Below are 121,896 nucleotides of genomic sequence, written 5' to 3'. Positions count from 1 at the left end.
TACGGGTCAATCCACATATTGACCACCTCCATGTACTCCCATAAATGCAGTATAACCATTGTAAGTCATGAGGTTGAACAAAAGCAATAGCATAATAATATTTAAAGCTTTAAAGCTCATTCAGCTGAATGGCTTTTTTCAAATGTATTCCCGCTTAACGACTGTGACCTGCAGCAAATCAAATGAAGGGGACAAAACAACTGAAGAGATTGGCTGGAAAAGTTGGTAGTTTTATTGGTCATAAGGACATTGTGAACAATTATTCAGTATCTTGCTCGACCACGGTGGTCTTCTCGCTCACATAGATGCCGTCCAGGAACTTCCTGATGTCCTTCTTTTTGACCGTGGTGGCCTGTTGGATCAAGGCCGCTGAAAATTTAACAGAAAGGAGAGTGTGAAGGGACGATCACATGAGGGTAGAGGAAGCCTAATGTTACCACAACATGCTCAATGATTAAGGCCTGCAGGACATGAGCACTCCTAAATAGGCTTTGTGTTTTAGAAAACAACTTAGATTAAACAACTCGGATTATAGATGCATGCAGTGGTTTGGGTTTAAGACAAACCCTAAAGCTGTAGTAGAATAGACTCAGTGAAACCAGGTTGGAGATCTTGTGATGTCTCACAACAGAAACATGTACAGAGAGCTTTTCTTTTCACTAATTTGAAATCTTATGAACAAGCTAAATCTTCAGATTAGTTGATAAACAGTATAGCCCGTTAGATTAAAAGGGAAACCATGGAGATGCTTTGAAACAGAAAAAGAGAAACATGTTGCATCACCCCGAGACAACAGAAAGGAACTTGCAAAGACAGAGAAACAGATGAGAACACAAGGGAGGCTTCGACGGCAAGTCTAACCTCAATGAGTGCAGATGTATTTTTTACTGAGGGGCATCCACTACTGTTCCCTTCTCAGAAACGTAAACACCATCCAAGAACTTTCTGATATCCTTATTTTTGACTGTGGTAGCCTGTTGGATCAGAGCAGCTGGAACAAAAGGAGGTTGGGATAAGAAACACGTCACACATGGGATCACAATGATTACACAGGAGGTCGGAGGGAACACTGAGGAACGGTACTAGTGATGAGGAATGAACACTGGAGTCAGGAGGTAGAGGTATAATGACACATTAGGCTTTGCATTTCACATTTGTAATTAAATAATGACATGTTTGCATTTTAGCTTTCATTTGGTTGCGTGTTACCATGCACATCATAATTAACCAAGTCCTTTATAAAGCTACAAGTCAAGCAGTCAATTCAATTACAAACCCAATGCACTGGGGTACGAAGCCAAAACACATACGTCGGTCCTACTGAAACACTAATGTATAGCAGTGGGCATGGGGGGGGGGGCAGGCTTAAGATCTCCAGTAATTGTCAGAGTGTAAATGTGCTGTAATATTCTGGTAAGTTCAATATGTCCCAATGGACTTCATTCCTGACATAAAATAGCTGAAGTCAGAGGGTCTGAAAGGTATATCTGAAGCATTGTGGGTATAGTTTCGTTCAGAGCTCTAAAAAAATAATTAAAGTTATTTCTGCTGAATTACTCCCAACATATGCAACCTCCGCTTTAAACTGCAACAAGAACCATCAAGCGCTCTAACATGTCAGTCATAAAAATATATGTGAACCATCAATGTTAAGAGGGAGTTCTACTTTTAAATGGTAGAATAAAATACTCTGCCATATAATGAAAGAGTGCCAAACTCATGTTCAAGTAAATATAATAGTTCTGTAGCAAGGCCGAGGAAAGGATCAGACACTGATAAAACTAACAGCACTACAACAGCTACAGTTTCTGGGGAGAGGTAGCAGCCAATCTGCCGCCCTCATGTCACCAACAGATTTCCGGTGTTATTTGTTTACATCTGAAAGTAGACTAAACCAAGCTTGAAGGCAGCTTTGTTTAACTGAAAGTATATTGGGGATCCTGTTGGTCATTCAATAATGTGTAACACTTTAGTTAAACAAGTGTAGTCTGCGACAGGGGGTCCAATAAATCAGGATTTGGACTTGCAGACGGGTCAGGATATTTAACCTGCTAGATATCTCTCAGATGGCATCTTTAAAAAATGTACACAGTGATTGTTGACAAAAGCGAAAATGTTTCACTCTGATATGGAGTTTTGTTAAAGGCTAGGTAAATGAAAAATCGCTTTAAAAAACAACCTGTTCAGCTGTAGAGAAAGAGCGGTTACCTGAGTTTGAAACCAGCTCAATGTCGTTTCCCTCCAGGATCAGCTCGTCCTTCTGGGCAGTGGACACTGCACAGTTCACACCTGAAGGAAAGAGATTCACTTTCACTTTTCAGAATGGGATACAGCCTGCACCTCTGACAAACATAAAAAAAAGTACATGTAGCTCAATATTTTACAGAAAACACAATATTTTGATAACTTGCAGCAGACTCACCAGCCCTCATTCGGACACGGCGGATGTATTTCTCTCCCAGGAAGTTCCTGATCTCCACCAGAGTTCCAGTCTCCTGGATGACGACGTTGATGGGGAAATGGGCGTACACCGAGCGCATTTTGTACCGGAAGCCCTGCAGTCAGACAGAACCAGAGATGCATTCAGACAAAAACTAAATTGTTCAACCAACAATGGCCAGCCAGACACAATGATTACAGTACATGCTTATCCCATTGTAAAGTTGGATCTGATCTCGATCTGTACTCTCATCAATAAGGATGTGATTTCTGATACAACACTTTATTGGGGATATTTCAGCTACTATACCAATTGTACTGTGATATTATTCATTCTCAGAGAATTTGTGCTGTAAATTGTACAAAAGCCCCACTACACTAGTGAATCGTTAGTAATAATATTTACATTTAAAAAAATGACATGCTTGTTTGAAAAAATATTGCACACATGTATTATTTTTTCTTTCTGTTCCCTCAGTCTCAGTTTTGGAATGCAAACATACAGCGGCCTTTGAGTTTCTCGTGGCATGTTTTATTCAACCGAGTTTATAACTTAATCCTTGGTTAAAACTTAATGCATTCACAGAACAAGGTACACATTAAAAGACAGATCAAGAGTTAGTAAATAGATTTTCCAGGTGAAGTTCAATATGAATCAGAAAATAAACATTTTAAAATCGGTCTGTACTCACCAAGGTGACTCCCTTGATCATGTTCTGGACGTGGCTGCAGATGGTGCGGACCGTGGCCAACTCCTTCCTGTTACCCCACCATTTATCCACACGAAGCTGAGGATGACAGCATGGATAACATTAGTCTCCTTGTTTTTAATCAAAAGCTATTGGAAAACCTCTGGAATTTAGCTTTTTCAACTTGTTACGAGCCATTTTGAGATACAATAGCAAAAAAACTGAACATCAGAAATGCTGCAAGTAATATGCAGGTGTAAAAATATACATCTAAAAACTTCAGGAACTTTTTTTAAATAGTCAAAACAGCTGATCAGCCTCTCAAAGTGCAATGCTTTCCAACTTGTGATGGCATGTTTAGCTTTCATTTTTAATATAGCAAGAGCCCTAACGTTCTGAATGGTTATGGATCATGTCCATGCAGAATTAACAGGATAACACTTCATAACTGGGGGAAACAGATTACAACCTTTCGCATCACTTTTAATTTCTTATCTATAGTTTTTAAATTGTCCTGGTAATCCATTCAATGATCACCCAGAGACATGTTATCGGGCCTACACATTTCCATTACAGCCCAAACAGAGCCTTACCTTCTTCTGTTTCTTGCCCAGCAGACTGAGCTCCAGGTTGATGTGGTTAAACTCCCTGACGAGTTTGCCACGGGGCCCCTTGACAGTGACTGTCCGCCCCTTCAACCTCACCTCGACTGCAAAGAGAAAAAGCGAAAAGGAGTTTAGAAACCACACTCCACAAGTTAGGTTAAAAACGCATGTACCTCAGGAATTATCCTGGTAGTTTGCACAAATCATCTTTCTTACCCTTGTCGGGGATGTCCACAGTCTGACTGCTGAGAATGGTCTTCATTCTGTAAAAATGAAAAGATAACATGTGAGTTTATGGTCTGAAACTTGTTAGCATCATTTATTATGAGACATCTTCACTCTTCATAGCTACACTTCTATAATGACAGGGTGCAAAATATCCAGTGCTGACCCGTCATGTTGTGCTTAACATTACAGGATTATGTTTGAGTCAACAATAAAACGTGGTCATTGTAAAATACAGTATGAGCATCTCAGCACAGCCATACTGCTTTATCGCAACTAGCATTTGTGCTAATGCTAAGGGAAAGATACATTAGGCAATGACACCAGTGTTACCCAAAACAGGACCAACTCTAAAACATGATACTCAGAGTAATTAACAACTGAAACCACAAGAATACTGCACTCCAAAAACATAATATAGTTAAACGAGCTGCGGCCCTGAGAAGAGACATGGCAGCCAGGCCTCAGACAAACAGCGGTATCGATGAAAAACAACCAATATATTTCTTAACACACCGAACGTTTAGGCAAAATACAGCTTATGTAGTGTAAAATAACACTGCCTGCATCAGTTAGTTCACAGTTAAGCCAAAAACATGTTTAATTGACACAGATGGAGTTAGATAAAACTCGGGGAATAATTTTCAGCTATCCTCACCTCGCCGGTAGCAAAGGAAAGGGGGAAGGAAGGACGTCACGACGCAAATGTAGAGAACGTGCGTGCCGTCATCAGGCATAAATAGACGATTGACGAACCAACACAATTCGTAAAATATTGTAGCTTTAAATTGGAAAAACACACAAACGACCACAGAAAAGTAGTTTTGTGTCTTTAAAATTGTTTTTATTATTATCAATCATTTTAATTACTCAACTTTCTTTACTTGTATACATTTGTTATGCCATCTCAATAATTCAATCATTTTTAATATCTTTATTTCTTGCTTACAATATACCTGGTTTGTTACTAATTCTTATACAAATATAATAAATAACTCTTTAAGCGTATTGAATCAAGGTTGGAATAATCATGAACGCCCCAAGTCACAAAAAAAAAATAGATATTTATTTCTCACCAATCTGCCTTATTCACTTGAACGCATCACCAGACCAAAGCAGCCGATTGTGGAGGTTTGTTTTCAATGACAGTCGCTTGTAGCTAAAGTCATGGCGCTGCTCAAACAAAGCTGTTGTGTCGCCGGACGTTTCTCCACAAATCATCTGTGGATGAGTCCGAGATGTATCACACATGTGAGTATTTCAACTGCTCGAATATTTTACAAACACTGACGGTATGATGGGTTTTCTGTTATCGGCTAATAATAGTAAGCCTGCTGGTCAGAGGCCTTCAAGAAACGTGACGTATATATATTTTTTTTACTCAGCTGTAGTGACAGTAAGAAGGCTGTTCATAAAACTCCTCAAATAAAAGCTATGGTTTACTGACTGTATTGTTAACATGGATTGTATATACTGTAATCTATATAGTAATCAACAGTGACCAGTTGTGTAAAGAAACTAAGTACATGTACTCAAGTACTGTACCTAAGTATATTTTTGAGAGACTTGTACTTTACTTGAGTATTTCCATTTGTTGCTGCTTTGTATTGCTACCCCACTACAATTCAGAGGTAATTGATGTACTTTTACTCCACTAAATTGTATGTAATACCTTTAGTTACTTTACAGATTTGGAGTAATGATGTGAAATATAATCAACACTTAAATAAGACTTTAGTTGCACCTGGAGTAAATTCACAAGCTACCCTTGCGGTATACAAAGTCATTCAAACTAGCTACACCTTTACCAGCTTTAATGACGCTTTAATGCATCAATAATTATAATCAAAACATATGACATATATATATATATATTATTCTGAAATGGGCCCATCTGCATTATGAGTATACTTCTTTAAGTATCTTTAGACGCTAATACTTTTGTACTTTTCCTTGAGTAACATTTTGAATGCAGGACTTTTCCTAGTATTCCTAGACTGTGGTATTTCTACTTTTACTTAAGTACAACATATGAGTATATCTTCCACCTCTAACTAACACTCAGTCCTTCCTCTGCAGGTTTACAGCAGCACTGTGACTTCTGCGGCGAAGTCCTCCCCAGACAGGGCCGACAGAAAGAAGGAGCTTCTGGGTGAAGATGGGCCTGACCTACAGGACTTCATTTCAGGGGAATTATCCGAGAAAAGCAAGTGGGTCGAGTACAAAGGGAACCTGAAGAGAGACAAGGGAGCGAGGTGAGACATATTGCAGCAGTGAGAAAGTACACATTTTCAGTTTCTCCATGTGAGTGATGAGTGTTATCAGATGGGTTCAAAGACCAGATCAGACCAACACTTATCTAACAGACTTTAACTATGATAAGTCAACTGGTTTTGCTGTCATACCTTGAATGGTAATGTTTAGTAATGGCATGCTACCCATGTAGATCCTCATACATCTGACATTTGCTGGTTGAAATTGAACTTCTGCTCATTTAAATCTAAATGTAGTGACATATATATTTTATCCACAGAGAAAATACATCATTAAGTGATTAACTTTGCTAATGTTTTGTGACAGGCTGCGTCTTCCTCCGTGGCTGAAGACGGAGATTCCCATTGGAAAAAATTTCAACAAACTGAAGAACACTCTGAGAGACCTCAACCTGCACACAGTAAGTTGACAGGTGACGAGTTAAAGGGGACCTATCATGCAAAATGCACTTTTGTACATCTTTTATACATGAATATGTGTCCCCGGTGTTCCAGGGAACTCACCAAGTGTCAGAAAACACAACCCTCTCTATTTTCCTCCATACCCAAATCTCTAAAAAAGGGGCTGCAACGGATCTGATAAAAACTGATCCAGATTTGAACACTGTCCTGACGTCAGGACGGTGGCGCTACGGCTATTGGGCCAACTCCACCAATCAGGAGGAGACAGCCACGGCCATTGCCGTTCGAAAGCGCTGGATACGCTGTAGTACATATGCCAGGCCTGTAAGTGGCGCTGTAGTCTGCCACAAAAGCAGCGAAGAAGACGTGGTTACCATGGTTACCCTTCTGTTTATTCTCCGCTGTGGCTTTCTTTCTCCCTCCCTGAGGCAAGCGTTTGCTCCCGCTGCAATGCAATCCCTCCCCGTCGAGGCAAGCACTGTAATTCTCTCTGGTTAGTCCACCAGCAGATGACAAACACCCACCTCTCCGCCTCTTCCAAGGAACGAGGGGACCGTGCGGCAGAGTTTCAGTTTCAGTTTGTTTCGCCGGTCAAGATGTCCGTTAAAGTTGAAATCTTCTGGACAAAATTAGAAAAGTGCCGGTCAAAGGTCTTCTTTGTTATTTATTGAGCTTTAAAACAAATGAATAACGACTCTATATAATAAAACACGGAGGACGGAGATCTCTTTTTCTCCCCCTCTTCTGACAGCCCAGCAGCTGATCAGAGCACGTCTCCCCTCTCCTGCAGGGGGGCGTGGTCAGCAGAATCAGACCCACAGCAAACAGCACATAGAGCGAAATGAGGCATGGCTAAAATGCATGATCTGTTTGGTATTTTGAAAACAGAAACGTATAAATATACCTTATATAGGTATGGCCCTACAATATATCATTTAAATATAGCATGATAGGTTTCCTTTAAAGGAAGTATACGCAAAAGTGAGTGGAGAAATGTAATGAATGCTGACACTTCTAACTGGGGAGGGGGCATTTGCTTTTCCTGTATCATTTGATGGATGTTCACAACAAATGAATACAATGTTTTATTATTTTTTGATTTAACACATTTTATTCATACCTGTCAGAGCATACATTTCAGATATAGTTGCTGTCTCCCCCATGGTATGATATGTCAAATAGTCTTCATTTTAACCACCTTTTTGTTAAAAAAGGAAATAATCTCAACATATTTGACATTGTTAATGAAAACAGAGAATGGTGCTTTGCTAACATGAGTCTTGACTTGCAGATGTATTAGCTAGAAGCTAAATTAGGTTAGTCACTCAGACATCTGGATATCATATGCATAATAAGTGTTTCCTACAACTATATCCTTCAAAATACTTCGACTCAAGTCAAGTGATGAAGAGAGTTTTACCTTGGTTTCTATCAAATGTCTAAACTGCATACTAAAATTGCTTTATAAGAGGTGCTATCTATAGCTATCTATATATAATTTTATCACATTGGAGCCAAGTCCAACATTAATCCTATGTTAGTTCTTGTGCACCTAAAAACTGTGTGTGTGTGTGTTTTCTCAGGTGTGTGAGGAGGCCAGGTGTCCTAACATTGGGGAGTGCTGGGGAGGAGGAGAGTACAACACAGCCACAGCCACCATCATGGTAAGTGTCCGGGCTCACTGTGGCATCTTCTGCATCTACATTTTCCTGACGGTATTAGAAAAAACGAGCTGCGGCCTTGATGACTGTGTGAATGATTTGTCAAAAATGTATGTAACTTAGGTTTTCTCTCTCTCTTTATATGTAGCTGATGGGGGACACATGTACCCGGGGGTGCAGGTTCTGCTCTGTGAAGACGGCCCGTCGGCCTCCACCTCTGGACCCCAACGAGCCCTACAACACAGCCAAGGCCATCGCTGCCTGGGGACTGGACTACGTGGTCCTCACCTCCGTCGATAGAGATGGTAATGGCATCCTAACTTAATGCATTTAATTAATTATTTTCCAGGTGTTGCTTAACACTATTGCTGCTTATGAAACTTATTTTTCAAGGAAACAACCTGGAAGATAGGCTGATGTACAATTATTATTTATTCTGGAATTTACATTGGAATGTAATCCGGATGAATCAGTTAAACTGCTGTTTTTATAAGATTCATGTGCAGGCTGGGTTTATTAGCAGTATCCTTACTAAAGTACTTTCTATTGCACTCATGTCAACAACACACACTGTGAGTAACAGACCATATAAGCTTTACTATTAATCAATTAAAATTAAACATTTGTGTTTTCCAACAAGTCAGGTGACTTATAAATCCACAAAATATGTTTTCAAAACATTTGTTATTTTTTCAGATTTCTCAGAATACAGCATTTCTTTGATCAGATTTAAAAAAAAAAAAAAAAAAAGGTTTGCAAAAATATAAATGTCCACAAAGTTTTGTCAGCAGGGATGTTCTCTTAAGTCATATTTCCTTTAATTTCCAGACATTTCTGATGGAGGGGCAGAGCACTTTGCTAAGACCGTCTCCAACCTTAAGGAGAGGTATGATCTCTCATCCTTTTTGGAATCAGATTCAACATTTTAGTTTATTAAAAATCTGTGCAAAGTGAATAAATAATCACTTTTGTGATCCTCATCTCAGGGACTCCCGAATCCTGGTTGAATGTCTGACCCCTGATTTTCGCGGTGACCTGGCAGCAGTGGAGAAGATCGCCCTGTCAGGGTTAGATGTGTATGCCCACAATGTGGAGACCGTGCGAGAGCTGCAAAGGTACTGACTGTGCCTCAGCATATTGCCTCTGTCATATTGACCAGTCCTTTACATATTGGCAGAAGTCAGAAGATGAGCCTCTGATCTCAGTTTTAACATTAAGAAAAGCCTGATTGCTGTGAATCCATCAGCTCTCTGATTGTAGTGCTCAGCCATCAAGCTAAACAAAAACAGGGTTTTTGAATAATGAAAACATGTTACAGATGTGTCATTATAAATTGCTTAATGAGTATTTTTGTCCTAAAAAGGAAACTATGAACTATAAACTATGTTTACAATGATGTGTGTGACACTGACAATGTGGCCCTATTATTGCATGTTATTTTTTATTTTACAATACTGGAATTTTAAAAGCTGCATTATTCATATTTCATAATTTTTAAATATTTGAATGAAGTAATAGTATTTATGTTTCTTGTCAATGCACACACTGACCAGTAGGGGGCACATCTGAGCTGTTACTATAAATACCACTAGAACTGCAGATGTGCAAAAGAGAAAAGACCCAATGGATTTGATGTTTATTGAAATAGTTAATTTAGGGGTATATCAATGTACCTTTCTGATTATATACTTCAAACAAGATGTCCATCTGTCCATCTGTTTGCAGGTTTGTGCGTGACCCCAGAGCGAACATCGACCAGTCTCTGAGTGTCCTGAGGCACGCTAAGAAGGTGAATCCCTCTGTGCTCACCAAGACATCCATCATGCTGGGACTGGGCGAGACCGACCAGCAGATACACAACACCATGACTGGTGTGTACATGATTTACTTATTTACTAAATGTTGATGTTAGAAGAGCCTGGAACTTAAGATTGTCATTGCCAACAACTACACAGTAGAACTTGTTCATATGACGGTAAATCCGTTGAATCCCAATTTCCTGACTCACTGTTCTGGTGATGTTGCAGAACTGCGAGAGGCAGAAGTGGACTGTCTCACACTGGGCCAGTACATGCAGCCCACTAAACGCCACCTAAAGGTAAAAACATCAGACTTTATAATGTATTCCAGTATACAAGGTAACAGTACTGAAATAAAAATGCACATTTGGTAATGATTGCACATTGTGATAACGTGTGTTTGGGTTTAGGTGGACGAATATGTGACTCCAGAGAAGTTTGCCCACTGGGAGAAGGTTGGGAATGAGATGGGCTTTGTTTACACTGCCAGCGGGCCCCTGGTGCGATCCTCCTACAAAGCAGGTATGAAACACACTCCACCCTGTCTAAAAAAGACCTTAATCCAGTGGCACAGGAAGACATAATTACATTATAAAATAATAATAACCGCATGCTGGTTTAAATAATCGATTCGTCATTGAAATTATTTCCATGCAAACATTGTAGTAAATGCTGTTTCCAGATCTCCAAATATGGAAATGTCCTGCTTTTCTCTGTTTTATATAATAATAATAATAATAATAATAATAATAATAAACTGAATAACTTGATGTTTTAAAAACATTACCCTGGGACTCTCCGCTTCCAAACGATAATTTTAGAATTGATAATAAAAATAATCATTATTTTGACAATTGAATTGGCAAAAAAATCAAGTTGAATACTAATGAGTTCATGCTGTTCATGTCTTTCAGTAAGATAATGAAGTAGTATGAAATAAAAGTTAATGAAGATTTGCCTTTTCGTCATTTGGGGGGAATTAAGATTATTGGAAAGGATCCTGGCTTTGATGCTTTTCAACTGTGAAACTAAAATAGATAATCTAGCCAGTGCTTTATTGCAACAGGAAACATTTATAACTATCATTAACCGTCATGGTAAACATAATATGCGTCCAGGGGATTGTGTTTGTTCATGAAGTTCGTATGGGTCAGACAGAATATATATCATTTGTCATCTATGTCTTTTATCTTTACAGGCGAGTTCTTTCTGAAGAATCTACTGAAAAAGAGAAACACAGATATCGCCATCGGAGAATGAAAACCACCAAACGAGCAGCTGCTAGAGGCTTGACCCCTTAGTCCCTACCTATACCTACATACTTATAACAACAAAATCAGCGTATCTCCTGCTATACCATAATGAATCTTTGTGAGCTTTACACATGAAAAACGTTCAACATTAGTAGTAACAGCATGGTGTGCAAGAGAATACAGCTGGTGTAGAAGTACTGAAGTGTAGAGGGACCGTTCTGTTCCTTTTTTGAGCTTTTGTTCTCTCCTGTTCACCCGTAACAACTCAGGTCGTACATTTTAGTGAGGGATCAAAGGGAAAGAGCAGCAGTTATCGGGCTGCAGATCTCCAGATAACCTGGGCGCAGCTTTTGTTCATGAACCGCTGCCAGGAGAAAATACGACCTGGTGTTAACAAGAGCTGTAATTTGCCATCTCTGCACCTCGGGCAGCTAAATCACATCCCCCCCTGCCCTCAGGGGCCTGGACTTCAGGAGCAGAGCCACTAATCTCTCACCAAGCTCTGTTTATGAGCCCTTTGATGTCCGATGCTTCTGGACACATTTAATGAAGCGGTTTTTTTGGTCGGAGGGTTTTTGCAGCGACTTAAGATCTGCTTGCTGAAGATATGTACAGTAACACTGTTTTTAAAATTCTATGACATTAAAAAAAAGTATTTGTTGGGCCCAAATTGACCTTTTGCCAAGTACAGAAGTAAAGATACATTCTTTTTCTACAATCTGTATCTGATGAAAAAACAATTTGGGTTCAAACTATACTTTTTTTTAAATGTGAAAAATGTAACTTCACACATGGTGAAAAAAAGTGCGTATATTTTGCAGATAAATTCTTTGGACAAAATAAACCTTTAAAATGTACATACAACTATCAGTGCACATTGTCTTGTTTCAATTATGTGTAATTTATTTGTGTTCTTTCCATCAATTTTGAATAATCAGGCACACATTAGGAGATGTCACATTTTATTGTAGTAAAAAAGTCACTGATACAGAGGACAATACTGATTAACTTACAGTTAGATGATTTATAAAAATACTTTTATAAAAATTGTTTTGCAATTTAGCAACAATACTTGATTACATAGTAAATGCTGTAAGAAAGTAGACGGTGCATGTATAACTGCATCTAAAATGTTTTCATTGCTATTTGACTTAAAAATAAAACCGTTTATCATTGCTTTATCCCCTTTATCATTGCTTTATCCCCTTTCTACAGACCCAAACACTTTTTGGGTCACATTCACACACATTTGTTCTAAAGGCTCGACCTCCTCTCAGACCGACTGCAGGGAGCAGCTGGTCACGCTCTTTCGGCCTTTTTATTTTTATTTTAAAAAGGTTAACAGGAATGTGGAGGTGAGGGAGGTTTAGACTTTGGGTTTCTTGGTGGGAGGTTCAGGGGCGGGGATGCTGCGACAAATGGCTGCGGCGGGGGTGTAGGGGATCCGTGCTGCGACCACTTTCTTACCGATGGTCTCGACCTGCAGAAAGAAAGACAGTCGTTACTTGTGGCACTCGGTTTACAAACGTTCATTTTGATTATGTATGAGATGTGAGCAGCGTGGTGTGTGTGTGTTGTGTCCGCTCACCTGGAAGCCGATGTTCTGAAGGTGAGCGTGGAGATGGTCCAGCACTCTGCGGCCGTCAAATATGAAGGCCGGCTTCAGCATCTTCTTGTAAATCTTCTCATAGTCCAGCTCCTATGGTGGAATTAGAGGAGAATGATGACTTTAAGGATTTTTTTCCCCCCAAAGATGAAGCCATTTATAAGATGGTAGGACTCAATGTGTGATTGTGACCTTAAACATGTCCCACTCGGTGCAGATGACCAACGCATGGGCCATCTGGCAGGCCTCATACGGGTCAGTGGTCACCGTCACCAGCTCCGACACTGAAAAGAGAAATTATTTTGTGAGCTAGGATTCAAATAAGTAACAACAAATAAGAAGTTTTACCTTTAAAAACATTACAAATAAAACCAAATAGCTAAGGGAACTACTAAGGTTATCCTGATTTCAAACTCCCTCCTAAATTGAGTTACTAATGAATCACTCAATAACAATCATTGACCATAATGGCCAATACAAATTGCTTCAAATGCGACCGCCAACTTTTTATTATAACTGATCAATCCGCCAGATATTTCTAAATCATTCAGATTGGAAAAAGGTGAAACAGTAATATTTGGAACGACACCAGAGAATGATCCTCATCGTGTGCTATTATATAATTAACCTTGTGCACACTTTTGATTGGAACCTTATCAATCATTTATGTTTGCAATCTTTGAACTGCAAATATTGCTCAACAATTGCCCTCCGGGGGAATAAAGTTATATCTTATCTTAATCTGGCATTATTAACAATTTCAGGGGCTGGAGCTGCAGATTCATTGCCATTTCTAAATGTGACAGCTCATTTTCAAAACACTGAATACTGTATGTTATCGCAATCTGAAGTTCCAGTCTTTGTTGCATGTATTTGCCTTTGTCTGTCTCTTTTCATTTTCTGCACACTCCCTGCTGTTTCTTATGTAAAAAATTAAAATAGATGAAAGGGTGCGTTTGAACCTTGGTAAATACATGCACGCACGCAAACACACACACACACCTCTCTGTGGGTTGTCCTCGGAGATGTTGGGCTGCGAGAGGTCATGAATGATTTGCTCCTTGAGGACTTTGGGGTCGTAGATGAACAGCTTGGCTCCCTCATCCATCAGATACTTAGAGATGTAGATACTGGACGACTCCCTGGATTACACAAACACACACACACGCACACACACTTTAATTTAAACTCTGACCAGAGCCATAGTTCACCACAGCATGTTTGCAGTAGTGTATCACACAAACAACCCCAGGTTAATAATTAACATAACAAAGCTGTTGGAAAGAAATATGAAATAACTGGGAGTTGGCAAATGTCTACAAGGGTGTGAGAAAGTAATTACAAATTAATCGGCACTAACCTTGTGTCACCCGTGTCTTTTTTGAAGGAGAAGCCCAGCAAAGCAATCTTTTTTCCAGTAACGGTGTTGAAGAGGCAGTCAATGATCCTGCAGGCAAACCTCCGCCTTTGGTACTCGTTCATGTCGATCACCTGGAAACATCATAAATAAAGCAATAAACCACTAGAAGATGTTGTTTACAAGGACTTGAGAACATTTAGTGACCTAAAGGAAGTTACTTTGAACTTTTATAGAGTGGTTACTAAACATACCTGGCAGTATTTAATAAAAAAAACACAGCAACATAAATATAAAATGTATTGATGATAAAAAACAACTTCTCCGCCACGCATTGTAGTATTGCAGCGACATTAATTGCGTGGTGCGAGTAGCAAGGCTATAGCATCAAGCAGTGGCTGAAAAGTACAGAAACCAGGGATAACCTTTCCTTTTTTTTGTACAGTGTCATGAGAGACGGAGAGCCAAGTTTAGCCTAATTTTGGTGGTTCAATCAAAATCAAAAGGCAGATATTTTTGGCACACCAGGCGCGAACGGACCGCATTCTCTGTTTACTGTTTGTTAGCTATGTTTCTTAGCTTGTACAGTTCCTAAAAAATAGCGGTTCTCACCTGCTGCCAGTAGGAGGCGACCTCAGGCAGGTTGAGGACCTCGCACAGGTAAACCAGATTCAGCACATCCTTCTGGAAACAGCTTCCACCAAAACCTGACCAGGGTGTTAGAGAAACAAAGAGACAGAAAGCAACACTTAATCTGAGTTTAAATTAATCAGACTTGACATAGACGCTCACTTTAAACCTGGCTGAGTTTCTTACCTATGCTGGCTTTCAGAAACTTGCTCCCTATCCTCTGGTCCATCCCGATGGCCTTGGCCACCTCCTCCACGTCGGCCCCGGTGGCCTCACACAGAGCACTGATGCTGTTGATGCTGCTGATCCGCTGGGCCAGGAAGGCATTGGCTGCCTACACAAGCAAACACCAGGTTTTTCTTTCAGATTGTTCATGCGAAAATTACATAATAATAGAGGAAACTCCAAATAATATAAAGTAAACAATTCAATTAGGTCACTTTTGGCTCATTTATCACTATGCCTCTGTTACGCATCCTACACACGGTTCCGGTGCGAGCTTCAGCGGAGACGCTTCCCCTTCACTTTGAATGGGGTGACGTCACGCTTTGCCGAACTGAATTGTGGTTCCGTTGCTTTGCCTCCGTTGCTCACGGTGAAAGTTGAGAAAAGTTCAACTTTTCAAGCGTTGAAGGAAGCGCCAGCCAATCAAATCATATGCCAGTACAAGCGCTAGCCAATCAAACGCGCTCTTTGTGTGTCCGGGGCGGGAGATTAATGTGATTGGTTGTTGTTTGTTAACCCCAAGCGCCAGACACGCCCACCGGCAACCGTCAACCCGACGGAACCGCGTCGTAGGTTGTGTTACTGATTGTTGGCCCCATAGTGCAAGTAATTTAAATATGTGGCCTGAGAAATTACAAAAAAGCATTTTTCACAATTTTCTTGACAAAAGAATAAAGTAATTTAATAAAAATTAAACATTTTTTTTTGTCCGTTGCCGCCCAACACTCACCAGTTTGGACAGCTCGGACGACCATGTGTTGGTGGTGATGATGCGATCTTTAGGGACCCAGTGTTCATAGACGGCACACAGCGCTTTGATTGCCCTCTGACCTTCAGCTGTTTCGTCTCCACCAATCAGGACACGGTCTGGCTCCTTCAGATCCCGCACTGCTGTTCCTTCTGCAAGGAACTCTGGGTTGGAAAGCACCTAAAAGCAGCGGAACGAGAACTTTAGAAACTTGCAGATCAACGGATACAGAGTTGAATTCTCAGACAATCTTTCACACCTGTAGGTTGAGGCTGGGCTTGGTGTTGGCATCAAATATCCGACGAATGCTCTCAGCCGCTCGAACAGGGACGGTGCTCTTCTCTGTGACGATCTTGTAGCCATCAGACTGCTCGACAATCCGCCGAGCACACGCCTCGATGAACTTAAGGTCAGCTGCACGACCCTTGCCCATCCCATAGGTCTTAGTTGGGGTGTTGACCTGTGGGGGGAGACCGACTCCAATAAATTCACTTATGTGTCATTAATGTCGGATTTATTTCTGTAGCCGGTCAAACTGTGTGTCAGTATGTGTGTGTACGGCGATGACTCACAGAGATGAACACAAGGTCTGCGTCCCTGATGGCTGGGTCTATGTCTGTGGAGAAAAACAAATTTCTCCCTCTGCATGATTCAACCACTTCTTTCAGACCCGGCTGGAGTGAGAGGAAGTGGGAAAAAAAGACAGGGAGGGTGTGTCAGTGAATTTCTTGGACAAACATGGCATAAACAGTTGAAATATAATACGAGTTCTCCATGACTACTCATTAACTGCCCTTTGCGCTAGTCAAGTCATGATGATGTAATACTTTGTGGCTATGGTTGACGTACAGAGGTTGCGAAACCAAACAATCTGGAAGTAATTGTCATTTATCCCACAATGGAGCAATATTGTACAAAAACATGAGCTGGACAAGATGCCTAGCTACATCAGCTTTTTCAACATTGTTAAGAAATTCAACAAAGAACACAGGCAACTCCTTTAAAAACAAATGGCTCTCAAAAGAAGATATGAATATAAGGAATTATAACAAATAAGATATGAGCCCCTCCCTGTTGGAAAGTTTGATTAAAGCTGTTATAATACCCTCAGCTCAGTGTCTTTGAGTTATTCCATTGATATATTACCTCGTATATGGGCAGAGTGTCTGAGTTCCAGGCTTTGATGCGAGACTCATTGACGTCCACAACGGTCACCGTGATCTCTGGACACATGTGGGCGATCACACTGCATGTCGGGCCTCCTACATACCCCGCTCCAATGCAGCAGATCCTTTTTATCTGAAACATCTGCAAAATGTAGAGAGAGGAACACGGTTATCTACAGATATTAACTTATATTAACTAATTATAGCCTGACAGGTTTTTTGGTAACTGTACTGGATTGAGAGTTTTAAAAACATCCTATAATGATCTATCGGCCGATGCTTCTTTGTAAAGCATGCCTGAAAAAAACGTTTGAACACATTCTGAAATAACCACACTGTAAGGTTCAATGTTGTAAATACCTGTGTAAAATTAAATGTACTTGAACAATTTCTAATATTTACATTTAATTGTGCACAGAAAAAATATATTTTACAGCTATACTATGGAGACACACATGAACACAAATACGGAGAAATCATATTAGAACATATTAGTTTCCCTGAACTACAATGGGATATAGTCATGAGCAAAATTATTAGGTGTTGGACATAAAGTAACAAATCTGTTGGAAAACATTAAACAACATTTTGGTTACAAGTGGACCTTCACAAGTCTGTACCCTTATTACTGAAGCTCAAGGTTCAGAGAAGCTTCAGAGTGAATTGTGAAACGTTGCCAGTTAGAGAATCCAGTTTGTTAATGACATTGAATTAAGTGGTTATATAAAGTGAAGAAATACCAGTCTCTGTATAATATTTCCTCAAAATATTTCACATCACATTTTCTACATTTTGAGTTAGTATGTGCTGGTTATTATCAATTCAGAAGAGCAATTGTGTATCATGATGATTTTGCGATGATTTAATTGAAAAAGTTAAAAAGGTAATTACACAGATATTGCACAGGTACAGTCTTGTACATTGCACTGTTGAGGAACCTACGATCCAAGTTTATCATACATTACACAATTACACGTAGTTTTGTATATGTTATGACAATAAACCTATGAATCTTGAGGTAAATATATAAATATTTTTGATACAGTATCTGAAGTGAGAACATTTTGCCTGACATATTGCCATCTGTTCTGAATAAACGCCCCGTTTTACTTTATATGTACTTTAATTAAACGTATTGCCACTTTAACATTAGAAATGTAATGTAGTGATTAACTCTAATCTTCAACACATTTTTTCTTTGATGATTTAAAACTATGTTTTATAAACCTTCAAGAAAAAATGCCAAACATGTAGTTATTCCAGCTTAATTATAAGAATATGCTGCTTGTCTGTGACAGTGTAACTCAATATAAACGTTAGTTCAGTTTTGAATTATAGGTTGTTCCAAAGAAATGTTACGACATCATCTTGGGCTTAACAAATTGATAGAGGAAACTTGCCCATTCATTGACAATGAAAGTAGTCATTCGCTGAAGCCCTATTCTGCAGTCCGTATATTTAACTGTGATAAAAGTGTCTACCTTCTAAATTTTACAAGGAGTAGGAAAGCTCCTTCAGAAATGTTAAGCTTGTTTATTTCTAACACTTTGATCTTCATTATTAAACCCTGCTGTTCAAGTCTTGCTCACTGACTCGTCAGTGTTACACTACCAGTTGCACCGTCACAGCCCTGCAGAAAACTGGAAATAAAGAGCCTTTCATTGCAGATCAGCCACGTCTAATACGGATGTATAGTGACCTTTTATCCCTGTTACCTTTCAGCTACTTCACGGTAGCAGTGCTGCAGAGGAGGTGTCAGCGTTGGTAGGGTACCAATACATTACACATTAACAGGACAATAATTACGGTAGTTTACATCTTTCATAACGGTGACTGAGCAGAGTAATAAGAAACAAATGAATGGAGGTCTGTGTTGAATGAAGCAGCTAGCTAGCAGTTAGCTTACGTTACATTACCTTTGCCAACTCGACAGTCAGTCAACTTGAAGAATGCGCAGATTATGTTAGCTCTGTGTCGAAAGTCTTCGGTTCCGCAGCCGGTGATGGATTAAAAACCTATAACCGTCTTTAACTAAATGTAAACTTGTACTCGTTGATCAAACTCACACCATCAGGGTCTCTCACTCAACTTTTCCTGCACTACCTTTACCTAAACTGAGGTACTTCTGCAAGTAACGTTACCTTACAGCCTATGGATACCACCTCAATCAGCAGGACGCCCAGCAGCAGCTAAGAGACACTTCCGGTGCGGGGTTTTCAGAGTAAAAGCACCAAATCGCATTACGCCCACAATCTGCAGCATTCACACACACACACACACACACACACACACACACACACACACACACACACACACACACACACACACACACACACACACACACACACACACACACACACACACACACACACACACACACACACACACACACACCAATAATAAACATATGGACAGGGGTTACTATTTAAAAAAAAATTGCAAATGTATTTGGGAACCTATCCATGTGAACATATTTTGGGGGTGGACCTCAAATCCTCTAAGGGGGTCCGGGGGCATGCCCCCCCTGGTAAGATATTTTTTTAATTTTGGAGTTAAATGCATCAATCTGGTGCATTTTGAGGGGAAAATAAAGAGACTAGATCTATGGAAACACCCATATGAAACAGATGCCACATCATGTAGACAGACAGTCACCCTGTGTGAGGCAAACCCACATTTGCGCAGCGTTGCGTTCACAATAGCCTACATTAAGGCCATCGGGAAACCTCCCGGCCCTCCCGATGGCCAGTCTGGGCCTGCCAGCAGCCCTCTACTCGCTACAAGCTTAAATATGAAAACATAGCCGTGGGAACATGTTTCAAATGGGGGGTGCTGTGCGGATGACACCAGGGCCGGTTCTGACCAATTTGCTGCCCTAGGCAAGATTTTTGCTGGTTCATTTATATCTTATTTTATCAGTTAACATTTATTTATTCATCCATATTTTTTAATCTCTCCAGTTTTAAAGGATATTGTTGGTTTACTGTCCTATAGTATACATGTGCCAAGAGCAAGGACTGTCTTAGGTAAGACAGCTTTTATGTGCGCAGCTCCACTTGCTTGGAACAATCTTCAGCAAGAATTGAAACTGAGCAATCTCATTCCTCTGCATGTTTTTAAAGCTAGGCTAAATGAAATGCTCGTTGATACTATGGGTACTTGTAAATGTCTATAACTATGTAAATGTATCCTGTAAATATAATGTATGATGTCCTTTATTGTTTTATGTTTCATGTGGAACCTATATGCTGCAGGTCTCCCTTGAAAAAGAGATCTATGATCTCAATGGGACCAATCTGGTTAAATAAAGGTTTGAAATGAAATGAAATGACATTGGAATGATTTCAAACCTGTTTTTATTGATCCTAATAATTATAAAGGTGTGCCTTGGAAATATTTGTTTACATAAATTGTGATAAAACCGTTTGAGACACACTGAGATAACTTAGACTAAAGTGAACTATCTAAACAGTCCTTTACCTCACTGAGCCTCTCAGGGCAAATGGAAAATGTAACCGGGGTGAAAAGGGTGTTATCTTTACTTAATTATGAATGTGAACAGTTGTATCAACAGCTTTTACAATGTGCTGCTGACTGCTGGAAAGTGGTTTTACTTTAAATATATTTCAAAATACTGCTGCTGGTTTATAAAGCTTTGAATGGTTTAGGCCCAAAATACATGTCTGACCTACTGCTAAATTATGAACCATCCAGATCTCTCAGGTCTTCAGGGACTGGTCAGCTTTCTGTCCCCAGAGTCAGAACTAAACATGGAGAAGCAGCATTCAGTTATTATGCTCCAAATATCTGGAACAAACTCCCAGAAACCTGCAGGTCCGCTGCAACTCTTACTACTTTTAAATCCAGGCTGAAGACTTTTCTTTTTGCCGCTGCTTTTAATTGAACTATTCACATCTTAAACTGTAACTTTTATCCATGTATTTTTTCTTTTAATGTTTCTTTTATTATCTTTTCTTTTTAATGACTGATTTTAAATGCCATTTTCATAATGTCTTCCATTTTTGTAAAGCACTTTGAATTGCCTTGTGTTGAAAGGTGCTATATAAATAAACATGCCTTGCCTTGCCTTGCCTTGCCTTGCCTTGCCTAATGTATTTGTTTCATCCATTGTGCTAATGCAGGTGGGGCCGACCAGTTATACAAGAGGTAGATAATAGCTGTACTTTTTTTTAATGAGCCACATGCCATGATGCACCAACATAATTGTATTGTTTAGACTGACATTAAGAACTTGAATCAACTCATTACAGGGCGAGAGAGTGAGAGAGTGAGAGAGAGAGAGAGAGAGAGAGAGAGAGAGAGAGAGAGAGAGAGAGAGAGAGAGAGAGAGAGAGATCAGACAAAGTGATATGAGTGATAGTGAAACGTTTTAACTTTCATTTAGCAAAACATAGCGTGAAACTTTACATGCAAGTTTCAAAGTAACTTCCTGAAATGTAATTGTCTGCGGTGTTTTTCTAAAAACAAAACAATGAGGTAGATACTAGCTGTCATTTTTTTTAAGGAGGGGCAGCTTGGGCGTATTGTTGTACATAGCCGCGGGAACATGTTTCGAATGGGGGGTGCTGTGGGGATGACACCAGGGCCGGTTCTGACCAATTTGCTGCTCTAGGCAAGATTTTTGCTGGTTCATTTATATCTTATTTTACCAGTTAACATTTATTTATTTATTTATCCATATTTTTTAATCTCTCCAGTTTTAAAGGATATTGTTGGTTTACTGTCCTATAGTATACATTGGAATGATTTCAAACCTGTTTTTATTTATCCTAATAATTATAAAGGTGTGCCTTGGAAATATTTGTTTACATAAATTGTGATAAAACCGTATGAGACACACTGTAATAACTTAGACTAAAGTGAACTATCTAAACACTCAGAGTCCTTTCAGGGCACATGGAAAATGTAACCGGGCTGAAAAGGGTGTTATCTTTACTTAATTATGAATGTGAACATCAAGGCCGAAATCTTTTTTTTTTTGTATTATATTTGTATTATATTTCCATTTAATCTTGTGGACGTGCAGATTCCCTGTCCTCCATCAGGGGGTGCTGCAAGCACCCTCAGCACCCCTACTTACCACGGCCCTGTATGAAAAGGTTCAACTACGCACACACACATGATCTCGGCTCGCGCAGCACGCTCACAGGCATAGATTGTGCAAGAAGTGCAGTGCAGGCATATTGTTATTCAAGAGATGCGTTGTTCTTTTGGAAAACATGTTTTTCTTTTCAATAATACTCATTACATTGACACATGCATTATTTGTGATTAAAATAATGGTTGTTGGTAATGTATTAGCGACCCCCACAGATGTATGATTTCACTGCGTCCGTGGGAGCTCAGACCCCTCCTTATGTGGGAGCCAATGGGAGCTCAGCTCCCATTGGCTCCCACATAACTCGAACCCTGCCTAAAACAGTGGCTGACAATGTGTTTTTTTTTTACCTTTAATGTTGTACTTATTGTTTGTTATTTAGTTTGTCACTTTAATAGAACGACCTGTCAATTGATCAAACTGTATTATCAATACTCTGTGACTCCAAAAAAGGAATAAAAAAACCAGTGAGAAAAAACACAAATACAACAAATGAATCATGTTTAACATAAAATAAGCACTGAATGATAAAGAGATCTGTTTCTAAGATTGTGTGATGTTGTTGGGTCTTGTAGTTTAAAGAAAACAACTCATCAACAGCAGTTCAACCATGAACAATAGAAGGTTGTTCAGACAAATTATGTTAGCCTTATATAGTCATAGTTTTCCTATTGCTGCTTCAAATGAATTTGTATAACATGCTAACATAGATATATAGTTTATTTGTATTGCTAGTTTCCTTTGGTTTTGACATGTCACCATGTCACAGAAAAACGACTTTCAAAACATAATGCAACATATAAAACATATTACAATTAAACTTACACTAGAGCTGCTGGCTAATGTATAATTTAACTGTTACCATCAACAATTGTTAAAACACAACTAACAGTACAACACGTACAATGAAAAAGGTATCTTAGAAGCGACAGATATTTGAAGGGGGTTATATTCAATTAAAATATTATTTTCGAAATGGTACGGTTTTATTTGGAGGGCTCCATGGAGGAGGTGGGCTATCTCGGAGAATCGTTTGTATTCGTCTTTCTTCTTTTTGTCTCTTCTGTTCCAGATCTTTCCGTACCTGTTGGAAAAAAGGAAATCACTTATCAGTATTATTAACCATTCCAGATTCCTTAGATATAACCAATGTACCATCAGTAAGAGAGACAAAAAACATTTTGTGGAGCAGGGTTTTGTACATGATCTATTTGATTTTGATTGGGGTAAAATCGATCTGTGTGCTGATGTAGAAACTGCATGGTCTTATTTTTATCTTGGTTTTATGGAAATTATAGATAGACATGCACCCCTGCGTAAATTTAGAGTGAAGGGACGAGACAACCCTTGGTTTTCTGCTGACTTATCTAGTCTCCTACATGAGAGAAACAAGGCCTGGGCAAAGGCTAGGAAATCAGGCTCAGAGGTAGAATGGCTACGCTTTAGGCAGCTAAGAAATAGCTTCACATCACAAATAAAAAGTGCTAAGTCTAAGTATTATCTGTCAGTTACCACAAAGAACCTGAATAATCCTGGAAAATTTTGGAAAGCCATAAAATCGATATCCACCGGTGAGATCCGTAATGAGCTACCTCCGTGCCTTACTACAGCATCTGGCTCTATATCGGACAGGGCCACTATGTTAAATTGTTTTAATGAGCATTTTGTGTCCTGTGGCTCTCTGTTTGATTCTGTGACTAACTGTGCTTCTGTGAACGTCTGTGACTCTGAAAAACGTGTTTTGGAAAACCCTTTTAGTTTTACTCCTTTTACTGTTGATGTTGTTCGTGAAGCTTTAACCAAGTTAGATCCTAAGAAACCGGCCGGCCCAGACAACGTAGAACCTTTCTTTTTAAAGATAGCTGCAGATTTTATTGCTCCACCTCTCACTACTCTTTTTAACCTCTCCCTCAGCACAAACACAATTCCAAAATTGTGGAAGTCAGCGTATGTCCTGCCTCTACTAAAAGGTGGGGAGGCCACTTTATTAAATAATTATAGGCCCATCTCTAAATTATCAGTTCTGGCTAAGGTTCTTGAACGCCTAGTGAGTGAGCAGGTAAAGGTGTTTTTATGTACAAATGACATCCTGTCTAAACATCAGTCAGGCTTCAGAAAGCAACATAGCACCATCACTGCCACAATGAAAGTGGTGAATGATGTGGCGAGTATTTTAGATAATAAGCAGAGCTGTGCAGCTCTATTTATTGACCTTTCCAAAGCGTTTGATACCGTCGATCATCGCATCTTAAAGCAGAGGCTACTCAGTATTGGCATATCCAGCCATGCAGTGGGGTGGTTTGTGAACTACCTCTCTGAAAGGTCCCAATGTGTTCATTTTGATGGGCTGTCTTCTGAGTGGTTAAACATTACTAATGGTGTTCCTCAAGGTTCTGTTTTAGGTCCACTTTTATTCTCCATCTACATCAATAGTTTAGGTGAAAATGTCGATGGAGCAACCTTACATTTTTATGCGGACGATACCGTTATGTACTGTGCAGGTCCCTCCATTAAGGAGGCTGTTGTTGAATTGCAAGCTGCTTTTAACATTATTCAGACTCAGCTCTCTGAACTAAAGCTTCTTTTAAATGTTGATAAAACCAAGGTAATGCTCTTTTCAAAAGCTAAAAAGACACCAGAGCCTGTTTTAGATATTGTAACTACGCAAGGAATAAAACTTGAAGTGGTTGCCTGTTACAAATACCTTGGTATCTGGCTTGATGATTGTCTCACTTTTAAACGTCATGTCAATAACCTGCTTAAAAAACTGAGGGTTAGGCTAGGTTTCTTCTACAGGAACAAGTCCTGTTTCTCGCTCGAGGCCAGAAAAAGGCTAGTCTCTGTGACCTTTTTACCTGTGCTGGACTATGGTGATCTGATTTATATGAATGCACCTGCCAATTGCCTGGTCAAGTTAGATGCTGCGTATCACAGTGCACTGAGATTTGTGACAAACTGTAAAGCATTAACCCATCACTGTACCCTGTATGCAAGGGCTGGTTTGCCATCGCTAACTGTACGGAGGCTCAGTCACTGGTACATTTTTATATATAAAAGCCATGTTAGGGAAACTTCCATCCTACATCTGCTCCCTGATCTCACGGCGAATTGTAAGTGGCTACTGCCTGAGATCGCATGCTGTGGTTTTATTAAATGTGCCAACTGCTAGGACTGTCTTAGGGAAGATAGCATTTAGATGCGCAGCTCCACTGTCCTGGAATAGTCTGCAATTGAAATGGAAACTGAGCAATCTGGTGCCACTAAATGTTTTTAAAGCTCGGTTGGATGCTACTGAATCGGAAGCTGTTGGTACCTGTTCATGTGGATAGTTATGTAAATTGTAATCCCTGTAATGATACTGTATGATGTCCTTTTGTTGCTCTGTTTATGTTTTTAATGTTTCATGTGGAACCTACTTGAGCAGGTCTCCCTTGAAAAAGAGATCAATGATCTCAATGGGATACAACCTGGATAAATAAAGGTTTGAAATGAAATGAAATGAATGCCATTCGTCACTGGTGCCACAAGTAATTGTACTTACCAGCCAGCTTTCATACATCTCTAAAGCCATTTTATCTCTCTCTTCTTTCATGTAGCGTTCCTCCTCTGCTTTATTTTGTATTTCTTTACGCTTCATTGTCACTATTTCATGGATAACATCTTTCTTCTTATCATTCCTAAAACATTTTTGGGGAAAAACAAGTAACAACAGATTAGAGGTGATAGAAAAAGATTAATTGTGTCTCGACATTACGCTTTGACTGCCATCTAGTGGTTGATCAATTTCATCACTAGATAGGTTTGAGTCTGACGGTACAATACTGTGTTGCTTCTAATATCCACATATAGCTTTAAGAAGTTAAATCAATTGCCTTTAGACACCAATAAAATGTTTATAATCAAGTACAGAACGACAATTCTATGACCAAAAACTCTGCAATGTTGCCATTCTAGCCACCAAGTGACAGTAGTGTGTAATGTTTTGGTAGCCGTTCTCAAATTGTGCAGCGTCAGTAGCTGTCGGACTGTTTTGGTTTGACTGTTTAGACATTCAGTGTTCCTTCCCTGAAAAGAAAATGATTTTCACTCACCAACCAGAAACGGCAGATTTGCTGTCATTTTTCCTTTCTTTCTCCTTTTCTTGTTTTCCAAACTGAAGTCTACTTTCAGCTTCTCTTTGTTTTCTGGACTTTTCTTTGAGGAGATGATCATGTTCGAGTTTCCATTGTTCAAACACCTGTCATTTTTACAACATTATTGATTAGCATATCTTTCCCCAGAAGTGTTTGTGGTAGCTTTCAGAATAACAAAAAATAAATAAATAAATGTACCTGTTTAGCAGATTGCATTTTTTCTTGTTTTCCTTCAAGCTCTCTTTGCTCTCTCATGATCGCATCTTCCTTTTCTTTGGATTTTGCTTTGAGACTTTGTGCTTTCTGTTTTTTCCAAGCCTCATATGATGCTACAGCATCTCCCTTTTTAGCCTCTTCTTCCTGTTTAGTATTTAAAATATGCATATATGTTAAAATAACTTGTTTTCTTAATATTGTTCTCAAACAGTTGGGTCTGCTGTATTTACGAAACTGATTATTCACCCTTTTCTTTTTCTCTTTAAGGATGTCCTCTTGCTTCTTTTGCTGCATGTTCTCTCTTGACTTTTCTTTTTTCTTTTCAAGCCATTCCTGTGAGGAATACATGTTAAAGGGGGAATATTAGTTTACATAGAATTCACTGTAGATAGACGGATAGATAGACGGATAGATAGATGTCCTTTATGGATCCAAAACTGGGAAATTCTTATGTTACAACAGCAGCAGGTTATCAAGGTCTTGGACTAAAAGAGATACGCAGTAAATATATATCTTACACAGAATAGAAATGTATGTATATAATATGTATATGTCTCATTCTTTATATATTTTTAAAAACACAAAAAATATATATATCGAATTGAGCAAATGACTTAGTTTTTTCAAAATGCAAAGAGGTAGAGTGTAATCATAACGATCAATACAGAATGAAGTATGGTTAAGAAAGAAACTGCACTGGTTGTATATTTTTCTTCAACATTGAACACTTTAACATTTTCAACTGTAGCAATGTGGCTCTCAACACGGTCTCATTTCACACTGACCTGGTAAATGGCAGCTCGGATGGAATCTGCTGTTTGAGGCTGAGACTCCTGGAGTGAGACTTTACGATCCAGAAGTTTGAGCGATCCCAAATATTTTGATTCCACATTTCTGGAGCAGGCACTCTGAGATCTCTGAGTAGTCTTTGAAAGAGAACTTGGTGTCCTAATTTAAATGACATGACATTTAGTTAAGTTACTACGGTGTTCTGTCAAAAAATTGTTATTTAAGTATCCAGTGTTGTAGCCAACCTGGTATCAAATGATTTTTCATGGACATGAGAAGTTTGATGTGAGGCATCTCCCGATCCTGCCTGAAAGAAGATAATAGACACATTTACTGAGACTAATAATCAAAACAAGAGGCAGAGCACTTCTGACGTGTCACTTGCAACCACAGTCACACCTGATGATTAAGGACTTACATTGAACTCTTCAAATGATGTGGAGTACTTGCTCTCCTGCTCTTTGCTGTCATCAGAAATAAAGTCATCTAAGAAAAAAGAAAGAAATATGAGTAGGATTAATAAGCTAAAAATACTATTTAAAAAAAAAGGTGATGGTGCTGAATATACCAGTTATTACCTCGGGATCCAGAATCAATAGTGGACTTTGAAGAGAGCTGTGACTGTTCACTCTTACTTGAAAAAGATTTGCTGAAGCTGCGTGAAAGTGCGCTATCTCCTTTTGTCCACTACGGTGAAAAACATAACAACAATGGGCAGCAATGAGAAGACGTTTTAAATTCAGAAGGGACCGTTCACCCCAAAATAAAATAATACATGTTTTTCCTTTTAACAGTAGTGCTATATGTCAGCTATCTTCTTTCTACTGAACTACAGCTGCCAACCTTATCACAGCACAGAAGAAAGTGTGCCTCTTTGTTTGCAGGTGTAGTTCAGTAGACTCACACAAAAACAATCTTGATTGATAAATGGCACTATGTAAGAGAAAAAATATGTATTTTTGATTAGGGGTTGGATTGTCCCTTTAAAATACTGACTAATCAAACAATGAGAGATGAGTGTCCTTACAGTGTTGTTGCTGGATGTGTCAGTGGAGAGGGGAATGGATCCAGAAGAAGTCTGGGGCCTGCTTACTTCCTGAGAATCACCACTTTCAGCTATTTTCTCCTTAGGGTGGAGGCTCAATCCGAGAGTCCTTTGCCTCGGTTTAGGTTTGGGTGGCTCCCTCTCTGTATCTAAACAATGACAGTTTGTTAAAAAATACATTAAAAATCCTACCCAAGTCACATTTAATGTTTCCCTTGTGATTAATACTTAAAACGGTGTAAACAGACCTGCTGTTGACACGTGTGTCAGGTTATTTGCTGATAACTGCGCACGCTGGTAGCTTTCTTCCAAGTTGCTGTTCTCATCGGGAACTGGAGTTTCAATCACACTGTTGTCAGATGGTAAGGGCAATAGCATGTCCGGTAGAGTGTCATCTGATGTTTGGAACGACAGAGATTTTACTGAGCTCTGTTTCGTGATTTGTGGATCAGCAGTCTCCCCATAACTGCTTTTATAGTTTATGTTATCTTCACTAACGTTTGTTGAGCGCTGGGTGGATAATGAGTCATTATAATTGTTATGTCGACTGTCGGAAGTGTCGGACGGATCGTTTTCTCCCAACTCTGGTGCCGTTGTTACTTCCAAGGGAGTGTCAATTCTTTTGGATTTCAGAAATGAAACTCTCTTTGTCCTGCCGTGTTTGTCCTCATCGTCTGAAACCTCGAAGGTGTTGATTTTGGATTTACTCTTCCCAGCCTTAAAAGCCCTAGCCCTCTCTTTTCTTGATTTGAGGAGTTGATTTAAAAAATCTGTGTGAAAAGAAAAGGAGATGACAGGCTAGGACGAAGCAACAAACTATATCAATTGACAAATAATAACAAACAAATGTTATTTAACACTTATGTCTTAAGAGGAAGTACAGTAAATTGGATAGAACACAAATATAATTTACACAAAGACACTAAATCTAGATCTAAATCTTCAGGGTCACTTGCACAATCCAAACTTATCAAGATATTTTAATGCTCTGCCTTCTTACCATCCTCATCTTCATTAAAGTCATCAGAGTAGGAGTATTGGTCTGTTTCGGTTTTGCTAGCCCTGGCAGACACAGCAGCCTGAAGTTCATCCTGCAACGCCATAATGTCAGATTAGATTCAAACTGACTTTATTGTCCATCTCACTGGAAATGTGTCTTTGGCTTCTCCAAAGAATAAAAATGTAATTGTGCAGAAAAATGACCTCCATGTGTGATCAAGTAGCATTTTACTCTGGTAGACAAACAAAGTTCTGATGCAAAATATTGACTTGTTGGTGTATATGTTGGATATATTTTGCATCTTAAACAGTTAGTCCACTAGCTTTTTTTGTTAGAGATGCATTATATTAAAGTAGCTACAGATGTTTGTTTTTTTACAGATGAGTAAAAGTCCAATATGGACCTATGAGATGTATTGGAGTAGAAGTCAAAAGTAGCATTAAATGAAAATGCAAGTACTTAAGTATAGTACTTCAGTAAATGTGCATATTTACTTTCCACCCTCTGTGGGGGGCTATCGGTTTAATCATGGTTTTTCATTTGGTCGGACACTGCAATGAATAAAGCTGTTACCTGGAATGTTGTCCTCCTCGATGTTTTCGGGCTTTTCGTGTAAGCCAGTGTCGTGAACTGCTGATTTGTCATTCTGAAAACTATGAACAATTTCCTCTGTCCGCATTCATTGAGATTAGCATGCTAGCTAGTGTTCAACCAGTAGCTAGGTTCTCTTCTAAGTTTCCCATGCGCACGAGACACATAGCTCGATTACTTTTATGCGTTGATAATTCTGACTACCTGTTGTCTGATTACGATACAGTTATTCGGAAATGGTAGCTTCTATCGAAAGGCAGACTGTTTTCTGCTAACAAGAAAACAACAAGCTACAGTGGGCTGACTGACTTGTTGATGGTAACCCTAGGAAACGAGGAGAGTTCCGTTTCTCCGTGTACCCAATGCGCATGCTCAGAAGATAGCAGTTTTGCACATTTTGATTTGATAAATTCAGAATAAGATGAGCAAAAAACGAATGAAAAAACATTGCAATCGCTATAATGTTCACTGGTACATACACTGCACACCTCTTTTGTATGGGATTGTAAGGTTCCTTCTATTTTACAGTCTTATAGTGTTATATTGTGTATGGAAAATACATTGCTCTTTGTTAGATAACTCCCATCTTTTCACATTTGTTATAAATACTTACAAAATACAGATCTTGATTTAAAACAAAAAATTCTGTTTGGTGACTCACTCACATATGGCTGTGCCTCTGGTCTCTGTGGAACAATGCATTTTCAATGTTTTCTCAAGGATTAGAAGCCAGAAAATAATATTTTCAATAAAGATATGGTGTTTATCTTCCTGAATGAATGCAGGAATGTGCAAGATTATGAATAAACATAGCCAGGCAATAAGACTGAATAATATTTTTATTTTGTTATGGGAAAAGTGCATAGTTGAAGCCCTTTTTTCTCTCAGACAAAAACAGTGTAACTCAAGGTCTCCTGTGGTAGCAGATAGTTCACTAGGTAATCTCAACTATCTAGCATGGCTTCCCCCTTAATTATATACAACTGCTTGTGGTTTCTATCTTCACCTCTACTTTCAATCACCAGTGTCTTAAGAGGGCATTATTGGCTGATGGGAATTAGGAGTATCTAGCCACCTAAAAATGTTTTTACAGATCATATCCATGTTCTTACAATTCAAACACAATGTAACAAGAAATACATTTTAATTTTAAGAGTAACTCGATGTCATTTTCTGATATCACTGGGACCCAAGATAATAATCCACTGCCCATTTACACTTTAATAGCCATGTTGCCATGACAGTGGCACGACACAGATAGTCAGTGACCAGAAAAACAGGAAACCCTTAAGCATATATTTTACAATCCAATAGCTAATAGAAGATATATTACATACAAAATCCACCAATTGTAATGTTCATATTTTTTATCAATCAAAGGGAAATTATTTGAGGCTGCAGTTTGGCGTGCAGTTGTATTAGGTTATACGTTTTCACCGACCTTTACATACATGTTAAGAAAACATCCACCACCATATTGTTCTGATTTAGATTCCGTACAATCTTTTCCGTACATATTCACCTTTAATCTAGCTGACAGAATGTATAACATGACTATTCTAGTAGAGCTCTGGTTCAAGAGAAATTAACAAATCCTGTAAGAAAAAAAATAGTTATATTATCATATATTATGACAGAAAATCCCTCTGAACTCAAATTTCAAATAAAAAATCAAATATTACTTTAATTAAGAGCAGTTTTTTTTCTAAATTGGAATCCACTCTTAATATTCACATTGGCCCTTGCTTCCTTCTTTTTAACTTGGTTTGAAATCATTGTCATACAGAAGTTGTAGAATAAACTTAAGATTGTTCCCATTACATTTCCGGGTGAGAAAACAACTCCTGAATCAGTACAACACACCTTCATAAGGAAACAACATACCACAACAAAAATGCTAATAAAATATAATTCTCTGCTACCATTATTCGAGTAAACAATTCCGTTTTTGTATCTTTCAGCCACAGAATAATTACAGTACAGGGATTAAAATGTTTGTGCTGAGTAAATAGTTTTACAATGATTCCATTCAATACATCCCAACTGTACGCCTACAATTCAGTTCATTTCAACTACGTGTCATAATTTTGACTTGAGTTTTATCTTCTTAATCAGACTCTTTAAGATCCAGCACTGCTGCCTTATACACTTGTTTAGGGACAGTAATCAATGGTCATACATTTTTATGGAAATTAAGTTAATGTAACAGACCAGACTATTTTCTGTAATACATTATATAATTAAGGCTTGGATGTAAACACAGAAGATGATTTTGTTGCATTTAAATCAATATGCCATATAACTGTAAACCTAATTCTGAATTTAATGCATCCATATGAACGTATTCCATTGAATAATATTGCTGTTTTGAATATGCTTTAATAACATTAGTCAACATGACATCGTAACTGGCACCGTTTGGACTAGTAACTTGAAAGGGGAAAGAGAGGAATGTTTCAGAGAACCCGCAACCCTCTATTACAAGCAAGCATTTCAACCAAAACGTAACCTCCCCTCTCATATCCACCAACACATGTTCCTTCATTTAGAGTTCATGCAACTGCAGATCAGTCAGCATCAGAGCAGAGATCAGGAACCTAGAACAAAGCCTCAACTTCTGATTAAAGACTTGAGGTAAATAACACATAGAGCCCAATGGTTATATCAACATTCTGATATTGTCGGTCAATATTATAGGTCAAAATTGTAATACCTGCCTTTATCTACACCTTGTCACTTGGTATACATTTTTAGATCATAGATAAATTGGAAATATCATAACTGTATTGGAGTCATCAATTGTCTATCAGTTGGGCTCTAGTTACATGAATCATAGACAGATCCACCCCAAAATGTAACGGCTTTAGAAAAGCAAAAGATATTTAAATAAAAGGGGAGGGGGCACTGTCCTGGTCACGGTCCCTTGCTAGCTGTGCAGCTCCGTCAGAGCTGCTGGGGGGGGGGCTGTACTCTCCACTGTTAGTCAACAGGTGGTGCTGGCGGCTCTCTTCTATCGCTCTGCAAGACAAGAAAATTATAAGTATTTTCAATGGAAAACATACAGTTTTGATGATGATATCAAGTAGCAAACTATGAAACAAATACTGTGATAATATTACTCATTTTAACTGTATTGCTATACTGTACTATGTCACCTTTTCACTAAGATAGATAATTGCTTATCTTTACAAATATTGACCAAACAACTGAATCATAACAATATGTGAATGCTTTCTGTATTTTTTTAGAATGTTGTTTTCTGTAACTTAACTATCACAAAACAGAACTTACTAGCTCTTATTAGATGAGCCAGAAAATATTGACATTTAACGTTCACATAGACACTTTCTAAGGCCTTTTTTATCATTTTGACATGTAATATTATTATCATTGAGAAGTTGAAACTGCTCATTTAGCCATTACTCCACTATATCCTTACATGGCAAGTAGTTGTTTAATGCTATATTAAATGTTCGGAATATTATATATAGCACCTATATCCTCATACAGGCAAATTGTGTCTCTTTGAGTTAGTAAGTGTAATTATTTTTTGATTCATTATCATTTGAAGGCAGAGCAGTACTGAACATATATATATTTTTTTAAATCATATGTTTCGTTGTGTAATCAATACTGACATTGTGGGGTCCGGAGGCTTTGCCTGTGGGACGGGAACGCCTGAGACTGGAAGGCCGCATTAGGAAAAGGAGAAGAGCAACCACCGCCCATCCCATCAGAACCAGGGGGAGGGTCAGCTCCCCTCCTCCGCCCACCGACCCACCGGGAGCTGGCACTGAAAAAATAAAAATAATAATTTGCATTGTAACATATGTTATTATACTACACTCATGTTTCCGAATCAAAAAAATTACACAAGACACTTTAAAAAAAACTAAACAAATGGGTCTAATGTGGTTGTACGTACGTTCCTGAGGGCAGTCTGTGTCTGTGCAGTAGGACTGAGATTGCCTGAGCTGAAAGGGAAATTACAGAAAGAACAAAGAAGACTTAACACAAGAGAAGATGTCTGGCTCATTTTCCGCCTAACTCAGCACATTTATAAACTCCTCTCAAGTTGACAAGTATGCCTTTCTGTTTTTTTCTTCTTCTATGTGGCAGATTCAACATCAAGAAGGTACAGACCAACATTGATGCAGGTTTGTAAACACTAGGAAGCAGCATTGTTACTTCCTTTTTATATCTGCTACTTATCAGTCTCTCCTTCAAACTCTCAAACAAGAGTTAGTGATTGTTGGAACAGAGGAAAGACGACTTTGATAAGTATTGGTTTGTTTGTGCTTTTTAAAATGATGAGGTCAAATTACTGTTGTCTGATTGAAGTTGGGTGGCTTTCAAGTAGAGCATAAATGTATGTTTTTTTATGTTAATAAATTATATTATTTGTCCATATCCCTGTTCATCTTATTTGGCAGAAAATAACTTCAATGCACATTACATAGCATTGTGGCGTAAATGGTGAGAAAATGTGTGTGTCCACCCATCGGTCGTGTTCAGTAGGATAGGAGCTGGAGTTGTTAAATAACATGACTACTGTAGAGACATTTGTTCTAGAAATTAATGCAGGTTGTATCCTTTCCAATTAAAGACATAATCTGGGTTTAGAGTGTGTAAATTGTTTGTTTTTTTCATGGAGAGAGGGGCTTCATTTTCTCTGCTTACCATTGCTCTCTTTTCTAGGAAGAGGGAAAACAAAGGTTGACTTTTAAAACACCGCTGATAACAAATAGGCTAATCCACAGGAGTTCATTGTTAGATGACACCTATTGTGTAAGTAAATAACCAAGTCACAACCTACTTTTAACAACAGCACATACAAAAACAAACATCTGAGTTCTGCTTCCTTCCCAACAAACATTGTATAGTACTGACTGGCAAATACTGTGTAAATGATTTGGTTATTTGGACAACACCCTTTCCTGTTGCAAGCAAATCAGAAACCCCTAGGGTTGTTTCAAGCTCTAAGCCAACTGCAGCTCGCCATGCAAGTTACACCTGTGCACAAAAGAGCCAATGAGGTCACTTGAAAACTGACACAACATGATCACAATCTGTACTCCTCCTTTAAAGTACGTTCTCTAAATAACTTCAACCTAATCTACTTCAACACACTTTCCATTTAAAAAGTGCTGGGGGTATTTACAAGCAAAATGCATATGTGACAACACAAAGTGTGTCAGAGTTTAATTTCTCTGTAAGGCAGAACTGATAGCATCACAAAGTAAATACTGAGCAGGAACCAGGATATGTGGCTCAGTGTCAGTCGGCAGCTTTTCATTTCCTTCTTCTTTTTCTTGCTAGTTCCTTCATGCCTGACTCTCTTTGCTGCCTTCTCTCCACTTCAACAGAAGATATTTTTACTTACTGCATACTTGGAATACCTGTCACTTTCCCTTCACTCTGTAATGAGTCTGCTTCGTAAGATTTCAAGTGACAGAGAAGGACACTCATGACTTACCAGGTTTATGAGTCGCCTCATAGCGTGCTCGTGGGTGCAGATGCACTCACAAGGGTCAAAGCCTCCCTCTGCCATTTCTCACCAGATGTTGTCCACCCTAAAACAAAATGAAAGAACTGTTAACTCAGATGTTCATGAGCAAGTGAGAGATGTCTAATGCTCCCTCTAGTCAGTGTTGTGCACACACAGGTTAGAGGGAGGAGACTGCTCAGTTTAGTACAGTCAACAGACAGTTTTATTGCGGTGCATGTTAAGTAGGTTGTTGCTTAACGTGAGGGCTGTCACAATTTTTTATGTAGCCAGTCAAGAGTTATCTGAACGCTGTAGGCCATCACATTTTTGCACTGCAGCGATGGCACTTTAATTTGACCACCTTAAAAAGTTGACATAAAGAACAGAGAATATAAATATATTTGGACATTTTGTTCACGATATATTATTGGATATTTTGTGAGTGGATTCTGATGCTGTCCATGTATTTATTTCATTGAGATTTTGTCTCGTCTTTGCCCAGTTTGTGTGTCATTCTTTGTGTTTCGGGACATTGTGTTTTCATCATGTATGTATTGCAATCTATTCAGTATAGCCTACTTCTAACATTATAATTGTACAAGGAAGTAGCGGTCAATCAGCTGGACTACATAAAGCGAAAATATAAATCTTAAAACAAAAACAAACAATTGCCACGTTATTTTAACCAAATAGTGACATGCATACACTTGCATGGCTACATTTCGACTCAATAACAATCTCACTTGTTACCGAGTTGTATTACATGAAAAAAAGAACACGTTGTATTTTACATGGGTGTCTGCTTACATATGTATAGAGTGGCACTTTTTGCTAACCAACGCTTAAATTGACAATCATATAATATTGCTCTCGAACTAATTTAGCTAACACCAGACTAGCTCATTGCTAACCAAGTCAGCAAAGAAGACTCGTACAGCGTTGTTTTTTTCTCGAATAATAAAAATGAATATATAATTTAGAGACAGATGTGACAGCAAAAGGCATCGAAACACAACTTACTTGCGCCTTATTGATGTTGATAGGACGTTAGGTGTCTTTTAAAGGCCTGTCTGCTCTGTTGTTCTGCACAGAAACCATCAGACTGCAGAAATGTCAACCTACCGTCTGTGATTTGTTTGGTGCACGTGAGCCAACCTGGAGCCAACCAGCGACAGACATCCGGGAGCTACACACAAGGAACGATTTAACCGTCTCTTATTGGTTTAGACATTTGATGGACAGGTCGTCCGGCAAATCACAGTAAGGGAGGTCTATAACGACTGGAAAGTAAACAAACAGTCTTCCTATCATTACGCAGAGACAGATGAACCGAGCCCCATTATATATACAAGGCCCCAACCTATTTTATACAGTCTGGCCCCAACATCTGTACATGATTGTGCTCTAATTATGCAGTTTTTTTAAATTCACAAACAGACAATTTCTACTACTTTAGAGCTTTATTCTCTACTTAAAACAGTCAGGTTATTAACATCAAAATACAATTATTTTGATACATACAATTTTTTATATAATTTGTATTGTTTTTAATTATATTTGTATGTAACTTTCGTTTATCATTCTAATTGTATGTACATAATTTATTATATGTGTTGCAGCTACTTTTCTATATTTTATATTTTTCCAATATCTAACATCTGTACGAATGTGTAACAACTTACAGTGCTGGAAGGTAACTTGAATACATCTACATGTAAAAACTACATACATTAAAAGTGCCACATCACAAATAAAGGGAGATTGTTCTTTATTTGTTATTATATGGTGATTAACATTTTGTTTACAGTGGATTAAATGTATACCTTAACTGTTGACACTACGATTAAGTGGATATTTAAAGTGACAAGTTAGGAGGTAAAGTTAAATTATTAATATTAGCGAGTTATATAAGTAAACATTGCACACAAATAATACTTTGGTATGTAATTAGTCACATTCCATAAATGAAATCAGATGGGTTCAGCAAATGATGAGAAATGTCCTGATGGCAAGTTTGAAAATAACATAAACCCATCCATATACCTGCTGGAACCATTAATGAAACTTCCAGTTTCTACTACATTTAGCTGCACTGTGTGAGTGCGTGTTCTGGACTGACTGACGCTGAGCGCTGGCTGGCAGTCGCTGTTAGTAAGACGGTGAAAGTGAAAGAAGGACTCCATAACTGTGGAAAGCACCAGAGCAGGCAGTCCCCACACCGGAGCAGAAGGCAGTCCCCACACCGACAGTCAGCACAGGAGGGAGAAAGAGCTCCGGGTCTGAGGCAGCAGCAGTTCAGCAGACACAGCCATGGCTAACATCGCGGTCCAGAGGATCAGGCGGGAGTTCAAAGAAGTTCTCAAAAGCGAAGAGGTGCGGTAACGTTTGTGGATATCTTTATACTTCGATTGAGCTATTTTTTTTATAACGTTTTCAACTTAACCAACATGTGAGGTGTGTGGAGTGTGTGAAAGAGGTTCAAATTACCTAACGTCAGGTCCCAGTCGTGTGTTGCAGCAGGTCAGGCCTAAACAGGAGAACTTTAGCTAGCTTTAGCTCGATGTCACTGTCAGGTGGGTGTGTTCAGGAAACACCGGGGATTCAGCCTTTCCAGTGAGGGCCCCTGTGTTCTAACAAACAATACTGCACACCTTTAGTTCGTTGCCATACTGGAAAAACCTCCCTTGTACGAGGAAACACACACGCCTCATACACGGTACCGTGTGTGTTTCCTAACGAGATTTAGTTAGTGACACTTGGAGTTAGCTTTTAGCTTGCTAACGAACTGTTGTTTTGACATCTCATCCAGTTAGCATTAGCCTGTGGTGCTATGATGCAACCTTCACCAACTCGTCACCTTTATAATACTTAAATTAATTGTTGGTCTCAATAGGTTAGTGTTTCGGGCATTTTTAAGGGGTTATTTTGTCATGCTCGTGTCATACAAATATTGTTATTGTGGGTTTGTTGTTATGTCAACTTTTGCTAGCTTGGTTCTTGTAGCAAGCTACCCGTGTTGTTTACGTATTTAAATGTCGAGACGGCTCCCGTTGAACAATGTTTTTTGGTATAAAATTACAGATATTGTGCCGTTTTTACCAACCAACACATATATGTAGCTTCACGTTTGTTTGTAAACGTATGGTGTAATACTTGACAGAGACATGTCAAGACATGAAAGACTGTGACACCAAGGGTAACTGGTTGTGTCCCTCTCATTTATCCCAACCCACAGACAAGTAAAAACCAGATAAGAGTAGAACTGGTGGATGAAAACTTCACAGAGCTGAGGGGGGAGATAGCAGGTCCTCCAGATACACCATATGAAGGTATGGTCACAAACAAGCATTTCAATGACCTGCCAAGATATTTGCACAAGAATCTAATGACATGATATGACATGCCTAACATTTTTCTCTTATTAAGGTGGCAGATTTCAGCTTGAAATTAAAATCCCAGAAACGTATCCTTTCAACCCACCAAAGGTACGTCATTCACTTGTTCCCATCTGGTACACACTGTATGTCCTTCACTTGCACATTGTCAGACCTGGTATAGCATTTTTGGCTTTGGCATCTTTGTTTCAAAAACGTTGATATGCCGTTTTGAGGAACTTGAAGATGCCGCTTGAAGTACAGTTATGTGAATTGTAAACAGCTTATCCGGGTTTCCTATCACTGTCTGTCACGTCACGTGCACATAATTGCCCTTTAACTCTAGTAAGATAGGATTGTCACTAAACTAATTCTATGTTTGATACAATACTCAAAAAATATTGATGCTGGATAACATTTTCAATAACGTTTCACAAAGTTTACAAACGGTAATAAGGCCATAATGTTTTGTGATAGACAATAGTGACAAAATGAAAAGTAAAAGAGATAGTCTGGAATGGAGTTTCTGAGATGTTCAGGAACCAGAGACACAAACATTAAATATTCTCTCAGTAATTTTACATTTTCAATATTGATATATATATATATTTATATATGTATATAGTAATGTCATAGCGTTTCTCGGCTTATATAATCAAATATATAATACAAAATCCAATATTTCCATGAAGCAGTTGTCCTTATGGATTATTGACCTGCTTAAATTTGATAAGCAGGTCAGCACCGTAGTCAAAACCTGCTTCTTTTTTTTTAAATACGACTATTGGCCAAGACCAAGTCGTTTTTATCTTTTAAAGACCTAGAAAGGGTTATTAACGCCTTTGTAACCACGAGGCTGGATTATTGCAACGCTCTATACGTGGGTATGGACCAGGCGTCAATTAGACGCCTGCAGCTAGTGCAGAACGCAGCTGCGCGTCTTCTCACTGGCCACAAAAAGCGTCACCACATCACCCCAATTCTGGCCTCATTGCACTGGCTTCCAATTCGGTTCCGAATTGATTTTAAACTCCTTTTATTTGTTTTTAAAGCACTAAATGGTCTGGCTCCGGCTTATATAGCAGAACTCATCCATCGCTACACCCCAGAGAGCTTTAAGGTCGGCTGACCAGCTGCTGCTGGTAGTGCCCAAGACCAGGCTCAAAACCCGAGGGCACCGAGCCTTCGCAGCAGCTGGGCCTAGGCTCTGGAACACTCTGCCCCTCCATGTGAGGTCGGCCCAGACCCTAGGGGTTTTTAAATCAACACTAAAGACTCACTTCTTCTCCCTGGCCTTCTAGTCAGAGCGGAGCATGACTCCTGACATTTCCCTGTTTGATTTTTATATTTGCTGTTGTAATTTATTGTCTTCTGTTTGCGATTGTAGTAATGTGTTTTTTATTTGCATGTACAGCACTTTGGCTCGACCAAAAATCGTTTTTAAAATTTGCTATATAAATAAAACCTGATTTGATTTGATCCACAGAAATATGTTTAACTTATGGCTACCACAGTAAAGACGAAAGGACAAAATCTTACCAAACATGATCAGAACTTGAAACGTATGTGCATATTAAAAACTCATTGTATCCCTGTTTTCCTCAGGTGCGTTTCATCACTAAGATCTGGCACCCTAACATCAGTTCTGTGACAGGAGCAATTTGTCTGGACATTTTAAAAGACCAGTGGTGAGTGGATGTATCTGAGCCTTGTGACCTTCTGCACATGAATACAATTCCTGCGTGTCTCCTACTTCTCAAACACCCTCATTCACCTGCTCCAACTTGACTTCTGTCCCCCCAGGGCAGCAGCTATGACCCTGAGGACGGTGCTGTTATCTCTACAGGCTCTCCTTGCTGCAGCAGAACCAGATGATCCCCAGGATGCAGTTGTAGCAAACCAGGTGAGAAAGATTTTTGTACACACACACGCCTGATTTCCATAAACATAGCTTTAGCAAATTGCTTGACAATTGAATGGAAACGTGAATACGGTGTGGCTCTCTCTCTACTTTTAGTGTTTGCTGATTTTGTAAAGTGCATATAAAAAACAATTCTTATTGAGCTCTTTGTCTTCATCCTCAGTACAAGCAGAATGCAGAAATGTATAAACAGACAGCGAGGCAGTGGTCTCACGTCTTTGCTGGCGCGCCTGTCTCCACTCCAGACTACAACCGCAAAATAGATAAACTCTGTTCCATGGGCTTTGAAAAGGTCAGAACCACTTTCTGTTTTACTGTACACATTAAACGAATGTATTGAACAAAGTATGGTGTGGGTCAGGAAAGTTATGGATTTTCTTTTTTTTTTTAATTGTAATTTTGCAGTATGGGGGGACATTTTCTGATTCTGTAATAATTAAGCAAGTATCTCTAAGTATAGGAATGTTAGTCGAAGGAAACAAGACATTTGAGTATATAGCTTTAGGCTCTGGGAAAACTTATGCTTGGTATTTTATTTTTACTGTATTCTGACATTTCACAGACTAAACAAAAACTACACAGTATATTAATCACCATTTTATAAAAAGAAAATAGTTATTTGGCAGCAGAGCAAGCAAAGTAGTCTCACTGTAGAAAATGTCAAAACATTTACTCTTAACAAGTCCCAAGATAATTAATATTAAAGTAGCTCATTTGTTGTTTTCTAAAACGTATAAAGCCGTGTAAGGGTTGACATTTCATGCTCATTAAAGCGTACTTTAAAATCAATCTTCTTTTTACTTTTCTCTCTTGCAAACAGAATGCAGTAGTAGCAGCCTTGTCTTCAAAATCCTGGGATGTGGAAACGGCGACAGAGCTGCTCCTTAACAACTAAAACGTAGCCAGGTGTGAGGATCCCCAACTCCCATTGTCATAACATCAGCTCCCCCCCAGCATCCATTCCACCATTGCCTTGTGTTACACAGACGACCCCCCACCCCCCCCCATTCACCACAGCAGTCTGAGCCTTCTTTATAACAAGTCGGTTTGCTACGAACTCAACACCACAATCGCCAATATTCACACCGCCCTGCCAGTTCATTACCGTCTACTCTTCCACTAACTCAACATGTTTACTTGTAATAGACCACCAAACACCTTCGATCATGCATCTTGTATTCCATGCCCATTATTTACATCGGATCTGAAACTTTCTTTCCCACATATCTTTGTACCTGAATATTGCAAACAATCAAATAACTGCCATTGCTGGAGGATTTTAAACAATGTCAAGGAAGTCCTGCATACTGCTCTCAGAGTATGTCACCATTCGCTCTCCAGCAAATGGTTGGCCCTGGTCTTGCTGTATTACATGTACTGGACTGGATAGTGTTCTGCAAAGAGCAATAGAATGGATTTTTCCTGAGCAGTTTCTCGGATGCTTTAATTACCTGCAGTTTGTTTTTTTCGATCTGTAGATGTAGGTAAGATCACACAAACATCTGCACAGAAGTTATCTGTAAATAGATGCGTGTAGCCGTGTACATTTGAAAATACAATGGGATATACTTTTTCTTTTCTTACATGGCATTGTAGAACAAATTATTTTAAATATAAACTATGCCTAGTTTACAACTATACGGAGAGATATCTTTATATGCTTTGTGATTTACGAGAAAGCCCTCTGAATGGCCTGTTTCTTTTCTTTTTACTAAGATTGTTGTTTAGGGATGGCACAACATCCTGGTCCTAGTGGGACAGGAGCTGAGAGCCAGCTCAGGCCCCTGGAGGTCATAACATGCCATCTTTTCTTGTCTTTGCATGCTCTCTGCTGCCTTTTATTTTATTTGGCCAAACGATGTGGTGATGGGGGGGGGGGGTGTCTGTTCATTTCAACATAACTTTGTAATCCGTGAAGAGAGACACCTGGAAGCTCGGCAAGCAACTGAAGGTCTCCCAGTGATATCCGTAGGGAACCAGTCTTTTCTGTTGAGTGTTGGTGGAAAATCTTCTGAACAGATTTGCACGGCACCAGCAGAAAATAGTGACTCTGAATTTCATCAATTGTTTTGAGTTTGCAATGCTGTGTTTTTTGTTAATTTCAGAGCAATCACTTTCAGCCACGTATCAAGGACCTGCTCACCCTCAGTCCTGCTGATGTAGAACATTTAGGGGGGGGGGGGGTTTATTGCTCGTCACTGATCCCATCCCGCAGGACTCGATCCAATCCTTTGGCCATATATAGGAGAAGCCAGCAGACATGCTTTACTACTCAGCCAAATAAAATGATCATGGAAGTTGTGTTATGAGTAATAAAATAGGCTGGCACTCCTCTGAAGCACATAGCAGGCCTGCAGTGTTTTCAGACATTTTGATTTGAGGTACAAGGACTATGAAGAAATGCTCAGCATAAAGAGAAGTGGGGTGTCAATGAATCCTCACATGGCTTCTTTTAAATAGGAAATATCTTTTGCTCGCCCTCCAGCTCAGTCCCTACCAACGCAGTGGCATATTACAGTACTAAATGGAGTTGTCGTGCTCTATCTCCACAGTGAATTCCCCGCCAGAGCCAAAAGAAACACGGTTCAGAGGTAGAGGAGCGCACCATTTCTGTTCATTGTAAATAGCCCAGTTCTTAATAAAGAGCTGTGTCACGAGTGCACCATTGATGGCTGGATCTATATTTTGTAAGAAAAAAGGAAGGACAAAAAACAGAAATGAAGCCCCCTCCCTGGTTTTTCTCACTATGTACTATATTGCACGATGATGAAGCATTAGATAAGGGGCTGTTTGCATCTCAGTTTCTCCATTTGGATTGAGACTTATTTTCTTCTTGTTTCCTTGGAAGTGAGCATCAGCAGTATAAAAAGCATGGTTATTTATTGTGACAGTGTCATGTTTCTTTGATTAAAAAAAAAAGTGGAAAATCAATTTGTCATCTTTTTGGAAAAATGCACTCCATAAACACTGATCAAGACAAATGTACTGCATGGTAACATCTAAGAGCATTTATTTTTCTGGAAAAAAATTAAATATGATCATGAGGATAGGCATACTTTAACTACAGTAAAAATAAACTACAGTAAAAATAATTCATCAACGCATCCTGCAAGGTTTCAAATCACCGTTACTAAAGCAAGCTTTACCCAGCCGAACATCTGAAGTACAAAAAAAGATTTAATTGTAAAAGAACAAAAACCTGAACACATAGTATAGTAATATATCATTTATGCATTCAAAAGTGTAGTACTAAATCATACTTCAGCAGTACAAAACCAAACTGTAATTCATACCCAGCTCGATTTCAGAGGGGAGGAGGCGCCAAACGGAGCTTGGAGCAAAGTATCCAGAAATGTTTGACCGCTTAAATGTGTCAAACACTAGAAATAACCAAAAGGCTTTTAAAAGCATTACAGGTGGCAGTTAATAGGCCCAAGTTTCTCCTGGACTTTGAGGTGCTATAGTCAAGCTAAAGCACCTCAACATACTTGTTAGAAGTCTAAACATACTAAAGTTTATAAAATGTTGGTGTTGGGACAGCTGCTAAATGCACAAATCTTATGCTATGATGATCCCGGATTCCAGCCATAGTAACCGCTTTGGATATTCAAAAGGTTCAACTGCAAAGTTGAACATGGGTATTTACAAAATACAACTGCAAGTAACACTAGTGAGCTCAAAATAAACAACAAAAAACGATTGTGCAACGGACTCAAGGAGGAAGAGGTCAGGAGACATACATTAGGATTTTTCCCAGGGAATTTAATAAGCAACAATCAACCAGATTAAAACGTTTGTAAAATGTCCATCCTGTTTTTTTCCTTAAAAATGGCTCCACAAAAGAAGCAAAGAGCAACAAACAAGGGGAAAAAAATTACATGTTTTTGGAGTAAGACCTACATACGATGAGCTTCATGACTATAAGGAATTTAAAACCTTCTAAGATGTCAGAGATTTGTGTCTGCGTATTTGTGTCTGCGTGTGTGTGTGTACATGTGTGTGTTTTTAAGAAAGGTCCATAATGTGTCCAGGACAGCTTTAGAGTCAGAGGAGCGTGTACGCATCGGAGGAACGAGGCAGAGTCCGGCCTGTTCGTTACGGTCTTGATTTCGCCTTCAGTGGTTTCCTCTTTACCTGAAACACAGAAAGAAACATCGATGTAATCATCTGTGGCTGATGCTTCAAGAATACAACTTTTCCTCGACAGTAGCTCTTTAAACAAATACATTAACATACAGAAACCATTTTTGCAAATGTCTCTATTTATTTAAAATAGCCATGTTAACTGCTTGGTAGAAATATTGTATTTTTTGGGGAAAAAACCTGAATATTTTGTGCCTTCAGACATTAACTGTGACAGTCACTGTGTTTATAAACATCCTGAGCTAAACCAACTTACTACCAGCCCACTTTTGGGCTCTCCCTGCCTGCCAGAAGGAACCCCCCTCCTTGAAGACTTGGTTTCTCCCTGGTTGTACAGGTCGGACCCGTCTGCCTGGCTGTTCTGCTCTTTTGTGGGGGGGTGTCTCTCTCTCTCCTTCCTGATCTCTGGGCTGGACTCCATCTCTATCTCAGCGTTGCCCAGGAAGGGGGCGACTAACCCTACAGCTCTCCCTGTCTCCTCTCCTGACTCCCACTTTCTCAGTTTTTCATTATCTCTGCTCACAAACAGCCACCTGAAGAGAAGAAAGTTGGCATCTGAAGGATGATCTGACTTCTGTTCAATCTTACGATAGGATAATAAGCCATCAGTGAAACAGGAATTCAAACTGAACAGCACCACTGTCAAGCCTTTTAACTTTGTCTCTTTCCTCCACTCTCACCTCTGCAAGTCGATCTGTCTCTTTGTCCCTTCTTCATTCTGCTGCTGCTGTTTTGACATCTTGATGTTGATGGAGTCTGCTGAGGGGTTGGATTTGGGGTCAGCTGCTCTCTTCCTGCCTCTGCCAGCTCCTCCTGTCGGTGTCACTGGAGCCTCTTTCTCAACCACCACCACGGCGGCGGCGGCAGCAGCAGCTGTTTTAGGAGGGCGGCCGCGTCGTTTGACGGTCGATGCTTCTGTCTCTGCGTCAGGAGTCGCATTCTGACTTGCCTCGTTCTGAGAGATACAATGAGGATAGTAAAGTCAAGATAACCCTTCTTAAAAGGGACAGTTACTCAAAAAAAACAAATATATATTTTTTTCCTCATACCTGCAGTGCTATATTTATCAATCGACATTTTTGTATTAGTTGCTGAGTGTTGGAGGAATCTGTAGAGATGCGTGCCTTCTCTCGACTATAATGGAATGAAATGGCACTCTGTTTCTTAACAGAAATCTGCTCTAAAGATAATCCACAGACTGGCTGTGAGGAGTTAATTTAGGAACCATTCTCTTTTACCAACCACACTCGTCAACCGTAACACAGCACAGGAGCTCGCGTGCATTTACCCACCGATGACAGACTCCAGTGAGCTAGCTCAAATACAGCTCAGCCGAGGAGGAGAGCATTATGTTTACATCTCACACCACAAGCAGAGTATTTGAGCTTTTATTATAGATAAGGCAGGCATCTCGCCAACTCACACCAATACTATCTTTCTGGATAAAAAGCCCTTAAGTTAAGAGGAAATATGTGTTTTGTCACGTTTTAATGTTTTTTCCAAGCTTACCTTCTTCCCTTCGCTGTTCTTGATGACTGGGTTCTCGTTGTTTTCCTGCGCTGGGCTCTCTGATGACTCGGTGGCAGCATTGTTGTTACTACAAGACATGTTTGAATATTGTTATAGCCAACATTACTTTGAAGTGTGTGTGTGTGTGTGTGAATGCGTGTGTGTGCGTGTGTATGCGTGTGTACCTGTTCTTGATGGTGGAGGCGTTCAGTGGGGAGGAGATGGTGCTGGTGTTGCTGGCTGTGTCTGGGGCTGGGGCTGCGGTGGCGGTGGTGGTGGTGGTGGTCTTGTTGAAGATCCTCCTCCCCGGTACCGTCAGAGGTTTGTTCGCAGCTCCCAACACTGGAGCTACTTTAGGCTGCGTGAAGAACGGAGGAGATTAAGGGTGCCGTTAGTATACTGATAAGCATTTGATTGTTTATCATGGGCCTAAACCTTTTAACTAATTCGATCAGGCATGATGACCGAAGAGTTATACTCATACTGATAATAATATATATATATATATATATGTTTCTAAACTAAAGCAAATATTTTTCTCTTACTCAACTAAACAAGAAATTCAAAATAAATGTTTAAATGTTTAGGTTAAATTCAAGTATACACATAACAGAGATGTGGCTCAGTAAATAGGAATGTTCTTCGTTTACCTTTCCAGAGAGCAGCATTTGTCTCATCTCTGTCGACAGATACTCGATTTCATTTTTGAACTCCTGTTGAAAGAAATCACGGCAGAACACTTTGATTAGCATAAACCGGTAAACCACAGAGGTCATGGATGTGGCTTATATCTTGAAGTGTGCCCATATGTATCCACCATGCAGTGGATGCAAGTCATTTTTAAGAAGAATTTGAAATGTTTCATCTTCAAGAGGAAAGAAAAAGGTTATGTATTACATGAATTCAATCCTAGAAGCATAAATCCAAATCTATGTGTGTATTTGTGTGTGTGTTTATTGCCTTGTCCTGCACGATGAAGAAGTTGGGGGGTAGGACGGGGTCTTTCGGAGAGTCCAGGTGACATGCAGTGCTCTTGTTGGCGATGACGAAGAGAGCGACATCACACACAATATACATCTTCTGTAACCAAGACATCATGAGACACACTGTTAGGATTGTTGGTGTAATTAGGTGACTGGCCCCAAAGAGTTCTTAGTTGGGATGAAAAGTTACATTTTTCAAATCAAACCATGGTGAAATTACCGTCTGTAGGAATTATCGTTTTAAATGTTAATCATCATTGAAACCATAACAGAGCGTTGAGAAACACACAGTAAATTCTGTCAAGCATCAACAAAAGTCAGGTATGTTCTCCTTTAGCACGACACTTGGGTTTGTTTCAGGTCAATGAAAACATGGTGAACAGCACTCTGGAGAGATGTCAGCCTTCAGGACCCAGACTGAAGAGGGTTGCTCGTTTAAAAAGTGCTGAAGGAACTTTAATCTAAGATGGGTCCCTGTCTCCAGAACACACAGTAAGAAAATGTTGTTTGTACCTCATTGGCCTTTGCGTCTTCAGGACACTGTGCGTCCTTCGTCTGCTTGATGTTCTCTACCATCTTCCTTAGGAAAGCATGACTGTTGTTCTCATTCTTGGTCATCAGCACTTCCAGCATGAACCACAGGCACCTAGGCACATCAGCACAATGAACATCAATGGGTTCAGATTCACTCCTCAAAACCTGGGTCTCTTGAGCATTGGAAGTCAAGAGTATACACTTTTATGTTATTTGTAAAATAAAGATAACAAATAAAAACATTCTCAGCTGTATGATCAGATTTAGTAAATAAAATCAAAAAGAAATATGTCAACACTCACTCCTTGATATCTTTGAGCTGTTCATATTCCTGAGGTTTTGTGAAGTCTGGGTCGTGTGCCAGCAGGTGGATCATATAGGGAACGACAAACTCAGGAAGAAGGGAGACAAGTTTTTCTGTGGAAGAGAGAATAACACATTCATTTATATTAATTCGTTTTGGACTATCTGATTTTATTTTTTAAATTGCAACTTTTACAAAAAGTGCTTTGAGTGAAAAAAGACAAGAAGAAAATTGCTCTAATGATGCAAGTCAATGTACAAAATATTGGTAGTATCACTACACAGTGAAGAAATGCATGACATGGAGAAAAGATGGTGTACCGACAAATGCAAAGAAAGTGGAATGAAATACTTTTGCTCCAGGAAAAGCAGCAGACGACAGAAATCCAACATATGTGCAGCCATGAGAAGGCAGTAATTCTTCTCATAAATACATGCAGTTCACTTTGTTTTGTAAAACATCCTTAGGTGGAACAACTGACCCTGAGCGAGTGGGTTTTGTTTGATGTACTCTCGGCGGACGGAGATGTTTTTGAGGAGGCACTGTCGGGCGTGGGCGCGGCGCTCCTTCACCGGGTCCTTGGCACACAGGGCGAACACTGCCAGGTACTCCAGAGGCAGAGTCAGTTTGACCAGAGACAGGTGCAACTTCTGAGCGAAGATCTGACGCACCTGGTAGCACTCGTCCTGTACGTGAGAGAGAATAGACTTAAAATAAACAACTCAATCACATTAAAGGAGATTATCACTACTCACTAATGGTAAAGAGGGATCCAACAAACATTGACTAACATCATTTTCAATCTTCATTAATCCTACAATTTTTCAGTTGGTGATAAATATCGTAAATCTAAAGATAATTGGTTAATAAACAACAGAGAACGGAAGATGCTAAAATTCTTTCATGAAAAATCATTTTAAGGTTTAATTGGTTAATATTTGCAGACACATTTCGTTGACAAGTTGCAGCTCTAAATACGTTTTTCTTTCATTGATATAGTTCATTGTGACCTATTCTACTTATATGAAAGTAGTTTATTGTGTAAACATACAGTACATTGTGAAAAGGCATATTGCAATATATACACAGACATTTTGACTAGTTATCTACTACTTTATAATCATAGCTGCTTCTGGCAGTGAGACATTGAACACATTAGTCTTCAACTTGATCATTTACACCTCCCCTCCTACTGTCACATGTTCAAATCTGTTCTGTTATGGAAAGTAATGTTGGGACTGACGTTGATAACGAGGCCGCAGAGCTGGAACTGTTCAGGTGTGATGATGTCATGGTAACAGGGCTCCTGGGCCAACTTCATGATGGCTCCACCGGCGGACAGCCTCAGACGAGACATGTCTGACTTACTGTGAGGAGAAAGAGATGACCAAAAGTAATTAATAGGCAATATGAAATAAAAGACCTGCACAGTACAACCTGACGCTCCTTCAGCTCTTGTGTGACTGAAGCTCCGAGTTACCTGATCTTCTTCTGCTCCGTGAGGTCTCCCTCGCTGACCAGCATGGCTGACAGCAGGCGCAGGGTGGAGTTCGCCGACTTGGATTGGTTGTTTTTCATCCCTAGTAACCAACGCACTAGCAGCTTGATGGCCTGGACCTGGGGAAACAGGAAGAGCGTGAATCATTTGCAAAGTGAGGTTACTGAATCTAAATCTTAAAACGTACATGTTTTGACAACAAAACATTTGAATAAGATCTGAATAAAGATACACTGATCTTAATTATTGGTTGTTAGCTAATTGGCCGTGACATGACTTTTCTTAAGTTTGCACTTTTTAAAACAAAAAACATGTTTTATACTGTCAACATTCAATTGTTCATGAAAGAAAAGTTTCCAAAATTGTTGGTATAAGCTGTAATTGACAGCTTATACCAACAATACAATTGGTATTTCATAGAAAGGAAACTGAAATCTGTGAAACATCTGAAAAAGCAGGTTGCAATTGGTGCATCTCTAGACCACAATCTATGTTATATCTATGCATGGAGTGAAAATGCAAACTCTAATTTGACTGGTAGTGAAATGGATGCCACAGATGTCTTACCTTAGCTAGGACTTCAGGTGAAACTTCCTCGTCAGTCGTCCACAGCTTCCCATTCTTGTTTCCCACCGACTGGAGACATAAAAGACACATCACATTAGGACTCTTTTCTTAACTGGGTTCATTTTCATTTAAGTTGTCATTTATTAAACATGTGTCCAAAAATATATAAAAAGATCACGCACCCTGTCATTCATGAGCAAATCCTTGACAATGAAATTAGCCACGATTGACTTCATCGGCGAAGCAAACTGATCTGGGGCCAGCATGGAGATGTGGCCCAGAGACACGAGGGGCGTGATGAGCTGCTCTGGGACGTCTGCGTTCAGACTGCGTGACAGAGGCTGGGGGGGGGGGGAGGAAGTAACAGTGCAAGTGACAAGAAAAGATGAGTCACAGCGTGAAAAAAAAGGACATGGAAATTGTGAACAATGCCAGTTAAAAAAAAAGAAAATAGACATTGTTGTTATTTCTGATACTATGTAAATCCGGGTAAATCCGTAAGTTGTAAGTCCCCTACCTCAAAAATCTGTGCCAGCTGCACTTCCTTGTTGTTAAAGATGGCGTGAATACAGTGCACGGCCTGCTTGGCCTGGTGAGGCGTTCCCCGCTTTGCTTTCTGATGCAGGACAGGGATCAGAGTCCTGATGGACACATAACAATAAGCATTAGGAAAACTTACCACACACAGATTATTCCTCTCAAAAGGTTTCGACCAATGGCCTGGAGATTTAAAAAGCAACAGTATACACATCAATGTCTTGTAATTTACTCTTCAGAGTAAAATGCAGTGTGTTCTTACGATCTTATCTGTTGTAGCTCTGTCTCGATCTTCTGCCCTGTGTTCCTGAATATCTGAATGGCTGCCTCTGCCACTTTTTCATCCTCCATCTTCAAACACTGCAGCAGAGACTCGTAGGTTTCTGCAGAGTGGAACGCTGTGGGGTGGGTGAACGACAGCACCTTGAAGAAGTGAAACAAAGTAACAATTATTGATGTGTTGCACAATTCAACATTAAAACACTTTAGCTGTAATCCTCATGTTCAACAACCTTTTTTACTAGAAATGACATCATTTATCTCTATATGCTTGGTCCATGCTGTTTACCTTAAGGAGCTCCAGGCCAGAGCGGATAGCTGTATCCGGGGTAACGCCCTCCTCATCGTCATCAGCCGTACCCTCAATGGACTTGTTCAGCAGCTTCACCAGAGCACTAAAGTAAAACAGATTATAACTTATTACAATACATTTTTCTTAAAAACATCCAAATGCGTTCCACGTGAAAAACTGAAGTACTTTAGTGTCTTATAAAAGACATGAAAGCAAATATTTAACATGGCAGAAATCGTTGCACTCCCTAACTTAAGCACATAAAGACATTCAGTATGAGTGTTTCCTCTCTGTGTTTTTCCATAAAGCAGAAAGGGTTAAACATGTTCACTGGCTAAGGCCTGCAGGTACACCTCACCACCAATAGGTGTCTCAGTGAATGAGAAAGCCTGTAGATTGCATTACACAATGACACAGGGAGAACATGTAGCTCACTATCTCTGAGATAAGAACTGCTGCTCTGTTGTAAGAGTGCCCCTTTTTGTGTGTACTCAAAAAGAAAGTTGAATCTTTTAAAACTGGATTTAAAAAGGTTTCATCTTTTTCTACTTAAATCAGAATGTCATTTTATTGGTAATATAATTTACATTTGAACATGTTTTAATAGTTTTGGTCTTTGTGAAACTTGGAGAATAAAACCCCACTCTTGGTGCTTTGAGGATTTTGTCTGACCTGATGGCCTCAGAGTCGATGTGGACAGGGGCGATGCGCTCCAGCAGGAACTTCACCATCTCCAGGAAGGGGTTGGTGGGCTGTTTGGGGAACGTCAATTTCCGAGTGATCTCCCTCTGCACAAAGAACAAACACCATTAACAACAACATTCATGGATTTGTGATTATATATCTGCATGGACATTTTACACCAGGGCTCATATTAATAAATGCAGGCAAACCTTGATATAAAGTGTCTTTATTTCTAAGCCTGGATGTACGCTAAGATTAGTTTAATATTTCATTAATTAAAACAGCAGTGTGGGACATTTCCCAATTCCACAGTATAAATATAAATATAAATATATATATATATATATATATATATATATATATATATATATATATATATATATATATATATATATAGATATATAGATGACTGCTTCTTTTGAATTGAGATGCAATGATTCCTTCTCAGTAACTAACACAATGAAAAAATGCCACAAATGAATTGTAAGACCCTTGAAATACCTCAGAAAATAACAATTATTATAACATTACTGTTGTGTTATAATATGCCAATTATGGTTATATCATTCTCTGTTTGTGAGCTTTATTACATTTGAAAGCTGCTATAGAGAGAGAATGGGGCTGGTAGCCTGTGTGTGGGAGTGTGTGTATGATTGTTCCTCTCACCACACAGATCTCGGCCTGTTTGCAGGAGCAGGTGGGGCTGATAAGCATGTCCAGCTGCGCTCTGAGCTTCTCGTCCTCTCCCAGAACCTGGTTGAACTTCTTCATGAAGTCCTGGGCCTTTCCAGCATCTGGCAGATTCTCTGTGAACAGAAAGAGGAGTGAGGTTACAAAGTTTTAAGTGCAAACATTTTGAAAATCTGAGACTGTGGACTGAAAATGTCCTCTATATGTTTGTGCAACGTACTGGCAATATTCATCAGTTTCCCCATCTGGGCTGAGTTATTGGCCTCCGTCTACCGGGGGAAAGGGAGGGAAAAATGTCATGGATCTGCTTTTCATCAAAAGATATGAAGATGTTTTGTGGGTAAAAGTATGTCAACACACCGCTGGCAGCTTGTGGAGGTCAAGCAGCTCTTTGACGAGGCTTCTCAGCATGTTTTGACACTTCCACATCTCATTCAGGGCCCTGAGAGCAAAGGAAACATCCAGAGGGGTGAGAAACAAGAGGGAGGTGTCAAAAGAACACGATTATAAATAAACTGCCTTTGTGATATGCACATGTTGAATTTTTTTGTGTCAATAGGGCATCTTAATCATCTTGATTATTTTTTAAATGTTTAGTGAGGTCCATAAATTATCAGAAAATACAAAAAAATGTCCATCCAAGTTTCTCAAAGTAGAAGATGTCTTTACATGCATAGTTTTGTAAGTACAGAACACAGATATTATTTATTTAAATGTAAATTAAATAGAGAAGCAGGTCACCGCTATAAAACAGCATCTTCTGCTATAATAAGTTAACAATTATTTGATTAACAAAATAGTTTCTGGTTATATATTTGAACAGTGGCAATCACTGCAGCCCTAATAGCCAAGACACAACAAAAAGATGCAGGTTAGTCTCATCTGTACAATCTAAACGTGTGTTTTTGCTGAAGATGGTTAATGTTGCAGGTGTACTGACTTGACAGCGTTCGTGTCCAGGCAGGCATACAGGTAGTAAAGACACTTCATCTTCTCCTCTGTGTTAAGACTGTGAGGAACCATGTACTGAGCGAAGATCTTCTCTACTAATAACCTGCAGAAAGGAGGAGAGCTTCGGTGAGTTGTGTGAAAACAGAGAAAATGTCAAACAGAATACATTTGACATACTTATAAACTTGATCTGTAGTAATATCACTAGTTTTAACCAGTCCATTCGTCCTATTTATTATTGTCTGTTAATACAAGTCTCACAAGGTTCAAATAAATGCATTATTCTACAGACACAAGATGTATCAAGTGCTTTTGGTCAACGCAACCCCCACTTAAGTAATGTTGCCATGGCTGTAAAATGTCCAAAACAGCTGTGTTGTCCTTCTCCACATGAAACCATGTCTACATCTGTGTATAAACTAACTTGTCATCAATGCTGTTCTGATAGTAGATGTGCAGCAGTTTGTCTTTGATCCAGCTGATCTTCTGGGCACACTCTTTCCCGGCCTCGTGGTGCAGACAGTATTTCTTATAAAGCTGAGCAAGGCCCATCATGCCCTCTTTACGCACACGCCACTATAGTGGGAGGGAGAGGAGGGAGGAAACACAGGGCAGGGAGGACAGAATAAGATGAAGGTGAGGAAATTCAATCAATGAAAAAGCAGCCCAGAGTAAAGGAGATCCTGATCTGTGGTTTACTCTTAGTCATGAGCAAATTCAAACTTTATGATGCCTCCAAGGTGCTCAACTAATGAATAACAGAGCAAATCACCATACTACTATAGATGCTATAACAATCTGAAAAGGCAAGGAAAGTTTATGTATATAGCACCTTTCAACACAAGGCAATTCAAGGTGCTTTACAAAAATGAAAGACATTCAGACAAAGGCATTTAAAAACAGTCATTAAAAAGAAAAGATAATAAAAGAAACAATACATGAATAAAAAGTTACAGTGCAGTTTAAGATATGAATAGTTCAATTAAAAGCAGCGGCAAAAAGATAAGTCTTCAGCCTGGATTTAAAAGTAGTAAGAGTTGCAGCGGACCTGCAGGTTTCTGGGAGTTTGTTCCAGATACTTGGAGCATTATAACTGAACGCTGCTTTACCATGTTTAGTTCTGACTCTGGGGACAGAAAGCTGACCAGTCCCTGAAGACCTGAGGGGACTGGTCTGACGAAAAGGTAATTATAAAAGATATATCCATACATCAGAGCGATTCCTTTCCTACATGCCAACAATAAAGAAATCTTTACTCATGCACCATGTTTGTTCATATTTGTCTCACCCTCTTGTCTAATGTCCTCTCTCGTACGAAGCCCAGCAGCTGGTCATTGATTAAGTTGAGGTCTTTCTTTCCAGCGTTGATGATGGTGACTATGACATCATGACGGATGGCCTCCTCCGGGTCATGGGAACGCACCTTCAAATACTCTGATTGGATAATAAGGAGAGGGATATGTAACCACATTTTCATTCGTAGCATGATGTGAAAGAAAGAGCAGAAGTAGAGGATAGAGGAAAAGTGAAGAAGACTCAGTGAGACAGAAAACACTAACGCACCTGTCAAGTCTTTGGCCAGATCCGGGTGGTTCATCAGGCAGTGGCTGGCAAACTTTACACACTCTAGCCTGACTGGAACGTGGATGTCATTAAACCTGGAGAGAAACATCAGTCACACATAATGAGATCAACTGAACCATGCTCTATCATATTATAAAAGGCCAGTGACGGACTGAGGAAATACAAATCTAATGTCACCAGGTAGACTGCTACAGGTCATTTTTAAACTCTTTTTCAATATGTGCTGTCAGTTCAGTTATAATGGATGTCTTCACTTTCTCATTTCAGTACTGTACACACGTGCCCCACCTCAACTGCATGACAATAGTGTAGATTAGATCACAATCAGAAACCGGTGTATTGCAAAGTAGGTTAACACGTACGAGGAATGTGTCTGTGTTTTTGGTGCATACATTTGTGTGTACTATCTCATGATCTCTACAACCACCAGTCTCAAGAATCCACAGCGGGAAACTTTTAGTGTGTGTGTGTGTGCGTGCGTGTGTGCGTGTGCGTGTGCGTAACTCACCGTCCTAAGAAGCACTGCCACAACGGCCTGTTCTGTGACGCCAGCTCTGAGTCTTTGGCTCCAAACAACTTAGCCAGCAACCGTACAACAGCGAGACGCTCCTCACCATCATTACTCTACAAACGCAAAACACAGTTGCATTTTCAGGGTATTTTTTAGACTAATAATTCAATTCCTGTCCTGCTCACTCTCTTACTGCAAACACTGCGACAAACTGTCAACCATTCTATCTTAACAAAACAAAGTTTCATCAATTCTTTCTGTGACCTAAGGGGAAATTATAATTTTGTAGGGGGCGACAATGTGTGTGTGTGCGTGTGTGTGTGGTGTTAACCTTAAGTTTGAATTCCAGCTGTGGCATGACAGAGGTAAGCAGCATTGGGTCGATGGCAAAAAGTTCCTGGATGAGGTCAAAGACGTGCTCCGACAGGTCGCTGACTGATGACTTGCCCATCACTAAAACCTGATTGAAGAACTGAGAAAGGAAAAAGCACTGTGAGATAAACACCTTAAAACAATATCAGCTGTAACGTAAGCATAAAAACTAAAACACACTTTCACAAACAGAAAACAAATAAGGCTCCTCCTCACGTTTGCGATGCATGTCTCGATGGTCTGGACTGTCCTCTTCAGCAGAGTCTTAGCAAGATCGTACGCTTGCTTGTTCAGATTCTGTTCGAAGGAAAGTTAAACATGGATTAGTAAATTAAATTGTCGTAGAACATCTTACCCAAACATTCACTGATACACAGACCACCAGCTTGAGCAATATGATTTAAGCTGACAGCAACGGATTATAAAAGGCTAAAAAAAAAAACTTCATGCTCCAAAAAGACACCACTTATACCTTTGTGAATAAGTCTGCAACTAACAATCATTTTATCGTTGATCGACCAATGGTTTATTCTACTAATCATTGCAGCTCCATTTCTAACTACATAATACAAAATGATGTGTTGGTCCCACCTTGTGAGCGGGAATGAGGTTAATGAGCATGGTGTCCAGCAGCTCCTGTGTGACTCCGTCGCCCTCCATGATGATGGAGCTCATCAGGTCTATCATGTGCATCTGCACCTTCTGGTTATGGCTGTTACTGTGGAGGAAGAGTTGAAGATGTAAGAAAACTGAAACAATATTGAATCAAAAACAAAGAGCGATTACTCATTTGAACCCCCTCTACACCTGGGGTTATAATGGATTCTCATGGTAACTGGATGTATACCTTTCAGTATGCGTTCTCTAGGCAATCAAAACATGTTAAAAGGGAAATAAAAATGGAGCTTATCCATAGGTGACAGACTTAAGGGCTACTAGCTGGACTGTGCCGGAATAAAAAAAGGGTCTCATGAAAAGTGATTGTAAGGAATGCAGTTTAAACATTCTAAATGTATAAGATAGAGAGATTGTAAACAGTAGGACACGGCAGCAGATAACAAGGGGCTTACTTGATGACAGAGAAGAGTGATTTGAAAAGCTGGATGAAGATCTCGTTGCAGTCCTCCAGTTCGAAGCATATGTTGTACGACTTCACCCACGCCAGGTTCTAGAGAAAAGCATAACAGACATTTGTTATTCCAGCCCTTGAACCACAATGAACAAAATAAAAGTTACGCTCCTTGTTGTTTCTACCACTTAAGCTCCTTACCTCCAGCAGGTAGAAGTATCTGTTGAACTGAGGGCTCTTAGTGTCCTCCAGGCCCTTTAGCTGTCTGGTGATGAACAGGAAAATGTCCTGGAGACAAGACAGGAAAACATATAAATATAAACAAATATTCAAGTGTGCACATTAGTTATTTTCCCTGTCCTCTCTGATGTGAGTCACTGCCTGCAGGAGCCACAGGGGGTAATGCAAGCAGGTACAGTTGTCAAAAATAGGTACTTGGCAAACAAAGCTCAAAAAGTTTGACCTCACATTAAAGAGCAACTTGCAGGTTTTTTTTTTTTTACTAGATTTATGCTTAACCTTGCCTGAAAATTACAATTAAAAAAGTGAATGCAGGATTTGATATGTTTTACGAGACATAAGGGCAGGAATTCAGAGGGGAAAGGTAATTTTACATTGCATTTCACCATTTTTAATCATGGTGAGCTATTGTGTTTGTGCAGGTTGCACAAACTCCAGCCTGTCAGGACATCGAGTCCACAGTTTCCCTAACAGGAAAAGGACCAGAGCTAGCTTTCGTTCCTGGGTGCGTTGTGCGAGGTGCATCCACCTCCCTGCAGCACATACTCTCCACAGCTGAGGCCTATCAAACAAAACGTTTATCAGGAAACCGCATTACATCTCTCTCCCCCCCTTCGCTGCTCTCTCTCTCCCCCCTTCGCTCCTCTCTCTCTCTCTCTCCCCCCCCCCCTCTCTCTCTCTCTCCCCTCCGGTACAGCACCGTAAGACGTAGTGTGGAGTTGCATTAGGTAACGCGAGATACGGCTGATACTTGCGCATTAGTTTCTGTTATGGAGGATCAGTATCAACAGTCCTGCCAGTAACATTACTATATTATCAATACTACTTTAGTTATAGCCTGATATATGATAGCTAACTTTACAATGTTGTGATGTGACCGACGTTAGCTAACATTAACTGTAGCTAACGCCGGTCACTCACCAAGACAGCTGCCCTGTTCTCCACTGATTCTCCTCACACCACAGCTCCATTTCTCTCCGATGGCCGTTATTTCTTCTAGTCCTTGGCTGCTCCTGGTCACTTGGCCGCCTAGCAGGCTCATAATTATAAGGTTGTGGTCCGTCATATGCATACGAATATACATTTTCAACCTCTTCTGTGTCAACTAGCATTGTGATCCATGTTTATGAATACGTTAGACCGGCCGCTCTCCCTCATGTGACATCACACGCGGGTGGTCTTTTTTTATTATTATGCAGAAGTAAAAATCTCTTACAAAAACGACGCCAGATGTCACTGTAGTGCAGGGGTCTCCAACCTTTCTTCATCCGAGAGCTACTTTCAAAAAATGAAAGTGGCCAAGAGCTACTTGCATCACATCGCTTACATTTATTCACATAGCCCTCATCAGTTGAATTAAGCTATACTTTTGTACACGTGTGAAATTGCAATACCTAAAGCTTATCAAAAATCTTAACTTCACATCAAGGTCCAAGAAAACGAAGATTTCTCACATATTATTATGGCCCACATAGTAAGTACATGAAAATTCATGAAAATTCACATAAATGTCCTTAATCACCACCTTACAAGCATTTCACTCTTTTGTTAGTGAGATGAATGGCACTGCATGCAGTCCACCAGAGGTGTACGCTGGAGTGTACCCACTTAGGTTCACTCTAATAGAGTCATTTAAATGTTCATCAGTCAGTATTGTTCTGTATTTAGATTTCATGACATTCATGTCAGAAAAAGCTGCTTCACAAAAGGTATGTAGAGCCAAATAAAGCAGACATTTTCAGTGCTGCTTGGTGAATGTTCTATAGTTTTCGGGATCTACAAGGCTCCAGAAATGTTGTGAGTTTTGCTGAAACTTAAGCTGAACATTATTTTGGAGATCTCCACAGGATAGACACTGAACAGTTCAGCCATCTTTTTCTTTTTCTTCTTCGTCTTGACATTAAATTATAAACCATAATAAATCAATTGCATAGGTCTAGCCTCCCTATATCTGTGTGTGAAATTGTTCCATCCTCAAAAACAAAAAACGAATGCTTCTGCAGTCTAGCTGCAGCTTCTAGCAACGGTCTTCTGTTAAAAAAGAAAGACACTGAATGTCTTGAATGTGGCATCACACACATGACTTGAGTCTGAACACAGCAGACAGCAGGAGTATTTACAACAGCATATAAAAACAAAAATAGTGCATGTGGGTGCACACTTACATTCTCTGTCTTACTGTTACATAAATCCCATGAATGTATGAGATTAAGTTAGCTTCATCATATCTCAATCAGTGATTAAGTGAATAATAAAGTTTCTATCGGGTCACTATCAGCCTGTCACTCATTATTTTTAGGGAGGGGGCGGGGTTTGGAGGAACAGAGGAGACGGTGATCGCGGAAGCTTTCCTCCTGCCTTCACAAACTTTACACAAGTATTTATCAACTGAAAATAGCAAGAGGACATTCATACTCTGCAATCCAAGACTTGATTAAATCCACCAAAAACCTGACATGACGATAACGAGTGTTTTTCAAAAAACACAAATCCCTCCCTGTGTCTCTGAGCCGCAGCGAGCGGGTCATTCTGCTGTTGGTTCTGGACTGGTGCTGGTGGAGAAAGCAGACTGCTCCGTGTGTGTTGTCGCTGTGCTGCTGTCACGTCTGTTCCTTGATCTCTGCGTCACCGACCATTTGATATTCGTGTGACAGAAAAAAATCTAAAATAAAAAAACGTTATTGTCCAGCCGCGGCTGAAAAATCAATAAGCAACCTTACTACGCTATAATCGATAATCGAGTGGCGAGCTACTGAAAAGCTGATCGACGTGTTGGAGAGCCCTGCTGTAGTGTATATTTAAGTATATGTTTTTGAAAATCTAGTGTGTACATCATTTTCCTAAACATTTATTCACTGGGGTCTCTAACCTGCAAGTTGCTCTTTAAGCAATTTTTCATGGGATTGAGGATGAGCCAGGACGAATTGAAGACTCTTTCCCAGACATTATATATATATAATATATATATATATATATATATATATAATTACTTTTTATTTTATTTTGCACATGTTCTTGAGATTCAACCACAGCTCCTATTACCTGCACAGCTGTCATTTCAATTGGAGTTTTCAGCAAAACAGAAAAGCTTGGTGTGTTTTTATTTAGAAACAGAGGCTTGATAAAGGATAACAAACACTTGTCTAGGATCAGCTCCTAACCTTGAGTTTGTCGTGGGAGGTGTAGGGAGCCTCGGGAGCATAGATCCTGAAGATGTCAGCCAGACAGCAGGCCACCAGCAGCCTCACGTCTTTGTTGGGGTTCCTGAGGAAGAACTCTGAGGCGAGGTGGAGCGCCAGGCCGAGATACTGCGCCTTCTCCTCCTCAGAGTCTTGGTCCATGTCCATGTAGGTCTTCACCACCATCTATGAGACAGAGCGACAAGAGAGGAGGGTGAGAAAGGAACATTTTGGGGAGGCCTTATTACAATTATTTAACTTAATGTTAAAAACTGCATGGTTTGCCCTAGTGCAATTATCATTAACTGGGCATATCTGTAAAGGAGACACTCGTGGGTATCCATAGAACCCATTTTCATTTTAAGCGTTGCCTTCCCAAGAAGCATGAAGTTGTTAGTACAAATAGATTTTTGAGGATTTGCATTTCATATGATAACAGTACCTTTACTTAAGCTTTAAAAAAGCAAGCCCAATACAGCCCAAGCAATAAAATAAAATGGTCTGCACTCGTTAGTTCATCTACAGCACAAAATATCAACAGCAGCCCTTTAATGTGTGGTGAGTGTACTTGCAATGCTACTGGGGCAAATAATGGGGGCAATAACCGCAAGTTTAAGTTACTTTATAAATATATTTAGCATATTTCAGCTGATTCTGCAGTTCAGATGACACCAGCTGGGCCAAAAAGACTTTCCCCATAAGCAATATAGAAGAATTAACAGCTGCCAAATGAAAGATGCACTTTTATGAGCTTCAAAACTACCCTTAATCGATACATGTGTGTATCCATGGTTTCAACAGGGCAAACTATTATTTTATTTTGACAGTGATGTAACTGGGTCAAAATAGCAATTCAGTCAATTGGAAATCAATAAAGTTGGCTACAAATTGTAAACATAAGCATTACAAAAAGCTTCAGCAATGATCCAGATAACCCCATTACCTTCTAAGTTACAAGTACCCTGGTCTGTCAGAGCTTGTTTGCTGGAATCGGCTGTATTCAGTTGTATATGAAGAAACCAGAGCAGAGAAACACGACCATACAGCTTTTGCGCGTCCAGAACAATCAAAACTGAGATCTAAAGAGCCTAAAGCAACGTAGAGCTTTGAAGAACAAACAACCCTTAAATAATTAGCTCATTGAAATCACAATAAGTTTGAGACATTCCAACACTTTTAAAGTACATAGCTTGGTAAAAACGTTTCCCAGTGCTGCTTAGGGGGCTTGACTTCTAATTTCAACTTGTCCGTTTTGATTAGTTCAAGGCGAAACAAATAAGGCCCAAGGTTAAAATGACAGGACACAATATCCATTATTGAAATTGTTAAACATAAGCCCTTGTGTCTCAAGAGGTTATATGCACACATCAATGTCAAACATCTCAGTTTAAGATATTGATACTAGGACTACCACTTCCTCAAGCAGAGCAATGAGTGAGTGTGTGTATGAAAGAGGAGCAGAGCAGTGGCGCTCTCTATACAGCCAGGCAGTGAGCCGGGGTGGGGGATGGGCCAACCGCTCCAGCAGACTGCAGAGAGAGTGCCACACTCACTCCTACAAACACACACTCCAACCAACCGTCGGCTGCTCTCAGCTAAAACAGTCACAACCCAGCCGGTGAAAGCTCTCCACAGAGACGAGTGTGTGGGGCGGTTGAGTGTGTTTCTCTGCGCATTAAATGTATTGTTTTTTTTTTTGACAGATTTCTGTCTGTGTAAAAATATATATGTGGCATGTTTATCAAATGATTGCAAAGTCTGAGACTCCACACAGTTGTTGTGTTATCTGCATAATGATTATCTTACATTAAGCTGCAATTCAACCCTTCAATTCATGCAAGCAGCTTATATAACATCTAATAAACTGTAACACAACCATTTTTATCTTCATGGAGTCATCATGTCCTCTGTGACCCCCCTACATCAGGGCTGCAGCGAACAATTATTTTCAATATTGACCAAACAATTTCTCAGTTCACCAGTCTATTTAATTTCAGAAAAATTGTGAACATATCTTTAAATGTCAGAAATAGTAAACATGTTCACCCTAAATTGTCAAATCCCAAGTCGATGTGTTTAAATAAACAACCTTTTCTGCCAGTTTTGCATGAAAAAAGTACTAGTGGGTAGTGGACTTATAGTTGCAGCTCTTCATCTCATTCAAACAAGTCAGCCAAGATATTAAACCCTTCAGCTGTATCCAAACAGACAAAAAAAAACACACACCCAAGTCTTTCATTCACGTCTATTTAGTGAGCACTAAATAGCTGTATTCTAGCTGTATTCTACACACTGTGGCCGGATCAAACATGCAGGACACTCTCCTGGTACTTTAGTATGGATAAGAAATAGTACAATCATCCTGTTCACCTGGCAGCAATCAACACCACAGGGGAAACATTGTTACGTAACGTTTTTTTTTTTACATTTTCTGAACTAAACAATGGAAGAATTTTGTTGTAGCTTTACAGTAAATCATACAAGTCGATGGCAAGACTCCAGACAGCTGCTGGCTGTAACATCAAATATGCATACAAACGGGCGGAATTAATCTTGTCATCTTACTTTGAGCCAGAGGAAGGGTATTTACAAAGTGTTGAACTATTACTGTAGCTTGGGAACAAAAGAAGATGATTTTTCCTCTCAGGAATAAAGGTTATTTCACTAGCAAACAGTCCGTTTAAGCTTTCTGTTCCTGTACAAAGGGCTTTTCTTTGATAAACCAAAGAGTACACGACGAGTCTGTGCTGGTGAAAATATTAAACTGGGTAGGCTCAGTTAGCAATTTCCCTTTCAAATGGTAAAATCGACACTAGTGTATAGTGAAATCTGTTTTGCACCATAGCAACATATATACAAACTACAAAGCAAATATTCAACTTTCAGTTAGAAGAAACAACAATGAACATCTATTGACTGTAATAAAATACATGCACACCACAACATGTTTTCAAAAAAGTAGTTGGGCTTTCTTTTTTAGATACAAAAGGTGCTGTCATGAACTCAGGGATATATTGTAGTAAACCCTTTTGCAATACTCATGTAAACACCTTATATGCTCCTTGTGTTGCAAACTGACATGAGTAATCATTTCTATGGTGGAACTGAGTACAAATGGTAACCAACCAGGTGCAACAACTCCTCCTCTTGAACGTTCCACATGCATTTGACCAAACTACAGAATAACTTATGATATCGGCTGAATGTAGATGAAGTGACTTTAAAACTGCGAAAATAAGCTCTCTGCTTGCTTAATGCTCTGCTGGCAATACAACATGAGTCATGAATCCCTTTCATAAATTGCTAATTGGACATGCAATTAGTAATTCTTTCCAAAGCACAGCAGTATACGGCAGAGTAAATAGATCTGTGAACATGTGTCTTGCACAGGCAACAACCTGCCATTCAGCAGATGTGTCCTGCTTGTCTAAGGGATGTGTGCTTTATGGTCACAATGCTACTTTATAAACACCTCTAGGATGTCAGGAAACCAGTCTAGTAGTAAACAATCTAACGTGATTAAGAAGAGTCACAAGATCCCTGTAAACACTGAAGTACAGTTGTCAACTTTATATTGCTGAAGGTTTGAAGTGTGGGGGAGGCTGAGGGGAAGATATCAGGATGCATTGAAACAGGGTTTAGCACCCATGTTTTAATTGGCTATAATAAATATGTTTAAAACTACTGCATCAATTCTAAACTTGAAAATGAGAATTATTACCTTAATCTTAACTGGTGAACATAGTGAAGCATTAAGCAGCTAAAGCCAGAGCCAGATATTTCTCTCAGGTGTTGACTGAACCAGAAACTGATCTCAGGTTTCCCTCACCTTCCAAAGTAAAAAACAGCCAACACCATTGAAGCATTTTAATGTTCATTTTCAAGCTCCTTCCATTTGTAGTAAAGTTCAGAAGTATATATATAGGATATAGATCACATCAAACTAGATCTTACTGTGGTATCAACAACCAGGAGAGCAACCCAGAGTAGGGAGACGTATTAAAATAAAAAATAATAAAAGGTGTCGTGTTTTGTTTCACCAGTTTATAAATAGACTAACAATTTATACTGTCGAGATGTCAAGCAGATCCAAGCACTTTATTCAAAATCTAAACACTTTTCAAAACTTAACAAACACAGAGAGCTAAAAAGCTAGAAGTGAGAGCAAATTGGACTAAACTCCAAATGCCTTGTACTTGATGGCTGTGTAAATAAGCAACGATTCCAATATTTCAAATTAATAGGTCAGTAGTTTTATTACTGCTACCGGGAAGTGCCCAGAACTAAAATATCCATGAATCAAGATAAATATACGCAAGTATACATTGAATAATGTGACCTTTCTTTGAAAAGGGAATGCAAACACGAGTGAACGTTTTGTTCCCTTGCAGTAAAAATAGCTTCAGTATGCAATGTTAGCTTTTCTTAAATTGATATTTTGGGATAAGCCCATTTTTGCAGTCGAACAAAATGAAATGCTGATAAACTTGGGAGACTGTAATGCTACTGAACAACAATAATTCATGTCACCGAAGTTCAACAACCACAATCATATTCTAGAAGTGATATTGAGTGTTGTTATCAATCTGAGAGAACTAAACAACACCACAGCAGATTTGGAAAACAGCCTACCATACAAGAAAATTGTACAGTAGTATACAAAGTTAAGAGAGATTGGCATTTTGTCAGGGACTGGACACAGATAAATGGGATAAGGGCTTGCAGAAAATTTATCTTGACAGGATGAAACCACACACATACCTTTAAACGTTTGACCACCTCATCGTTGCTGATTTTGTCCGTAATATCCTTCACTCCGGGGGGGTATATGATCTTCCCGTCCCCCGCCGGTTTCTGCTGTTGCGGGAACTCCATGCTTGTTGATGTCTGGTCCACACGGTCTTCTACTGGCCTCTATGGGTCAGAAAACAAAAGTTCAGCACCACCATGCTACCGCATATACAAAAACCTTGTTTTAAGCATCATTCTCATTTGCCAAGTATGGAATTTACTCGCCGAATTAGTCAAACCGCACCTGTGTACTAAACAATATTATAATCCAGAATACTTTTCAGAGAGAAAGCCAACATTAAACCATCTGCCTGCATAGTATTAGCTCGCATGCTAAAACAACCCAGCTAAACATCAGCTCCATATTCCCAGTAAATTTCTCATCAAACACTGTATCGCTAGAGAAACAAGCTGTGCTGCTATTCCGGTAACCTTACAGCCATTTGAATCGCTAATTGTGTGGAAAGCCAGTTTGAAAATAACAAAACAGCAGCAAATGTATCTTTACTGTCATACAGGTTATCAAATTAGCCAGCTAGCCAGTTGCAGTGCAAACATCATTGGCTAGCCGCTAGCATTTTGCGGGAAGGAAGTAATAATGCTAGCAGCGAGCGGCTAATACACGTTAGCCGTGCTAGCTAACTGGTTAGCCTACTTTGCTAGCGTAGGCCGCAAACTATGGAGGTACCCATCACATCTCCAGCTACATACAATCACAGAGGAAGTAAAGTATCCTATCACCTCTGCCTCAAATAGCCATGCCCGTGTTCAGTTCGTGCGGTTTAAAACAAATGCAACTACTTTGTGAAGTTTTAAAATCAAGCTAATTTACTTGTTTCTGTCTTTTTTCAACTTCAACGCATCGCTCCGTTCTGCCGCTAGTTTACAGGCGAAGCAGGGCTGCTACCGTCGCCCTGAGCCCTCCTCTCTCACACCAACTTGCACCCACAGAGGATTTTTAACATCCTAACAAATGCAAAATCAATCTATTTTCAAATATACTCCTACGACTAAAACAGCAGCACATTTGTCAAGCGTTTCCTCGTTTGTATTTACCTCTCAAGTGGGCCGTTTTAATTCATTAGTCTGACACAGGTTGGTTTTAGTTTTCGGCACAAAGCTCTCTGTCCGCTCAGTCAGTGGTGTCTGTGAGGCTGGGTGCACAGCGCCCCCTCGGTCTCACTGCGGCACTGCAGCTCCACATATGATGGCGGGAGTCAGAAACAAACAACTCGCACACTCTAATCACTTTCTGTCTTTCACTGTATCGTTGCCAATGTGTTCACATGTGCTGACCCAACATGTCTGTCCTTCAACGTGTGGTTGGGGTTTTCTTTAAAATATGTACAATATACAATATGTACAGTATATGAAAGAAAGATACAATTATATGTATGCACATATGCAAAACAAATTACACAGCCTAATAGATGTATGATTTTGTGATGTATTTCGAAGAATTTTGACTTTACAGTATAAAAAATAAGCAAATAATTAGGATTATTCTCAAAATAAATTAAATGTATAATTACAATAAATACACATGATTGGGTTTACTTAATTAAAGAGACAATTCATTTAAAACTACGAACATTAACTCAGATAAGGCTTCATTTTTGTCTCACATTGTTATGAGCACCACCAATACTACTTTTACTTTAATTACTTTTGGCATTAACACCTTAGCAAATCACTATTACACAATTAATTGTGAGAACAATGACACCTGGTGGTGAACTGGTATGACAAATACAATTTAATCGTTGCAGTACCATCTGACATTAAAGGTGGGGTATATAATTTATTTCAGAAACACTTTTTGTTATATTCCATGGAATGCTCTTAACATCCCGATAGCAATGAATATAATAAATGCTTTGACAATAAATACATAAAACAATTTCATCTGTGGAAGCCGTAGCGCTGTAAAAAGCACGACCAATCATTTTAGCCGGCCCGGCTAAAATAACTGGATGGCCTACCTGCCTGTCAGCCTTCCATCTGTGCACAAACTTATCTCGTGCCCTCATTGGTCATGTGCGCGTTCGTGTGTGTTGGAGGACGGGCTCTGTAAGGAAGTGGCTGATTTCTTTCGGCTGTGTATTTTCAAATTCTAGCGCACTCGAGCTGGTTTCTCCAAAATTACCTACCCCACCTTTAAGTAATGTTTAGTTTGTATGACCACTTTACAATTAAATAGTTTCACATGAGTACTTATTATACTTCACATTTTTCTGAATAGTTCTGTACCAGTGGCGGTTCTAGACCAATTTGACTGTGGGGGCCAGGCTGGGGTCAGTTATTTTCTGAGGGGGGCACAATAAATGCAGGACGAAAAAGACAAAGACAGTATAGTAATTGTGCATAAGAAAACAATGCAATACAGTTATTGGTATTTGTTTCAATACACATTATTATATGCTTACCTTTACCTTTTGTGTGCTGTTTGGGTCTGTGGGACCCGTTTTCAGTGTTTACTAAAAGAAGATGTATGCAATTTAATTATTTTAACCTGCTTTATTTGGGGGTGGACCTCACATCCTCTAGGGGGGTCCGGGGGCATGCTCCCCCGAAGTTAAATGCATCAATCTGGTGCACTTTGAGCACAACATGAATTTATGGATACAGCTCTCAACACTCATATGAAACGGAGCTGTATACTTCTCAATAATCCAAAAATCTTTAGAATATGATCTCAACCAATAACAAATAATTTAAACTTGTTTATTCTTATCTTATGTTACCTAGTTAGCATTCTTTCTTTTTATTTATGCATATTTGACTAATCACTAATCACAATTTTTTTTTTTTTTACTGTCCTTGTACACATTGGAATGATTTCTTACTTTATTTTTTACACTTATATTAAATAGATAAAGATGTGCTCTCTAGCTCTCTCGCGCTCTCTCTCTCTGTCTCGCTCGCTCACAGAGGCTGTGTGCTGTGTGATGACGGCTTGCGTTAAAAAAAAAATATTTGTAAAGTGGGGGAAACAAGATTTCGAAAAGTGGGGGGGGCATGTTACGCCATGCATAGCCTATGCGTCAAGTGCAATAAATATATGCAAGTTGCAACACACAAACAGTAAAACTCTGCCCCTCATGTGTTGTATAGGCTGGCATGACTAGGCATGTGTTGTGTAGATTCTGCCAGAAGGAAAATCACGATCAAACTCCTTATGAAGTAGTGAGGTGCCGCTCCACATTGCTTTTCTTCCCGACTGCAACGCTGGTCCCGCAAATCAAGCCAGAATGTGATTGGGCAATATTCATTGTGGGGGAGGAAGGGTGTTAGATAGATATAGAGTTGTAGTAAGTAGATAGAGTTCGCCATGATTGAGGTTTCGTTTATGCATAGGGTAGATTCTTTTAATTACATTTCCTTTTTTTGTGTGTGTATTTTTACATTTTGGATTTGCTTGGCGAGCTACTCGCGATAGACGTGTTGGAGACCCCTGCTCTAATGGGTCCGACTAGAATGACAAATATCGTTAGTTCCGCCTATTCCGTCAGCCAAGAAATCGTTTAATCATAAACTTTTTTTTTTTTCATTTTCAGGGGGGCCACAGGGGGGGTCCAAAATCAGTGTTAGGGGGGCACTGCACCCCCCTGCCTCCCCCCCCCCCCCTAGAACCACCCCTGTTCTGTACCTCTACTCAAGTAATATTTTTATTGTATTTTTCATACTTTTTCATAACCCACATGTGCCCGAATACTATAATATAGAACAATTCAAATCATTAGTTCTGATTACTTTAAAGGCTTGAAATCGTGTATGGAAATATTTAAGGCAGGTATCTATCAACGACATTTTGACACTTTGAGATCCCATGAAAAAGCATACTTATTTCAATTATGATTTTGAGAGTAAAAACGTGTATGCTATTTAATAAATGTCTCATGTGTGAAATGTTTTTTATTTAATATGTTGGTATTCATCACTTTTCAACTTGTTTGTGTTCATGTTATGTTCATGTTAGAATTATTCTGTTCTTAGTAGTATAGACAGTTTCCTATCATACACATTTGGTGTTTAGGAACAAGGTTTTTTGTGAAATATATTGAAATGTATATATAAAAAACACAAGAATATGAAAAGAAAAACAAACAAACGTATCAGCCAAACGTTTCAATAATAATAAAAAATGCATAGACAGATCTATATACAACTTCCACCAAATGAGATACAAATGTCAGTAGCGGGCACAAATAACACACTGTTTTATCAAACCAAAGTAACACCACTGTTTCATCCACATCAGTCCAGGCATTGTTCCGAGGGCCAAACTCAATTCTCATTAGGGACCCTGTGCCGGGCAACCTTTTATTTTGAAGTGCTGTCTTGATTTCCGGTTTGCACATTTCAGGCGGACTTGGCACGATTCACACTATCTGATGTATTTCCACCACTTGGAGTGCTGTTTAGATATTCTAACCTTGAGTTGTTGCACTTTGGTTACTCTCCCCGACACTAAAGAAGCATGATTTCAGCTCCCGGACACCCTTTCTGTAGCTTCTCTGCTAGTTAGTTAGCTCCGTGTAGCCGCTAATGCGAGGGGACGGTGGCTCCGGTATGCCTCGGCGGAAGAAAAACGGCCAGAGCCCGGCCAGAGTCCCAGGCGGCGGGCCGCTGGAGGGGGGGAGCCTCAACCGACTACCTCCGGGATTTGACGGTGCCATGGCCAACAACTTTGCATCCAGCACTTCGCTCTCCAGCTCCGAAAAGGAGAAAATCGTCCAAAGCATGCAGGAGATGTTCTCACACCTGGACCCCGAAGTTATATACATCGTGCTGTCCGAGTGTGATTTTAAAGGTAGCACTAAACACGGAAGACAAATCTGCTGTGTGACTATTTAGTGTGTTAAACCAGTTAGCTGGGTAGCTTGTTAGCTGTGTATTTCTGACAGATATTTACTACATGATATTACTGCATAGTCCCATTATTATTGACAGTGATCAGCAGTCCTCTAAATAAAACTGCACATTGCATTCCATGGCTCTCCAGCCTGTTCCACCTGTTGTGCCTTTTAGAGTCCCGCACTATGTTCCTGAAACTAATGAATAACATATATATATTGTATGTGTCAGACAGAATCTTGAACTTATTATTTTTAATACACTTCTAAAACTTTGTTTTTATTTTGTCCTTTAACGATCAATTCAAATTGAATACAGTATTGCAACATTGAATCATGACTTGAAACCCCACTCTTTTTGGTGTCTGTGGTGTCCCTCTTTTTGTGTTGCAGTTGAAAATGCAATGGACTCTCTCTTGGAGCTGTCTGTGGCTGCTGAAGTTGCAGCCCCTATGCCTTCTCATGTTTCTGGCTTTGAGCTCACTGCTGCAGCCCTTCTCAGACCGCTTCACTTTTCTGAACCTAGACCTGACTCCTCCAAACCACCTCAGCTGCCCTCTCCTCCCTCCAGCAGCCTCCTGACAGAAGAGCTGGACTTGCTTGTCGATCAGGAGCTAGAGACACTAACCGCACAACAATGCGCTAAGGAAGATCACCACAGCAGCCCGTATTTATCTGTTGGTATGTCCCTTTCCTTTTTCCCTCCACCACCATTCCCACAGCAGGTCCTCCCTGAGCTGCTTCAGTCCAGCATGCAACCTGGATCTAGAGGGTCCTCTGGAGGTGGCCCAGTGGAGCATATTTCCGGAGCCTCCTCTCCGCTTGACCAGCTTAGCATTTGGGAAGATGAAATGGTTGAGAAGCAGCAGTCGAGGGTGGATTTTACACATCTGATGACAGAGAATCCTGCAGACAAGACTAAATCTCCTCTGGACCTGGCAGCCTCGGGACGTCCCTCTGCTTTCCAGGTGTATAAAAAGCAAGACCCATTGCACACTCTACCAGACAGCGCCAGGGTCATGCCCTCTAAAGCAATAGTTGGAGGAGCGAGATCTAAGGTAAACATGTTGAACCAGGAACCGCTTGGCTACATACCTTTGCCCTGGAACCCTCAGGCACCAGTGTTTTCTCCCCGTGTCCATGGAAACCAGGGGCCAGCCTTCATTACCCCTGTGGCTTCCAACTGGCCCAGGATGCCCAGGCATGCCTCTCCCTGGCTGAGTCAGGGCCCGGTCGGCCAAGCACCGCTCAGACCTTCTGCTACTATCCCAAAGTCCTGGGCCCTGTCTGCTGGGCCACATCCCCCCCCCCAGTACAGCAGGCTACGCTTGGAAGGGAGGGTCCTTGTGTTGTTACGCGGGCCTCCAGGATCTGGGAAGTCTACCATGGCAAGGTGAGAATGCTGGGATACTCCAAAAAGCAATACGCTTTAAACTCTAGTAACATATGCTGGTATGGGTCAATTTAGGATTGTATAACATATTTTGATAGAAAACACAGGTTCAATTGATTTGGTGCTGTCTGTCTTTCTCTCATGGAAGAACATTTAAAATTGAGCCTGCTTTAAATGATACAGGAATTATCATCTGTTAGAAAAATATCACTCGTCACCGGCTTGAGCTTCAATATCAGGATACATGTATTTATTATCCTTGCAAGAATGGAAGTAGTCATCACATACAGAGCATATGGTACAACTAGTTCCTGAACAGTGTCCTTCACATGCTTATATACAAGAGAGGGTGTTACACAGTCACAAGATGCAGGAATACCGGTTCAAAGCAGTATAGAATGTTTAGTTTAGATAAGGCCCATGTCAGAAATGATCATCATGCTTGTCATATGTCTATCTCCATAGAGGCTGATTCATGATGTTAATCATTGTCACATAGCTATCATATGCCTTAAACAGTGTGTCCTGAAGCTTTTCTAGGTAATCATACATCCTGTTACGTACACAGCTATGTAGGGCCTGTGCTACTCTGATATTGAAAGAGTACATTCAGTGTTTTCCCAACATTATCAAAAAAACACACACAATGTTGCTCTTTTTTGGTATTTAGAAGTTATATATTATTCTAACATTAATTGAGGAATGTTATAAATACTAGAAAACTATCTGGTAAAGTATATATGCATGCAATTTGAAATCGTGAAATGTATGTGTTTCTGCAGAGCCTTGTTAGAGCACAACCGAGGTGGGGTTATTCTGAGCACTGACAATTATTTCACTCGTCACGGAGAATATCAGTTTGACCCCACTGCTCTGGGGGAGGCCCATGAGTGGAACCATAAACAAGGTAAACAACACACACCAACAGCTATGATAAGATGTGATGCATCAGTAGCAAGTCAATAGATTGTTTTATCTATGTCATTGATTGACATTGTTTCATTTGAGTGCTGTGTGTAAAATGACAAGTGCTCTGTTTCTCTTGTGTGAACTTTATTCCATAGCCAAGGAGGCGTTTGAAAGGGGCGCTAACCCCATCATCATTGACAATACCAACATGCAGGGCTGGGAGATGAAACCCTATGTGGCTCAGGTCAGTCTGCTCGCCTGTTTTACATAAAGCATGGTTACTCAGCTCTCCCATGGCTAACTGATTTTTCTGTAACAATAATTGTTTTGGAGGAGAAGTTCATAAAACTCAGCCTGATGAATACTTTAGTACTGCAGAGATAACCTTCAGCTACGTCTCGGTTTTGTTCTGTCATTGAATACTAATACTGTCTGATTAGCCATTTAATGCATTAATGTATTACTCAAAATGTACTTACTGGAGCACGTTTCATTGCATCACTTTTACCTTAATAACATGTCCCTGCTGATGAATCCCCAGGGCTGTTTTCTTTCTGAGCTGTCTTATGCCTTTTAAAGATGAAAGATTAAAGGATTTTATTGTCATATGCACATTAGCTACAGTTTAGTTATGGCAATGGAAATCTTAAATCCCAAGCACCTCCAACAATGCAACATATTATATATAGGACATAAGACAAAAACATTCTTATACCTATTTTATCAGGTGGACAAAGAATGTAGTTCTTAAACAAATATATTGTTGGAGTACAAAGCATTTGAGGAAAAGCTGGTTTAAAAAGTTGCTGGACTTAGTATAGAACATTTTGTTCTGAACCGTAAAAAAAATGGTTGGTCCCCTGTCTGTTGTAGGCACTGAAAAATGGATACAAGGTGCTGTTCCGAGAGCCGGACACTTGGTGGAAGAGCAAGCCCAGAGAACTTGAGAGGTGAGGGAGAGGGAATAATTATAGTAGCAATCTTTTTTTCTGTAGAATGAACTTGGATTATTTTGTTGCACATAAAGGAGCGAAATGCTGTTGTAGATTATTTTATATACCCCAGATGTGTGTTTTGTAACTCTGTTAATGTGTTTCTATGTTTCTCTTCATGCATATGCAGACGTACCAAACATGATGTGCCATTGGAAAGAATCCGACGCATGCTTAATTCTTATGAGCGCTACGTCACAGTCCAGTCCATCATGGGCTCACAGATGCCTGAGGTGAAACAGCGGCTCGCAATGGAGAACAGAAGCCCACAGTGAGTTTCAACTATGAATGTTTGTATTGGAGACAGGACATTTGCTTTGTATCGCATTGAATTCAGTTTTGGCCCATTGTGTCTCACACAACCTGCAAAGCTTATCATTTATTTATTTATTAAAAGATTCCATGTAAATATTGTCAAAGTCAAGTAATTCAAACAGTACTGAAACTGACTGAGTGTAGTCTCAAAGAGCACAATATTAAGATTCTTGCTGAGAACTGATGAAATCTAAACAATTCATACCAATCGTATCATTATTTTTAATTTCACTGCATTACAACCATATCTAGTATCTACTGGTGACTTTACCTGCACATTTTCAAATAAAAACAAATGAGTATTAATTTGGCATATATATTTACATAACATTTTCTCAATTTTTCCTACTGCATTTAGCTCTCCATTACTGTTTTCCTTAAGTGAACAATATTTTTAAGTTGACCTCACTTACACCGCTGAAACAATTCCAGTGTTCAATTGCTAACCTAGTTGTATCAATCAATGCTTTCATTTATTTTTCTTTTTTTTATTGCATTTTGATTGTGACTGCATATATTGTATGTACCTTGTCACCATGGGAGATGAGGGAAATTTTTTTCAAGTTTTCTAATCAAAGAAAGTAAGAAATGGATAATCTGAGTTTTATAATTGCACAGAAGGTTGTAAAACCCATTGTGGTCAATTAACATTACATTACATTACATGTCACTTGTTGGACGCTTTTATCCAAAGGGACTTACATACTCAATACTGTGGGCAATCCCCACAGGAGCAATTTGGGGTGAAGTGTCTTGCCCAGGGACACAACGACATGCTGACTGCAGTGGGGTTTGAACCCTGATCCGAACACCAAGGCACAACCCACGGCACCACATGCCTCCAATTAATGAATATCAATCGATTTTTTGCTCATCTAATAAACGTAATTCTTGCAACATCATTAGCCTAAATCAGACCAAATGTTGATATTTTTCTCCCATAATTAGTTATTTTAATTTGACCATTTAATATATTTTGTTTCCTCTAGGCCGGTGTCTTCTGAAACACCTCGCCCTGACCTTGTGGGGCAGCCTGGATTGACTGATGGATTTAAGCCCCGCCCTCAGCTGTTTTCCTCTCTCCCTGACGTATCATCTATTGGTCGCTCTGGTGACGTGGGCATGCTGGAAGATGGCCCCAACGAATATACGGAGTCTCTAAATGTACAACATACAGAAAGTTTTACAGAACACCCTGAAATAAGTGACGAGGAGGAAAATATGGATTTGGGCGAATTAGATTCTGAGTTGGACGCCCAGATGGATTCAAATCTTCCAATAGGAGATCAGAGAATCCCTGACTGTATTGTTGAATCTGTAATGAGCGAAGTTCATCGTGGGGATGAATTGCCCGTGGCTTTCTCTGAGTCTATTGCACAAAGAGTGAGGAGAGAAAGGCCAAGCAGGAGGTCTGATTTTGATAGGTCGGAGCCTGCAGATGTGGTGAAAGATACTAACCAATCAGACAGCGAGGCAAAGGAGAAGGAAATACCAAAGGAAGCAGAAGGGGTTGAAATAGTGAGGGATGGGAGAGAGAAGGGAAGGCCTTACATGTTGGATTTTGTAGGAGATTGGCCTTCTGAAGGGTCCCTGGAGCTGAGACAGGTGAGGAGAAGTGAAAGACATGAAGAAGCAAATGGGAAGAAAGAAGAAGTGTCTCAAGAAGCTCAGAAAAAGAAAACAAAAGTGCAGTCAGGACCAAATGTGACAGAGTTTCAGAAGCTTCTTGATCTTATTCAGACGGGAGTAGCTGACATTCAGACCGACTCTTCCCGTTCGTCCTCTCTTTCCCCAACGCCTAGAGAGGAATTGGAGAAAGAAGAAGAGGCAGCTGGTATATTTGGGGACTCCCATGAAAGTAGATCCAACAGAGAGGAGAGTCAACAAAACATGACTCAGGATAACTGCAGCAGAGCTGAATTACCTGACTGTGTGTTAGACTGGAAGGCAGCGGACTCTGCGAAGGTCAAGGACTCGAGAATAGATCATTGGGAGGGACAGAAAACTGAAAACGAAGCTAGTAGAACAACAGGAGGGAATGTGTTAGAGATGGGAAGCGAAACAGGCTCTGTAGATGTGATATCAACTATCCCAACAAATCCCCTCTCTGATCCAATTGCTAGTTTACTCGAACCCTCCAACACTGTGGAGGCAAGTGTATGCCATGATGGGCAAGCAAGCCACAATATTGAATGTGAGGTAGGCACAGAGCCTGAGACAAGTGTTGAGGCTGATCAGAGTCATGTTAGTGATGCGTGTCAGAGTCCTGTGTGTGAAGGCTCTGTAGAAACAGAGAGCAGTTCCGTCAGTGGAGGCAGTCAGGAAAGGAGGCTGCGCCCCGGTCGTAGATCAGGGAAACAGTGCAAACTAGCCCTCACCTTCACTCAAAACTGCCCTGCTTCTTCAATGAACAATCTTGAAAGTCCCAATACCTCAACCCAAAGTATAAACAGCACTCAGGATAGTATTAAGACAGATATTGAACCCGACAACTGTGACATTAGCCTTAGTATTAAACCAAACTCTGATCTGTCCATCGAGTCCAATTCTGAGGCCCAGCTGCAGCCTCCTTCCCCTCTTCCTCTTCCTCTGGTAGACGGAGGCCACCACACCCAAACTGAACCTCAAGACTTTGCCCTCCTATGGCGTCTCAACCATAAAAACAGCAGTGATGATGCAGTGGTCACCGGGGACATCACAGTCCTGTCGGGAGACTCCTTTCGCTTCGTACCAGAGCGCTCCTCCGCCGTCTCTGCAGCTGTGGCAGTTCACCACTCCGGCCAAAGAGAGGTGCCCTACCATGTGGCGCATGAGAAAGGCACACAGGTGGAGGAGAAAGATATCGGGTCAACTCAAGACCGGCTTGAGAGCCTGCGCATCCTCAGCCGCCATTTCAAACTGGTGAGTTTCGATATGTTAGAAGATCTGTATGACAAATGCCATCAGGACTTGGAATGGACGACCAACCTGCTGCTGGACTCCGGAGAGAGGTTCTTCAGAGAGGACGATGGTGGGAGAGAGGAGGAGGAGGAGGAGGAGGAGGAGGAGGAGGGTGGTGGTGGGGGGGATGAAGATGAGCAGATCACATCCGGTCTGTTTGGAGCTTTGGACAAACCTGTAGGAAATAGCTTATGTCCTAATGTTTTAGACGAGCATCACCCTGAAGGTCAGCCAAAGGGAGAGCAGCATGGTGAGCAGTCAACCTCTGACACAGTTAGAGAATCAGATGAGAGCAACAATATTACCGATGTGCTCAGTTTAGGAGGTGCCGCTGTTCAAGTTCAAAACAAAGAGCATCCTGATACAACCTCACACTTAGAAAGATCTCTTCAAGCAGAACTCAGTCTTCCTCATGGCGTAAACGAAGGAGGGAGATGTGGTGTCACTGAACACAAGGTTGCCTCAGAAGCTGTTTTGGAAGGTGGCGTTTGGGGTCAAAGCTCAGAAGACGGAGTAATAATTGAAGAGTCAAGAGTTGAGATTGAGGAAGAGATTGCCAGCATGGAAGAGGTTCACCGGCTGCTGCAGGCCGAGTTAGAGGAGAGTGAGCACGACCAGAAGGAGAGGAGTGAAAGGAGGACCATGGAGGAGAGGAGGAGCAGCCACATGGACATTCAGAGTGTGGAGCTGAAACTACCCACGGAGCTGGCTCTGCAGCTCACTGAGCTGTTTGGACCTGTAGGAGTAGACCCAGGTAATGACAAACACACAGAGACAGAAGATGCATAACATGTGATGGCACATTCACCAAAGACGAGGAATGACATTGCATGATTTTTGTAATTTGCCCCGCCAAATGTTGCAGCTACTGATACTGTTTTAGGAGTCAGTAGAAAACGTAAGGGGGCAGTTTGTCGTTTTTATAAAATGATAAAGGATTCTGTATGCAGCTGCCCTCTGAATTGAAATGTAATGCACTGTTATACAATCTGACAAGCAGCAGGCATTTTGTGTTAAGCTGAACCAAAAAAAGAAGCGTTTATACTACCCTGGTATTTAAAACTGACAAAAGTGTATCTATCCTCTCCTGCCAACGATATTCAGGATCATGCCCAACTGATGATTATGCAGTGAAGATGGACCTGCACCTGGCCAGACTGCTCCACCAGAAGTGGAAGGAGACCATTCAGGTGAGCCTGTTAAGAGCCACTATAACAATTGATATGTTCATAATAACAAGATGTCCATTGACAATGTGAAATGCTTCTCTCATGGTTATCAACAGAATCTGCAGCTCCTTTACTCATCAGTTATTGCAAGTTTCATATTTAACAGCAATACTTAACCAGCATCAGTTCTATCCATGCAATTAGAATTGTATGCATTTTTGTATCAGGACAGTGCACAGCTTCTTAGCTGTCCCAGAGTTAGCTATAGGCTAATTTACATTTGTAGTGCCTTGGCAGGAAACACAATTATATCTCTGTTGTATCCACCCTGATATTCTGCTAATTGTGAGTCTATCTCTGTTTTTCTAATTTGACTGTGAATGCTGTTTTACAGGAAAGGCAGAGACATGCAGCTCTTTCATTTCACCTGCTTCAGGAAAGTAAGTACACACACACATATTTCAAATCTATGGAGCACCATGGGATAATAACGGCATATTTTGCTCAACATATTATTACCTCAGTTACATTCACACTCACAGACTTTTCATCTGTTGATTTTATTTACTTTTATTTGTGTTCAACCATATTGTCCCACTCAAACCAAAATGTAGTTTGTTTTTCACACAACATCATTTTGTTTCACTACCTATGAATGTATAGGTTCAGCACACTGGGGAGACTCACAGAAGTCCAGATCTGGATCTCGAGAGCGAGCACGTTTCCTGATTAGTGCGGATGGTTACGAGTCACTGGACAGCCAACCAGAGGCCGGCGCTCCGATGCCATACATGGACCACTGGAACATGTCCCAACCACATGTGTCTCTTAGAGATATTATCAAAGAGGAGCAGGCTTTGCAGGAGAATGTGAAAAAGGTATCACATTTGTTTCAATCCTGTTCTGTGTAATAAATGTCATTTATATTAATAAAATATGAGTGTTTATTTATACACATTTTCTTTAGTTTTTCCAAACTATTCCTCAAATTGTATTCTTTTAGTTTTTGTTTCACACATTATTTCTGCAGTTTAAAAGTCCACAAAATCTCTAAATTTGAAAGCATGTGACTTCATGTATGTATGTAACATTATGTCACTTCTGTTAAACATATCCATACCAGGGTTTCCGCTAGGATTTTTTCTTGCCGGTCAAATGTCCGGAAAGAATTTATTTTACCGGACAAATTTGAAACTTACCGGTCATGTTTCAATAATAATGATAAGAATTGTGTAGCAGAGTTTCCGTTAGCAAGTAATTACCGGACTATGACCGGATATGCTGATGTTTAAAACTCAGTTAATGGGAGTCATTTTTATATTGCTTCAGTTTATAATCGTAACAGATCGAAAAGTTCAGATTCATTTTTCAATAAATGATTCCACAAACAACAAACAACATAATTATTACATTCAAACAAACTACTTATAGTAGATAAAGTACATTATTCAAAAGTTTACATTAACTTTGGATAATAACACGGGAGAAACGGACCCTCTCTTTTCCCCTCTCCCTCCCTCTCTCCTGACAGCCCGTCAGTTTCTCATGCAGCTCGCTAAACAGTGGGCGGGGCTTCAGGTGATCATGCAGAGCTGCGTGTCTCCGTCAGACTCAGCAGCTGATCTCTGATCTCTCTCTCGCGTCCGGTTATACTTCACTCGCGTCCATATCGATCAGATCCAGCTCTCCTGATCGGCCTTTATAGAGAGCACCGATCAAACTATTAAGAGTGAATATCGGCCGATAATGACCAGCGGCCGATCGATCGGAGCATCCCTAATTATTACCGGACATTTTGACCGGCAGGTTTTGAATTTACCGGTTTTTTATACATTTTACCAGCTAAAAACCGGTAATTACCGGCTAACGGAAACCCTGATCCATACATATTCTGGTTTGTTCCCCACATCCTAACCTCTTTCCAAACCTCTTCCTCTAAGACCAGACAAGGCCGCGCAGACCTGGACCTGCGTGATGGAGCCGCCATGTTGAAAGAGAACCAGCTGTTCGCCCTCTTCCCCACCATTGACAGACATTTCCTCCAGGACATCTTCAGGGACCACAAGTAAGAACATTACATTGACAATGTATTTGTTTGATTTGTTTGACAGAGACTCTATTATCGATTAAACATGTATGTGATGTGTTAAAGTACAGTTCCTTACTCTTTTTATTTGTTTATTCTTGCATAGTTACAGCCTGATCCAGACAGAGCTGTTCCTTCGCTCTCTACTAGACGAAGGGCCCGTAAAGACAGTAGTTGCCCCCGAGCCTCCTCGGTCCGACCACCTCAGAGCAGCCAGCAAGGAGCGGGAGAAGGTACTGGCAAACACCAGCAGGGAGATGAAGAGATGTGTCCTTACTGGTTACTGGCTTTGCTAAACTGCTGTGTGTTTCTCTATGTCCCCTTTTTAATTTGCCAGAGGCAGAAGCCCCCGGAGTCAACCGTACTCGACTATCAGGATACGGAGGACCCGGACTACCAGGACTTCAGGGCCGAGGCCAGCCAACAAAGGGAGCGACAGCTCGAGTGTTTCTCCAAGGCTGCTGAGGCCTACAAGCAAGGAAGGAAACAAGTGGCTTCCTTTTACGCACAGCAGGTGAGGTGCTGGATGTCTTACAATAATATTTTCACTCGTAAGGCAATGTCTTTTGTCCAACACTGTGGGGGGAAATATTATCATTTAGATCTTCTTGTATTGTCTCTTTGAATTTGCAGCTCTTATTTTTTTTGTAATCCTCCACTCACAGTTTATGCATTTGCATCACCTCTCCTGTAGGGACACCTGCATGGCCAGCAGATGCGTGAGGCCAATCACCGAGCAGCAGTTCAGATTTTTGAGAAGGTGAACTCATCGCTGCTGCCCAGCAACATCCTGGACCTCCACGGGCTGCATGTCGATGAGGCCCTGCAGCATCTGGCCCAAGTCTTACAGGACAAAACCACAGGTAATTACGAGGGCTCTCCTATGCTGTATGTTTACAAATAATAGTCATTTGAAGATAAATTAATTTTTTGTAAATGTGTTAGGGGCATTTTACACCTTTTTTTATTTGTTAGTCCAAGTTGACCCATGATAGGGAATGAGGGGAGATGCATGTGGAATGACACATGTAATGCCACTTAAGTCATAGCCCACCACTGCCACTAAAATCCAAAACATTTTCCTGCATTTCCTTCTGATCAGTCTCAGGGTCCTGAAGTGGTAACCCTTCTCTTTTCAGAACATTTGGCAACATATTTTGCTAAGCATCAAGATGATAGATGTTGCAAAATACAGAAATTACTATCAAGCATTGATAATCAGAATATCTTATCAAGGACACTTGCAGAAGTTTGTGTTCCCGTCGCTTTGTCAAAGTTTGTGCGAGCTTCTCCCCTTAACTGTATGGTGTGTGTTGGTTTGTTTTTCTTTGATCCTCTTTCTGAGTAGACTGTGAGCAGGGTCTGTGTCGACCTCAGCTCTCTGTCATCACAGGAAGAGGGAACCACAGCCAGGGGGGCGTGGCCCGCATCCGCCCTGCCGTTATAGACTACCTCACCAACAAAAGCTACAGGTACAGACACACAGAAAACACACACACACACACACACACACACACACACACGAACACACAAAAAAACATACAAGCAGAGCATGTTCATGGTTACCCACCTTTTCTCCTATCTCTTCATCTCTCAGGTTCACGGAGCCAAAGCCAGGTCTCGTGTTGGTCTCTTTGAAGTGAGAAGAACCGGGTCTATTGGATTCAAGCTTAAGCTGCTATAGAGGACAACACACACACACACACACTTCTACAACGCTACATATACAATTACTATAGTTTATACAGTACAATACACTCGATTTGTTTTTGGTACCTTTTTTATTTTGCTTTCTCTCTATGTTCACTCCATAAGTCGTCTTAATCTTTGGGAAATTTAGGAGAATTTGGGTTAAATCATAAACTTGATTCAGATCTTAAAAGAGTTTTATTTTGTGGTTAGAATAAATTGAAACACAAATAAGGTATTTTTAAAGCAGCTGTAAAGCTAGAATGTATGTACATTTTAAAATAAAATAGTTTTATAGTGTTGCAGAATATACTTTATGTTTATCTTTAAGCCTTTTTAAGATAATTTTAAAATCGAAATCCCTTTTGTTTTGAAGGCTTGATGTTGAATAAGGTGTTATTTAATGGACTCATCTGCAGTAATGTTTGAGACGTATTATGAGGATTTTATCAGACTTGAATTATGATTGCATGCTGTCTTCTTGGAGGTTGCTCTCTAGGAATTTAAGTATTATGGCATCTTTTATGAGGCACTAAAAAGTATGGATTTAATCCTCCATTAATGCATGCGATCTATCCAGATGCTAAGGAGAAGGTTTTTTGTGTCTCTTGGTTTTAGTGTTCCACAGCCAGTTCTTAAATATTGTTAACATCCTCCTTTTAGAGTTCTGCTGAACATAAAACGGCAACTGCTTATTTTCTTAAGGCCGAACCAAGCTTAGCTGCTAATATGTGGAGATTCAAACTCAGGAAAAGATACATCAGTGTTTGGTTTTCTTTTTTCGAGGCCAATTGACTTACTTCTCCAGCCCTTTCATGGTAGCTACTTGTTTTTTTTAAAGCGTTGTGCCAAATTTTTATAGCAGTTTTATTCCTCAGGTTGCTTCTCGATTTTTGTAGATTTAAAATAAATCCTCTGTTTTTCTATCTGTGTGATATTTTTCATATTGGTTGAACAACAATGTTGAACAATTTTACTGACTGTACATAATGTTGTTGAATTAATTATAAAGAGAAATGTGTATTTTTATATTCATTTGTTCAAATGGTTTTACAGAAAATATTGTATTGTGGAATAAACTCACATTTGTTTACAATTCATGACTACTGCATGTATGGCTTTACACCAGAAACACATGTGTATCTTGTATTTTTTTATGTATTATTAAATATCACTAAAATAACAACCTAACAAACAATAAGCTACAGGAACATGAAAAAAAAAGAAAAATCAAGTCCATTCATATTTATAATTCACGATCAAATAAGGATACAAACCTTCGGTTCATAAACCAGTGTCCATTTATTCTTTCTTTATCCACTTTATCAACACTTAAGCTATTCAAGAGCATTATAACTTGAGTAATTGTTCATTATGATAATACATTACAGTTGTGATCAAAGCAACAACTTTTAAGATTTTTGAATAACATTTTGAAAATCCATAAAGGAGAAAAACATGTAAAAGCCCAGCTGCTGTGGGGGAGGAAGGCAGAAGATTGTGTCACACCTCCACACTGCGACGAGCGGATGTGCTTTACTTTTCTTTTCTCATACTTTCTCACTTCCCTCCTCTACTTACCGAACTAGGCTTATTCAGACAGATGCCAAATTACTTCGCCCGTCTGATCGTCACAAGTAAATACAGACTTTAATAAATGTGTTTGAGGGCATCTGGTTCAGCAGATTATTATAAATACCAAATTGTTTCTGGAGTTTAAAGGATTTCGTCTTCTGTCGTCAAAAGCGGCATCCAGCATCGGCCGTTTAGAGATCGAAAAGACTGACAAGAAAGGTAATTATCTTTTTCTTTGTCTTGATTTGTTTCCATTTCTTTTATTTGAAAATGTAATTCATACTTCATAATGATGGCAAAAACCGACAATATTTTTCAGACATTTAAACTATTAAGTAAGTGAAGACTTCAGGGTGTTCCTCTCTCATTGGAACAAAAGAATATTGTTGTAGGTGAATGAAAGCACACTTATAATAAATATTGTACATTCCCTATAAAACCAGCATTGTACATGAAGTAAAAAGAGTTAAATCAGTTGCACTCAGTGTTTGAGCCCTGTTTTATGGCTTTATTCATTAATTTGTATTTATGTATTAGGAAAATTAATTGCTCTGCCACTGGACTTAAAGTAAGACTACTTTTGACTACTTTCTGAGAGATAAATTCAAGAGTTGAATTGTGGAAAAAAAAACTGATTAAATTGTCCCATTTACGGTTATGGTGGTCTTTCCATCTATGTGTCATGGCAGGTGGTTTTGAGGTTGTAACGTGTAACTGCTGCCTAAATGAATTATTCAACGTGTATGCACCAGAGAAGTCAAAAGAAACCATCAGCAGTATTTTAGCGATCAATATTAAATGAACCAACAAGATTTCTATCTTCCCGCATGTAAAACTATAACAGAGACATCATTCTCCATGATCAGATGTCCGTTAATGGGCAAACTGCAGAATCAGGACTGGTTATGAGGGAGATTCATTACAGGGAATGGAGCCTGTAAGTCTATAAATATAAGCTTGGTAATACAGAGAGCATGAATATGTTGTTGGTAAGCTCCTGTTAAACTCTTCAAAATTATAACTTGAACTCTGGGTCACACCCAATCACATAAATCTTTACTTCCGTATTTATTCAATACTATATTGTACGTGACGTTGACCTTTCTCTGTAAATAGAAAATGGTGCTGCCATAAAGACAAAATGTCATCTTCAAATACAATACTCTAGCGATTGACTAACTTTTTTAGTTACTCATTATTTGTCATGTTTAAACATGTTCTATGAAGAGCCACACTGCTGTCGTTTTGTACGCCATGTTGCATGATGTATGAGAAGAAACTGTAAACTGTTCTAGATTAAGGTTTGACTTAAATGAAAAATTAGCTAAGGTCTTTCAGTTTCTCTATTTTTAAGTAAGACAACCTTTTGCTAACTGTCCTCTTATGATCGTGACATGTCCTCTCTTCATCAGTAGACATCCGTCCTCAACTCTGTTGGTTCAACCTGTTTGGAAAGGATGACAGCCGTCATTAGAGAGAAGGACCGACATCCGACCTCGCTGCAGAGACACAGCAGAAGTGAGACGAGACAAGATGGATTAAAGATCTGAGACGTTGTCTGGGGCGTGTGTGAAGCTGATTTTAAACCTATTCCATATGAACAACGTTAAAATACTCTGAAAAGAGAGACATTATAGTTCAGTTCAACAAACTGAATGACCGCTGAAATTGAGTTACCATATGCCAGGGCTACAAATCACCTGCTATGAAAACTACCACTTGAACACAGAAGTACGCTGCCTTTGTCTACAACGTAAACGTGTTACAGAGAAACTATCCCTAAGACTTTCCACATAACCACAAATATCCAAAGGAGTGAGACCGTCGGCGGCAGCCATGAACGAGACCGAAGAGATGGCGCTGAAGTGCGTCCTGGTCGGGGACAGTGCCGTGGGCAAGACAGCGCTGCTGGTCCGCTTCACCTCAGAAACCTTCCCAGAAAACTACCAACCCACAGTGTTTGAAAACACAGGGGTGGAGGTGTACATGGACGGGGTTCAGATCAACCTGGGGCTGTGGGACACGGCGGGCAATGACAACTTTAGACAAATCCGACCGAGATCCTACCACCAGGCTGACGTTGTGCTAATCTGCTACTCTGTGGCCAACCCTAACTCTCTGGCCAGCGTCCAGCACAAGTGGATTGCTGAGGTTCGAGAGAACTTGCCAAGGGTGCCGGTGCTGGTTGTTGCAACCCAGACAGATCTGAGGGAGATGGGGCAGTACCGGGGAAACTGCATCTCAGCAGCGGAGGGGAGACGTGTGGCTCATGAGGTCCACGCTAAAGGCTACCTGGAGTGCTCCTCCTTAAGTAACCGTGGTGTGCAGCAAGTTTTTGAGCATGCAGTGCGAACAGCCATTAACCAGGCTAGGAAACAGGCCAGACGACGGATGTTCAGCCTCAACCAGTGCAAGGTCTTTTGACCTTTGAACTTGACTCGGGGGGCACCTCAGCCTTCATGAGAGGACATGTTTTAATAAGGGTCCTAGTGTGCTGTTCAAACTCAGTGAGAATCCATTAAGGTACAAGAACCCAAAGCTGTATTTTTTTATGTTAGGTAGGGTTTTTCTACACTGATGGGTCTCCTGCGCCCTCCAAAACACTTTGATTTAGTCATGCGTGCACTCAAATTAAAGTTCTACTTTTGTTTGATTCAGTGAGACGCGAAAAAAATACTTCATCTTCAATTCCTCTGAACTGTTTGTGAATGTACCACAGCACATCTCAGGGGTATTTCAAATGTGGTATCAGAATTGTTTTGTGTTTAACAAATACTCCATTGTTCAGGGCAAGGCACACTTAAATGCTTAAATTAAAGTTATAATAGATTTAATCTTGACACAGCATTGTTTTTTTTTAACATCTCAGTTTGGGATTGGATTGGCAAATTTAATTATTATCTGGGTTATAGAATGAATGTGGAGATAAATGATTTCACTGCCACAAATAAAATGAGAAGTTATACAGTTGCATGGATCTTTTACAGATTTTTCAAAAACTAGGAAAAGTATTTTCTCAGGCTCCTAAAATATTATTATCAAGTCAGGAAATAATTTTGACTGCATATTGAATTTTGTCAGCACCTATTCAAACGCCTCAGAGTATGAATAAGACAATTTGAGCTACATTTTAGCTGCATCAGGATATACTGTATATGTAAAGCTTATTCTCAAATGACATTTCACTAGATGTGACCAGGCAATACTCTGTCAGGCTATTTGTTTCTAAAGGTTATTTCTTAATTTGTATTTTATTTAAATATAGCTGTTTATGTATTGTTAGAACGTATGACCCGTTGCAGTGAAATAAAATGTGACAAGTGAACACATTTCAGTCATTAAAAAGCAAGAAACCTTAAAACATTGATTAAATGGTTGTTTTGATTCATACAAGATATCATTTGTAAGTTTCTTTTATACAAGTAGAGAATCCCAACTTTTAGAAATCCTACAATAAAGTGAATAAACATTGAACATCAGCATTATCGGACTTCTTGACACTGATCATTGTGCTAAATAACGGCTTTTGTGATTTTATTTTTTAAAACTGTTAAAAAAAAGAAGACATGACCTTCTACTTATGTTTCTTGCAAACTTGTCCATACATTAAAGCTAAGGATTCAACACGGCAATTGTGTAATTTCTGCAAATTTTGTTCGTAACAAAAAATGCTTTCGGAAATCATCTAATGATCTACAAGTATTTGGTTTTTACCTTCCTATCTTTTAGCGAGAGTTTGCGTTGGATTTGAATATGTGTGCATTCATCATCAATGCGCCCTTTTATGCCTTAACTCCTATAAACTCTGTAAGAATTTATAAAGGATAATTTATACATTTTTATGGAAACAAGTTCTCTTCTTAAAAGAGTATTGTGCCCATGTGTCTCATGTACATACTTATGTTACAGGTTTTGTATGTTTTGCATATCACATCTTAAATCAAACTTATATCGTGTGAAGTGTATTAAGCGTTTGCCAAATCGATGTATGAAATGTGTATTAGAATACACAGATGAGATGCATAAACACATTTTTAAATTAGAACATTTAAGTAGCGTCTTATTCCTATTTTTCTTTATTAAATCTAATTTTCGGATTTGTATAGATTATCAAAAGCTTTTTCTTGAATGATGATTAGTAAAAAATGTTGTTTGGAAAGCAATAAAACAATAGACTTGTGTTCTTTATGAATGTATTACAACACTCATACATGACTTCAAATCTTATCCAAGTGAAGTCAGTTTTTTATTTTTATATTTATTTATTATATGACATGGTCTCTATATCACATGTCAGTCACTGTGATATGAGCCTCTGTGTGTGTTTGTAGCTTTGAATGTAAGAAGATGACTTGAGGAAATAAAAACTATTCAGAGCTTAAAGATTTATTGTAGCTGCATTATAGAGACAGCGAACAGTCGACCAGGAACAACCAGGAAAAAGTTTAGAAAAGCTATTCCTCCCCCTCATGCTTCTCTCCCGCTCTTTCTCTTCATTTCTTTGTCTTATGTGGTGTTAAAAGGCGGCTGAGAATGAGAGATAAAATACAGGCTTTTCAAGGATACGCCGAAAAACACTTTACCACATCCCAACAAAGACACACACACAAACTTCTTCAATGTTACAACTGGTAAAAGAGAAACTTGTGTTTTTCTTGTACATTTCATTAAGGGATCAATACAGTGTAATCTTAACATAGCCTATAACAAAATATTTAGTGACAAAAAATGGAAATACTCATGTTTAGTACGAGTACCTTGAAAATGTATTAGTACGGGCTGCCATATAGCTCACCTGGTAGAGCTGGCGGCCCATGTATAGGGACTCAGTTCCCATGCGGAGAACCCAGGTTTGAATCCGGCCTGGGACCATGTACGCATGTCATCCCCTCTATCTCCCCCTTTCAACACTGTCATCTCCCATTAAGGTTAATCTGGCCCAAAAAATATTTTTAAAAAGAAAATGTATAAGTATGTACTCATTTAACGTCCACCACCCTGACTATGTGCAAATGAATTCCCAAAACATCTATCTTAATAAATGTACCTCATATAATCCAAAAATATGGTCACGTAATACGGTTTGTCTTTTTGTGTTTCAAGTGATAAAGAGAAAAAACTGTTTAGCATGTTAGTCGGCCTACCATGGCCTAATCTTTCATCTGTCACTGTGCTCTCCCACAACTACCACAGCATCTTAACCCACTTACTGTCTACACAAACACACACACACACACACACATCATTTGTTAGACGCTTTTATCCAAAGCGACTTACATACATTCAGTACTGTGGACAATCCCCACAGGAGCAATTTGGGGTGAAGTGTCTTGCCCAGGGACACAACGACATGCTGACTGCAGTGGGACTCGAACTTGGTACCCACTGATTCGAAGTTCAGCACACTATGCACTGAGCCACACACACACACACACACACACCACACCACACACACACACACACACACACACACACACACACACACACACACACACACACACACACACACACACACACGCACACACGCACACACGCACACACACACACACACACACACACACACACACACACACACTTCTCAATCCCTTTTGATATGTTATCAAGGAGCCTTTTTCACGGCAGACATTTTGACTAACTTTTAACTAAAAGTACGTTTGGTAATGGCTGCATTTCATTTAGGTGTTGTTGTTCCACAATCCTTATATTGTACACAAATAAAATAACAAATAATTCAGCTAATTTATATAAGCTCAAGTTGTAGAATAGGAAGATAACTAGGGAACATTCACTTAACTAAGGTACTTGCTTGTACTTTGCTTGAGTATTGAACTTTAAGGCTAAAGAAAAACATATTGTAGTTTTTTAGTCTTTTAAATGTATTTTGAATTTAGTTACTGTAAAGATTCAGATTAAAGATACTACATACAATGAATTATACATTACATTGTGATATAAAGTAGATGCATATCAGGTAAATCATATTAGCTTCCCCTTTATTAGCTGCAAATTAAAATGTATGTTCAATTTGATCAATGTTGATCAACATTTATAATGTAATAATGTAATCTACATGTTTCTAATATTATAGATTATGTTTAATTAATGCTTTTATGTTTTGTACTTGTATTGCTATTTTCACCTAAGTCAACTATCTGAGTACCCGGCACCAGTTGTGAAGAACCTGGTATAATGTTTTGTTAAATATTATACAAGTTAAATATATACAGCTTTGCGACGCAGACTATGCTTGTTAGTAGGATTAGTTAGTGTTGCTTTGGATTTGTTGACTATAAGAACATTACAGAATATCACCAGACTTGATCACCCTACTTAAGATGACTAAAGTATTGTAAACCTCAAATGATGTCTACGTCCGCAGGCAGGCATTGTTCACTAGACAGTGCTGACTATTATACACACACTTCCTTAGCTGTTACTACCCCACTGTTTTGCTAATTCAGTTGTTATCTGTGTCTCTACCTCAAAGAGACAGTAAGTCTCATCCTCTGAAGCTCCCCCACTCTCACACACACACACACACACACACACACACACACACACACACACACACACACCACATCACACACACACACACACACACACACACACACACACACACACACACACACACACACACACACACACACACACACACACACACACCACAACACACACAGGAAACACCTGTCCTATACAAGCTCAGTACCACCGAAACTTAGTGACACATTAACACATCACATCACCATACACAGTAACTGCACAATGATATAATAGAACAATTGTCTGTGACATTTCTTATTTTAAGCTGAAAGGACCCTGATTCAATTGGAATTATGAAGTAAAAACAAAAATACTTTAACAGAAAAGCTGAATATTTCGTTTTTTAGAACAACTGCGTTGCAAGCAATAATAAATGATGTGTCATTGGTGGTTTCCAAAACGAGGGGTTACGTATGGTAACCCTTGTTATATAAGCACAGGCGGAGCCCTCTACTGGACTCTATAGGCGCGTTCACACCAGAGTACTTTCACCGTGTTTAGTTCCGTTAGTACCCCTTCGTTCACACCAAAAAGAGCACTTAATCCCGGGAACCTTTACCCCCATTTTTAGTGCCTGCTGAGAGATGGTACTTTCCTGGGGGAAAAAAGTGCCCCAGTTCTGATTGGCTGGGCGAATTGCAAACCACGCCCCGTAAGACTCTGAAATGTTTTGTAGAGCCGCCATTTTATTATCCTGGCATTAGCATTATTAGCATTAGCATTCGCCCAGCGAACAAACGCAGAGAGACTAACTTATGTCAACACAAAATAAAACATGGGAGCGGTGGAGATGAGGAGGTGTCGGCGTTCTGGCGATTTACTCGGAAGACTTCAGTAGACGCTGCTGGGAGTCCCATCAACTTCTACTGAAGCCAGTCCCCAACTCCGGGGACTTCCGGCCGGGGACTCCGGGTGGCAGTATACGCCGTGAAGTTGTTTGCGGCCTGCCAGTAAACCCAAAGCAGAAGAAGACGAAGTGACGTCAGCGGCTCATTTGCGTAATCTTCCCTCAGGGAATTTATTCCGGTGTGAACGCGATCTGTACTAAGTGCCCTGGGGTAATAAGTGCCGGGGCACTGAGTACGGCAAAGTACATGGTGTGAACGCGGCTTATGGGTACTCCCCTTGATCATATCATGCAAGCATTCATCCACTGAGACTTCTATAGACATAGCCGGCCCCGGGGCGGGCCTGCCTGAATGCGCGTGCATCTCACCGCATAAAAGGAGGCTCCGCCTGTGCTTATATAACAAGGGTTACCATACGTAACCCCTCGTTATATCTCTCACAGGCTCCGCCCTCTACTGGACTCTATGGGTACAGTGGGCGACACTGTTCCATCTCACTGTCTCTGACCGGCTTTCTGGTTAGCAGCCACTGCGCCTCACTCACCTCTCCCTCGGTCGTAACCGTGGAGAAGTTGGGGCTGCGGCTGACAGAGCACACTCTGACGCTCTTACCTCGCGAAGGTGTGGTGGGAAAACAGCGCTGAGGGCTCCCACCCTCCGCCCATAGGCGGATGGAGATAGTCCTCAGTCCCTTATGGACTCACTGTGCCCCACCTCTCCCGAGTCCCTAAGGAGCACGGGGAGAGCGCAAGTGCCCCATGTCCCACACTCAGACACGTTCACCTCGTGAAGAGCGTGTATGGACTATGACGTGGAGGGCTCCCCCCTCCTGCCCTAAAGCAGGGGTAAAGAGTCCTCCAGCCCCTATGGGCCCAGTGTGCGCCACGTCCCCCGGGACCCGGGGGCCGGGGAAACGTAAGCGCATTACGCCCGGGGAGGGGGTCAGATGCCCACTGACCCACAGCCCCCCTCCCTCCTCACCAGTCCTGTGTTGCCCCAGCAAGAACAGACGATGAAAAGGAGCCAGACATGTCCAAGAGATAAAACTTTATGAAGGGGCCTGGCGTTGACCAAGACGCCGCCGTGCATATGTCCTCCACACTCACGCCGTTAAATAAGGCTGTTGACACAGCCACAGCTCGTGTAGAGTGTGCACGGACCCCCGTGGGGAAGGCTCTCCCCGCCTGTCCGTAGGCATGTGCAATGCACTCGCAGAGCCAGCCTTCTTGGACAGGGCTTTCCCGGTCACCCCGCCCCCGAAGCACACAAACAGCTGTTCAGTGCGTCTAAGGGCAGCCGTGTGCTCCACATAACATGCTAGCGCACGCACCGGGCAGAGGAGGTGCAATTTATCCTCCCTAGCTCCACTATGGGGTGGAAGATTAAAGCCTGAACGCACTCCTTAGGCTCTTGGGCACAAAAGAGGGGTTCGGTCTGAGTGTCGCCCCGCTCCGGTCACCCCGGATCAACAAGCAACTCGGGTGCACCGATAGAGCGGTTAACTCGGACACTCCCTTGGCTGACGTTAAGGCAAGTGGCAATGCTGTCTTCCACGACAGTGCTTTCAGGGAGGAGAGCTCCAGAGGCTCAAATGGTTCTGAGACCAGAGCCTCGAGCACCAGCGGCAGGTCCCACTGCGGGGCGGAGGCGTGCACTACTGGGCGCAGCCTCCTGACCCCCCGTAAAAACCGCAACATTAGTGGCTGACTAAAGGCTGACCTGCCGTCAAATCCCTCATGGCAGGACGAGATGGCTGCTGCATACACTTTCACTGTGGAATGAGCAAGCCCTCTGTCCACCAATAACTGTAAGTAAGACAAAATAGATCCCAACTCACAAGATAGGGGCTCTATTTTTTTCCTCAGGAGCCAAGCCTGGAGAGGTTGGCCCAGAGTGGGTAACGCGCCCTATGCCAGGCTTTCATCCAGGGGGGGCACACCGGGACACTCCGTGTCCGAGTGGTCCTGCACCCTGAGGATTCCAACCCATGTTGCCACTGGAGCCTTCGTCCTAAGTGGCTGTCGCCACGTCGCCTCCACACACCGCCAGATGTCTGGCAGGGGGGGGCGAAACGAAGGCCGGCTGCGCCGGACGGGCCGGGCCGTAGAAGCCCTGACGTAGGTGGCTCACCGGCCTCGGTGGCAGCGGTGGGGGGAGCGGTAAGCCTACGCGCTCCGCCGCCATAGTCATCACCCGCCGGGAAGTCCTGCCGCGCAGACCTGTGCTGCTGGCCTTCCTGGCGGTCGCCGGAAGTGTCAGACAACGAGGTGTCATCGTCGTCGTCGTCCCTCTCCCCGACGAGCGGGCCCGTCCGGTCCGCTGGCATGGCGAACACGAAAGGCACTCCCTCATCGTGTTCCTCCATATCCACCACCTCGAGTTCTGGGTCCTCCGCCGGCGAGACATGACACTCCTCTAATTGCTCCAGCCGCTGGTGGCGGCTGAGCCGAGGGATCAGACGGCAGGCGTTGCAGGCCGGAAGCGGGCCCAGGTTGGCCACCGCGTGGTCGGACCTCAGGCAATCGATACTGCGGCGGTGGAGGTCGGCGCCTGCAATGACGCCCAGGCACGAAGGGCAGGGTCGCTGTTCTAATAATGGTGAGTCCATTTTTTTTCTCTTTCCGTCTCTCTTCACTCAGTTGTTCTCTTGCTTGCTGAAGAGAAAGGGATGACAGTCAGGAGGCGAGGCCTCTTTTTATGCGGTGAGATGCGCGCACATTCAGGTAGGCCCGCCCCGGGGCCGGCTACGTCTATAGAAGTCTCAGTGGATGAATGCTTGCATGATATGATCAAGGGGAGTACCCATAGAGTCCAGTAGAGGGCGGAGCCTGTGAGAGATATAACAAGAATATTCAGAAAACTAGAAATGTTATGATCACACCCAAATCATAGTCAAAATAATAGTATTGAGAATGATCTATCTGGTCTCTCAATTTGTGAACTAATGTGCAGCATTTTGGGATATTTTAGAAAAAGTTTCTGCATAAAGACTATATTTTAAACTTTATATACAACATAATCCCTAAAACCTCGCTTCAAATTACATTTACAACAGCCCTACAACTCTTAATCCTGAAACCTGATCCTTGATCTGCGTCGTGTTCGTTGCCATGTAGCGTGAATGACATGTGTCATGACATGTTTGTTTGTGTGTGTTTGTTTGTTTGTCTTGAAAGACCTGACCAAAGTTAAGAAAGTGTTGCAGTACTGAATGTGTGTGAGTGACAGATGTCATTAGCTGTGTGTGTGTGTGTGTGTGTGTGTGTGTGTGTGTGTGTCCCGGATCACCGCTGTCTACTATTGATCCACACGGCAGTGTGAGGCATGTGTGTGTGTGTGTGTGTGTGTGTGTGTGTGTGTGTGTGTGTGTGTGTGTGTGTGTGTGTGTGTGTGTGTGTGTGTGTGTGTGTGTGTGTGTGTGTACTACAGCAGGTTGTGGTCATGTACACAAGTATAGGGCTGCAGTATCACATTTCACACAGTGCCTGTGAGCTATGTGATACTGCACCTGTGTGTGTGTGTGTGTGTGTGTGTGTGTGTGTGTGTGTGTGTGTGTGTGTGTGTGTGTGTGTGTGTGTGTGTGTGTGTGTGTGTGTGTGTGTGTGTGTGTGTGTGTGTGATGTGTGGTGTGTGTGTGTGTGTGTGATAGCCCCAGGTCCAGTTCCGGAGCAGCGTTCACACACAAAGAGACAGTGACAGAGAGGAAAACTGCGACTAACAACTAGCGAAGCATTCAGAGCTTCTGACAGGATGTGAGATTTGGAGAGTTTCTCTGTGGTCTCGCTCAGTGTCAGCAGGGGAGAATGAAGTTCAGAATAAAGTGACGCTCTGGATTTGGACCTGGGCTGTCTCAGAGACTGCTTTGCTGAATAATTGATCCATCGGATTGTGACTAGTTGAAAATGAGGAAGACAGCGCTGATGCTCTGGATCAGCCTTTTGGTACAAGGTCAGTTCTGCATGTGTGTTTGATGATAATATCTGACCAATATCATGAAGTCAATTCTGACCTCTAATACTCTTGGATCTGCAATTTCCTGACATTTCTCTATTGTGACCTCTGTTGTCTTCATCTTCTCCTCTCCTCTTGCCCTTCAGTGTCCCACGGGGCTCAGGGTCAATATGCCCGCAAACTACTGACTGACCTGATGGAGGACTACTCCAACGCTCTGAGGCCGGTGGAAGACACGGACGCAGCCCTCAATGTCTCCCTGCAGATCACTCTCTCACAGATCAAAGATATGGTGAGTAGAGAGCACACTCAAGTACGTAGGCTATCATTAAATGTGCACCCCAGCAACATATACAGCCATTTAAACAACAACAATAATTTCTTTAAATGGGTCTTTAACTTGTTCCATTGTGGTGTGCAATTTCACATTATATTTTACTAGAACACCCCTTTTGAGATTAAATTGCTTCCTTACAAGAGTGTCCTGGCCAAATCAGCAGCAGCAAATTAAATCAGACACACAGATACAAACAACAGATACAAACAATTACATTTCAGGTCCCAGCAAGAGTATACCAAAAAGTAAGTCTCAGGTTGTAATATTCTAGATCAAACAAGATAAAAATATCTATCAAATCATCTACAACATGTTAAAGTCTTTAAAAATCGTTGAAGGCACCAAATAAGTCTGCGACAAATATCAAACAGCAGGAGCAGCATACCTATATCTGTTTTCCCATTCTAATATGGACATTGGGTAAAGATACAGGAGTACGAATATTTTCAATATCAAATGCAGAGCTGAGACAGTAGCTTCCAGATAGTTACGATGTTCATAAATATAAAGGTATCAAGTTCAAGATTGCCTTATAAATAAGGACATCCCATCATATAAATAGAAGAATGTGTACTTTCTGGTTCCAAAACTTCTTTATAGCTGTAGTACATATACACTGACTGATATATTTAAGTACAAGACCCAGTTTATATAAAGACCCCAAATGTATATTGTCTCTTTTGAAACTTCTGTGTATTTGATGATTTGTTAACACTAGAACCTGAGTTGTTCGGCTGGGTTTAACTGTGGTTGCTTCAGAGTTTAAGAGGATGAATAAATAAATGATTAATGGGAATATCAGAGATCAAGATATGTTGTTGTCATTTATAGTTTTCTATCCTGTTTTCGAATCATAGAGACAACACCCATATACCCACATTTATACTACAAGTTAGTTCTGATCAACTTAAAGGCAGATAATTGGACTTGCTTTTTACAGCGCCACGGCTTCCACAGATTAAATATTTGTATATATTTATTGTCAAAGCATTTAATGTATTCATTGCTCTCAGGATGTCATGAATAACTATTTGAACTCGTTTTTATCCTTCACCAATTTAACTTTTAACAGCAGGGCTGTTGCAGGGTGGCAGTCTGTCTGTGATAAGAAGGCTGCAAAAAGATTAAACACAAGAAATCAAAAGGATTTAGTATTCTAGCAGAATGTATCAAAGATATACGAAGACTGACACAACTTTGATAAGAAATATACATTTTAATTTAAGTTAGTTATTAGACTGCTACAGTATAACCAATGCAACCAAGTCTTCAAATTATACTCCATTGTTTCAAGACTGCGATTCATAAAGTAGGCGAAAGAAAGATGGCGAAAAACTGAAGTAATTCAGCAGAGGTAATCTAAAAACATTGGGTTTCGGACTTAACATCTTGCCCCTGTTGAACATGACAGAGACTATTTGAGAATTATTATTATTATTTTTTTTTTTTTTTATTATTATTTTTTTGGACTTTGTTATAATTATTATTATGAGTGAGAAAAAACAAGAAGGAAAATGATATATATATTATTATTATTATTATTATTATTATTATTGTTGTATGTTTTGTTTCTGACATGTTCAATAAATTGACAAAAAAAAAAAAAAAAAAGTCATGCACCTCTATAGTGTGTTTTGTTAATGGTGTGTTTCCACAGCCCTAGTTTGTAACTCAAGCTTTCAGTTACATATCTGCATTCCCTGTTACTGAGCTGAGATACACGGGTGTTGTCACTTGATCAGTCTTTGACTAAGCTCCTTCAGAGAGAAGAAGGAGACGGTTTTCACAATCCTCCCTGCGACTAATTAATTGACTTTGACATGTGAATCCATGGAGTGTTCCTCATGGATAAGAGCTGGAAACTAATCTATTTGCAAATGTGTGTGTTCATACTGTTTGTATTAACAGTATTGCCTTCAGTCTTGTTTTCCTGAGACCACTGGATTATTGCTTAAACTTAACTTGAACCTATGTGCAGTACCCTTCTATACATTTTATTTATTTCGTCAATCACACACAATTCCTCCTTTTCATGTATGTTTAGATTGCTTAATTTATATTTACTTACAAATTTTCCTTTCCTTTTTGCATTTGTGCAAAGTGATGGATTATTGTATAGCTTACTTTTCAATTGTTATACTTTATCTATGTCTTTCTTTCTAATCTTACATGGTATTGTAATGTATGTCTTACTTTATCTTTTAATTCAGACCTTTCCTAAACATTTAATTGTACGGTTTAAACTTTGATTACTTGAATATGTCCAATAAAGTAAGAATTGGCAGCATCCAGTCTGTAAAAACATTTTTTTCAAGGAAAATCCCTTTTCAATGTTACCCCTCTCTCTTTCAAAATGTTTTTATATGTGAGTGTAGGATGAGAGGAACCAGGTGTTAACCACATACCTGTGGATCAGGCTGGTGTGGCATGACGCCTACCTGAAGTGGGACAAGGAGGACTATGATGACCTTGAGATGATAAACATACCCAGCGATCTGGTTTGGAAGCCGGACATCGTCCTCTACAACAAGTCAGTAAAGATAAATGTTGTTGTGCACTCATAATGCAGATGTATGTATATCTGACTACATTGCCTCTGTGTGTCTGTGTAGGGCAGATGAGGAGTCAAGTGCATCAAGCACTAATGTAAAGCTGCGATATAATGGAGAGATCATCTGGGACTCTCCTGCAATCACAAAGAGCACATGTGTGGTGGACGTCTCCTACTTCCCCTTCGACTGGCAGCAGTGCAAACTCACCTTCGGCTCCTGGACCTACAATGGCAACCAGGTGAGTTTGAGTAGGGGCGCTGACTGAGACAAGGACCTTCTTTCTTCTTTGAATCAGTTATTATTTCGGGTTAAAGAACGTCTTTTATTAAGAATGATCTAAATGCATACAAATTATGATTCAACTCGATGATGACATGACTATTCTTTTTAATGATTTAGGATATTCAACATTTTAAGTAGCAAAAAGGAAAATAGGATGATTTTTTGTGGGATTTGCATTTTTCTTCTGATGTATCAGTTTTCTGATGTTGTGAGGAAATGTACACCGAAAATAATTTATACGGTAGTGTGTACCGATCATGTACCATCCTTTTGCTCTAGACTGTTATTGGCTCCAGTTCCTCTGACCTTGACAAGGTTAGATACATTAAGAGTGAATAACCTCTTGTTTTTAAACTATATTACTAAGGGGTCATGGTTGTTAGTTACCTTCTCTACATGTACATAATATTAGCGCTTATATCCACAATGCGTGTCCTCTACGCAGGTGGACATCAGTTTGGGGATGGACAGCGGTGACCTGTCTGACTTTGTGGAGAACGTGGAGTGGGAGTGTCACGGCATGCCGGCAGTGAGGAACGTCATGATGTACGGCTGCTGCTCCGACCCCTACACAGATATCACATACACTCTGCTCCTGAAGCGCCGCTCCTCTTTCTACATCTTCAACCTGCTCCTGCCCTGCTTCCTCATCTCCTTCCTGGCCCCGCTGGGCTTCTACCTGCCGGCGGACTCGGGGGAGAAGGTTTCCCTCGGGGTGACGGTGCTGCTGGCGCTCACTGTGTTCCAATTGTTGGTGGCTGAAAGCATGCCACCTGCAGAGAGCATGCCCTATATAGGTGTGAATTATACTCTCTTCATTTCATTATATATTATTTATTAATATAGAAGATTAAATGTTTGGTTTTTTTAAGTCAATATTGATAGAATATTTGTATATATTATTACCAAGTCACAAATTAATCAACGTCCTATTATTTGGACTTTATATCTCATTATTTTTTGCATTGTAAGTATACATTTTGTCTTAGTGTCTCATAATTCTTACTTTGTATCTTATAATTATGACTGAGTAAGTCACACTTTTGACTTATCATATTTCATGATGTTGCATTGTCATGAGAACAACATTTTCTTTTTTTATCCTTTTTCTTTTCCTGGTGGAAATGGGCTTCTATGTAAAACTCAATTATGCAATTTTGAATTTGCTGTTAATTAGGCTGATACATCTATGTTTAAAGACGAGACAACAGATTTCCATAGCATGTCTTTCCAGATAATTGCTGATGAAATAAGCAAGCTGTATGTCATTGTTTAACCTGGTCTGCAAATAAGGTAATTTATCTGTTTTGTATGGGTTGCATTTCCACTTCATAAATGTTTCCTTTCTTTGTCCTCTCCTCTAGGAAAGTACTACATCGCCACCATGACTATGATCACAGCCTCCACCTCTCTCACCATCTTCATCATGAACATTCATTTCTGTGGTGCTGAGGCCAAGCCTGTTCCTCACTGGGCAAAGGTGCTCATCATAGACTACATGTCCAAAATCTTCTTTGTGTACGAGGTGGGGGAGAACTGCACGACTCCAGCGAGTGAGAGGACCCCGCTGTACCCCGAGGAGCCCGCCAGCGATGACGATCTCCATGACTACCATCACGACAACGATCGGCACCAGTACAGCAACGGCCACGCCATGCCTCACCCCAACAAGCATCACAAAGTACAAGCGAACGGCAACGCCAACAATAGCCGTCACCATTATAACAACCACAACAACCATACATCCGGACTGGAGAGGGGCGAGGGGAAGACACCACAGCGCTACCACCACATCAGGAGGGACGAGCTGGACTACCAGGCTTCTCCTCGTCCACAAAACCTCCAGCAGCTGAACGGAGGGCTGAAGGAGCAGCTCCTCTATCCCCCAGAGAAAGTCCCGGCCTGCCCCTGCTGCTGCCCCTGCCTCCAACATAAACAGGTGCTTCTCCATTTCCTCTCTTATCTGATTACTCCTCTTCTTCTAAAGTTTCCTTAATTGCTTTCTCTTATCTGTTTCATCATCAGTTGGTGAAGAACATCCAGTACATCGCCAACTGCTTCCGCGAGCAGAGAGCTACTTGTGTCAAGGCTGCAGAGTGGAAGAAAGTCGCCAAGGTGATGGATAGGTTTTTCATGTGGATCTTCTTCGTCATGGTCTTCCTTATGAGCATCCTCATCATCGCCAAGGCATCCTGACAGCCTCCTTCCTCATCATCCTTTTTCCGCCCTTACAACATTTATCCCACATCACTGTTGTACCGCAGTGTTCCTCGAGAGGCACCTCATTTTTACTTGAATTCAACAAATCAGAACGGTTTTATATGTCAGCATTGTGTGTATGTGTGTATGAGGGTCATTGTGGTTTTTGGCTTTGACTTAATGAAGACAAGGTCATTGCAAACAAATCATCCGTTTAACCACACGAGCACACAAGCACAGAAATTCCTCAAAGCCTCTTGGATAGTTCACCTCAGGTGTGCGTGCATGTGTGACGGAGCAGTGGAGCGGTAAGACGATCCAGGCCTCGCTTTGAACATGCCTGGACTCTTTATTATGGATGAGCTAACAGCCAGACCCTATAGGCATTGCATTACTTACACTACGTTTTAGGCAACCACATGATGCTGTTTTCCATAGTCAGTTACAATGAGAGCACCAGCAGATTAAAGTAATACTTTACACACAACATTTGCATTTGTATATCAATTTCTCAAAATGTGTTAAGTTGATTTCATGAAGAAAACATATTTCTCGCATGCCACCGCAGTGAAAGAATCATCAAAAACATGAAGAAGTCTTGATGAATTGAAGTAAAGGGGAACTGCGTTCAACTACTACAAAACCATCTCATGTACTGTAATCCAAGTCTCATTTATCCAGTCGTACACTCACTACTTCCCAAGCACATGCATTTTTAGTTTACATTTCATTTTAATCAGTCTCACACTAGCACAAATGCATGTGTTTTTTGGTTGAAATATTATTTGAAACACTAAAAAATCTACCTTACGTATGATCAAAATGGGGGCAATCTTCCTCTCCGTTATTGATCGTCATGGAATTGTTTGCAGGGTTATGACAATAGTCTTATGTGTTTTTGTTGTTTAGAAATAAAAAAACCCGTTTACATAAGTTGTGAATATTTGAGGTTGAGAATTGGAGAGAATGTTTATCTTTTTTATTCTACAAAGAGCCCTTACTCCTTTTAATGTGATATTCAGATCTTAAAACCTACCTCCAGAGTGTGAACGGTGAATAATCTGTACCTTTTAAATAACTTATGCTTTGCTTATTGGTCCATTAAAACATAAAACTTTGATATAAAGTATGGCTCCACTTCCTGTACCAGCAGTATGCATTACGCTACAAAACTAATTTGTTATGCATACATTTTCCAAACCTGCCTTTGAACGTAAAATATCTTTTCATTGTATCTTTCTTTTTCTTCCAAAAAGTATTAACTAAATTAAATTCATGCAGATCAAACATCAAACATCAAAACATGAGCAGGAAGGTGAGAATGGGCAGATATACATTTTTCAGGGATAGTGAAAGGTACATAATCAATGCAGTCATTAAATCCAAGATTGAGGGGAACACACACACACACACACACACACACACACACACACACACACACACACACACACACACACACACACACACACACACACACACACACACACACTGAAAACTAATTGTTAAGTAACATTTTAACAATTAATTAATAGTTGGAAGAAATTCTTTCGATCAAAACATTAAATCAGTAACACATTTGTTTCTTCACAACACGTTTTAATAAAGATTTGAATGTGATGGATATAACAAACAATAAGGCCAACTAAGAGCTGCAGTGATGATGTAATATAATAATACAAAAAGGTTTAGTGCCTTATGTAGACAAATCAAGTAAAAATAATCAGCTTGACAAAGTCACAAAAATGCTTGAGGACCATGAACAGCAGGAGGACAAAATGAGAAGAGCAATGGAGAAGAATATCCAAAAGGAAAGAGAGGAAAATGAAAAGAAAGAGAGAGAGAAGGAATTTCGGCAAATACAGAAGGAGCAGGCCAGCAGGCAGAGGCAGGAAATGAGGAGAGACACTTTTCAGAAAGAGCTGGATAAACTCACCATGAGCTTGAAAGAGCAGAGCAAAAAGGAGGAGGACACAAAAAGTCAAATGGAGTCGCTGATCAGACGTGAGAGGAAGGAAAGCCAGAGAGAAAGGGACATACAAATGGAGAATATGAGAGCGGAGAAAAGGAGAACCCTGGCCCTCCAGCAGGAACTGAAAATCATCAGAATGAAAGGTGAGCAACAAAAAGAGACAGAAGAAAACCTTAAAAGACAGCTGGAGGAGAACCTGCAGATGGAGAGGGAAAAGTGCATCAAAGAAATGTCTGCGTTGAAAAAGCAGTATGACAAGAAGCCATGCACTGAGACGATGAAGAAGAGGTCTGCAGAGAAACACAGCACGTTGACAACTGTGACAGGATATGCACAAGAAATGGGACTGTTGGGGCTGAATGCAGCGTTAGAGACTGTTGGAGCTCTCTGCTGTATTCAGTAACAACGTTGACATTTCTACATTGGATTTCTTTTTTTTGCAAGACAAAGACATTCATTATAACTGCATCTTTATTATGCATTGGTGTGACCATACCACCATTTTGTAGGAATGTAAAAGTACACTATTTTGTGAAGTGAGAATTATTGTTATTAGATTAATCCATTCACTTAAAGTTAGGGAAATAGAGAAGATTAATATGAAAGCAATTTCATTTCCACTAAATGGATTTGATTCCAGTGTGTCAACCATGCCCAAAAATAGTACCAACTTTAAAAAATGATGGAGATTATCTGATTATCAACTCCCCGCCCTCTGCTTTGGACTGTCTGCCTCTGTGTCCATCATCTAAATCTGTATTCAAACAAAACCCTGTTGCCATTAATAAAGATGAAATATTGCTTGAGTGCTATTTCAGCGTTCCTCAGCAGTGCTCCAAACTCAGCTGTGCCATCTGGTTCTGTTCCCGGTCAACAAGTCTGCTTTCATCCACTGCAGCATGTCCTGTGTGTGTGTTTGTGTGTGTGTGTGTGCAAATGTGTGTGTGTGTGTGTGTGTATGTGTGAGAGAGAGAGACCGAAAGGAAGTGGGATGAGGGGCATTACATTTAGAGTGCACTGTCACAATATGTTGTCTGAACAATGCTGTCTAAAGGTCACATGTAGAGAAGCAGTGATGCAAAAACATTTGTTAATCTGAAACCATAGATTAATAGATTAAATGTATTTACGCAAAAATATGTTCATCACTGTAATGTTGCAGCTGATAAAGGTGGGGCTCATTTAAATTACTTTATGTGTTGCTAGGAAGCTTAACCTATAATAAATTGTCAAAATGTAATTGATTGTTTAAACTGAAACTAGAACTGTAAATATATGTAAAGTGCAATATTTCTTCAAATCTGAAAAAGGTTTTCAGTTGAACAAATCATCACCTTTTAATTTGATATGGAAATATTTGCTTATTTGCACCTCCAGCAGATAGGAGGCCACATCACTTTTTAATGTGGACAAGCATTTCTGGCCCACTGGCAAATGCTTGTTGAAAGTTAGTATTTTCTCTGATTCTTCATTATACATAAAAATGCATTTGAATACGTGGCTCTTTGAATATTATATAGGGACCAAGCAGTAAGGCAACTGGACACAGGAGTTGTTTAAAGAAATGGGGTTTTATATTTACACAAAAATAAAACATTATAAACAAAAAATCTCTAATAACTAGTGATGATTAAGTATTAACTGTTTAGAATACAACCAAACACATTATGATTAACCAAACTGTATTGGGAACAGATATTGAAATGAGGGATCATCTGTAGATCGCCCGCTTCGTTCTGCACCGTGTCTCTGAAGACGTTGGGGTTGTTGCCTCGTTGAATCATTGAGGGGAACATTGGTACATCAGGCTGTCACAACAACTTTAGTTCCAAGGTAATGAGGAACAAAGGGGGATTTCAGTATATATACACCACTGAGAGACATGCCAACCATCTAAAATACCCCTATTCCCTGCTCTGGTGGACAGCATAATAGATGTGATTAATTTCATCTGTTCTCTGTAAAAGTACATTGAAGAGCCAATCAGGAGGCTGAGAGCAAGCGTCACTCAGCAACTCTGTGTCCATGATCCACACGATGGCGCTGACAACATGAGACACCTCACCAGTCAATGCTCTGCCTCCAGTTTTCATGTCTTCTCTTCAGTGGTAGACTACTGTCAGAGGTGGGAGAAGTACTCATATCTTGTACTTAAGTAAAACTAGAAGTGCCAGAATACTCTGTTAAAAGTAAAAGTCCTGCACTCAAAATGTTACTCAAGTCAAAGTAAAAAATATTGGCATAAAAAATCATGTATTCAAAGTACCAAAAGTAAAAGTACTAATTATACAAATTGGCCCAATTCCGAATAATACATTATATGTTTGATCATAATTCTTGATGCATTTAGGTGTTATCAAAGCTGACAAAGGCAAGCTAATTTTAATTAATGGAGCGAAGCCTGCAAGCTAGTTCAGGCAGTCAACTCGAGCACCAATACATTAACACGTGACGCGATCGTCCCTCTTACAACCAATCAAACACATTCTCCTTAACTTGCCGCTCTATAAACTGCCAGATCTGCCTGCCTCTGCCTCGTTAATGCTGCTGCTGCCACTGCTGTGCACTTGCTACTGCTGCGTTCATGTTCCTGCTGCTGTGTTTCACGTGCTGCTGCTCGCCTGCCCCACCACCACCCCAGCTTCCACCTGTAGGCTCTGGGGGATAGTTATCTAATCATCACTCAATGTTCTATGTACATCTGTGGAGTAATGAGGCTGAGCCTAGACGCCAAACTCAAACTATATGCTGCTTCTAATTAACATATTAAAAAACACGTGAGTTGTCTGACTGAACTTTCTATATTGCAGGGTTGTTTAGTAATTTACTCCAGTTGAAACTAAAGTCTTATTTAAAGTGGACCTATCATGCTATATTTAAATGATATATTGTAGGGCCATACCTATATAAGGTATATTTATACGTTTCTGTTTTCAAAATACCAAACAGATCATGCATTTTAGCCATGCCTCATTTCGCTCTATGTGCTGTTTGCTGGGGGCTGATTCTGTGAGACCACGCCCCCCTGCAGGAGAGGGTAGCCATGCTCTGATCAAGTCAGGAGGGGGAGAAAAAAAGATCTCCGTCCTCCGTGTTTAATTTATATATACAGTCTATGGTTTTATTATATTATTATAGGCCTATAGAGTCGTTATTCATTTGTTTTAAAGCTCAATAAATAACAAAGAAGACCTTTGACCGGCACTTTTCTAATTTTGTCCGGAAGATTTAAACTTTAACGGACATCTTGACCGGCGAAAGAAACTGAAACTGAAACTCTGCCGCACGGTCCCCTCGTTCCTTGGAAGAGGCGGAGAGGTGGGTGTTTGTCATCTGCTGGTGGACTAACCAGAGAGAATTACAGTGCTTGCCTCAACGGGGAGGGATTGCATTGAATTAAAGCAGCGGGAGCAAACGCTTGCCTCGGGGAGGGAGAAAAAAAGCCACAGCGGAGAATAAACAGAAGGGTAACCATGGTTACCAAGTCTTCTTCGCTGCTTTTGTGGCAGACTACAGCGCCACTTACAGGCCTGGCATATGTACTACAGCGTCTCCAGCGCTTTCGAGCAGCAATGGCCGGCCGTAGCACAACCCCACATTCCCCTGATAGGTGGAGAGATGGCCCAATAGCCGTAGCGCCACTTCTGTGACGACATAGAAGTGTTCAAATCTGGATCAGTCTGTATCAGATCCGTTGCAGCCCCTTTTTTAGAGATTTGGGTATGGAGGAAAATAGAGAGGGTTGTGTTTTCTGACACTTGGTGAGTTCCTTGGAACACCGGGGACACATATTCATGTATAAAAGACGTACAAAAGTGCATTTTGCATGATAGGTCCCCTTTAAGTGATAAAATGTCATATCATTAATCAAAATCTGCAAGTAACTAAAGGTAATAACTAAATGTAGTGGAATAAAATTACACTATTTAAAGGTAGGGTATGTAAGTTTGAGAAACCGGCTCGAGATCGCTAGAATTTGAAAATACACGACCGGAGAAAATCTGCCACTTCCTTACAGAGCCCCTCCTCCAACACACATGAACGTGCACATGACCAATGAGGACACGAGATAAGTTTGTGCACAGATGGAAAGCTGACAGGCAGGTAGGCCATCCAATCATTTTAGCCGGCCATTGCTATCGGGATGTTAAGAGCATTCCATGGAATATAACAAAAAGTGTATCTCGAGCCAGTTTCTCAAACTTACATACCCTACCTTTAACTCAGAATTGTAGTGGGGAAGTAGGCTACAAAGTAGCAAAACTATTGAAATACTAAAGTAATGTACAAGTCCCTCAAAATTTGAGTAAATATACTTAGTTACTTTACACCACTTACTGCTGTTAGTGTTCAAATCCCCTGCCATGTCAAATGGAGGGGATGTGGGTACTTTGATGATGATGACAGCCTTGGTTGAAAAATGTCTGCTCAAAACGCCGGGGTAGATTATGATGTGCAATAATGTACTGACAATTTTGCATGTAGGCAGATTTGTACGTTAACATTAAAAATTATTCATGACTCAGACATTTTTTCTACAGAAACATGTTAAGTCTTATCAAGTGTATTCATTCCCCTTTTCTTCAAAAAAATCACAGTTCTCTATTACATATGCCTGTAAAACAGAGACTGAGTATAACATGCTCAAATATCAGACTTAAAAGCAATGGAGTCACCACCATGGCAATAGATACAGGACTCATGCACGTCATTGTATATGTTTTGTGTATTATGTGTTGAATATGTTTAATTGTTTCTGTTCCTTCGGATGGTTGGGTTAATTAATGAGAAAAGGCCAATACAAAGTTGTTTATAGAAATATAAAAGTATGAAAGTTAAAAACACAAATAACTGTATGGCAAGCAGTTTATAATGCAAAACAGGATTTAGGTCATTGTTATATCCACAAAAACAAGGTCAGGAAGTGGGTCCAGTGAAATGAATACAAGGAAATAAAAATAAGTCTATACACATATAACACATAGCATAGGTAATTATGAACCTGATGGATTTGCTCTACCTTGGTTTATCCCATTCTAGTCTTATTCATTTTCTATTTATAATATGTATTTTCGTGATTTAATTCCTTTATTTCACTCTTATCGAATTCTATTTAATTACATTTTCTTTTGGATTTATGTGCCTGTGCTTTTACTGTATGTGCCTTTCATTGCAGTGCTCAGTCCTAAATCACAATAGAGCCACTAATGGCACCTATTGAGTGGGAAAGTGACTTGGAACATATTTGGAAAAATAGAGGTAATATGAAACAGTGACGCTCAAAGAAAGTAAAGATAATGTGAAAGTTCTCTCCTCGCTGCGCGTCTTTGCTGTGCACTCAGCAGTGAGTACAGCTGCCAGCTGGTGATGCCTGTGGTCCCGCACATCTCTGCGCTCGGAGCAGCAGCAAAGAGCAGACTGGCTGGAGCAGGATGCGCGCTCTCCACTCTAATTGATTCGTTTGTTTTTTTCTGTTAATACCGAGCATGGGTGGATTTATAGTTTTTAAGTTTGAAATATGACCGAACACGGGACCAGGCAATGAATAACACAACCGGCTTGGCATTAGGAGATGGTAGCCGGGAGGATTTACCGGCGCTCCGAGCTTTGACCGGCTCCCTCCTGACGCTGCTTATAATTTGGACGCTTTTCGGCAATTTAACGGTGTGCGCAGCCGTTTATCGCTTCCGCCACTTGCGCGCCAAGGTAACCAACATCTTCATCGTGTCCCTGGCTCTATCGGACCTCCTAGTCGCCGTGCTGGTGATGCCGTGGAAAGCAGTGGCTGAGGTGGCTGGTTTCTGGCCGTTTGGAGGGTTCTGTAAGCCCTGGCTGGCCTGCGACATCATGTGCTCCACGGCCTCCATCCTCAACCTGTGCCTCATTAGCGTGGACCGATACTGGGCCATCTCCAGCCCTTTCCTTTACGAGAGGCGCATGAACAAGATGCTGGCCTCTGTGATGATCGCAGTGACCTGGACTGTGTCAGTGATAATCTCCTTTGTCCCCGTGCAGCTGGACTGGCACCGTGCGGAGATAGGTGATCCGGCTGGGGAGGCTTTTGCACTTAACGCTGAGGGTGTTCATGGGAGATGTGACTCCAGCCTGAGCCGGACTTACGCCATCTCCTCCTCCCTCATCAGCTTCTACATCCCCGTGTTTATTATGATTGTCACATACACGCGCATCTACCGGATAGCCCAGCTGCAGATCCGGATGATTTCCTCCCTAGAGCGTGCAGCGGAGCACGCACAGAGTTGTCACTTGGACGTACCCGAACTTTGTTCTCACCTGTGCACTGAAGTCGGTGCCAACTCATATCAGTCTCCTATCAATCACCATCCTGATGCTCAGCCCCCTAATCGGTCTCACCGGGAGCTCAAAGTCTCCATCAGAAAAGAGACAAAAGTCCTCAAAACTCTGAGCATCATCATGGGGGTTTTTGTTTGCTGCTGGTTACCGTTTTTTATCCTGAACTGCGCTCTGCCCTTCTGTCCCGGACCAGAGGAGCCTGTGGCGCTGCGGGGCCCTTACTGCGTCAGTGAGAAAACCTTCGACGTCTTCGTGTGGATCGGCTGGAGCAATTCGTCCCTTAACCCGGTCATCTATGCCTTTAACGCGGACTTCAGAGACGCCTTTTTTCGCCTGTTGCGCCTCCGCGGACAAGGCTGCTGCCCCAAGATGAGCGCGGCGGTGGAGACGGTGATGGCGAGCAACGAGGCCGGACACCTGAAGCCGGAGAGCCCGCTGAACATGAACCAGGAAGTCTACTGTGCCGTGAAGACCAGGGGCAGCAAGGACAGCGGGAACACAACGGTGACCCTGTTATATCACAGAGGAACCACCTCTGAGCAGGTGATGGACACTGTAGAAAGTAAAGACAACCACAGACTGACGCAGATACCGATATAAGTGAAATGAGCGGGGTCAGGGAGCAGGAACAATATGCAAAGAAGGAAGATAGTGTGAACATCCAACCCCTGCTGAAGTAGATAAGAGACATTGAAGCAAAGTAAATTTACTCCTGGTCATCCAAACAAACATCCATGTGAAACTAAATAAACTAGACAAAATTGTTTCATAATTATTATTTTTTTAAATCCCCCATTATCCACAATTTTACCATGCAGAAACAGGTGATGTATGAGTAACCTCCTTTCGTCCGGTAGGCCTCTATAGCAAAGCTTAGTTCACATGGAGGATGTTTACCCAACAGGCTTTGTAAAACGCATTATCACATTTGTGAGCTTGCAACAATTCAGTGTTACATTTCATTTCAGCGGAAGGACTGCTTCACATTTACCTCAGCACAACAAACAGACAGGTTCCGATCTGGGTAAATAAAATAAGGCCATTAGCATTTAAGAGACAATTTAAAGATACTTGTAAACTTAAACCATTTGAAATAGGTCACCCATTTTGTTGGAAAAGCACTCCAGCTTGACCAGTGAAGATGGTTATTGTTGCATTGTGGCTTCCATTCAAGGCCTTTCCCCACCATGTAAAGAAAGCTTTCAGAGGTCAGGATTTATCTGAATCTGTAGAAATGGGATTATGTAACGGACTCACATTTGCACCCATCAGCTGTGCATCGTGTATGGATGCTGTGCACTCTGTTCCCCCCCTCTCCCCTGAAAGAAACAAACATGAATAATTTGTAAAGGTTGTTCCTGTGAAAAATGGCACAACCAGGGAGAACACACAGAAGCTTTTACACTGACGACCATGCTGTGTGATGAACTCTCTGCAGATTAACATCTGTTCATTTTTGTTTAATGAGACTTCCTTGTTAGTGCTGAAAATGAAAGTGTGTGTTAGGATTCAGCCTCAATGATTCACACGTGTTAATGGAGCCGAGGGAATTATGATTCTATTCTGAGCTGCAAATATTTTGTTGGTTTAAATGAAATCACTTTCATGTCCGTCCGTTAAATATGATGTAAGCAAGCTCTGGTTAGTTTATGGTTTAACACAAATACTTTTTTTCTTTAATGAGTACAATTACCTAAGTATAGTTTTACAGGGACTCACTGTAATAAACTTGGCCAGTTATCAGGACACCAACAGAGTTAACATTACTCCCAACTAAGAAATATTAAAACACACTTCTGAGCTTCAGAGCTACTGCAAAGTGTTTTGGTTTCCTGTTGCCTTTGGACAGAGCAGGGCTAGCTCTTCCCCCTAAGCTCAACTGGCTCCATATTTAACGTCTAGCATTACAAATCTTCTTAACCTACTCTTTTCAAGTGATAGAATAACCCTATTTCCCAAGAATATCAAACTATCACTTTAAAGTACAGCACATGGATCAGTCACATGTATTATCTCTTGCATGCACCTGGGATAACATGTCTGTGTTTATGACTACACAGGACTGAGAAAACAAAGAGAAGGTATACACTGTATTACTATTTGCAGAGGGTTGTGAAGCCTTTAGGTATTCCGGTTGTAATGGGCTTTTAACCTACATAGGACATCCAACAGCTGTAGGCGCCTCCATCTGTATGTATGAATAGGTACCATATACTCAAGAGGATTAATAGGTCAAATGCTTTTTTTTTTTTAAATGTGTCTCGGAATTACAGTTCAACAAGAGTTACTGAGTGAACAAGTCAATACAGGTGTGACTGAAGTGCAGTTCAGAGAGATGTGAGACGTTTCTCTGAAGAATGTTAAGGTGATTACATAATTAAGATGGACTCTCTTATGGCTCTCCTTGTTTCATTCATCCTCCATAGCATTATTATGTCACCCAAACAGGAGCTCACTTCATCAAGGGGGGCTGTGTGTGTTCGCTTAGAGCAACTTTTAATGGATCACACCTGCCCACCTTGAATGAGCCCTCAAGGCTGCAGGCAGGCCAGAGAGAAGAGAGAGAAAGAAAGAAAGACTACTTTACGTTTCATCCTGCAAAGGTATAGTAACTATTGCTCTGAGGCCTCTCCATATGGGTTTTCAAAACAACAGTTTCTGAACGCTTTACTCATACTCAAGACTTTGTAACCAGAACTGTGTAACATAAAAACTATTCTAGACTCTCCGTCGAAGAAACCATCTGTCCAGTCAGCAAATACCCAAAAAACAACAGATTTACATTCAAGTGACAAAGCCCTGAAGCAACTGTAGGAATATTGTGATTTTGTCTGAAGCAGTTATAGAGCCATTACATTTACAGTGGGAGGAGGATTGGGTGATTGGAAGGGTTGGCTCAACGAAACGTTAGGGACCATTCTTGGTGTCTGGTTAAATACAGACAGTCAACATTTTGTGGCCGTTCCTTAAACCATGGTAAAGAAGTTATTTTTAACCGAACCGCGTATTGTTAATGTGCCTGAACCTAATGGAACCTGACATCCTGCTGATATTTGCGACAGATCAGGAAGTGCTTGTACCCAGGGTTCGAGTTATAAACTGAGCTCTATGGGGGTCTTTGAAACTAACGCGCACACACACTCAAACTCAAACACACACAGACACACACACACACACACACACACACACACACACACACACACACACACACACACACACACACACCACACACACACACACACACACACACACACACACACACACACACACACACCAATAAACATATGGACAGGGGTTACTATTTAAAAAAAATTGCAAATGTATTTGGGAACCTATCCATGTGAACATATTTTGGGGGTGGACCTCAAATCCTCTAGGGGGGTCCGGGGGCATGCCCCCCCTGGTAAGATATTTTTTTAATTTTGGAGTTAAATGCATCAATCTGGTGCATTTTGAGGGGAAAATAAAGAGACTAGATCTATGGAAACACCCATATGAAACAGATGCCACATCATGTAGACAGACAGTCACCCTGTGTGAGGCAAACCCACATTTGCGCAGCATTGCGTTCACAATAGCCTACATTAAGGCCATCGGGAAACCTCCCGGCCCTCCCGATGGCCAGTCTGGGCCTGCCAGCAGCCCTCTACTCGCTACAAACTTAAATATGAAAACATAGCCGTGGGAACATGTTTCAAATGGGGGGGTGCTGTGGGGATGACACCAGGGCCGGTTCTGACCAATTTGCTGCCCTAGGCAAGATTTTTGCTGGTTCATTTATATCTTATTTTATCAGTTAACATTTATTTATTCATCCATATTTTTTAATCTCTCCAGTTTTAAAGGATATTGTTGGTTTACTGTCCCATAGTATACATGTGCCAAGAGCAAGGACTGTCTTAGGTAAGACAGCTTTTATGTGCGCAGCTCCACTTGCTTGGAACAATCTTCAGCAAGAATTGAAACTGAGCAATCTCATTCCTCTGCATGTTTTTAAAGCTAGGCTAAATGAAATGCTCGTTGATACTATGGGTACTTGTAAATGTCTATAACTATGTAAATGTATCCTGTAAATATAATGTATGATGTCCTTTAATGTTTTATGTTTCATGTAGAACCTATATGCTGCAGGTCTCCCTTGAAAAAGAGATCTATGATCTCAATGGGACCAATCTGGTTAAATAAAGGTTTGAAATGAAATGAAATGACATTGGAATGATTTCAAACCTGTTTTTATTTATCGTAATAATTATAAAGGTGTGCCTTGGAAATATTTGTTTACATAAATTGTGATAAAACCGTTTGAGACACACTGAGATAACTTAGACTAAAGTGAACTATCTAAACACTCAGAGTCCTTTACCTCACTGAGCCTCTCAGGGCAAATGGAAAAATGTAACCGGGGTGAAAAGGGTGTTATCTTTACTTAATTATGAATGTGAACAGTTGTATCAACAGCTTTTACAATGTGCTGCTGACTGCTGGAAAGTGGTTTTACTTTAATGTATTTGTTTCGTCCATTGTGCTAATGCAGGTGGGGCCGACCAGTTATACAAGAGGTAGATAATAGCTGTACTTTTTTTTAATGAGCCACATGCCATGATGCACCAACATAATTGTATTATTTAGACTGACATTAAGAAGTTGAATCAACTCATTACAGGGCGAGAGAGTGAGAGAGAGAGAGAGAGAGAGAGAGAGAGAGAGAGAGAGAGAGAGAGAGAGAGAGAGAGAGAGAGAGAGAGAGAGAGAGAGATCAGACAAAGTGATATGAGTGATAGTGAAACGTTTTAACTTTCATTTAGCAAAACATAGCGTGAAACTTTACATGCAAGTTTCAAAGTAACTTCCTGAAATGTAATTGTCTGCGGTGATTCTACGGAGTCCCCAAAGGCCCAAAAGTGTGCACACAAAACATATTTTCGGCTGCCCGGGCATAAATCTCTGTTAGTTTAAACTCCCACTTCACTACTATACATTCAAAACAAATAGCTTAAAAAAAGGGGCACGGCATTATTGATAAAGCTACATATTAGTCTATAAAATAGTTACATCATACTTATCTTAACCAGCAACACCAATAAAATACTGCTTCACATAAATGCATCGCAAATAATCATCAGTTTGTATTCAATGCATATAGAGGCAACTGAACCACACATCAACATTTCATCCATGCATTTCTTCACTTGTCAGTAGTTGTTCAAGCTCTCAAACAAACAAGCGGGCAGTACATCACATTGGCTCTTTTTGCTGCTACTTTGACAACATGGTTGCAACCGGTTTTGTTTTCGTGCTGTTGATGCCAATTTTCATTTTTTTATATAGTGAGTTGATGATTTCATAAACTAAGAGTGAGGTACATTTTCGCCTCGCAAATTTTCCATCCAAATGAAGCAACATTTCTAAATCATTTTCAGACAAATTTGACTACACATGTTAGTGTTGTTGGATCTTATTGTCTTATATTTGTGTACAGCACTTTGAATTGCTTTGTGTTGAAAGGTGCTATATAAATAAACTTGCCTCGCCTTGCCTAGTGATGACTCACAATCTACTAGGATTAATAAATGTCCAAAGTGTCTATTACGTTAGTAGGAAATCCGACCTAGAGCAATTGAGCATTGGAATAGAACATGTTGTTCCATACGGCCCAATGAGAACAAACACGAGGCAGAATCTAAACAGGAAAGTGTAAACACATGTTGAATCATTAAACATCTGATAGAACAAGAACAAGACACACCTAGTTTTTGTTTTTCTAAAAACAAAACAATGAGGTAGATACGAGCTGTCATTTTTTTTAAGGAGGGGCAGCTTGGGCGTATTGTTGTACATAGCCGCGGGAACATGTTTCGAATGGGGGGTGCTGTGGGGATGACACCAGGGCCGGTTCTGACCAATTTGCTGCCCTAGGCAAGATTTTTGCTGGTTCATTTATATCTTATTTTACCAGTTAACATTTATTTATTTATTTATCCATATTTTTTAATCTCTCCAGTTTTAAAGGATATTGTTGGTTTACTGTCCTATAGTATACATTGGAATGATTTCAAACCTGTTTTTATTTATCCTAATAATTATAAAGGTGTGCCTTGGAAATATTTGTTTACATAAATTGTGATAAAACCGTTTGAGACACACTGTGATAACTTAGACTAAAGTGAACTATCTAAACACTCAGAGTCCTTTACCTCACTGAGCCTCTCAGGGCACATGGAAAATGTAACCGGGGTGAAAAGGGTGTTATCTTTACTTAATTATGAATGTGAACATCAAGGCCGACATTTTTTTTTTTTTGTATTATATTTGTATTATATTTCCATTTAATCTTGTGGACGTGCAGATTCCCTGTCCTCCATCAGGGGGTGCTGCAAGCACCCTCAGCACCCCTACTTACCACGGCCCTGTATGAAAAGGTTCAACTACGCACACACACATGATCTCGGCTCGCGCAGCACACTCACAGGCATAGATTGTGCAAGAGGTGCAGTGCAGGCATATTGTTATTCAAGAGATGCGTTGTTCTTTTGGAAAACATGTTTTTCTTTTCAATAATACTCATTACATTGACACATGCATTATTTGTGATTAAAATAATGGTTGTTGGTAATGTATTAGCGACCCCCACAGATGTATGATTTCACTGCGTCCGTGGGAGCTCAGACCCCTCCTTATGGGAGCTCAGCTCCCATTGGCTCCCACATAACTCGAACCCTGCTTGTACCCATTGCTCACAAGGATGTTGATCAATGCTTGGATAGGCTTGAAAAGTGTCAAAGAACGGTCATGTTTTGGGTTAAAATAACTATATGATGATGTACAAATGTATCTAAAAAAAGGAACTAATGAGGATTATCGACTACCCACTCTTACACCCATTCATAGCTGGGTGAAAATACTTCTTTAAAATAATCGTTTATTTTTTTACTATTACTAAAAATGAACGATGCACTTAATTTCATAGAAGACCAGTCCCAGAAAGTGAACTATGTTACATTTGAATGTGTCTTGTGTTTACATCAGTAACTATTTGTACCTCTAGACTTCTAATAAAAAACCTGTTAGAGGATCAAACCATTCAAATTACACTTTTATTCAACAAAGCAGTTTGTACGCCTAAACTGATTAAATCAGAGGTTAAGATTTTGTAAGCACTGACCTTTTAAAATAAAAGTATAACATAAAACAAATAATATAAATATTTTGTCGAATAAAACCTCTATATGTTGTGGATTTTGACTGATGTATTTGCTATGACATCTCACATACTGCCTTTTTTCCCTATGATCCAGTTTAGGAAGTCTTTTTGTCAAAAATACCTATAATCTCCATCAGTCTCTTTGGGGACATGGGATCAGGTCATTGCTTTGTATTAAGCAGTAATCCTGGTCCCTAATACAGGGAGAGGTCCCTGGTGTCTGCGAGATTACTGACATATAAAGAACACATTTGTACAATCATGTCTTTGAGCTAAGAGTTACTTTATATGTTTGACACAAATCAGAACATGTTAAAGAATTGAACACCACACATGTTTGTTAATGTTATATTTAGTGTATGAATTCAATTAAATGAATTTAAATTTCTCTGGCAGAAAAGTTAACTAGGTCAGATGACATTAGCTAACCAGACAACACTGAGAGAGGAAAAGGAGAGATGTGTGTGTGTGTGTGTGTGTGTGTGTGTGTGTGTGTTTGAATAAATAAAACTACTATCAAATATAAGAATACCTCTTCACTTAAGTATTACAATAAAATACTGCATAGATTTGGAGTAACTGGGCCAAATGACATGGAGTCCAAGAGTTTTCAATTAAAATCCACTGATTATTTCGTAAAAATATTCCTTTAAAGGTCCCATGTCATGCTTTTCTGGTTATTACCCGTCCCCTTGTGTGTTATGAAGGTTTTTATGCATGTAAACGGTCTGCAGAGTCACAAACCCTCAAAGTACACCCTGTAGCGAGTAAAACTCTAACACAGAAAAGACCTGTCTATGCTGCCCCAGAACGCTTCGTTGGAGATTTCTCTTTTTCCATTTGTTTCTTCCGGGAACCGCATGACCAAAATGGACCAATCCGTGGAGCTCCTCACACACCAGGACCTTTAGAGTACATTTTCAACTAACATGGAGTCCCATTGACCTGCATAGAGCTCCCTGGTTGGTAATAGACGAGTTGGGATCGCGGAGAAATGCTCTCCGCAGACCCATTCTCACAGCGTTTATAAACTTTTTTCTTACTCAATATCAAGCCACACTTATTGTTTTTAATTCGGCTGTGAGTGTTTGTGTGAGCTCAGGATGAGTTTCCCGTTGTCCCGCTGTATCGCCGACCCGGAAACCACACCAGTAAGCCAGCTCACTGAGCAGCGAGCCTCGCAACGTCCCGACCAATCAGAGCACACTGGGCTCACAGGGAGTGGGGGCAGGAGCTCCAACAAGCCGTTTAGGACAGAGTGAATACCGGTGAATACACATACTTTACAGAGATGCTGTATGAGAAACCAATGTGAGTTTGGAAAATTGCACAATATAAATCTATTTTAGTATACCTCAACAATGGAATTATGATCAGTAGAAATGGCCATGACATGGGACCTTTAACATAGAAGGTTGACTAATAATAAGTGTGATTTACTTGTCTAGTGTAGTAATACAAAAACAACAGCCCATCACTCTCCTTCTCTGCTGCAGAGACCCTCATCACTCCAATACTGGATGACTGTAACAGCATTCTCTATGGCACATCATCCAACATCCTTAATAAACATGCAATATATCCAGAACTGCGCTGTCCGCCTCCACACCAACAACCCCTCCCGAGACAACATCACCCCCATCCTCCAAAACCTGCACCTTCTAACACACAAAGACCTCAACATCCAGGCCCCCTCCTACCTCACGACCTGCTCCACCACCACACCCCTTCCCACTGCCTGCGCTCATCAGAAACCAACCTCCTGTCTATCCCCACATGAACCAAGCATCAAACCTGGGGGGGGGGTGAGCTTTCTCCATTGCTGCCCCCTCCCTTTGGAACACAACACATCAGAGACTACACTGACTAAAACTCACCTTTTCAGACTGGCTGTGATTAATGTTGTGTCCTTGTGCTAAATGTTCTTTCATTGCTCGATTTTTATTAAAATCTCTTATCTTTGTATTTATTTATTATTACCACTGTGAAGTGAAAAAGCTCTTGCCAAATTAAATGTATTATTATAATTATGGTAACACTTTATATTAAGGTACACTTATTCACTATCAACTAGTTGTTAATTAACATATTAGAGTCAAACTACTAGCTTATTTGTTATGAACAAGACTTCACTTTAAAATAGGGAATTAGAAATACCTAATCTTTAGTTATTTTGACACAATTATTACATTACACTACATGTCACTTGTTAGACACTTTTATCTAAAGCGACTTACCTACTCAATACTGTGGACAATCCCCACAGGAGCAATTTGGGGTGAAGTGTCTTGCCCAGGGACACAACGACATGCTGACTGCAGTGGGGTTTGAACCTGTGACCCCCTGATCCGAACACCTACGCACAACCCACTGCGCCACACACCTCCAACAATTATAGATTCATGTATTGTTACATAAGAATTGCAAGGAATCCTTTATAAGGGTAGTCTCATTGTAAAGTGGTACCAATAGACCATATTTGTTAGGTGTTATTATGGGATAATTACTATTCTTGTGGTACTACTGCCTTATTAGGCCCATATTGAGCATATTAAGACCAAAACTCATGTACAACAACTTCCTTACAATAAATAAGCACTAATTAGAGGGTTATTGAGGAAAAACTCTGAACTAATGGCCTAGTACTTGTAGAATATGGTCATATAGAATAAAGCATTAATAAGTGTTTAATACTGAATATAGAGCCAATATACTGCTAATATGCATGTTAATTAACAACTAGTTAATGGTGAATATGTGTACCTTAATATAAAGTGTTACCATAATTATTATTATTACGTTACATGTTAAATGTATGACCATTTTTGATCCAGCCTCATTTTTATTTGTGACTACACAACTAACAAAAACTGAATCTCCAGAGTGGAAACAAAATAAGAGAGAGAGATAAGATAAGATAAGATAGTACTTTATTGATCCCAATTTGGGAAATGTTTTGTGTTCTGAAGGTTTTATAGAAAGGACATTAGACACATGTTGTAAAGAGGCTAAATGAAGCCACACCTTTATATCAAGAGACTTCATTATCAAGAAGTAAATGTTTCCAGCGGACAGTCACATGTTGGTGCAGCTGGGAGCACAACGGCTGCCGGTTCTCATTCCTGCTGCTGTTTGAAGCAGTTCAATTATTAGTGAACGTGTCTCACAGTGTCTGTCTAACCTCTAAAAATAGTTCAGAGAGGGACACACAGAAACAAAAAAAGTTGTCATGGTTCGTGTCTTACTGGTCAGAAAATAAGCTTGATACATTCAAGAGGATTCAAGAGGAATATGTATGTTCACCCTTGCAGGAAAGTGAAATTAAGTGGCAAAATGATTTCTTGTGTTAGAGGTCTTGAGTATTGTATTTGCATTGTATCTCTTATCAAACAAGCAAGATGTAGCACTGTTTCATAAAGACTGTGCTATCATTAAAACCATTTATAGGTGAAAGACTATAGGATTGTACATTTTGTTGAAATCGCAACACAAGAAAGCATCTTGTTACACAGAGTTCAAAATGTGGCAACAGTAAAAATAACATTTGGTTGATGATTAATGATCTGTGCCGGTCAGATTCGCTCAAATTGTAAACTTTGCTCTCACAGGAGAGAAATAAGAAAAACAAATATATATATGTTTACACACACGGAAAGTTATCCTGTTATAACTGCAAAGTGGATGTCCTTTTACCCAGGACAGGATTTACTCTCCAGGGTAACACAGTGCAATTCTATTGAGGTAAACATCTACATTTGGTCATACTGTTAAAGAGCACAGTGATTTTCAGTCGGTAAGAAGTATTTTTAACAAACCTGAAATATTGTCTCTGTTGCTACACTGACTTTATATGTCTTTCGGGTGTTTAGAAAATTGTGCAGCAATTAAAAACATTTTCTAATATGATTTTAATCCTTCAGATTTTAGTTTCATATGCTCTCGGAGACTTCTTTCATGATACAAGTAAGCTTTTATTGTAATTTTCCAAGATTTTAAATGTAATATAGTATTCATAAATATGGGCCTCAGCTATGTTATCAGCAAGGACAACTTTCTTCACTTGGAACTGGTTAGTTTAAGGACATTTGTAGATGCATGAGAAGTTATATGTACTGTATGAATGTGACATGTTTTTTAATTGATTTGATTTTGATAAAATGTTTTAGTGTTTTTTTTTTTATCTTTAAAGGTTTCAATTTTATTTGAAAATGTGATTTCTGTCTTAGACTTTTTATAGTTAAATATAAACTTTACACCTTGTGATTTATAGGGCATGGAATAATTTGTTATTTGTTATAGACAAACAATCTTTTGTTGCATTTTTAATCCTTAAGACTTTTGTATAAAACAATTGTATCTACTAACTAAATGACAATGATTTTTAGATTAATTGTTGTTTGTGTTATACAGTAGCATATTGCATCTAGTTTAATATATTTGATATGTTTTTTTTACAGAGATGTTATGCTTCACAGTTTTGTTTTTGGTTGTTTTGCTGTCAGTGAAACATGGATTCTGCACCTCTATACAAACAGGTAAAGATAATGAAAAACACAATAACTGCATGTACAAAAGTATATTGTGCTCATACACTGTACTTTTCCATATCACTACTATTATATTGTTTATTATTTTTGAATAACATTTTCAGTATACTGTATGTGTTCACCATCACAGGCACAAAGGATGTTAAGAGGTCTCTAAACCTCGGGACAAACTTTGAACATTTAGAGAAATTAAGGAACAGGTCCACGTATGTTGCGAGGAGCTGTAAGGAGATCATAGACAGATACAATGAACATGAAGGTAAGCAATACTTGAAAATTAGACAAATGTTCTTGTGCAATTTAAAATGAAAGTATTTGATTAATTCAATGTGTACTGTAAAACTTCCCTAGAAGACATGTTTTAACTCATAAAAACTATGACATTTCCAGATGGGTTGTACTTCCTGACCACTGCTAATGGCATGGTCTATCAGACTTTCTGTGATATGACCACAGCTGGAGGCGGCTGGACGCTGGTGGCGAGTGTCCATGAGAACAGCATCTATGGACGGTGCACAGTGGGAGATCGCTGGTCCAGCCAACAGGGTAACAATGCTAACCTACCAGATGGAGACGGAAACTGGTCCAACAGAAACACCTTTGGAGCAGCAGAGGGCGCCACCTCGGATGATTTTAAGGTACTAGTATGGAAAGCCATCAGTGCCATTTTCTCCATTTGATTTATATAGCACACTTTAAAAACAACGTCATCTCAAGGTGCTTCACAAAGCTACAAGGAAAAAGAATAAAACAAATAAAATAAAAATATATCTAAAAGGAGCATATTGAATAAAATACGGTAATATAAAAAATAAAAATAAAAGGTTAAGAGCATAAAAGGTTTAAAATAAAAATAAATAAATAAATAAAGTAAAAGACAGTCAGTAAAATGCGGTGTGGAAAAGGTGGGTCTTGAGGCATTTCCTAAAAACTGAGAGTGATGCAGAGGTCCGTATGTTCTCTGGAAGCTGATTCTACAGACGTGGACCCAGGGAGGAGAAAGCACGGTCTCCCATGCTGACCAGTTTTGTCCGCGGAAAAGTTTAAAATGCTGCTTTTTATGACGCTTCCCTTATTAGTTACACTGGCATATTTGAATTGCTTGAAACGTCGGTTTTTACCGTGCTTTTGTTGTTAAAGAATATGCTGTTTACTGCCTCAAAAACACATAAAAAAGCACTTTTTGCAACGTTCTTTTATGATAATGAGCCCCTTCTGTTTTGCATAGCCAGTATCTGAGTGTATGTGGTCAATCAGCAAAAATAAAACCAGCAGAAAAGAACTCCACTAAAGTGTAGTAAAAAGCGGTGTTTTCAGCAACTATAATGCGCAAAAAATTGCATTTTGTAACTGATAAAGAAAGCGTCATGGACTTCAAGCTTGAAATATTGCACATACATTTATTTTTTATCTCACAAGCACAGCTGTTTATGAACAATATGATATCTAAGCCACAGTTGCCATTTTGACAGTAGTGTGTAACCTCCACAGAATCCAGGCTACTATGATATCATGGCAGAAGACATATCTGTGTGGCACGTTCCCAACAACGTCCCACTGGAGCACTGGAACCTGGCAGCCATCCTCCGCTACCACACTGAGACCCACTTTCTGCGCCTGTATGGAGGAAACCTCTTTCAGATGTTCATGGTAACTTGTAGTGCATTGTGTGTTATGTTAAATCACAGCGGTGGAACCTGACTAATTATATTTAATGAAGAAAAATGTAGGTATTTGTGTCTAATGTGAGTGTTTCCATGTTA

General features: G+C 40.2%; 12 protein-coding genes across 19 annotated transcripts in view; 7 read left to right on the top strand and 5 right to left on the bottom strand.

Moving 5' to 3' along the window:
- Positions 1-205: 205 nt before the first annotated feature.
- Positions 206-4,110, bottom strand: rpl9 (ribosomal protein L9). Its single transcript, XM_034120320.1, has 7 exons — positions 3,950-4,110; positions 3,722-3,837; positions 3,132-3,227; positions 2,423-2,555; positions 2,209-2,289; positions 862-991; positions 206-369 (listed from the first exon to the last, which is right to left on the bottom strand). Exons 1-6 carry the CDS (start codon positions 4,017-4,019, stop codon positions 885-887), a joined length of 603 nt encoding a protein of 200 aa, XP_033976211.1. The 5' UTR covers positions 4,020-4,110; the 3' UTR covers positions 206-369; positions 862-884.
- A 956-nt stretch (positions 4,111-5,066) lies between these two features.
- On the top strand, positions 5,067-12,203 carry lias (lipoic acid synthetase). The gene is made up of 11 exons (XM_034120319.1): positions 5,067-5,209; positions 6,038-6,213; positions 6,539-6,632; positions 8,217-8,297; positions 8,443-8,599; positions 9,123-9,180; positions 9,281-9,409; positions 10,020-10,165; positions 10,322-10,392; positions 10,504-10,615; positions 11,292-12,203. The coding sequence occupies exons 1-11, from the start codon at positions 5,126-5,128 to the stop codon at positions 11,351-11,353; spliced, it is 1,170 nt and encodes a 389-aa protein (XP_033976210.1). The 5' UTR covers positions 5,067-5,125; the 3' UTR covers positions 11,354-12,203.
- A 90-nt stretch (positions 12,204-12,293) lies between these two features.
- On the bottom strand, positions 12,294-19,261 carry ugdh (UDP-glucose 6-dehydrogenase). Its single transcript, XM_034120318.1, has 12 exons — positions 18,995-19,261; positions 17,059-17,220; positions 16,485-16,586; positions 16,172-16,372; positions 15,895-16,092; positions 15,126-15,273; positions 14,922-15,016; positions 14,313-14,443; positions 13,955-14,094; positions 13,145-13,236; positions 12,935-13,045; positions 12,294-12,826 (listed from the first exon to the last, which is right to left on the bottom strand). Exons 2-12 carry the CDS (start codon positions 17,218-17,220, stop codon positions 12,713-12,715), a joined length of 1,494 nt encoding a protein of 497 aa, XP_033976209.1. The 5' UTR covers positions 18,995-19,261; the 3' UTR covers positions 12,294-12,712.
- Positions 19,262-22,647: 3,386 nt separating this feature from the next.
- On the bottom strand, positions 22,648-30,280 carry map9 (microtubule-associated protein 9). The gene is made up of 13 exons (XM_034120317.1): positions 29,954-30,280; positions 29,381-29,471; positions 28,629-29,150; positions 28,363-28,529; positions 27,914-28,022; positions 27,754-27,821; positions 27,581-27,642; positions 27,332-27,494; positions 26,793-26,879; positions 26,529-26,690; positions 26,289-26,434; positions 25,739-25,874; positions 22,648-23,281 (listed from the first exon to the last, which is right to left on the bottom strand). Exons 1-13 carry the CDS (start codon positions 30,023-30,025, stop codon positions 23,162-23,164), a joined length of 1,905 nt encoding a protein of 634 aa, XP_033976208.1. The 5' UTR covers positions 30,026-30,280; the 3' UTR covers positions 22,648-23,161.
- A 512-nt stretch (positions 30,281-30,792) lies between these two features.
- smim14 (small integral membrane protein 14) lies at positions 30,793-38,058 on the bottom strand. Of its 3 annotated transcripts, none has more exons than XM_034120316.1 (5): positions 37,947-38,058; positions 35,448-35,544; positions 33,897-33,945; positions 33,610-33,764; positions 30,793-32,989 (listed from the first exon to the last, which is right to left on the bottom strand). In XM_034120316.1, the coding sequence occupies exons 2-5, from the start codon at positions 35,520-35,522 to the stop codon at positions 32,951-32,953; spliced, it is 318 nt and encodes a 105-aa protein (XP_033976207.1). In that variant the 5' UTR covers positions 35,523-35,544; positions 37,947-38,058; the 3' UTR covers positions 30,793-32,950. The 3 variants fall into 3 exon arrangements, with proteins under 3 accessions (XP_033976207.1, XP_033976205.1, XP_033976206.1); XM_034120314.1 differs by lacking the exon at positions 37,947-38,058 and adding an exon at positions 36,480-36,627; XM_034120315.1 differs by lacking the exon at positions 37,947-38,058 and having other exon boundaries at positions 35,448-35,656.
- ube2kb (ubiquitin-conjugating enzyme E2Kb (UBC1 homolog, yeast)) lies at positions 37,567-43,685 on the top strand. The gene is made up of 7 exons (XM_034120313.1): positions 37,567-37,832; positions 38,695-38,788; positions 38,886-38,944; positions 40,439-40,521; positions 40,637-40,736; positions 40,918-41,046; positions 41,575-43,685. The coding sequence occupies exons 1-7, from the start codon at positions 37,770-37,772 to the stop codon at positions 41,647-41,649; spliced, it is 603 nt and encodes a 200-aa protein (XP_033976204.1). The 5' UTR covers positions 37,567-37,769; the 3' UTR covers positions 41,650-43,685.
- A 228-nt stretch (positions 43,686-43,913) lies between these two features.
- Positions 43,914-66,719, bottom strand: pds5a (PDS5 cohesin associated factor A). 4 transcript variants are annotated; one of them, XM_034120311.1, is made up of 33 exons: positions 66,528-66,719; positions 65,442-65,594; positions 60,663-60,866; positions 57,463-57,549; positions 57,263-57,360; positions 56,784-56,910; positions 56,409-56,489; positions 56,152-56,292; positions 55,818-55,933; positions 55,289-55,383; positions 55,014-55,159; positions 54,150-54,301; positions 53,715-53,828; positions 53,135-53,216; positions 52,995-53,043; positions 52,751-52,890; positions 52,073-52,188; positions 51,398-51,503; positions 51,092-51,252; positions 50,810-50,933; positions 50,475-50,633; positions 50,293-50,361; positions 49,708-49,844; positions 49,471-49,594; positions 48,709-48,913; positions 48,226-48,340; positions 47,903-48,035; positions 47,367-47,486; positions 47,057-47,119; positions 46,592-46,764; positions 46,407-46,494; positions 45,578-45,852; positions 44,972-45,430 (listed from the first exon to the last, which is right to left on the bottom strand). In XM_034120311.1, exons 2-33 carry the CDS (start codon positions 65,553-65,555, stop codon positions 45,124-45,126), a joined length of 4,221 nt encoding a protein of 1,406 aa, XP_033976202.1. In that variant the 5' UTR covers positions 65,556-65,594; positions 66,528-66,719; the 3' UTR covers positions 44,972-45,123. The 4 variants fall into 4 exon arrangements, with proteins under 4 accessions (XP_033976200.1, XP_033976202.1, XP_033976199.1 ...); XM_034120309.1 differs by lacking the exons at positions 44,972-45,430; positions 66,528-66,719 and adding an exon at positions 43,914-44,888 and having other exon boundaries at positions 65,442-65,555; XM_034120308.1 differs by lacking the exon at positions 44,972-45,430 and having other exon boundaries at positions 45,574-45,852.
- A 2,987-nt stretch (positions 66,720-69,706) lies between these two features.
- Positions 69,707-82,916, top strand: n4bp2 (NEDD4 binding protein 2). The gene is made up of 16 exons (XM_034120307.1): positions 69,707-70,284; positions 70,721-71,720; positions 72,503-72,627; positions 72,785-72,873; positions 73,503-73,579; positions 73,752-73,892; positions 74,926-77,630; positions 77,981-78,066; positions 78,440-78,485; positions 78,709-78,923; positions 79,986-80,110; positions 80,238-80,364; positions 80,469-80,645; positions 80,826-80,994; positions 81,480-81,603; positions 81,729-82,916. The coding sequence occupies exons 1-16, from the start codon at positions 70,020-70,022 to the stop codon at positions 81,772-81,774; spliced, it is 5,517 nt and encodes a 1,838-aa protein (XP_033976198.1). The 5' UTR covers positions 69,707-70,019; the 3' UTR covers positions 81,775-82,916.
- Positions 82,917-83,386: 470 nt separating this feature from the next.
- Positions 83,387-86,877, top strand: rhoh (ras homolog family member H). Of its 3 annotated transcripts, XM_034120306.1 has the most exons (3): positions 83,387-83,457; positions 83,536-83,614; positions 84,811-86,877. In XM_034120306.1, the coding sequence occupies exon 3, from the start codon at positions 85,232-85,234 to the stop codon at positions 85,817-85,819; it is 588 nt and encodes a 195-aa protein (XP_033976197.1). In that variant the 5' UTR covers positions 83,387-83,457; positions 83,536-83,614; positions 84,811-85,231; the 3' UTR covers positions 85,820-86,877. The 3 variants fall into 3 exon arrangements, with proteins under 3 accessions (XP_033976197.1, XP_033976195.1, XP_033976196.1); XM_034120304.1 differs by having other exon boundaries at positions 83,390-83,614; XM_034120305.1 differs by having other exon boundaries at positions 83,390-83,614; positions 84,808-86,877.
- A 7,622-nt stretch (positions 86,878-94,499) lies between these two features.
- chrna9a (cholinergic receptor, nicotinic, alpha 9a) lies at positions 94,500-101,198 on the top strand. The gene is made up of 7 exons (XM_034120302.1): positions 94,500-94,731; positions 94,881-95,026; positions 97,447-97,601; positions 97,684-97,861; positions 98,351-98,702; positions 99,270-99,844; positions 99,931-101,198. The coding sequence occupies exons 1-7, from the start codon at positions 94,686-94,688 to the stop codon at positions 100,099-100,101; spliced, it is 1,623 nt and encodes a 540-aa protein (XP_033976193.1). The 5' UTR covers positions 94,500-94,685; the 3' UTR covers positions 100,102-101,198.
- A 6,241-nt stretch (positions 101,199-107,439) lies between these two features.
- Positions 107,440-111,532, top strand: LOC117474543 (D(1) dopamine receptor-like). The gene has a single exon (XM_034120380.1). The coding sequence runs from the start codon at positions 107,615-107,617 to the stop codon at positions 108,983-108,985; it is 1,371 nt and encodes a 456-aa protein (XP_033976271.1). The 5' UTR covers positions 107,440-107,614; the 3' UTR covers positions 108,986-111,532.
- Positions 111,533-119,542: 8,010 nt separating this feature from the next.
- LOC117474533 (intelectin-like) overlaps positions 119,543-121,896 on the top strand; it is a 4,168-nt gene continuing 1,814 nt past the window's right edge. Inside the window, 5 exon segments of the mRNA XM_034120364.1 lie at positions 119,543-119,549; positions 120,044-120,121; positions 120,264-120,392; positions 120,524-120,771; positions 121,625-121,783. Of these exon segments, the coding sequence (XP_033976255.1) occupies positions 120,046-120,121; positions 120,264-120,392; positions 120,524-120,771; positions 121,625-121,783 (612 nt within the window). The 5' untranslated portion in view covers positions 119,543-119,549; positions 120,044-120,045.

Source organism: Trematomus bernacchii, unplaced genomic scaffold, assembly GCF_902827165.1.
Source record: "Trematomus bernacchii unplaced genomic scaffold, fTreBer1.1, whole genome shotgun sequence".
NCBI classification, from domain to species: domain Eukaryota; kingdom Metazoa; phylum Chordata; class Actinopteri; order Perciformes; family Nototheniidae; genus Trematomus; species Trematomus bernacchii.
The sequence above is the reverse complement of the archived record's forward strand: the minus strand, read 5'-3'. Positions and strand labels throughout refer to the sequence as shown.

Coding starts and splice junctions, on each gene's coding strand:
- rpl9 (XM_034120320.1), bottom strand. CDS start 4,019: ATGTTATCTTTTCATTTTTACAGAATGAAGACCATTCTCAGCAGTCAG. Junction 3,838..3,949: donor TGTGGACATCCCCGACAAGG/GTAAGAAAGATG, acceptor TTCTCTTTGCAG/TCGAGGTGAGGTTGAAGGGG. Junction 992..2,208: donor TGAGCTGGTTTCAAACTCAG/GTAACCGCTCTT, acceptor CTTTTGTTCCAG/CTGCTCTGATCCAACAGGCT.
- lias (XM_034120319.1), top strand. CDS start 5,126: ATGGCGCTGCTCAAACAAAGCTGTTGTGTCGCCGGACGTTTCTCCACA. Junction 5,210..6,037: donor GTCCGAGATGTATCACACAT/GTGAGTATTTCA, acceptor CTTCCTCTGCAG/GTTTACAGCAGCACTGTGAC. Junction 10,393..10,503: donor CCACTAAACGCCACCTAAAG/GTAAAAACATCA, acceptor GTTTGGGTTTAG/GTGGACGAATATGTGACTCC.
- ugdh (XM_034120318.1), bottom strand. CDS start 17,220: ATGTTTCAGATAAAAAGGATCTGCTGCATTGGAGCGGGGTATGTAGGA. Junction 15,274..15,894: donor CGTCCGAGCTGTCCAAACTG/GTGAGTGTTGGG, acceptor TTGCTTGTGTAG/GCAGCCAATGCCTTCCTGGC. Junction 12,827..12,934: donor TTCAGAACATCGGCTTCCAG/GTGAGCGGACAC, acceptor TTCTTTCTGCAG/GTCGAGACCATCGGTAAGAA.
- map9 (XM_034120317.1), bottom strand. CDS start 30,025: ATGACAAATCAGCAGTTCACGACACTGGCTTACACGAAAAGCCCGAAA. Junction 26,880..27,331: donor TCCGAGCTGCCATTTACCAG/GTCAGTGTGAAA, acceptor TATTCCTCACAG/GAATGGCTTGAAAAGAAAAA. Junction 25,875..26,288: donor AAATCTGCCGTTTCTGGTTG/GTGAGTGAAAAT, acceptor AAAATGTTTTAG/GAATGATAAGAAGAAAGATG.
- smim14 (XM_034120316.1), bottom strand. CDS start 35,522: ATGGCAGAGGGAGGCTTTGACCCTTGTGAGTGCATCTGCACCCACGAG. Junction 33,946..35,447: donor TGAGGCGACTCATAAACCTG/GTAAGTCATGAG, acceptor TTTCCCTTTCAG/CTCAGGCAATCTCAGTCCTA. Junction 33,765..33,896: donor CACAGACTGCCCTCAGGAAC/GTACGTACAACC, acceptor TTATTTTTTCAG/TGCCAGCTCCCGGTGGGTCG.
- ube2kb (XM_034120313.1), top strand. CDS start 37,770: ATGGCTAACATCGCGGTCCAGAGGATCAGGCGGGAGTTCAAAGAAGTT. Junction 38,945..40,438: donor ATCCTTTCAACCCACCAAAG/GTACGTCATTCA, acceptor TGTTTTCCTCAG/GTGCGTTTCATCACTAAGAT. Junction 40,737..40,917: donor ATGCAGTTGTAGCAAACCAG/GTGAGAAAGATT, acceptor CTTCATCCTCAG/TACAAGCAGAATGCAGAAAT.
- pds5a (XM_034120311.1), bottom strand. CDS start 65,555: ATGGAGTTCCCGCAACAGCAGAAACCGGCGGGGGACGGGAAGATCATA. Junction 56,490..56,783: donor ACCTCATTCCCGCTCACAAG/GTGGGACCAACA, acceptor TCCTTCGAACAG/AATCTGAACAAGCAAGCGTA. Junction 55,160..55,288: donor TCTGGCCAAAGACTTGACAG/GTGCGTTAGTGT, acceptor TTATCCAATCAG/AGTATTTGAAGGTGCGTTCC.
- n4bp2 (XM_034120307.1), top strand. CDS start 70,020: ATGCGAGGGGACGGTGGCTCCGGTATGCCTCGGCGGAAGAAAAACGGC. Junction 78,067..78,439: donor AGTGGAAGGAGACCATTCAG/GTGAGCCTGTTA, acceptor GCTGTTTTACAG/GAAAGGCAGAGACATGCAGC. Junction 80,111..80,237: donor GACATCTTCAGGGACCACAA/GTAAGAACATTA, acceptor ATTCTTGCATAG/TTACAGCCTGATCCAGACAG.
- rhoh (XM_034120306.1), top strand. CDS start 85,232: ATGAACGAGACCGAAGAGATGGCGCTGAAGTGCGTCCTGGTCGGGGAC.
- chrna9a (XM_034120302.1), top strand. CDS start 94,686: ATGAGGAAGACAGCGCTGATGCTCTGGATCAGCCTTTTGGTACAAG. Junction 94,732..94,880: donor GATCAGCCTTTTGGTACAAG/GTCAGTTCTGCA, acceptor CTTGCCCTTCAG/TGTCCCACGGGGCTCAGGGT. Junction 99,845..99,930: donor CCTGCCTCCAACATAAACAG/GTGCTTCTCCAT, acceptor TTTCATCATCAG/TTGGTGAAGAACATCCAGTA.
- LOC117474543 (XM_034120380.1), top strand. CDS start 107,615: ATGAATAACACAACCGGCTTGGCATTAGGAGATGGTAGCCGGGAGGAT.